Source organism: Apteryx mantelli, chromosome 4 (assembly GCF_036417845.1).
Source record: "Apteryx mantelli isolate bAptMan1 chromosome 4, bAptMan1.hap1, whole genome shotgun sequence".
Lineage (NCBI taxonomy): Eukaryota > Metazoa > Chordata > Aves > Apterygiformes > Apterygidae > Apteryx > Apteryx mantelli.
The window spans coordinates 21620418-21728022 of record NC_089981.1 but is presented as its reverse complement, the minus strand read 5'-3'; the positions used below and the strand labels follow the sequence as shown (position 1 = coordinate 21728022).

Below are 107605 nucleotides of genomic sequence, written 5' to 3'. Positions count from 1 at the left end.
CGATGACACCGCCCTGGCGAAAGCCATAACAAACTCCCGACGCTACGGCACCGCGACACCAGAGGAGGAGGAGGAGGAGGAGGATGGGGAATGAAAGCGCTATTTAAACTCGAGTTGCCACGCTCACAAAGCGAGACGAAATCGTGCTCAAGCCAAACGTTAATTAGGCGGCGCAGGCTGCGTGCAGCCTTTGTGCTTCTCCCTCCGGGATTAAGCAGCGGCGGCGAGGACCGGCGAGCCGAAAGGCTGGCAGCCGGAGGTTAACCCCAGGTCAACCAGCCCTTTTCTCTGCCTTTCAGTCCCAGCACCCCGATGGCAGGGCAGCCCCGGGCTCGCACGGTAAACGTTTTTAAATAGCTCCTAACCCGGCTCCTATTCAAAGCTCGCGGGTCTCGCTGTCGCAGGACGGGCCTTTGCGGGGCTCGCTCCTGCGCGTCTGCAAGCGCATCGCCGCCTGCACGGCTGCAGACTGCTGGACTGGGCTCTGGAAAGCCAGGTTTGGTTCCTGACTCTGCAACTAATTTCTCCTGCCGTCTTGAGCAAGCTGCTCGCAGCCTGACTCAGCCACCCGTAGGCTTCCTTACGCTGCAGCAGCGTAACTGCGATCCAGGCTTTTCCCTCCGCCGAGACTGCAGTCTGATCAAGGGAGCAGGGAGGTGAACGAGGACAGAGGAGCGAGGCATGGTGCCACCAGGGTAATTTCTAGAGGGCTCCCGGTAAGCAGTGCACGGCTCAGGTGGAGAGCAAGCACTCGCGCTGTGCGATCACTGACACCGCCTCATTACCGCGCTGTCACGAGCCATTTAGCACCCAGCAAACAGCCACCGTTTTCTGTAAAAATGTGCTGGCTGCAGTGAGAGGTGCTGGAGCTGGGAAGCAGGGACACTTCGGAGATGGGCCGCAGCAGTCTGAACTAAGGGAACGAGATATAGGTATAGGTGTGTGTATGTATATATATGTATCTTTATATATATATACATATAAAGATATCTCCTTTACATTGGCATAGCTTATTCTTGTGTGGGAAAGAGGAAAAAGGTCCCGATACAAGGCACTTAAAAGATGTCTTTCTGTTAAGGGTTGCACTCCTTAGAAGACCAAAATGTTTCTCCTCTTAAACCACCGCCTCATGTCCGACTGATATTTATGGTAATAAAAATATGGTGCACACGTTTGGAAATTTAATCCAAAATCATTAAGAGGGCAAATTTAGATCAGGTAAGTTGAGCCACATTAAATCTTTTTTTGTGTACGCACTCATTTGAAGTAAATATTCTGTCGTTCAGGTTAATTTATAATTCCTTCAAAAATCCTTAGTTAAACTAAAGGGAGCATTAGTCCGAATCCATTATTATATTCCAAATGGGAATGTCAATACAGCTCTTAGCTGGTTTTATATCATCTAATTTACTTATACCAGCATAGAAACACCTGTAAATATCCTGGAGTGAAGAGATTTTGTCTCCTCTTTTCCCAAGCGAGAGGAAAAGCCCTCCAGGATTTGGGGCATCTGGCTCAAAACTGCAGCCGGACCCCAGCACCACTGTGTCCAGGGCAAAGCGGAGGCAGAAGCAGGCAGAAACTACGGTGAGGGGGGGACGGGCGCCTGGAGGGGGGGGGTCACCCGTAACAGGGGCTTTCTGCTGCAAAGCAAGTCAGCTGGGGCGGGGGGGAAATTAATAGAATAGAATAGAATAGAAAATAGACTAGAAAATAGACGATAGGATAGGATAGGATAGGATAGGGCTAATGCTCCCCATTCCCGCAGGAAATCCTCTGAACATTTGGTGGCTGTGATGGGGACACGAGGTTGGGCCTAGTGCCAACTTAATTTCCCGTGCAGTTTCGACCAAGCCACCTCCACTGCCGTCTCCAGAGCAAGCAGATGAGCAGAGCTGACACCAGCTTTCGGACAGGGCCCTCGCTGTTCGTGCCAAGATCCCATGTATAAATCGGTATCTCAGAAAACGTGGAAAACACCCACGTTGAAGATCAGATAAATTGGTGTCTCATGCATCAGACTGACCCACGGAGCAGCTTACGCAACGGTGTTTTCTCCGAACAAGTGCAAACTCTCCCTTGACCTGTAATCACTGACACGGATTTGTCAGGGATAAGTCATGTCAAACCTATTTAATAACCTGCCGCAACAGAGCCGCGGGCTTCACGGAGAGGGAAAAGCAAGAGATGGCATATCTTGATGTTAATAAGACTTCAGGCATCGCTATGAAGAAAACTTTCCCACAAGGAAGTTTAGGGAAGGATCGTGGGGATAAAAGCATTAAAAAAGGCATGCAAATCTTTCAGGTGCAGAGAGTATTTACCAGGGGCTCACGTTGAAATGGAGAGAGGCCCCGAGCAAGGCTCCGTGGCCCGGGGTCCAAACCCGTTACTGGTTCGAGCAATACGACAGCGAGTATTATGTTCGGAGATGACAGCAAGCCGGGGGCATTGCGAGCGTACCCGAGAAAGGGATTACACCTCAAAGCAGTCTTGCCAGATTGGAGAAATGATCTGGAAAAGAAAAAAAAAAAAAGACAGGACATAACTGAATAGAGCTAAATGCGAGGCATGATGCTGGCGCTGAAGTAATTGGTTGGACAAATATAGGATGGCGAGTAGCTGTCGAGAAAGAAAAGCTTCTCTCGATGGTAACAGATGATACGAGTTAATAGTGCCGTGCTGGAGCGTGCAAAACAGGGTCTGCTCGCAGAGCGCTCTGTTCGGCGCTGGTAGGGCCTATGTTTTCCCCATGCTCTCAACGCGATGGAAGATTTCCCTAGAAAACTGCCGGGGTGGAGAGGAGCTTATGGAACGAGCCCGACTCCTCATGCCAAAGGCAGAGCAGATTGCAATTTCATTGCTGATGCCTTATCCTGCCTCTCCGAGATCAGATTAAGGGTGGCACACGATCAAAGAGATGGGAACGCAGAAACCGATAACCAAAGCGCTGCAGTCACCCCGCTGCAAAGCTCGCGCGGAGACAGGGCGCTGCAATTTTGCTGCAGAGGAGCCTGGGCTCAGCGAGGCAGGGGATGAGGCACTAACTCCACGCGTTTGTATTGCAGCAAGCGCTCGAGCTGCCGTGTTTCCACTAGGGCTTTGCTATGAGATAACTAGCTTCCAAAAAAAAAAAAAAGAAAAAAGAATCACTTTGCCTTTTTGGAGAGTAAAAGCAAAGCGCGAGACCAGTGCAGGCTGCTCGAGCCGCCTCTTCGCGGGGCTGCCTGCTGCCGCGTGGGAGGTGTCGCTGCGGCACGTGGCGTTGCAGCCGTCCTGCCGTTCCCTCGGATCGATCCCTCCGCAGGATCCCCGTGGCACCGTGCTGGAGAGTGGGGCGGGACGCTGCTCGCTGCCGTTACGCGTTTCTAAGGCGGAGAAGAGATAAGTATTTGGGTTTCTCATTAAAGCCCGGGTGGCCTGGCTACATCTGGGATGGCCAAAAACGAGGCCAGGCATTAATGGCGCGGCAGGCGCGGGCCTGCGGCTGCTCTCGGCCGCGCAGCGGTGCAAAGCGTCGACGGCGAGCGCCCCGCGCTCCGGAAAGCCCCGCTGCGATGAGGGCGCCCGGCGGGGAGGCTGGTGCCCTGTGAAGCACGGTGGCATGCAGAAGGCAGGAAGCAAGCACCCTCCCGAACCGGAGCCTCGCGGAAAGCGGCGACTCGCCGGCTTCGCCGCGCAGCCGGCTGCCTTGACGCCTTTCCCTAACGCTGCGTCCGTGCCGCCGCAGCAGCGCTTCTGGGACGCAGATGTCCCCGACCGGAGACTTCAGCGCGAACAGCGCCGGGGCTGGATGGGGGCAGGACCCGCCGCGCGGGGACATCCGGGGGTCGCCCGAACCCCGGCGGGACGGCCGAGAGAGCCCGTCCCGGACACGGGCAGCCTCGTTACGGCCTGACGGCCCCTTATCTTTTTAACGATGGTGTCTCTGGGGTCAGCCGAGGCCTAACGCAACGCGTAACCTTTAATTACATGAGTCCGGTTTTGCAGCTGCTTTTGCTCACCACCAAACAGCAGCGTTTAGCCCTCCGGAGCCTGCTCCACGCTCCGTTTCTGCGTCATCCTTAGCAAAATCAGCCGCAGCCTGCGGCATTAGGGGGTACGAGAGCCCCTAAACCAAAGCGATTCGGATGCGCTCGCTTTTGCGCCAACGCCATTGCACGGGAGAAGCAAAGACACCGCGTTCGCCCTACTCACGCTTTCCACGGGGTCGCTCACCAGCACCAACGGTAATTCACGCCGGATTCTGCCTTTTCCACGGCAACGGCCGGGTGTCACAATCCGCCGGAGGGAGGCAGCTGGCGCGCGAGGGGCAGAGGGCCCGGAGCTGCCAGGGCCGAAGAAATCGGAGGACGCCCGGATCGCCGGCGGCGGCGCGGGTGGGAGGGACGGAGGCGGCTCAGGGCCATGCCGAGCCCGGAATAGCGCACCAGCTGCTGCGCTCGCGCCCGCGATGATCGCGGCATATGGCAGGTAAAGAATAGCTCCGAAGGGGAGGAAAACAAAGCGGGAGAAGGCAGGCTGGCGCGGAGCCGGGGAAAGCAGCGCCCAGCCGATCCCCGCGGGCAACGGTGATGCCGGACACGAGGCTTGCACGTAGGCAGGGGATGTTACTGCAGCCCTGGGCACCTCCGAGCCGGGTTTGCTGCAGCTGGAGTGCGAGAAGCCCAATTTCCCAGCTAGGGAAAACCTCCAGGGTTATTCCCACGGGGCCTGGGAGCTCTGGCTCCAAAAGGCTGCAGTCGGCCCTTGACTTTCCGCAGCCCAATAAGCCCCAAGGCTCCCGGCATGGCTGTGGCACCGTGCCAGCGCGAGACCTGGCACAGGAGAAACCTCTTCCCGAGAAGCCCCGGAGAGGGAGAAGCAAAGCACGGCAGCATGGGGGAAAGGAGAAACAAGGAGCAATTACAGCCTCTCTCAATTTTGACACCGCTTGGCAAACACACGCTTTACCCCCTCGTGACTCTTATTATTACGGCCTTTCCTTTAAAAAAACGGGGACCAGCTGGGGCGGGCGGCAGCGAGAGGAAGGAGGAGGAAGTGCCCGCGAGGCTGCCGCCGGCTCCGAGTGCTGCTGGGCCGGCACGGCACCAGGGCACTCGACAGCGTTTCCACCACAACAACCCGAACGTCTCTTCTGGGGCAAATCCAAGGGGAAATGGGACTGAAATAGCAGGTCGCAGGCTTGAAACAAGCGCAGGGAGAGATTTCTTCGCACGATAGCGGAGTTAACCTGGGGAACTCCCTGCCAAGGGGCACCGCGGCTGCTAAAAATGCTACATGGGCTCAAAAAAAAAAAAAAGCACGCAACCCCAACAAAACCTGGGAGAATTCATAGAAGAAAACCCATTCGTATCTGTTGCGTATTAAACTCAAAGCTGGGAAGCCTCTGAACTGCAGGGCAGTATTTTGGGTAGGTTTCGCTACCTGCGTGTCCTGTGCAATAGGTACCTGTGCACAGAGATGCTCTAGAGGTATCCCGGGGCTCCCTCATGTGCAGCGCGCTCCTGCTTTCTAGCTGTATTTCTTTTCTACCTGTTGCTCCTCGCTGCCAGCATCACTCATACCCTCAGAGCGCATGAACGGGCACTCGCCCGCTCACCCAAACCTCTCACCCCGAACCACCCCGCTCCCTTCGCAGCGTGGCCCCCAAGCAGGCAGAGGCGCCGAAGCCGGAGGAGGACGTCCGCGCCCTGCGCTTGCTGCTGCAGCACAAGGACGTGGAGATCCGGGGGCTGCGAAAGGCCGTGCAGCAGATACCCGCCGCCCGGCTGGCCTGGGCATACCAGGAGGTGGCGGGCGCCCCGCGCCGGGGGTAAGGCCGGAAAGCGGGCGTGAGGGGAGCGCGTAGACAGAGAGACACCTCTAGGGCACTGAGCACCTGCAGGGCCTGCAGAAGGTCAGGCTAGGAAGGTTAAAGCTTCAAGCGGGGAGTGAGAGCTCCACGCTGCTGCTCCCCCCGTGAATCAGCCTGCAAACAAGGCTGCGGCGGAGGCGCCGGGGACGGGAAAGACCGTCCAAGCGCCGTGATCCAGAACGTGAATAAGTTGTATGTGGCAGGGAACAGCCACAGGGCGCGTTAAAAGAAAGCGTTCAGACCCTCGTGGCAGTTTGCACCAGCTGAGACGCTGGCTTGCTGCTTTCCAAAGAGCTGACGCCTCCAGCAGCTGCTCCAGGCAGGAGATAGGACCCGCTGACAGCACCGTGCCTCCCACGTGTGCCCCGGCAGGGGCAGGTTGGGAGAGCAAGACAAGGAGAAAAGTCCCTGGGAGGTCCCTGGGCCCTCCCCGGTGGGCAGACAGAAGGGTACACGACCGTGTGCAAGGAGATGATGAGGCTGACCTGGTCCCGTTGTCCATCTAGCCTCCTAGTCACCAACAGGTCTGGGCTGTGGGCTGCAGAGGTCAGCAAGTGGCCCCCAGCAGGTGGTGGGCAACCAGGTCTTCTCAGTCAGCCTCAGCTTTTTGGTTTCCACCAAACCACAAGCAACCATGGGGCTCTTGGAGGTCACTGCTGGCTCTAGGATGCACCAGGGATACTGGGTGATCTCCAAAATTGGTCTGGAGGTGGAGAGGCCAACCTTTCCAGAGGTCTTCCAGGTGCCAGTGCCAAGACACAAGCCACCAGTGCCTGAGAGCAGAGGTAGACCGGCTGGCTGCTGAGCTGAGGACTCAGAAGGAGACCTACACCCAGGTAGGGCATTGGGAGAGCTGGGACAGCCCGGGGTTGTGTGAAGAACCCCTTCCCCAAAACAGCCAGTCCAGTTGGGTTCAGCAAGAGGCACGTGCTGTGATGAGGAGGCTGGGGACACAGCTGGCTCTGCCGTGCAGCAAGGGATGGCCCCGAGAGCTGGGCACCGTCAGAAATGTGGCCCTGCAAACACCTCGATCATCCTTCTCCCTCCTGGAGCTTGTCCTGTTGGGGGCTGAGGGCACCTTTTACCCCTGCGGTTCCCTGGCGGTTGGGTTTGATTCTCCCTGTGCACCCACTGGTGGGTGAAGGTGGAAGCCAATTTAACAGCCCAACATGCAGGCTTCCCTTGTATGTAACACATGGATCCGTCTAAGAGCAAGACGGAGACATTTTAGAAGGTTAAACAAGAGTTGGACGGGAAAAGGGCAGGTCCAAACTCTTTGCTGAGTAATTACACTGACCTCTCTGGATACCTGCCATGGGAGATCAGGCCTGGAGCATTTGGCATTGATATTTGGTGATTTTTCATTTTCTCCTTGCCTTTTAAAAAGAAGGTGCAGTTTCTGGAGGAGAAACTTCAGAAGATGGAGGCTTTGGTCCTGCAGCTGCGCGAAGATGTCGAGCGGCTGGAGCAATCCCAGGCTGAGTGCTTCCACCAAGAGTCCTGGCAGGCAAAAGTGCCAGCCGTGAACCTGCCTCCAGACTCGGAGTCAGGCGGCTCCCAGGAGAGCTTTGAGGTGGGAACAGAAGCATCTGAGACCTGAGAGAAAGGCAGAACAAGCCCAAGGGGAGCAGGAAGCAGGGAGAGAGGGGAGGGAAGGGTATTTACGGCCCCAGATGAGGCATTCAGCCTCCACACCACGTTTTAATGGGGGGGGGGGCTGGCACCTCACGACGGGGGAAGGCACCAAGGAGTAGATCTGTGGGGCTCTTGAGCCCGTGGTGGAGGTGCCCAGAGCTCTTGAGGGACAGGCTCCCGCCCTGCGTCCCTGTGGCCCCAGTTGCCCGGTCCTGGCTCAACCCACTGTGTGGGGCCCTAGCTAGGCCATCTAAAACAGGCAGCTACAGAATTCAATATGAATTTGCTGCAGCTGATCCTGAAGGAAAGATGTTTTTATGGTGTTTTATTCTCTCATAATTATCTTGCTGCAAAAATGCAATCATTGCAAGTGACAGAATTTATTAACCAACATGACAGCATTTCCACAAGACCTATGATAAATCCTATTCATCACAATTTCTGTCTCTTTCTCTCTCCCTTTAATTCCATCTTCTTTAACCTGCAAAAACCCCAAGGGCTGAGAGACCCTCAGACACCAACAATCCAAATAATGGTCCAGTCTCCAGCCCAGGGCATATTGTCCCAGTGTAAATAGTTACTCTGAGCTCCATGCGCGAGATCTTCCAGAAACATTCCCTTCTTTTGCTAATCTTCCTCTGTAAATCACACAGGTTACAACCGACTGTCTAGTATGTCCCTTCACACAAGGATTACGTGACTCGTTCCACCTCCTCCCCCATTTCGGGTTTGTCACATTCGAAAGCTCTTATCGTTGTTTGCCTATTTACTTTGTTTGAACTGCAAAAAAATGCTAATCGTTCTTTGCAAAGTCCGCTTGAACTTGAGGTAAAGTTGTCACTTTTTCCATAGCAACAAGGGCCTCTCCTTTGTTTTTCCATGTCACTAATCTAATCCCAAGACTTGTGTTTGAATTCAGACTTCCTTCAAATTGTTCATAATCCAAAAAATCAGTATTGTGCAACAGCAGTTAAAAGGGGAAAATAATTCTTCTCTTTGTTCCTCAATACGACAAAATTTACAGTAAATAAAACAAAAAGGATAGGGCACGATCATGAAGAAGTTTAACTTATATATTTTTTGCATTTAACAATCAAATCACTAGGGATATTCCAAGCAAAAGAGACATTTGGTGCTTTGAATCCCCCTCAAGACCTATGAATATTATTAATTCAGGGATATCCCTGTAAAATCACCCCTGTTAGAGCATGGCATCACTGGAGGAGCTGGGAGCAGACCAGGAACATTGTCTGCAGGGTCGTAGCAGCTTTAGGGACTGAACTTCTAAAAGGGGGAAATTTAGTAACTAAACGAGGAAATTCTCCTTTTCTGGAAAGGGAGACACTGCCCTGACCATAGATGCTATTCCTTATACGCATCGTTTTTCTGAAAAGGGCCAATACGTCTTCACCCTGAAAAATGCCTGCCTTACAAGAGTTTTTCCTGATTTTGCAAAGTTAGCAGATAGGTGTTCACTTGGGCTGCCTGGAAACTGCCATCCTCCGTTTTAACCCCTCAACTTTTGATGGGTTTGTTGCTTTTGGGGGATTTATCACCCTAGCCTGCCTTTCTCCATCGATTTACCAATGCCACAGCTGATCCGAAGCCCACTGAAGCTGGCACCAAGACCCCTCCAAGGCCTGAGTCTTGCTCGAAGCCTGGCAGGCTTCAGAGGCTAGAGACCTGGGAAGGGTTAGGTTAGGGTTATCAGCTCCTGCAACCACGCGCTTGCCATTTCTTTCACTTTTCTTTCTTCCCTAACTCGGTTCCAGCCTTGTCACTGCTCCCATCCTCACCTGTCCTCGTATTACGCGGCAGGAGCCATCTCTGCTCCCAGTTTCCCCTCTCCATGCTGTTCCCTGCAGTACTTCCTCCTCCTCTTGCCGATCTCCTCCATCCCAGTACAAATTTCCCAAAGGTTTCCATCTCCCGCTGCTATCGCAGTCTTACCTTTGCTTTCTCTCTCTGAACCTGCCAACATTTTATCTTCTTTTCACGGGAGATGGAGGAACTAAACACTGTGGCCACACACAGTATTGACACGCCCGACGTGTTTTGAGCGGCAGGAGAAGAGCAGGTACTGCAGTACTCACCTCCAGGCCCATGTTACTTACTGCTACCGCCGTCACCTTGGCTGGCATTGGGAAGCCCTGCTCTCGGCCTGCCAGGGCCCCCGTTCCCGCTGGATCCCTCTCTAGTTATCCACCATCAGGAATCGCTGACCGAGGAAGGCGTGCAAACGCTAGGGCATGCGTTACGAGGGTTTTTCTCACCTGCTGCTTCTGCCTTTCCACCGTAGCTTTGGTCAGAGGCAGAAAACAAGAACCCGATTCCAGGGCTCAGCGTCATGTCACTGCAGCGGGTCCCCAAACACGTGAGCCTCCTGGACGCCTTCTCCAAGGTCAGTCCCACAGCCCAGCCGTGCCAGGGAGCATCCGGGGACAAGCAGGGGGCTGTGGTTTGCCCGGTGCTGAGCAGGGACTGCCAGTCCCAACATCCTTCTGTTTTAGGAAGAAGACACGGCGCCGCTGAGGATGGAAAAAGAAGAACCAGAAGAAATCCAAACGCTGCTCAGCCCGCACCTCGCTGCCAGCACGGACCTGCGCAAGAGGTACCGCAACGGCAGCCCCGGCTGCCTGCCGGCCCCGGCATGCCACGGCCAGGAGACACGGGGCAGCAGGGCCTGGGCAGCATCCCTGTTGTACTGCTTTCCTCCCCATAAACCTGCCCCTCCGCTGCCTGCCGTGGTGATGCTCCTCATATCCCCAATCTCCAGCTGTTCAACGTATCCTGGCACTGCCAGGAAGAACCCCCCAAATCCAGATTTCCTCAAGGACTGCAGGACTAAGCCACATAATATTAGGAAAAGGGGAAGGGAAGGAGGAGGGAAGAGAGGTGGAGAGAAAGGTGGGTAGAAAGGGAGAGAAGTGGCAGAGCTTTAACCCAGAGAGCCTCAGCTAAGCCAGGAGAGGACTTGTTTCCAGATCAGCAAAACTGGCAGCCGGGGATTTGCCCGTTGGGAAAAGAGCAGTCGCAGCAGCGCAGCACCGAGCTGGGACAGCAGCGGCTGCAGGGCCAGCAGAGGATGGGTCAGCCCCGAGGTGGCTCTTCCCGCTCTGCTGCCATGGGAGAGGATTGTAAACATGGAAGGAGGAGCTAGGACTCGAGCCGTGCAGGGCCTGGAGTTTGTCTGGAGGTCACGGCTGCTTTCTGTAAAAAAGAGATTTCTGTTTAAGGCATGCTGAGATTTCACGTAGCACCATTAGAGGCCATGTAGCACCACTACTTTCAAGTGCTGAGACAGGGGTTGGGGATGTTCTCCATTATATTGCATGTGTGGCAGGCTTCCTATAAAAATATTTCCAGATAAATTTAAGTTGTATGTGGTAGCAAGACACTACTTGCACACTGTGTTTGGGGGCAACACGAGGCAAGCAGACCGGACGCTGGAGAAGATCCCAAAGGAAATGTTAAGCCCACCGTGTGCTGAATGCCTCCCAAGCACTCTTAAGCTGCTTATTTTTGGTTTGCAAGCCGTTTTACTTCCAAAAGTACACTTGTCAGACTCTCTTCTTCCCCCTAGTGTCCATTCAGAAGCTATTCAAGATACTCTCACCAAATGCAGCAAAAGTTAGGGCTTGCCTCAGTGCATACGCATTAATTCTCTTCCTGAAGCACAGCTTTTAAGAGTTTATAAATAATATTGCAACTCTCTACCCAGTCATTCAATGCTTTATTTTTCTTTACAGCTGGAAAAATAACGAACTCGGGAAATTAAGCTCAGCTCAGAAGATGGACAAATTCCCGGGGAAAAAAAGACAAAGCACAGACAGTAGCCAGTGCAGGAAACCTCCTCTGAAATTAGATCAGCTTTCTGACCAGGACGAGTGCCGGGACACAGTATTATTCCAGGACTTTCCAGACACACCGGGCAGCACCTGGCCAGCGGGCTCTGGATGTAAGTGTGGTTTCTGCCCGTCCCGGCAGCTGCTGCTAGCAGCTCCTTCACACATGTGCAGCCTGGCTCCCGTAATCCGGACTAATCCCTTGGAGAGGGTGAGAATTAGGTACAGCTGAGATAAAAAAGTATCTGTTTTACACGGTGCCATGCTGGAGGATCTAGTTACAAAGCTGTCATCCCCTGATGTAGTTAAAAAAATCATCTCAATTACTCCCTTGGTTTCAGTGCGGTCACTTGGGTCCCTCTAAAATCCAGCTAGAAACACGCAGGTGCAGCATGGTTTCTAACTGCACAGGGGGACAGCGTACGCTCCTAATGGCAGGAGACCTTGTCTCAGGGACCGGGCAAAACAAGGGATTTGTCCCAGGGATGTGGGAAACCAGTGCAGACGTTCCCGAGGAGGGTTCCCACGGGTGGCCTCACCGTTCCCCTCCGTGCCATCTCCTGCAGCCCCCGGGCCGAAGATCGCCACCGAGCTCCCCAGGTGCAGCCAGATGACCCACGTCTTCCTCAGCGGCACCAAGGGCTGCGGGCCTGCCAGCCCCAGCATGGCCAGCAGACGCTGCTCCAGGGAAGAAAGCGAAAGGTGAGCAAGCGCCAGTGAATCGCGCTGGGCTGGCTTAAAACAGCCCAGCTTTGCCAGCGGGCAGGTCAGCACGTTGGCTCCCACTGCTCAGAGCTGGGTATCCCAGCGCAGACCCACCTGCCTTGGATGCCCATGCGAATAAGTAAAGCTCTGAGCCGGTGCGGCTGACATAGGGCCGTGAGGTCTCATTGGGCCGCCCTGCAGGGCAGCCACTGCCATGGGGGTAGAAAGAAAAGAACTGGGAAGGATGACATATTCCCTGTCACAGAGCTGCCCTTGCATGAGGTTGCCCTCACCTGGGTCTCACCTCCTACCACTGAAGGTTCGGGCTCCAGGGATGCCTCCTCACTGAAGGTCTGTGTTCCCAGGCCATCCAACGGCACCAACTTCCTGAAGATCGTCACCGTGGATCCCAATGGCCACTTCGTTCGGATCCTCAACTGCTGCTCCTATGTCACCATGGACATCAGTGGCTATGTCATCCAGCAGTGGGTCGGCAAGTTCCCCCTATCCATCTACCGCTTCCCTGCGGACACCACTCTTCCCCCACGGCATCATGTTACCGTAAGCAGGAGCACCCGTCCACGTAGGGTGAGGAGGCCAGAGACAGGGAGACCCTTTGGACCCCAAGCCAGGCCCTTCAACCACTTCTGGGAGCAGCAAGCCCTAAAAGGGGGCTGAAAGCCAAACTGAGCATACCGCAGATGAAGGCACCCCCTTACCAAGTGCACAGATCCCACAGAAGGTCCTGTTGGGTTGGAAGAGGGCAGGGGTAGGAAGAACATGTGCTGCCAAGCACCGAGGTATGACTGCTCTGGCCAAAGGTCCCTGGCTGAAAGCAGAGCAGCTGTCCCCTCTCCCACGCACAAGTCTAGCCCACCCGCAGTGCCCAGGTGGTTGGTTTTCCTCTGGGCTGGCATGGAGATACGCACACCAGGACATGTCCTGTCCCTAGGTCTGGGCTGCAGGGACTAATCTCGCCGAAGAAGATGCCAAGCTGAAGGCAAGCCAGTATTTCCGAGCAGGCCCAGAGTGCACCACCATCCTCAGAGACTGCCAGGGCCGGGTGAGCGACACCGGGGGGCTGGGGAACGGCAGCGGGTCCTTCCCCAGCCAGACCCCAGGGTGCTGGACACGGGCATCCGAGAGGGCCTGCGCACCAGGAGACCCCTCCTTTGGGTGGCCTCTCCCAGTCCAGCTGCACCCATAACCCGCCTGGCTGTCGGGGGAGATGGCAGGCAGCGGGCGGGCTGGGGACCTCTCAGAGGGGCGCGAAGCTGCGCTACCCCTTGCTGGGTGTCCGTGCAGCACACGGAAGGGCAGCGGCAGGTTTGCCAGCCCGGGCAGGGGGAGCGCTGCTGCGGCAGCCACCCGGGGCAGCCTGGAGAAAAGGCCCCCGCTCTTTCCCCGTGACACGCACCAAGCCCAGGTTTCTGGCCCAGCTCCACAGCTGACCCAGCACTGCTAAAACCAAGCTGTGTGTTAAAACCACCTGAGCGTCTCCGGGCTGCGCAGGTGACGGGCAGTTCCCGGGCGCTCCGCACAAGCCCGCAGAGCCCCTGCCTCCGGGGCGGCCGGGCTGTGCGTGGGGGCGGCGAGGGGGGCAAAGGCACCGTGGAGCTGTCCCCGTGACTTCTTCCACGCGTCAAGCTTGTTTGCTGCTAGACAGGATCAGTAATTACAGACAACAGCCTCTGCAGCCTTGTACAGCAGCTGATTAGCCTCTTCCTATTTCGTGGCCAATTAATCACGTATGGCAGTTTGCATGAGGCGGCAACAGCCTCTCAAAGACCCAAGCCTGGGTGTTGTCCGCACCTAGGAAGGAGGATGATTATTCCCTGCATTAAACAAATATCAACTAGTGCCGGGGGAGCGATGGGACTGCAGTGCTCGCTCAGGAGGGATGAGGCGCAATTACGCTTAAAAATTGAGACCAGTTTCCTGGACAAGCACTCTCAGGGCCAGCAATTGCTCCGCGGCCTCCAGCCCCAGAGCTCTGCGGCAGCCCCAGGCAGGGTTACAGCCCCTCTGCTCCTGGGGCCCAGGCGCCAAACCCACCTCCCTCGGCCGGAGATGCGACGAGTGCACAGTTCTCATGCGGCATTGCCAGGACGTGCCGTTCTCTGCCCTCGGCGCGGCTGGCCCCGGGCGGTGGCTACGCTGCAGGCTTGCAAGCTGGTGCAGCAGCTGGCAGCATTGCAGGGTCTCCAACGAGAGTCACCCCACCTGGCTGCACCGCGAGGGGACGAGAATTGCCAAAGGAGATTAATTCTCTCCCTCTTTTCTTGCTCTGCTTGGGCTGTCCAAGATTTTGTCGGAGTTCAAAGCCCCACACAGACGCACTGCGGCCGCAGATGCCTACAGTGATAACACAGACCTTTCAGTGGACAAGTTCCCACTTGATCAAGAGACAGACCAGAGAGCAGCTGCCGAGCCTCCTCCTGGGCAGAGCACAGGCATCCCTGCAGCAGTATCAAAAACCAGGTAAAAAACAGGGCCGAATATATATAACCAGGAAAGCAACAGGACCCTCTGCGGGGCTGCTTCGTGCAATGGGGGACAGCGGGATGCAGTCCCACAGTCACTGCTTGCAGGCTGCCTGGAAGCCCCGTGACCTGCAGGGTTTGCGAGCCCAGGTTAAGCCACAGCTGCAGTTCGTGCCTCAGCGCAGGCAGGGAGAAAGCGGCCCTGGCAGAAGGCAGGATGGACAGACTGCGGGGAAGCTGCGCTTTGGGGAGGCTGCTGTGTGTGGGAGAAGCGGGGAAAGCTGGGGACGGCGGGGCCGGGAAGCAGTATCCTCCCCAGCACACAGCTACGTGCACTGCAGGCCTTTTCTGGACAGGGCCAGGCTCCTAGAGCAAGGAAGACTGCCGAAACCTAAGAGCATGCGCCTAGGATCACTCAGTAAAATCGCATTTCTGGCAGGCCCTTTTCCATAGCAGCACAGTCTTAAGCCTTCCCAGCACAGCCCAGGCTCTGGATGCTAATTTGGATACTTGAGTTTGATCTGGAAACACTAGAAGAGGTGAACGGGGAGGTTTAAAAAAATGCTGCTGCCCATGAGCTGACCTTGTTGTCTTTCGCAGCCAAAGGAGGAGCTCGTCCGACTGCCCTGCCAGCAAGCCTGCCCACTCAGATCAGCCCAAAGGCGGCAAGAGGAAAACAAAGGTGAAACCTAAAAACATGCCCTCAAGCTCCGTCCGCTTCTCACCGGAGCACCTCTCCTGTGCTGCAGGTGCGTGCAGACACAGAGCAGGACACCCAGGTCCCCGTGCTACCAACCGCTCAGCATTGAACAGGCTCAGCTGTCGTTGCCCCGCTGGGCACATAGATCCACGCATGCACACCCCCCCCCGCTCTAACACACTCCCTGAACATCGCCACCCTTCAAGGCTGGATCCTTTGGCCCAGCCTAGAGAGGAAAGACACTTGAGTTCAAATTTCCAGTGTCCCCCACTGGAACCTCATAGAGGTCAGATGCTGCTGACAACAAAAACATGGCCAGGATACTCTGGCATACCAACCAGCTGTCCTAGGGCAGGATTCATCTCACCTGACATCGATGGTACCAAGCAGATGTCTAGCTGCCTAGTATCCTCTTTTACCAATGGAGAGACCGGCACTATTGGAGCACAAACTATCTGACTTATTTTAAGTGTCCCTGTCAGATGAATCATATCCCAGAAACGTCCATGTCTCACTGTGGCTGCAGACACTGCCCACAGCGATGAGGCCAAGCACATCGGGCTCTGAACACTAGGCAATCCAAGAAACAACCTAGGAAATTATCTAGAGCTGACCTGGAATTTGTATGTATTTAAACAAGACGGATGCATATAAAATTTCCCTTCCTGAATGTCTCCTTTTTTTTTTTTCCTTTTCACTTGGCAGCCAAAGGAAGTATCTCTTCTTCATCTAGCAACGAACACAAATTTGTTCCAAGTGCAAAGCAGCCCGTGTCTACGAAGCTTTCAGCAAGAGTAAGTAACTGCCTCGCTAATGAGCACAGCAGGCGACGAGCTCAGTGGCAAGGTGGGCTGTTACAACAGCTGAGCAGGGGACACTCGACAGGGCTAGCATCCTCGCTGGCCTGTCCCAACGGGGCGCTCCCCGCGACAGGCCAGGCTCTGCAGAGCTGGCGCTCGCAGAACGCAGTCCCAGTCTGAGCAGCAGCCTTTTTTCCTTTGCTATTTCTTTGGGTGAGATTTTGCCCTGGACATGCTCCCTTCAGGAGGGGGAAGGGTTTTTAGACACCAGAATAAGCAGCTGCATCGCCCAAGCTCTGGCCTAGCTGGCATGCAGCTCCCTGCTTCTTCCTCAGATCCCTTTTTAAAGCTCCAACGGAGCGTAGCCTTTAGCACACAAGGAAGTACCATGTGCTGCAGCAGGGCTCTTCTCAGGATGCCAGTTCGGTGGTGCTCAGAGGCTTCGTGAGCACTGCCGTGCTACTAACTCTGTAACAACGTCACTCGGGACCAAATCCCTTCTCCCCCTGCTCAGAGCCGTGCTCCCTGCAGCTAACATCCCCCTCCCTTAGCAAACATGCCCAGAGCTGCTCCCACCCTGATGGGTGGCTGTCCGAAGGACGAGACAGCAGCCACCGCCACATGGTGACCGAGGAGGGACAACCCGTCTCTGGCTGCAGCAGCACCTAGTCCCAGGAGGCAGGGCTTCTGCCCGGGCAGAGCAGCCTGCAATGGAGGCATCAGCCAGAGACAGGAGGGAAAAGGCACAAGGGAATGGGGTTGCTTCTCCCGTGCTAAGCAGGAAGTGCTTCAGGGAAATAAACAGACCCACCAGGAGCTGTGGAGTAGCCTGCTCCAAAGAGACTTAATTTCTGGCAGAAAATTCTTCCCTGTGGTGCTGATTTATTAATAGGTGTCTGTGGGGGGGGGGGTAGTTCTCTCCCCTCTCTCCTGCTTACACACTAAATATCAATCTGGCAGGCAGTAGCAAATCCCATTAACTCAGAGAGATGCTTAAAGGCATCAGCAGTTCCTGGCCTGCTGCAAGAATGAAGAGATTGACTCTGGTTATGTACATCCAAAACTGGTCCCATCCAACTGGAAGTGAGGACTCTGCTGAGCTGAATATTAATAGTCTGCAGAGGCAGAGATGGGAATAAGCTCATTCATTAAATGATTTTTTCCATATTCAAGGGACCAGTGCAGGATTTCGACAGAGGAAACGGTGGCAAGAAAACCCTCTACGAAACTCCCCATCTATTTCCCTTCTGGGCCAGAAGAACCTAATTCACATGCAGCCCCTCATGCCTGACATTTTCTAATTAGCCTATTAAAGCCCTGGCTAGCTTTTACTTTTTATGGATTATAAAGGTGGAAGGTGAACGAGCAGAGGCTAAAACCAGAGCAAGAATTTCCTCTATGGATCTGTTACAGTTCAGCTGTAGATATGATTTGCAACAGCCCCGTTTATTTTGCTGATCCTGGAAACCGTAACAGACACCAGAGTGGCAGGTCTGGGAAACCTCGGGGTGCATCTGCTCTCACCAGAGATGAGACTACCAGCTTTCTTCCCTGTGAGGTCAGGCTGCGATCACAAGCTTGCTCGCTTTAACAAGCCTCCCTGCTGCTCCACGCTCGACAGCGTAGGCTGGGTCTGGTTACACGTTTAACTGCAGGGCACACGCTCTTGCACGTATCGCTCAGCAGGTCAGATCCCTAAGAAAGGGAGCAATGAAGGGGGCGTGCAAAAATCACATCTCTTGACAGAGGGTTGTCCACCACTGCCTGCCTCTCTCTGCTACCTGCTGAGCTTTCACATATCGAGAACTGCACGAGCAAGATGTATGCATGGAAGGAAGTCGTAATTCCTACCTGTGCTGCTGCTCTGCTGCCGAGCCTTGCGCCGGTCACTTCATCTTCCTCCTCCTTTGTATCCCTGAGACGGGGATACCAATCCTTGCCTTGCCTGGTAACATAGCTAGAGACCCACCTCTGGAAAGCAACCTTCAAGAGCTAAGCGTTGTTATTTATTTGAGAAGGGGAGCATTGGCCTTTTGGTGTGTTCTGGGCACACAGCCAGCAGTGCAGCTTGACACCAGCACGGCTCCCAGACAAGCTCGATGCCTCAGGGGTGCCCTGACCTCCCTGCCTGTAGGGTCCATCTGAAAACAGCCTGAGAACAGAGCTGCTCAGGGCTTTCACTTTTCTGCACATAACCCAGGGGTTAAAATGAGAACTGTGGCATCGGAAAACTGCCCTGGAAACGTTTCCCAGTGCATCCCAGGGCCCCCAGCTCCTGGAAGTGCTGCTTTCTGCTGCGGGACAGTCCCACTGGAGCAAAAACATTTTGCATTTGCTAGAACATGCCGCGATGCTCACACTAACCTATTCACTCCTCACACCTCCAAGCCAGCTCTGGATACTGCAGTCCTTGCAGTAATACTGACTGGGCAGACGAGCCCTCAATCCAAACATGGCTTCGATACCTGTCTTTCTTACAGTTGGTGGCTGTTTTGAAGGTCGCACGCTGCCCGCACCCCTGACGGTTACCACCAGGGTATCTGATGGAAAGTTAAAGCAGGAAACTGAGCAAAAACGCTTTGGACAAGGCCCTCAGCATCTCTTATTTCCCACATACGAAAGCAGAGCTTGGGAAGGGGGGTTGCCGGTTCAGTTCTGAACTTCAGGGACAGAAGAGAAGACTGGACAGGTAGCAAAACAGTCCGTACTGGGGTCTCTTTTGCTAGATAAATGGTGACAAAAAGCAGACAAAAAGGACTGCTCGGAAGACACCCAAACATATATTATTCAAACTTCTTTTCCTTTCTCCCTGCTAAGCAGCTCATGGCAATTTACCAATTCAAGGACAAAAATTCATTTTTTCTGATCATTTCTCCACACCCTCTCCCCCACCACAAAGAAGCTCCTTGCACCACATACAGACAGAGCCAATCTGTGTTTGCTGAGAAAAGAGCTCACAGACATTTTTGAGAGTAGTTTCCAAATCCGTACCCGGAATCTTGCATCTGCAAATGCACACGTGCAGACCAGTCTAGCTGCCCGATTTTGATACACAAAAACCCACTTATGCTTTTTCTGCCCCTTTGAAATCAAGTACGCAACTTGAGAAGGACTATTTCCCTCTGAATATTTGGGGAACACAGTCCTAACCATCACCCGCTGATACTACCCTTGTCACAGAGAAGGGCCTAATTGTTACCAGTGCCGAGCGCCAGCGAGGGCTGCAGATTTCAAGCAGGCAGGGAGAGTGCAGAGCACTCCTGAAAATTATGCTACCACTTTCTTCTTTCTTTTACAAGGTCAGATTTTTTTTTTGCTCATGGTCAAGTGACACTGGCAAAGAGTCAATTTTAGAAGCCAGTTTAATGACACAGGCACAATTGTTGGGCAACATCTGACTGGAAATCCTTCCTGCATCCATAGTATTTCACGGAATCACGTTATGTCATTTTTAATGCTTTTGACGGCTGATTTCCTCAAGTGCCCACTGAGGCTGTGCAAAGTGGCTTCCACCTCCAAACTGTTTTGTAGGAGAAACTGGTGCAAGTACCCCAGGACAAGATGAAGTTTTTGGGCTTACTCTGTTATTCTGCTTGTTTCCTTTAAGCTGACCAGTAGATAGATGACATCAAACAATTCATTAGCTCATCATGTAATTACTGTTTTATCAACTGATTTAAAAATATGTATATCTAACATAGTCATTTAAATTAGATAAAAATGTGATGATGCTTGGCTTCAGACTGCACCAATAAAATTGTAAGGCCTAGACATTTGGATCAGTATCTCAGTTTGCAGTCACTAAAACAGCTGTTTTGAATCTCACCCAACTATAAAACAAATACCCCACTGAAAAACAGGAGATGTTTCCTTACACCCCTACCTCATCTTAGCTGCTGTACCATTTAAAATAGTTGAGTCAGAATTTGTAAAGCCCATTCGATCTAAAAAGACCAGAAGCAGAAAATTTACTCTAAAGGTACATGCAAAGGAGGCTCTGACACAACACAACTTGTTTACAGAGGTCAGCTCTACTTATGAAATTCTGATGTGCAATGTCTATCCATAGGCACTGAGAGAAGTCCTTCCAGGCAGCTACAGAGCAGATAAACACATTAATGCCGTAATGAGCTACTTCTTCAGCATTCCCTCCCACAGTGATGTAGTCAGCAGGAACCCTGGATAATCATGAACAGGCTGAGCTCTGCGGGGCCATGGGCATTAGCTCTGAAACCACTCCGGCTTCCTGCAGGCTGGATTCTTCCTCTGCTGGGGACACAGGCAACACACCTCTGCCTTGCAATATGCTCAGGTCATTGCTTCCCCTTGAACTCTGCCTCTGTCCCTTGCACGTTAAATGTTTAGGACTGCAGCAGATACTACCAGGACCATTTCTAGACCAGGCTACCGACTGCAAAAGGGAATGCCCCACAGCCCTCACCTTCTCTGGCCCTCTTTGGGAACTGCAGACTAAGTCCTGTCTGGTTTAGTGTCATTGCCTTACTCGCAGTGACACTGCCCTTACTCACAGAGCAGGGCATGATGTGAAAAAGTGGAAATATGCTAAGACTTGTTCTGTTTTAGTACAAGAAAGCTGCAAAAATAACTGTGTTTTCTGTAATAAGAGGTTGATTAGCTGTTATGTTGATCAGCAGGTGCTCCTTAAAGAAAGCACTTCTGACCAGCTGTAGCCTTAATTGAGGCAAATCATGCCATTTGTTTAAAGTGCTCTGCTTGCACAGCTCTGTTTAGCTTGCAGATGAAGCTGAAAGATAGCATCAGCCCTTCAAGTGTAAGGAACACATCCAGTGACTCAAGACTGCGCTGCGTGCGTGGCTCCAACACACGTAGCCATGTGGGCTGTCTTCTAGGACTGGGGAGTCTTGCTCTGAGATGTTGTCGAGACACTGGGTCTGTCTGGCAACTTCTGCAGCACAGCCCTGGCAGTCAGGGGCCAAGCTGCATTCGTCACCCCAAACCTCTCTGTGTTTTTTGTGGATGAGCGTACAACTGGTTGGTGATGGTTGATCATTCTGGGTGCACTCTTATCCACGGTGGCCCTGGGGAAAAGAGAAACACTAAGGTAAAATTGCACTCTGAATCTGGATGTCTGCACTCTTCCCATTGGCTCTGTGGACTCCCAATCTGAAAACTGAACCAAAAGTTTGCAGGACTGGGAGCAGTACAAGGCTCACCATCTTTCCATACAAGGCACACGCTCTGTGTGTACACTGCACCGTAATAACTATGTTAACATAAAAATCAAGATCTCATATTATGACTCTTCAGTTCTAGCTCTTCAAAGAAGTAATGAGATGCCAATCTTACAGTGAGAGGGTCCAGTTCTTAGAGTAAGAGGGTCCAGAAATAACCATGTTTATGTGCATATGATACTTACCTAACACCTACATTATTTTCTAAAGGTCTCTATTTTCCAAAGTTCTTTCTAACATGAATTGATGCAAGTTTCAAGAGAAAAAAATATAGTGGCATGTTAGCAACTGGTTCTGGTATTTGCCCAAGGAGAGTCTTGAACAGGTACCACTACCAGAGCTCTACAGTATACAAGGATAATGGCCCTGCACGGGAAACATGGGAACGGAGCAGAAAGGACACAGGGAGATTCTGGGCTGTTATTCAAGAAAATACAATATTTCCAACATTCAAGCTATGAGTAACATGAGCAAATGTTTCATTTAGCCTTAGAAGGACAAACAAAAAGGCCAGCATGAATAAAAGGAGTTCTTTCTACAGAACAGGCAGGAGATTCCAGAAACAACACAGAAGTATGCTTTTTCCTGCCGTGAAGTCCCTTCTGTTTTTACTAGACATCCTGTAGGGAGAGCTGCCAGCAGCATGCGTACCTGACACTTGTTGATCCAACAGCTGCTGGTCCCGAAATAGGTCTCAGCCTGCCAGTGCTCCCACCAGGCTGGTGTTGCCCTTGTGATTGGGAAGGGAAAGCCTCACATACAGCAGGCGCGCTGTGCAGGCTCAGGAGAGCAAGTTCCTCGCCCAGAGGCTCAGCTGAAGTTCCTTGACCAGCCCTTGACTGGCAAAGCTGCATCCGCTGCCTGTCCTCCTCTTGGTTGGGTATTTTTAGGCATCTTAGCCTGTGGTTCCTCATTTTCCAGGGTCTTGCTGCAACACCCATTACAGATGCAGGCGAAGGGCTTTTTGGAGGAGATGGAATTAGACAACGTTTTGGGTTGGAGAACACTGTCCACTCCTGAGTATGCGACGAATCTGAAAAATGGGGAAGTACAGTGATTTACAGGCTCACCTTACTCCTAAACAACTGACACAGTGAGCAAAAGGTTTTAGAGAACCCTGTGTGATGGAGCTGGGTGGGCAGGTGTGTCCCAGGGCACCCGGTAATGCTGCCCTTGTTGGATTGCTTCCTCTGATAGCCAGAGATTTCGTTTGTTTGGTGACCTCCCTGCCAGCGCTGCTGGTGATGCGACTGCCAAGCATGCAAACAGCTCACGAGCTGTGCACAGCTTAAGAGCAACAGACTAAATCTCTTGATCTCACCCACCCTCCTGTCCCAAGGCAGGATCAACCATACCTGCATCATTCCTGACCACTGTTTGCCCTGGCCTGTTTTAAATGCCTGAGGACCCCATCCACCTCCCTGAAGTTCAAGGTGCAAAACCAATCACAAATCAGTGGAACCGTGTTTTTATCAGATACAGAGGTGTAGGAATAAGGTTTTGAAATTAGACTTAAAAATTAAGGAAAATGCCTGAATGTTAGGAAAATATTTTCCTACGTACAGAAAGAGCAGTCTACCTGCTCTTCCTCTGGCTGTTCAGATTTTAGCCCATGAAATTCTCAGGTGCAACATATAAGAAAAACCTTGTTGCTGACTTATGAACATAACGTGTGCATGAACAACTCCTTAAAATCATTCTATATATAGCAGGGATCCAATTGCTCTTGTCTATTAAAAGAACTAACTGTACCTAACTGCCTGATGTGCAGAGTTCATGGTAGGAACACAATCTAAAGAATGCTTTGGGAGTAGTTGTGCCACCAAAACACAGGGATGGAAAGTTCAGCTTTGTATCTCCTAACTGACTGAGATGTATTTTACTGCTTAGGAAACCATATAAATCCAATAGAAAATTTGCACTAAGCAGTTTCCACCATACTATATGCTTTAAAAATGTCTAAATTTGATTTTTTTGTTTGGTTGTTTATTTTTAAGTAAAGACACTCTGAAAGACTGGTGTGCCTGACTCAAGAGCCTGAAATAACACTTCAAGACTTCCAAAGCTTGCAGATTATACAGACCTGATGCTGCAAACATGTTTAGATAGGAATGCTTTTACTCAGATGATTTGTTCTTTCCTGGTCAGAAGGATTATTTCCCGCAAAAGTTCTACCATCTGAATCAGAAAAATCACACTGGGCAGGACAGAATTCTAAAGTTCAGTGCTGAGGCACTTAAATACTTTTACAAATCTTGCACTCCAATACAGTCTCAATTCACAGAGGTCAAGTACGTTCTTAACTGCCTTGCTGAATAAAGTCTATCAGTTGCTAAAGTTGCATCAGGTATCTACTCCCTAAAACATGTACGTCTATTAGTGACAGTGGACATCGGCAACTGTGTTTGCAATTATCTTGTATAAATCTTGGTTATTATGGCCAGTTACTTGTGATTTAGGGATCTGTTCTCTCCCCTCCCCTTAGGTACCACTAGAGTTCCAACCGCTCTCCTAACAGATCTCAAAAACCTCATCCATGCACATCCATTCACTTTTACAATCCTGCAGACTACGTCACTAGCACACCCTGACATGGTTTTGGGCATTGTCTATTAAATCTAAAGAGACCATGAGGTCATAATAAATCATATTCAGTCTAAAGAGATCATATTAAATCTAAAGAGATCATAATCTAAGACTTGTGTGGTCATCGGACAATAAGCCATTTCTCCAGATTTTCCAAACAGATTCTCTTCTTGTTAGGAAGATACTGTTTATGCTACTGTTTATACGCAGAGACTTTTAAGAATTTAGTGTTTTATAAATACTGTTTTCCTTTTTAATAGATCCATTTTGTCCTTGAAAGAAATGTAAAAGCAAAACTCACATACTAATACTTATTGGGGCAAAAAATGTAATTATTAACTATAGAAATAGATTAAAGCCATCCTTTTCTACACTCCTTTACTTGATATGTGTTTGGAATAATCATTATTAAAGTTTATGAGATCCTTAAATACAATATTCAACAAGTAACGAAGAGGGGGAATTCATGCAAGCACAATTCCAGAGAGGTCTTTGGCTTTGTTCCTGAGTAAAAGAGCACACTTTATTTTTAAACTATTTACTGAATGCACCCTTTGGATGCGCGTCTTCCCAGAATTTCCAGTTATCCAATTGAACCATAATCATTAATTCAGGCATTATTTGCATCAGTGCCAACCAGGGGTAAAACATTACTCAGTTGGAATGATAGTGTTTATACTCACCTGGCATTACCTAAATTAATTACAGAAGGTAAAAGAAAGAGGCATATCTTTCCTCTAGACTGGATTCTGAACTGGTGCGAGATCAGCTTTGTTCCTCTTAATTCTACTGACCTATGCTGAAATATATCAGCTGGTGATTGACACAGCTGGTCCACCACGTCCCACCTAAAAACTGGAATGCATTATTTAGGGTCTGGCTCTGCAATAACATTTCCAAGTGACTGCTCTACAGCACAGGAACCAAATCTCAGAACATCATAGTTACTAATACATCTGCCTGAGAACGGTTAGTAACATTTGTCACTACATGATGTCAATGCTTTCTCAGAGGACTGGTACCTGAGGATGACTGGGAAAGACAGGAATGGAAAGAATCAAGTGAAATCGTTTCAGTGAGGTCCTCATCATAGGTCTCCCTCGATTCATCTTCACAGTTGTCAGTCAGGCCGCAGTCTTCATCTTCCTCCTCGTCACTAAGAGTTGCCTTCAGTACTTGGGGGGACTTTTCTTGCTGAACCATTTGCAGGCACCTGAACAACATTAAGTGTTAATGTTTAGTTAGCCTTTGAGTTGTGAATATGCAGTAAGCCAAGTGCAGCTTGGTGTGGCCACACAGAGGCAAGTACCAGGGCAGTGGATTTAGTCACACCCAGTGATTTTCCACCTACCTGGAGATATGAAATAACATTATAAATGGATCATGCATCTAAGCTGCCCACGTCCGATTGTCTGAAAGTATCCTTAAGTTAACCAGTGAAATGGGCCAGATACTATGCAGTGAAACAAGTTCAGAGAAATAAAGCCATTCTCACTTCCAAAAAACTATCATCTGTCTATGAGTTGGGGGAATCTCAACACCGTGTTCTTTTTCCTTTCAGCCTTTGGACTACTACACAGACAGCAGGCATGCAAAACAGAAGACAACTCTGCCCGTAAAGTGGCCTGATCCAAAGACAGCAGTAGTCTATTGGTAGACCTTGGAGGAGATTGCATGAGGCCAGGTGTGAGAGTCATCCTATCCATAAAGTCAGGCAAGCTGAGCAGGAATAACCAAAAATGACCTAATTCTACTTCCCTCTGAAATCAGTAGCAAAATTTTCATTTGGTTAGGCCAATGTGATGCTTCTGAAAATCCTCCTCCACTTTCACCTCTTTTTCTGTCTAAAGGTAAACAATGAGAGAACCAAGAATGTCCTACCAGTCATTTCCTTGCACTCTCTAAGCAGGTAAGCTGTCTAAGCTACTCTTTAGCCTGCTCTAAAGAGAGGACAGAATTTCGGTTTCCTTTTCCTTTGCCTATCGCACAGTTACTCCAGCAGGAAGAACTGCTCATAGGGCTGCTGGCGCTGTCTGCAGAGACAGGGAGGCAGAAGATGAAAGGCTATCCCATGAAACCGCCACCAGGTGGCCAAAGAGTTTGTTTATTATTAAGGCAGAAAATGAATTCCTCTTTTATTGCATGACAGTCTACAGTTTTCTCACACTCTCACCGTTTATGCTTCTCTCTCCATACTCTCAGTTCAGTAAAGACATCTTCCTGGCTCAGATCTTCTTCTTCCTCAGAGACATGAGGGTATTCCCCCCTCAGACTGCATAGTTTCAAAGGGCTCACTGCAGGTGGCTACAAAAATAACAGAAGCTGTCTTGAGAACCTCAGAAACGCTTTCCAGCTCAGTTTCTAGGTTGTTGATTTTAGAAGGCAAAGCTTGCTGTTCCTCTCAAGTTTTCACATCACTCCTCACCATTTTCTTGCTCTTCACTTTAAAAAAGCTCTGTGCCCCAATCACATGCACCACTACACCTGTAGGAATCCAGATCTGTGGGAGGAATTCAGGGTAGCAGTAACGAAAATCTTATTTATACCCCACTGTTGTATAGTTCTCCTTTAAATAGGCCTGAGACTGTAACATCTATGCTAATATGTATATTAAGACCAGTAACACAACTTATCAGTTCCCTTTTACATTCTACTTAATAACACACAATAATTCAATCAAAAGTTCAAATTTTTTTCAAAAAAGCTTCCAGTGTTTGGGCAGTGGCAACATAGGAAAAAAAAGGAGGGCCACATTTTTTCTAGTGGTTCTTTTACCATTTGTTGTCAGCATTAAGCAAAGCTGCAGACAGCGTAGTGATGCAGGTGCCCTATACATGCAGTTTCCCTAATGCAGAGAGGAACAAACTTTGGCTTACATTCATTTAGTCAATAGGAACAATCCTGCAGCACTAGCAACCTGAATATTTACGCTGACATCAAAGAAACACTGCCGAAAAATCTTTTGCTTAATAGCTGTTATACAAAAACAGCCAAATCTTGCATTCCTGCCTTGCATTTTGTTCAGGTGGGATGATATGAAATGTGCCACCTGCAGTTGATGTGATTTTCATGTGTTTCTTTACAGTTGATGGTTTTAATTCCCTCTGATGAAAGAAACAATTCTCCCCACTGTTTATTTCTACATTTCCAAACAGATTGCAGACAATACCTGGTGATATTGTTATTCAGTGACACAATACTGTGTGTCAGTTTTTGGCTGACACTCCTCTCCCAGATTTCTATCGCCCTTCTCAGACAAGAGACATGGAGCAGTTCCACCTCCCTCAGGTAGGGCAGGGAGTCCCTCAGCTACGTGTCTTCCAGCTCATGAATCATTGTGTTTTCTCCACTTCTCGGGATCACCTGGATCTTTTCATCCCACAACCTTCTATGGTAAAGAACTGGGGTACTAACAGTGCCTTGCATCCCTCCTATTCTCTTCCTGCAATTTGTTTGTTTTTCTGGGTTTGGCTTTTAGTACTAATTGCCCTAAATTTGCATTTGGGAGCTCATGGCATGTGTGCGAGGGAACACAGGGTGGGAATCGCCCCCTTCAAGATCTCATCCTCTTCAAGACCCCACAAACCATAGTGGGAACTCAGCTTATCACAGGGCTTACGTGAGTGGCCAGGCAAGAACATGTAGCATACAAGAAAAACATACACCTAGCTTTTGTCTCCTTGCACGAAGGGCCTTGATGGGGTTCCCACATATAACTTGACTGAGTCCTAAGAAAAAAGGAACAAAGAAAATATTTTACTCCAGTGTATAACAAATTTTGCTGTCTTTGAAATCAGTCAAAATCATTTCCTATATAGAGAAGGATGTAATATTTCACCGTGTAGGTTCACAGTCTCAACTGAGATGGTCTGACGCTGCTGTTAAGAGCAGCAGTTTCTCTGTTTCTACCAGAATCTGTTTTCTTCTGCTCCTGCCCTGCCTCCTCCACTATGCTGGTGCAAACACTTGTATGGCCACATGGTAAGCCAGATCAGGCAACAGATTCAAATTAAAACTAAATATGCTTTTTTAATTTTGCTAGGTTGTTTTTCAGCTGGATCTCTACCATAATCAGGTTCTCCATGCGGTCATACAGATGCTTGCGCCAAAACAAGAGACAAGGTAGCAAAGGGACAGGAAGAAACAGTGAATGTTGGGTGAAGCTACATCTTTTGGTAGTGCTATCTAAAAGCACGTGTGAAATTATGGTCTCATTCCCTGGCAAGCTGGACTCAGCTTCCATTCACTTTTCTGAAAACGCACTCAGTCATCAACTCTGCATTGCTTCATCAGATTCACACTGCCAAGTCCTACCTACAGTGGAGAACCGAGGTGGGACTGGCATTTAGGGAGAAGTAGCCCACAGTGCTAGGAGAGCAAACACCATCTCCCCATCTAACCTGCACCCAGAGAGCTGATGGAATTGCAGAATCAAGGCCTTCTCAGGACCCAAGCAAGAATGTCTTGGGAAGTCTAAAATAACAGAAGTGACCTCCCTTCTCATCTAGCTGTCCCCAGGAATCCAGCCAGCAGCTCCCAGAGACATCTTTGTTTTCCACTTTAATTTCCTTGCCCTTTGTCATGCCCATGCTGTCATCTGCTCCGAGAAAAGCAAGGGTACAACTACCCTAAGTCTTCTCTACAGTGATCCTGAAGTAGCCAGGACAGCACATGGCCTCCATCCTCACCTCTCTCTGCTAACTTGGCAGTACTCCCAGGTGGCAAAGCTAGACTGCCAGGGCACAAAGTGCAGTGGCACATTTGTATTTTGGGCTGGCCTTTAGGTGAGGTACGTGAAGTCAAGGAACTGACTCCTCTCGCTGAGACACACAGTCCTGGAAACCCAAATCAAAGTATTCCTTGACAGCAGTGATGCTGCCGCAATCTGAGATCAGAGTACACATACTGCATCTTTGAACACGTAACTTAATGGTGATGGAACATGCACCACCAATGCCTTTCTAGAGGACTACTTTGTCTGGATCATGTTTACATGACTGAGCAAAGTGTGCCCAGATTTTTTCATCTAAGCTAGATTTTAGTGAGCCCTATCAAGGCTGATGTGTAATTTAAGGGAAATCAGGACAGGCAGCTTCAGCAAGGGAGCGCCACTGCAGTATGTGGCTTTCAAGAGACAGAGCAGTGTTAAACGTACAGGGTGGGGGTGAGGGGGAGAAACCCGGGAGGCTTCCACCTTGCTGCAGGGGAAAATGAAAAAACACCCAGGCTAGAGCAGTAAGCCTCATGCAACCCCCCCCCCCCATGCTGAACCTGATGTAGCAGCAGCATGGGTGGGTGGTATCCAAAGCCCAGGCTTTCACCAGCACTAGTAACATAAGAAGGAGGCGAAGGTGTGGGAAAGAACAGGATTAAAAAGTATATATATTACCATGTGTCAAATCACTGGAGTCATCTTCCAGAAACAGGCCATCAGAAACAGAGGGATCTGGAAGCGGACAGCCACCATACAGCAGGTGGGCATGGCTGGCTCGCCCTGCATAAGCAGGCCACTGTGCAGTCCTGGGTCTGGAAGCTGCGGGCGGTCTTGGACTGGATCCAGACTGCCTTGCTACTGCCCCAAGATACGAATCTGAAAGATTTCGCTAGTGTAAGCACAGTCATGCAGGATTTAAACCACACCATCATCGTACACTACCAATACAGTGATTGCTGCTCCAAGCTTGGAGCTGTGGGGGATGGAGAAATGTCATTACTACTATAAGAAACACACCTGAACTGGGCAAGCCTGGAGACAGAGTGCTTGCTCATACTGCACACCGTCCCACGCAGTTACCCTCTGGAGACAGCATTATTTGAAGACACCCAACTAAATCACAGTCCCTCTCCTTCCTCCTCCTGCTTCCAGGCGTCAGTGACCTGCTGCTGGCCGAGGAAGGGGTCTGTGCCCACCAGCAGCCCCTGACAGCCACGCAAGCTCAGCCTGGATGCGTCCAAAGCTCTGCTATTTCCCCTGCCTCTCATTTGCTGCCCACCTGCCCTCACAGCCCCAGGGGAACCACTACAGGCGATCTCCCTCTCTTGCCACAGGCACAGTCCAAGCTTCAAGTCTTAAAACATACAGCTTAAGCGCACAGAGATGGTGCAGATGGTAACAGCCACCTTACCACAGCCACTAGTCAATTGGGACAAAACATGCACCGCGAATTATGGAAATCTGTGAATTGCAGTGATAGATTTTTCCAGTGTTGCCTCAGAGACAGATATTTTCTCTGCCACAGAAAGAAAGGTGATAACTGAGCTTTCATAAAACTACAGGCCAGAATGGATTATACAAAAGCTAGTGAAGGCAGACGTAGCCTTGAATTCTTACCTGCACGACTGCACGCAGTTTTGGGAGCAGTGCACAGCTGTAAGAGCAGCATGCGCAGCCAACATACCATAGGAGAGTAACTGGCATTTCAGTTCCTATATGAATAGCTTGCTTTTTAAAGTGTTGAGCACCTAACAGCTCCACAGTGGAGCAATCAGCACTGTAATAATACGGTCATTTCTTTAAGAGCTCAGTGTTAGGGACCTTTAAAATATTTTAGCCATAGCTGTTAATGCAAAACCACAAAATACACAGCACGTGCAAAGTACCTGAATCAACATTGCTATAGGGAAGAAAAAAATGTGGGGATGTCTGAATCTGACCATGTAAGCCCATCAGTTCATTGCTGAAGGCAAAAATGTAAGCCTGGTTATCCTACAACACAACAAGAATTAAGAATTTCTTGCTGGTTCCCTGTTGTTTCTGTTGGCCCACTATATTAACTAGCTTTCTGAACCACAGCTGATGTTGCCAAAGCAGGATCACTGAGGGATCAGATTTTAATGCATTTTTTCCCTATCACAACTATTATTACAGCTAATGATTTGGACCCACAGGGATTAAATAAATGACAAACGTATGTACTTATTCCAAAACAAACTGAATTTTTAATGGAGTACAGTTGGCAGGCATACCACAACTGCGGGGGTCGGGAAGCCAATTGCCTTGCCCACACTAATGGGAAGCAACAGGAGCAGTTATAGGAAATACTTTGTAATATTTAATGGTACGTGGTAAAGTGCATGTAGCACGATATGTAAAAGCATGGACATCTGAACTATAACCAAGGCTACAAGCAAGGGGGCAAGAGATTTATTTGCAAACCATTTGCTATATACTAATGAATGTAATGGATTTAATCACAGAGGCAAAAAAAAAAAAAAAAGGAATAGATCTATTACAAGACCACACAATCTCAGTTGCTAGGATGTAGCTGCCATCAAGAGGTGGTGACCAAACTGCCTTTCCTATTATTAAATTGGAGTAGGAAATCCTGCTACTTCCAAGCTACATGGGACTGACTGCTACCATGGAAAGGGTTGAGAACAGCTGTTGTTGAAACATTCACGTCCAAGCTTTTGCTTCTTTCAGTCATGCAGAATGAATGCTAAGTACCAGATTCCCAGCTAATGCGGAGATTGTTTCATGCTTTAGAACTCGCTTGCATTTTTCTGATATTGGTGTCCAATTTAGGACAGCTTTCATTTAGTTCTGTAATCTCAGAGCTCAATTTGGGAAGAAATAACCAGAGTGCAGTCCATTCTGTCTGTATGCCTTAGCTCAGCACGCTGGTGTAAGATCTAGCATGGCAGCTGATGTTTCCCCATCACACGAGCCCCCTCCACCAGCAGGTTAAAAGCAGCACTAAGAATATGCAGCAGGTTGTAAAAAAACCTCACTCTGCTTAGGGGGAACTATGCAAGATTATCATCTACATTTTAACAAGTGCTGAAAGCTAAAGAATACCAACAGAGGTGCACATGAGTCCTGCTCCTCCTTGCAGGACCATAAGGACTCTGAGACTCTCCCTGGACTTGGCAAGTGCTCAGAGGCTCAGTGGCCTTGCTGGCTGCCAGGGCAGCCCGAGTGGCCCTGGAGCTACCGTGCCAAGAGAGAGCACCAGAGCCCACCCTCACCAGCACCTGAGTCCTGGCATTAGCATCGAGCCCCCCAAAGCTGTGTGCAACCCTTGCTGAGCACAGATTTCTTTCTTCAGCAGAGCAAGCCCACCCATGACTTCAGGGCTTGACTAACAGCCTGGTCTACTCTTGGGAAGTTTCCCAGAGGAGAGGCAGCTTACATGTTTGCTTACAAGGCACCATTACAAATGCTTAAAATTTAAGCGGACAGAGCACATCTCAGATAGAAGGGAGCCCATTGACCTTCTTAGGGCCACAGAGAAGCCATGCGCTGGGAATGAGGCTTGGGCACAGCTAGGAAGAAGTGCTGAGCACAGCTGGAATGAATGCACAGAACGCTGATCAAAGGTTTGAAGTGAAAATGCAAGGAAGATGATTCCTGCACCATGGCGAATTCCAACTTTCTCATTTCCCAAGTAAAGAAGATGATGGCCTTCTCTTCCCCCCTCCCCTTCCCCCCCCCCCCACTATTATTAAGTTTGGCTCTGAAGAGACCCACTTGCTCTTCATCTTTCTTATTCACACACCACAACATGAAAAATTGACCCCAGCAGGAAACTTGACATACCTAACCATGAAATATCTCCAGCTAAACCACCTTCCTTGATGGATTCCTTGATGATTAGCCAGTCCTCATTCATCTTCTTGGAAGGAGGGATAACAGTTTGGCTGGCTGGTATTTCATCCAAATATTCCAAGTGGGGAATAAGTTTTTTCACTTCAACTCTGTAATTATAATCTGGTCCCTGGAAAAATTGAGAGGGTTGTCACTTAAACAGTTTATTCAACAGACTGCAGACTTCCACCAGCAACACAGCAGCGTTCAGTTTGCATGACTGCCATATAACTTGAAATGCCTCCAAGAGGTAAACCTGCCCACCTCATTCAACAGAAACAAATATAATCAGGAATTATTTTTCACTGTGCTTTCTCATGTAATCTCTACTCAAACTGATCATGAATATGTCCTGAGTAGCACAAACCCATCCCCATCCCAAATGCTCCTTTGCTGTTTATTTACTGATGACCTTGGTATTTATCTTTGTTATATCATGTATATTGTACAAAACTGAAGAAGGCCGCTGATGTCCACAGAAACCCTGAGCACCCACACCACATGGCCAACCCTTTTCCCTGATTTTGGGAGCACATCCATAATGAGCTTTAGTGAATGAGCTGCACTGATTATCTGGGGCAGTCTTCAGAGTTTCCATGTGTGATTTTGTATGACATTAGAAGAGATGATATATTTTAAACCACGCTTTCTTCTGCAAGAGGCTGCATGCTAACCACAGGTGCACAGGAGGCTAAAACAGACTGTACCTGGGTTTCTTGTGAGTACTGGGAAAACTACATGGTCACTCCCAATGCACATGAGCTCACTGTGACACCCACTGTGGACAGAATGGGTGTAGCTACCTGCGTGAGACGTGAAATCATTCCCGAGCACTTCTCAATGCCTGGGATCTCTGAGCAGCAAGGTCAGTCAAGAACAGTTATAACTATGCTCAGCGCATACTGTGAATTGGGCCGTTTTGGTGGATTCCAACACCAGAAAGACATCGCCACATGGTACCTTTGTATTTGGGAAAATTTAGCAATACCTCAGGGCAGACTGGGTCATGCAGTTTTGCAATGGAAGTATTTTTGGTTAAAATAGTCTAAGATTACAAAAGGCAGCAAACAGTGATGGTGATCTCACACATTTCTTTTTACTTAAAGAAAGTATAAAGCAAGAATGCACCGCTAGAGGCAGAATACGAATGGACGGCTTCCCTAAACATTACCAGCTACCTATAGATCAACTGTTTGATCCTGATAAATGTTATGTTTCTTACAACATTACATGCAATAGTAGAAAACCCCAGAAAGCTAAGTCCTCATCCAATACGTATTTGTCACAAACAGAAATCTCTCTGTGGTAGCTGGACAGCCATACACTCTATCCCTCCACATAATAGAGCACCAAGGCTGGCAGAGCGAAATCACCAGATAAAGCATTTATTTGTTGGCTGTTAAGAAGTGGCAGACACTAAACTTCTCTAACTTAGCCTTTAATCTTAATTTAGAAAAGGAGTCAACCAATCACTGTGCCATCACGTACCACATGTACTCTGAACAGCATCTGGGCTGCAGCCAATTTATAGCCATGCCCTGTCTGAGAGAAGCATCATGTTATGCTCATGTTACATTACTGCAACAGAGGCTGCAGAATTTATCATCAGGTTGTTGCTTTTGGTTTAGATAACAGAGGAAGATGAGCTCATCTAAAAATCAAATTACAGAAAGCAAGCAGGCAATCTGAAGAAAGAGCAGTAAATCTAGATGGACCATTTTGTAGATAAAAGAGTAAATAAACAGGAGTGTTTTTACAGAGCTGTAGTATGGGGCACAATACAATAAGGAGCTTGAGGATAAAAGCTGGCCACCTAGGGCACATCAAACAAAGTCCACATGTATCCTTTTCTATATTTCTGGTGATTTTTCTATACCCTGAAGAACTGTGAACACCATAGTTGAAAATAAGACAGTGACACGGCCCAAGGAGAAGCTCTGAGCAGCCAAGAGCAGGGCAGGCTCTGTAACCACCCCAGGGCCGAGCAGCTTCCCAACGCAGGGACTGGGTGGGAAAGAGCAGTTAATTTACAGTTTGCCTCTTCTATGGCACAAGGAAAAACATACCATTGCACAGAGTCTCCCACCAAATTCTGGCCAGCATTTGAATGCCACTACTTGCATAAAAGCAGAGGCAGCCATTCAGCATGAAAAGGGCAGTAGGGCACATACTGCTCTGCTTTGAGGTCTGGTTACACTGCAGCATCCCACAAATTCCGATTTCCTCAGCTAAACAAATCAAGGGCAATCGTGACATAACCCTACTACAAATATGTTTAGGGACTCAAGATGTCAAGTGAAAATTACATCCTCCAAAGACACAATTTTTGTTGAGCATGCCTGAACAACAAGGGAGTAGAAACAGACTCCTATGCTGTCAGGAAATACCGCACAGTTTTCACGGTAGTAAGCTATGATAAGAAAGTGCCAGAAGCTGCACTGTATTTGTCTCAGTGGGAGTAAAAACAGTAAAGAGGCATGCTTTGTCTGTTTGAAGCAGTGTTTCCTTGCTGTAGGAATATTTGTTTTTTCCTCTCACGATTGCATCTTCAGTAAGGGATGAAATGTCAACGGAGAAATCATTTCAGTTATAAATAGTTACAAGTGTGGTTCCTGAATTATACTTGCACCAGTTCAAAGCAGGAAAGAAAATGTATAATACTTTGTTTTGGATTCCAGAGAAGAAAACTTTGATAACTGAACCTTGTGCTGCTCCCTTTATTGAGGGGTATGATCAGGCCAATAATTACATCCAAAAATTGCTAATAAACGCATGGATCTAAAAAGTGTGAGGATTTAAAATATCTACATTTCTACTACACAATTGAGTTTTAGAGAAAATACCTCAGTTTTCAAGTTTAAATCCAGGAGACATATCAAAGCCAACCTTTTATGCAAATGAATTGCATGGGTATGACTGCTCAAATAAAGCAGAAAACAATGGAACATGGCACAGTGGAAGCACAGGGCCAGCTCCTGGTCTGCTTTCTTACCTCTGCAATATCAGCTCTTTACGGTACCGTTAGGGAATGTGCCATCCTTGGAGAATACTGTATATTAAATACTTATGTCTGTATGTGTGAGTATGTGTATGCCTTATAATCTTCCAGAACACCTTAATGATTATACATAGCATACGTTGTTACAAACTACCGTCTGATGATGTGTTTGATGCTACGTGAACAAAATGAGAAACAGTCTTACTTGACCGAGTTTCTTAAACTCTAATTTTCCTGTTTACCTTTTCAGTAGATGCCAAAATACTTATTTTTATATTCCAAGCACGTTTTTTGAAGCAGACAAAAGTGAAATAAAGTAAGGTAGATAATAGCTTTGAGTCTGTTCATTAAATCTCCCTTACTTTTTTTGCTGTGTGCCCTGAAACCCAAAGCAGATAATGTATTATTTTGTTTTCATCTTTGTAACACAAACCATCTCATGTCCTTACCAAAATACCTCCACAGACCTGATTCTATCATTTCTGTATGCAAAGGGTGAACCACTATAGTTTGTATTTTCAGCTTTTACAAAGGTCTTCTGGTCATTTCATTTTAACCTTTTGAAGGGAAAGGACAACAAGCAATTCCTAGCATACAGCCTTTCCTAGTAATCACAAGAATCCTTTTTCTGAGAGTTCAACTTTTGAACGTGGTGAACCTGGAGCACCTGCTGTTGGCATGGAGATCTCTCCCACAAAAATGTCAAAGTCCCTTGAGGGAAGAGAGTTATCCAGTTGAAACATCACAACTGGCACATCCCTTAGGAAAGAAAAATATTAACTACTGTCTGACTTGTGGTAAGATCCCTACGCTAGAAGGATCCATACAGCTGGGGTCCCTGCTCCTTGCTGCAGAATTGTGATGAAGGAGAGCTTGGTCTTCTATTTAGACTCCTGTTTGCACTGCAGGCAGTGGGAAGAGATACCTACTGGCCAAACGATAAGCAGCCTTCTCCTGGTTTTGGCACTGGCTGGACCTCAGGGAAAGGCCCGTGCAATAATGTCAAGAGGAAATCCTGCACAGATTCTGGGGAAAGTCACATTACTCTCCAGACCGCTCAGTTTGCCCACTGAGTTTTGACACTGCTTCCATTATAGATGGAAACTGGTTTTGTTACAGCCTAATCAATTTTTATTGCCATGGACTTCTCACACAAAGCATGGAGGAGCTGGCATTCTGCAGCAAACCTCAATATTTTCTGCCATTGAGCTTCCAGAAAACAACTAAAAGCTGTCCCACTAGCCCGTCTGGACACAATCCTGGGCAATGTGCTCTAGCTGACCCTGCTTGTGCAGGGGGTTGGACTATAGGATCTCCAGAGGTCACTTCCAACCTCAACCATTCTGTATCTGTATTCTGTGTCTGTGCCATTCCTGAACAGAAAGGGAGGTAACATGTTCCTGAGGGCACCAAACTAATTTTCCCCCTAAATTAATGTTTTTGAGGAGAAAGCTCTTCAGGATAATGAAGAAACTGAAAGACACTAAGTCACAAATCTTCTAAAATCCCATTTTGTTCTGTTACAAACAGAGCTCGGGTGTTTGCCTGTTGGAGGCCAGAGCTGTCTGGGGACTGGGACAGTCTGAGACTCAGGCTTTTGGCTAGCTAGTATGGAGACAGAGAACTCTCTCTGGGAACAATGGCAGAAAGAGGACTGAGAAAATATCATTCTCTTGGTAAAAACTGAGGGAATTAAAAAAAATCCAAAACTGAAAAGCCTGCCCTCTGATTCCTGGTGACCTAGGAAAGGGGCTGGGCTGATTATAGAAAGCAAGAAGAAATGAAATTTGCAATTCTGACAGATACTATATAACACAGTTGAGTGCTAAGCAATATGTGTGGGAAGCACCCTTGAAAGAACAGCTGATTTCCAGTTTAACCTTATTATCACAGGTTGAAAGACATACATTGTTCAGGAACAGGCCTGACTCCTCCTAGGTCTCCTTGTATTTTATTTGTGCTCATGTGGAAGCCAGCACCCACAAGAGGACTTTTCAAAATCTATAGAAATGAAAGATGGAAAAGGCATCCCATGTCATCACTCAGAACAACACAACAGGAAGATGCAGAAACATTTCTCATTTTCAACTCAAACTAAAAAAACACTGCAAAAGTTAACACAGTAAGTTCAAACCAAGTTCTCACCTCTGCAGACTCTGCATTTGGCTTCAGACAAATAAGGTTGCCCTCCACTGTCAGGCTGCTGAGTTTGTTACAGAGTCCCAGATACAGCATCTGGTTGATGTCCTCAATATTGTTCCCTTCCAAGTCCAAAACCTCAAGGTGTTCCAACAAGCTCAGCTGGCTCAGGTCAGAGATGTTGTTATAGGCTACGTAGAGTTCCTCAGCAGAAGTAAACAGAAGAGGTAAACCACAGGCTTGCACAAGTAACATTCAAGCTTTGCTAAATATTTTCTAGTCTTTGAGATATTACATGACACAGACTGAATTTAGCAGATTAGCACGGACATAACATTTTTCAAGACTAGCCAAGACTGCCTTAAATAGGAAGGGCTAATATGGAAATGAATGCTATGCCTGCACTGGGCATTTTCAGCAGCAGAAGTAAACGTTAAAACTCATTTTAAAAAATACTGTATCATCTTTTAAACTAATACATGCAAGTCAAAGTGCTCAATCAAGGTCCTTCAGAAAAACAAAGAGTGAGAAGAGAACAAAGATTATAATTAAAGAGAAAAGTATCCACTGAAAATAGTCATGAGATCATTGTTTCTCAGGACACATCTATACTTACTTTTAGAGAGCTGCAGGAAGAGATCCCATCTAAATCTGAGAGCCCACAGCGAGCCATCCACAGGACATGGAGATGGGACAATGTGGTTCCAAGGTCCCTTATGAAAGAAACAATTCAAGCTCTATTTGAATGGACAAAGTCACTTGAGACTTGCTTTCTTTTTCCCAAGAGCGGGCCACTGATATTTTCTTCAGATCACATATTGCTTACAAGAAAGAAATGTTATTAAAAAATTTTACCTTCAAAGGTAGAGAATAAAATTATAAAGCAAACTTCTTTCCCAGACATCTTTGTTCTCATATGACAACACATTGCTCCAATTCAGTTTGTTTAAAATTCTTCCAAGAGCTACATCTTGGTGATTCTTTCATAAATTTCAGAAAAGTGCTAAGAATTAAGTGAGGTGTGTTTATGCTGGCACCATTTACTCCACACATATAATCCAAATTAACGTACCTGAGATGACTGCACAGCCATCTTGCTCTTTCTTTTATGGAGATACCTTTGTTCTCTTTTTTGCAGTTAGAAGGAATAACATTCTTACCAAATAAACATTATTTGGATCAGCAGAAAATGATAATCTGTTCCATCCTCTGTTCCCACCATTCAGGTCTATCATAAGGGATCTTTTATACAGATTCCAAACTTTCTGGTCCTGATCCAGAAAAGGACATGTTGACCTGCCTAATTCCATGCATGTGGAATGTCCTACTGTCCTACTGACTTTCCAGAGGTGTAAGTGTAGAAAAAGATACTGCAAAACGCAAAAATGGTGGCAAATCAAACTGGGGACTTAACTGCCTTCCATCTGTTTTAACATTAAGTTGCATAAGGCCAGCTTTGTATTTGTAAAACAAAATATAATTCTTTATCAAATCCCAAACCTATCACTGTAACATAGTCCAGAATTCCCTACTCTAGCAGAGACATCAGACTATCCGAATAATAAAGAACCACACAGTGGGCAATTAAAGACAAAAACAGTTTACCAGAGGTAGAGACTAACCCGGCGTTCTTAAATTGAGATTCTTGGACTTCAAAAATGTGGATTAGATGTCTTTAATAATATATACTTTAATGCACTTTCTAGGGAAAATTGCAGAAGATAAAAGAATATGGTCATGGGGTCCCTTCTGATCTTGGAATACATTTAACTGTTCCCTTGTTCATGTCTTCTCTTTATGTGCCATGGGGAAAAAGAACAGCTCTGCATTGCCCTCAGAGGGCATCTTGCAGCTTTGCAGCAAAAATGGCTACGAACAAGCCTGGTGCTTCAGGGATATTGCACAGCCAGTCAATTCAAGAGGTAGGGAAGGAACACTTTTACAAGCTGAGGTAGAGGTTCCCTTGTCTGTGTTTTTTGTTGTTGTTTCTCCACTGTTTGCGAACGCCAGGGACAAGCTGGGTCTGGAAAAGGGACACTGTATAACATAGACTAAAGCACTGACATGTTGAAAAATATCCCCAGATGCCTGCCTGAGGGGATTGGCCAAATATAGGGTTGAAAAGGTGTTTCTAGGGTGAAATAAACAGGTATTTGGGATTTTAACCCTTCTGCCTTATAGGGCGTGGTTTGTCCACAGAGATTACTTAGACCTATCTCACTTCTTCAGTTCCTCACCACGGCAGGGCCCCAGGCACTCGTACTGCCTTAGGATCACCTCTTCCCTGGCTGCAGCAGTTTAGACTCACCCCGGTCGAAGCAAGCACACTGGACATACTATATGGTGCTTTAGGTAAAGTTTTATAGCCTTTGAAGTACAGACAATTAGGATAGCTGATCTAATGATGCCCCACGGTCTAAAATTTTTATTGCTTTCCCTTCTGGGGCATCATATTTACTATAGGCCCCCCAGATGAAGGCATATAAAATCTCAGTCATATGACACTTCTCTTCCTGCCTAAGGCTGCTCCGTGTTACAGAAGTAAATTCTCAACCGGCATAAACTACAACTCCTCCACTGCAGTTTGTGTATCTAGGCAACATGCCTCTGCTGACACAGGACATAGCTATCTGGTACGGAGACACAAGGATAAAGTAAGCCACAGACACACAGAAATTCCCTTCGCTTATAAACATAGTTCCTTCTGCAAACTTACTGACCAGTCTCTGCTGACGTCATTTGCTACCCAGTCCCTTAACCCACAGGATAATAGGGAATACTTGCAATTTGTGTCACTGTAGCTGTGACCAGATAAGCCCCTAAAAAGACGCAGCTTGTCACATTTCTTTCCAAGGACTTATTCAAGCTCGTCTATCCTGAATGACCATAACATCCCTGTACGTCATTGTGTCCAAAGACCTCGTAAAAGATCTTCTAGGGACTCTTTACACTCTACATACTTTTTTAAAGAAAACAAACACTTGGATCTACGTCTTCCTTAAGGAACAGATGCCTCCCAAAATAATATTTACCCAAGTTTATTATTAGATTTGCAAGCTGCATGCCTATAAGAGAGAAGTTAAACCAAATTAAAAAAGCAGAACCTACCATCCATCAAGGCCAACACAGCCATAAACTCAAACATGACAGTTATGACTAATGTGAAGAAAGTATATTGCTCATTTCACAACCCACTTAAAGCACTGATCAGTTTCTCAAATTTCAGGCTAATTTTGGTGCAGAACTTTCTTTTCTTTAAGCTGCTGGACACAGGGAAATAGAAGCGGTCACTCTCATTTTCATACTGTTGAACCAAGTGCTTCTGATAAATGTTCTGTGTATTAGGCCAGCAAAACTGAAGACCTTACCTGATTCCTTTACCATACATTACTGATTTTTTCTTTTGTCTTTGCCCTCTACTTCCTAACATAATGTGTTTCGCCACAAAACCAGCTTTTGGTAATATGTTATTTGTCACTATTCATGCTGCAACGTGAACACTCTCAAATCAATTCTAGTTGCATTCATGGACAGCAGATTTGACTCTTCTGTAGCCAACTTCAGTGCAAGTCAGGAGAACAGTAAGGAACGGGGGATGACGAACGCACTTCTCCCACCTAGCCCAGACTACAGAACACTTGCTGTATGTTAAAGTCATGAACAAAGTTCTCCTCACTGATTCAGGGGTCATGCTAGCTGCTGGAAGAGCCTAAAATTTTGGGCCGCACAATCAATTGGCCCTGCAGGTCTTTACTCCTGCTTCCACAAAGAGTGATCTCCAGTCAGAGATGTTATTGCTACAAAGCACATCTGCAAATATTTTGGTTTTAACTAACAAAAGACTCTTTTGGAAGCTGTGTGAATCATGATGCAGCATCAGAGAAAATCTCCTCATTAATTAGCACACAGAGAACTCCCTCTGCAAGCACTGCTGCTCTAAGGTTGCAAGGTGAAACAGCAATGGAACTTGAAGGAAGCTGCTCCTGACAAGACAATTGCATGCACCTGCATTTCTGAAAATACTTCTGAAATGTTTTGGCTGGCAAGAAAAGAACTTAAGAGCTTGCAAGAGATGGGAGTGCCCCATCTGGGACCAGCTCTGTTGCATCTGGAATGTACACCTTTGAGGGGGTTAGGGCAACTTGAGGAGTTGTATGAGCACTCAGGACCGCCTGGTGCGTGCAAGTGTGCACGTGGACATGTTTTCATTTATGTAAGTACAGAGGTCACATCAGCCCAACTATGAAGACACATTGAGTGCCTTTGTAACAAAAATGGAATTAATGGGAATCTGCGTTCTAATAATAATTTACTAGGATAGTAGGAGGAAAGACTCCGCTGCAATTATGAACATACCCCAAAGAAAGAAACATTGACTGAGACTAAAATTAATAAGACATGTCGGAGACCAGAACTCTCCTGTACTGGGCATGATACAAATGTATAGAAAATGACAGCATCTATTCCAAAAATAGGGTAGAGAAATATGATTGAGAAATTTGAAAGCTGAAAGAGGAAAAAGATGAAACACATTGTACAAAGCTGGTGATAGCTGAGAATAAGCCACAAGCATAGCACAGCACAGCCCCAGGGATGTGCAACAACAAGCAGCATCTATAAGGAACCAAAGGACACCACAGAGGAAACGTGGCCCATTAATATACACAACGGATAATCCAATTGTAGCCAAGTGTCCTGTCCCAAGCGACACCGAATCCTGTAACTTCGCAGAAAGTGCAAAGAATTAATAGGCAAAGCAATTATATAACCTCACTTCTGCTATGGCTCACGCAGGTCAGGTTTGAAGCAAAAAGATGGTGCACTGGGTGGAAATGTGCACGTCACATCTTTCGCTGTGATAAACAAAGGATTACAGCCTCTGAGGCTGCCAAACCAGTGTCCTCCGGGGTAATTACTCCACACACAGACCTAAGCACTTGCCTGCAGAACACACACTGAACACCAAATCATTTTTTTAGTGTCCAGAAGTGCTGAGAAACCAACGTGGCCACCCCATAGTTTCATTAATTTTCCATTTTCAGAGGCAGCAAGCTTGAACCTACAAACTTGCACTTAGAATCGATTTTTGTTCATGAAAATGAATAAACAGAACTGTTTGAAATCTGGGCTCCAATTTTCTCCATATACTGCTGCAGGGAAGGGAACTCATCAAAAAGTTCTGTTTCTCTAAGTGTCTTGGCAGTATCCTCCTCACTTGTGCACAACCATTTAGGATTTTTTTCCCATGAAATTTGATGCTCCCATCTTGTCATCACTCCCCCAAACCGGGGGAAGAGCGCAGGGGCAGGGAACAGTTTGGCTTACAACACCTAATAACAGTTTAAAAAATAATAACATCTTCTTCCATTAATCCAACATACTTGTTCTTCAGGGATTGATTCACTTGAGCCAAGATCCTGCTGGATAGAGACCAGACCTCAGGAGCCAAATTCTGCTCTTGGTGTCACCACAATAAATCTTGAGTAGTTCCATGCAGTTCAATCTACCTAGTAAACACTTACAACAGTATAACCCTGAACAGAATCAAGCTCTGAACATTTATCTGTTTGAAAGCTGTTAATTTCTCTTGGAATTTGTTTTAGAATCATTCACTTACAAATTAACACCAAATCCACACATATTTGTTGAATAAAACTTCACTAGCAACACTTCTAAAATAGAGATTGATGCTGATGTTATTTATTTTTTAAAGGTCGCCCTAAAAATGAACATGCTGGTAAACACAGAGATTCAGATTTTAAAAGAGTGACCAAACTACCGCTTTACAACATAAAGAAGAAAATTTAATCTCTGATCTACAGAGATCAAGTTGAATTTATCAAGCCACAGTGTGATAACAATGATCTGGTCCATATGTCAGTACACAATGGTTTTGTTGTACAGATAAGTCTGACATCAGAAGCAAAAACTTTTCAAGTCTGAATGTTATTTAAATCAGTAACATATGTTCTAATAGGAAGCTTACATAATAGTTTCATTGTACTCTCAAATAGCTGTAAAATGCTCAGAATTGTAAAACTGATTGTACGCATGTGTTGCTCTCACTCGATTCAATCCATGACACAACCCCCAATCCTGCAAGCAGTTCTAAGGCCATGGCTTTATGTCCCTGCAGCGTCCTTTTGCAGTTGAACAAACTTTATATAAATGCAAGGACCTGACTGCGGAGATTTGCTTTGCAGTATTGCAGCCTTGCTTGTTTTGTGGTTACGCTTCCAATCAGCAGTATGTTGTAAAACTGCTGGCTTGGCTCTCCTTCGCCTTGCACCTCACACAGCCGCATGTGAGATGTGGTTACAGCGGGTTGCTGTGAGCATCTTGCACTGTCTTGCACAGGTGCAAATGCCTGTCCAAGGTGCAAGGCAACAGGGGCCACGTCCCATCTTGCTGTTGCCAGAAGCCTCCTTTTAGGCTGAAAGGCCATGGAAATTTAACACTTAATATTTTGGCCTCATTCTTCCTTCTGAACTGTGCAGGTTTTTTTTTCTCCACAGTAAGTGTTCCTAACCATGGCGAGAAACAGTCGGAGACTTCAAAAACTAAGCAAGAAAGAGACTTTGACAGGCAATTTTCAATTCATAAGCTTAAAAACATCAGCGGAAGGCAAGTGTTTTAGTCACCAAGGCTGGACAGAAAGAAAGCTTGCATCTACAAAAGGTTTGTTTAATAACAGCTGTGTCTATGAAATTCTGTTTTCATTATCTCCTTTTACATGCAAATGAAGAATCTCCATGTGAATGAAAAGTTGTTGCTATCAAGGGCCTTTGCAGTAAGGCATTTCTGTTGTCCAATCTTTTTTGGGTAACCTTCAAAGTGAATAAAATGCTATTTTCCACACGGTCTGCAGTGCTGATACCACCAGCGGTATTTCTCCCAACAAAAAGATTTAATTTTTTTGGTTCAGATTTCTTTCCTTCCCCCCCCCCACCACCTTTTTTTATACGCTTCAAGTCTGGAATAGGGACAAAGGTACGGCATAATACTTTTTACCTGCGGATCTCTACCTCACGCTGCATTGACAGGGAAAATGATCTCTAGGGAGGGAATACAACTCCCTCGGTGAGGCACAAGTGGCAAACCAGGGATACTATTTGCATTTTCACACTTTGCCCAGCCCCTGCACAGCCAGCAGCTCTGCCTTCTCAGCTTCACCATTACGCTAAGCTGAGAACCAGCTACAACAACTTTCAGGGACTTGCTAGAGCAAATGGCGACCGTCAAGGAATCACGTGCTTCGGCCAGCGCTTCCTCTATGATGGAAAGCTTAAGAAGTGACAGGAGCCTCCCCAGCTACAGCAGCCAGTGCTGCTCGCTGTTCAAGCGGTTGGGCTGTTGTCCAGCACCGGAGCCAAGGCCCCCACTAGCGCCCTTTAGCCTGGCAGAATGCTTGAGCTGGTCCACAGACGTGCCTGTGACAAACGCTGCAAGCAGACACCCCACGCCGCAGCAGAAAAATCCTCGTTCCATGAACACCAGCGCCAGGTCTTCCACGGGCTTCAGTGGGTGCCAGTTTCCCAGAGCACTCCCTGAGCGCTTTTCCAGGTGAGAATTGCGGCTCAAAACAGAAGATGACAACAGAGCAGGAACCCAGGCCCTCCGAGTCCCATCTCAGGGCCATTCATAGCTTACTGTTTATGACCCTTCCGTACACTAAGGTTTCTCCTCATCATCTCATTGAACTCACCATAGCAACCACAATATTAAACTTGCTACGCCGCTTGCAAGCACTTTACTTTGCAAGTCAGATTGTACCTCATTTAAAACAAAAGCACTTGTTGATACCAAGAGGACAAGGGCATTTTTAAATGAAATGGAGCGTTGATATACAGCCTTCTGTAACTAGCCTGAACCGTGCTGAAGTTAATCCAGACATTCGCTTCTGTTCAAATCAATACACATAGTGAAGTGAAAGTCTCTGAAACGTAGCTTTAGTTTCAAACGTTCTCATATTTTCAGTTGCTGTCAAAAAACCTAGAGCAGAATAACGGGCTTGATCGAAGCTAATGTAGCTGGAGTCAGGAATAGCAATGCTCTAACACACAAATCTATAGCGTGTGGGGGCAGGATAACGTAATTCTGTGCTAATTTCCTTTTGATCATTAAATTGCTTGTCAGTTTAGTTACTTGGTAGCGTTTTAACAGATAGTTAAAACTATAGCAGTAACAATGAAATATTAGTTCCTTTAACTCAGCTCTTACATTTTAAAAGGAGTAAGGGTTGCCAAAGTCTGGTTCTGTGGGCCAAAAACCGCCCATGATTTCTTTTTTTAAACACTGTGCTCCAGCCCCGCCTTTGACATGAAGCTGTGCCCCAGAGATGCTGTAAAACCCAACACACAGTGCTACACCCTACTAGGTGCATTACATATTCCACAAGAGCAACCGAATTTTCAAATAGGGTAAAGTTCAGATACATAGTAAATAAAACTGTCACTCCCACATCTCAGTTGTCCCTTGATTTAGCCCCAGAGCTGCCAACATTTCCTATAAATTTGGCAATCCTTCATTCTGACTGAAAGTTTACATGTAAAAAGTAACAGATAATGAAACTGTGGTTACAAAATGAGTTATTTACATTAAAGGAATGAATCCCACATCACTTTAAATTTCCTGCACGGATAACGTTTTAGTCTCCCACATGTTGCCTGCCTGCTTCACAGTATGTTCCAAGTTTGAGCTTTGGCAGAATAAGACAGATATATTACAACTTTGATTTAATATAGATCTAACCCTTTAAAATCAACACTTGAAATTTAATGCTGCACAGTAAGCAAAAGGAATATTTGGTAAAAGATCTAAATCAGTGGACAGCTTCACTCATGTTAAAATTATTCTGTTGCAAAAACTACTTTTTCTGAGCATCAGAAAAATTGAAACTCTGGATTATTTGATTACACAGAATAAAGAACTGGATTAGCTTTTGAGTTGCTATTTAACTTTTGTCACACCAAACGGTTTTAGAGTTTTCACTGAAGAAAAAAAAAAAGAAAGAGATACCACAGAAACGCATTGATATGAATATCTAGAGAGAAAATGTAATTTAAAGTCTTAACGTAAAGTGCCTAAAATGCAGGTTCTCAAGATTCTTTAAATCTAGCATTTTTCTCCTACACTAATGATTTTCTGTCACGGTCGATGGACATTTCTTCTTTGTACCTTTTCCTCCATTTATCTGCACATACATTCAATAAGACAGAAAAACACAAAAGCTTGTGAGGAACGTATACAGTCACAACTTCAGCATGTGAATTTTTTTATGATTAGAAAATGGCAATTAATTCCCCCCAAATTTCTTCCCTCTCCTAACCTCTAATGCGCCTGCATGCTTCTCCTCAAATTTGGCATCATAGTTCTGTCTCCGTTTGACCCGAGTCAAGACTTCTTCCTTAACTGACAGGCTCCACCTAGCTTTGGAGGCCACTGGCATAATCTGTTCTCTGCCCTTTGCCTACCTTGCAGTTGTCACGGCTCCTTTTCAGACTCCCGACAGTCCCAGCAAAAGAGGTAAACAGTCATTGTGCAGGACAGCGTAGCACCTAGCCTGCCGTGCAGCCCACAAGCTAGGATAAAGATAAGGATAAAGATCTGATAGGTGCTCCTATCAGATGTCACCAGCTTGAGTCAGCTGGCTTGAGGCTCGCAAGTGAGGGACACTATTCCCAAGAAGAGTCAGGCAACCCACTACCTGCCACATCATTCAAAAGTCTACATTCACTCCATGAATTTTCAGGGGCTCTCTACGTTTCTGCAGTGAGCAGAAAGGTTTCCAAATTGATGTACCTGAATTTTTACAAAAGCCAACTCAAAACACATTGCAAAAACGATCTGGCATCATTGTTAAGTACAGATGGTTGGAAATGAATTAACTTACTTTAACATGAAAAAAATATACAGATATAACTTTCTTTCAAACTGTTGAGATTAATGTTTCTTCTGCAGTATTATGTTAGGCTGGAAATGCAAAAAGGAAAGAAACATCAAGGAAGATGCCTATGAGTGGTATTTAATACTAATGAATGTATACAATAGAGAGAGATGACTTCCCCCAATTATTATGCTTTGTGAATTTCAAGGTAAATACCAGTTAAACTAAACTATTTAATAAAACCAATGCAATTCATTCCTGACAAAAAAACTAGTCAGAAAAAAATGCAGCACTTTTACCTTAAAATAATGGGAAGATCATTGCATTTTGCACATCTGAGCAAATGCACAAAATATACATAATTGGCTTATTCACACAGATGAACTTTACAGAAGGTCCTTTAAACAATACAGCCTCCACTGTCTAAGTACATAAAATAACAATGTAAGACATTATACAAATAAGCATACTATCATTTTTTTAATCCTCCAGTATAATTTAGCAACCACATTTTAATGTGTTTATTCTATAAAGAAGGAAGCTTATGCTAGTGATTCTTAATTGTCATAGGGTCAAAATTTAACATGTGGCAACAGAACTTACTTTTACAAAACATATTAAATAAATTCCTATAGAAGAAACACAACATTTTAAAACTCGATTTACCTTGGGATGCTGAGAGGAACATCTTCAAAAAAAAAAGTTTGTGAGACCTTAATTGGGGTAATTACTAAGAAAGAGATAAACTAAACAACAAACACAGCGAAACAAACCTCTAAATTCTTTTCTGTAGAGCAAAGAAACAGGAGTAAGAGCAGAAAGTTGACTGGTAAGATAGTGAGGCTAATGCAGTCCAAACCAGGGAATAACACAAATGCCCTGTCAAACACAATCCTTCCTACAACATCTATTATTGAAAGCGGGTGGTAGGTTTTACTATCAAATCTTTTTGTTCAGGTTCTCAACTCCATGTGACGAGCGCACAGTGCAGCTTAAGGCAAAGAACGAAGAACGTGCATGCATTATACCTGCTGGGGATACACACGGAGTGTCGTGGGTAACATGCTGCCTTCTGAAACACAGACCTCCCTTCCTAAAACACGAAGGCATTTTCTTTATTTCTTTTTGCAAGTATTGGCCTATCCCAAAGAGACCTCACACAATCTGTAAAGATCTCAGCCCAAAAGAATAAGGCTTTGCCAAACAGCAAATCAAAATATATCTCCAGAAAAAATGTGCCTGTTAGGGGAAAAATAGCAACCGGTCTGCTGTGTGCAGTAATGTGTCCACAGAAGATAAGAACAACAGCTATATCAACTCATACACTAAGACTATTTTACTGAAATTAGATTATAAGAACCTATTGTGCTCTGAAATCCTATTCATTTCTTCATTACTCATTCGCATTGCTTGGCAGTTATCAATTGATGAATACAAGCAAGTAGCTTAATATCCCTCCCTTTATTCTGTTAATCAGCACTTACCTTGAATACCAAGATCATAATTTTCCATTGAATAAAACTGTTTCCAAAGAAAATACAAGTTGCAGACAAGCCACTACCAGGTAAGAGAGAGTCAAAACAACCTACAAACCCATTACACTAGTGCTAAGATTATTTTCCTCCCTATTTCTGTAAGGACACCCTTCCTGATGGCTACTTGGACCACGGTTGTTATGGAGACTATGAAAGCTGTATAGCTCCACCAGCAACAGGTTAATTACAACGGCTTCCCAGCCCAATTCTTCGGGCTTTCTCAGGTGATGATTATAACCATTCTTTGTCATCGCTGACTAAAACACCTAGGTGTAAATTTTCATAAGTGATCCCTAACATTGGCAGCTGAAACACAGCAGCTGCAAACCTTAATAGCTGGGCATGTAAGTGCTTATTTGCTGGCAGAAATCAGCTGGTTATTAGTAATGTTTTTATTTATTATACAATAGAAGCATCTAGAGCATGTAACTGAGATCACGATCCCATCAGGCAAATCTTTGTGTATAACACATTAAAAAGACTGCATCTGCCCCTGAAGAGTTTATGAAGTAAACAACCGAGGCAGAAACACTCTGTATTTTCAACAGCTATGGAAGAAACACAGGGAGCAAGCAAGCAACATGACTGAGACATGGCAGGCCTGTGGCTAACCCACCAACTGAACCATATTTTTGAAGTTCTGGGCCAGTGGCTCAGCCACAAAGCCACCGAGTCCCTCTAGTCCGTGGGTAAGCTGCTGCCATTGCTATCTCCAGCTGGTTCAAAGAGTAAAACTGCACCTGTAACCCCAGAGACTGGAATCGGGAGAGACTGTGGTGCCTTAAATGTTCCACATTCATTAACAACAATTGACACATCTTAGCTAATTACTACCTGAAAGCAATCAGTATTTGTAAGAACAAAACAGAGATTAATATAGCATTTCAGAGGTTCCCTTCGGAAATGATAAAAGCTTTTATCTATGCATTTTCTTGATGAAGGAGCATCCTCACCTCAGGAAGTGCTCACTCTGAGATGAGCGACAGTAGGCTGGGCAATGCCACCTGAAGCTGGAGCCCAGAGATAACTGTACACGGAAAAGGGAAAACAAGAGGATTTCAACCACACAGGAGGGTGGAGGGTTTCATGTAAACAACCCCAGGCTCCAGCAGAAGTATTTACAGCTCAAAGGTTCAACAGAGTTATGTTAACAAGGCAGTGCCTGAGGCAGCAGTAAAGCAAAGCTGAACTGTCATCTCAGATGGGTGCGCAGCACACAGGTAACCACCTGAAAGGAAAGGTCAATCAACCTTTTCTTTTTTACAAACACACTAAAGTGCTGTTTCGATTCAGACGGCGAACAGAGAAGGAGCACAATTATTTATTAAATCATGGACTTACCTCACCTTGCTGGCGTTTACTGACAGACATGTTCCATGTGTTATCTATTATTTACTTCCTTTGCTCTTTCACCAGCCACGTTTATCCTGCAGAAAGCATTGCGGTATACGAGACAGTCCCTGATGACCTTCTGATGGTTTTCATGCTCTGTATGGTACCTCAGCTTGGATCACAAAATAGAAATGTGATAGTGGTACCCTGGGAGAAGAAAACTACTTCCATGGAATAGCTCTGTCCTTCTCTCAGGGGTAAACGAGTGCAGATTCTCCCTGCTCTGGTTAAAATGAGATGAATACACTAGACTCTCCCCACTGACTTCTTCAGGAGCAGAAGACTTTCGAACTTGGAGCTGTAATGATACAACTTGTGTCCTAACCATGTTCCTTACAGAAAACTGCATGCAAGGCTTTCCGGCAGCTGGGCAAGCGAGCAAGCAGACACGTTCTACCTAGAAAGCTGCACAACACGCAGCTTTGTTCTCTTGTTATATATACATATTCCTGAAAACAGACTCTCTAAGCTTCTAAACCTGATCCTATATATAATCTTACCATAATGCTCCCAGTAGGGAAGCTAATTATTACACCAAAAAGAACCACAGATTTGAGGAACACGAGGGGAAAAGGCTCTGTGTACCTGACAGGCAGAGAGCCTGAAATAGGTTGCAGGGGAGCTTCAGTCAGGGAAGGCTACATAAAGTGCAGCGTGCTGGAGACAAGAACCATGCAAAGACACTGCAAGATCACAGCCCTGTTCTAATGTCCTCTAGACATGCTGCAAAATAAAGGAAAGCCTGAGCTCCAGAACCGAAATAGTGCATTTTTATGGAAAACAAGTACAGCTTCCCTTGCTGGCGAATCAGCCCATCAGCCTCCCAGACATTTAAAGCCAAAAAGACATTCACACTATCTACTTTGTGCACTGAACTTGGTGAAATTAAAACAAGAAAGGATGGGAGCATTAAATTTCCTTCCTAGCCAAAGGAGAGCTAGGCATCTTTGGGGAGGTCTACCCAGAACTGTTAAATGTTCAAGGCAATCAGGTCTCCCTAGGAACCTAATGCAGACTGGCTAACTGTGCTTTACTGAGGAGAATCCACTTAGCCAAAAGTAGCTGTATTTCTATCCCAAAGTCATTACTTTGCATCAATAATATGAATGTCCTTAGGCAGAAGAAAAAATGGCAAACTGGAGAAAATACAGCAAGGAAAGGAATCAGTGAAAATGACAGGAAGAAAAACATTAAGGGGAACAACAGGAAGAAAAAATAGATTAAGGGGAACGATGCCCCTAAATATCTTCTGTTCAAAACTATCCAGCAAACAGTGGATGCCCGGACATACATCACCATTAGTACTTCAGATTTTTGGTGACCAACATTACAGCTTAGTCATATACAGCATGGAGCAACTTGGTTCTGATCCAACAAAGCCTTTGGACAGATGTTCAGTTTTCAGCACGTGAGCAGTTCCACTGAAGTCAGACTTCTTGTGACTTTCAGAAATCTGAGTTGGACGAGCACCAAGGAATAATACCGCTAATTTCAAATGCCCAGAGATCATGATTCAGGTCTCAAAAATATTTTTAAACATTAAAGCCCTCCTCCCAGTTACAAAAAAAATTACTTTGGCTCTGGTTTCTTAAAGTCATGAAATCATCAGCAAAATCCTCACTCAAGTCACTTGGTTAACATTTTCGGTGGTCTTTGCACAACTAAAGAGGGCTTGAAACTTTTTGAAAAGTGAGTACCAAGATCCCTGTGTAGCCACTCTTGTCTCCAACAGCTGGGGCTTTAAGAAAACTCAATCCACATCCTAAGACTCATAACAAAAGCATGAAAAGTGCTAAATCTGAATGCACACTGCACCTTGCTTGATTGAACCTTGAGGACATCTGTTTCTCATCTCCCCTCTCCCCCAATGGCTTTACTCGCCCAAATGGGTAAGGATAACCCACCCCTTGTTTAGTGGGAGTCTTTTTGCAATAGGACAAGAACAGCGCAAGAACTGAATTTAACGCAGACTGCGACACAGAAAATTTTAAGTCCATCTGGATTAAGAAAATCTGCTTTGCTTTTACTGTATTCCTCAAATTAACTTTGGTCCCCATGCTCTCCACAGTCTCTGCTCATCTGACTTAAAATATGTGCGTAAACCAGTGAATTTCAGTTTCTTAATCACCAAGAATAACCTCTCTCTATTACAAACGGTTGCTGAAGCAGCCCTGGGAGCTGACCAGTTTTCTGCTGGGCTACAGTATGTAGAGCTGAAGTGGGGAAATGAATGCTAGTGCAACAGAAGTCTGTCTGGAAAACCATGCTTCTGCTACAAACTTATGGGAATGTCAGGAACTGGTTCCCATATCTGAGTTAAAAGGTCTTTCATAAAGATATTTATCTAACATTTTTGAACAGGTCTCTTCATTCATCCCTGAATTGAGAATAAAAGCAATCAGATAAAAACATATAGGCTACATGCCAAAGCAGAAGTCATAATTCATTGGCCTTGAAATATAGTTCTTTTACTGGAATCGTTACCAAGACAAGGACCATGTGTCATCATAACTGAAAGACAGTTTTTAACATACACTTTTCAGAATAGGTTCCATGTTTCTTCCTCAATTATCAGTTCATCTATAATTTCTTGGCTGGTAGCAGATGGGTAAAGGTCACCAAATGAGGACCTCATAAAATTAGCGTAATGTAGCAAATTAGCAAGAGTCTGAAGTAATTCCTTTCCACGTTACACTGGATTCTCCAGACCTGTTTCCCTTTTGGAAAGGGCCAACAGAAAAATAAAACCCCCAAATTCCCCTTCAGCTGCCAAAATGGATTATCTGCAAATACACTTGGATTTATTTTCCTCGTAGGTTAAATGAAATAATTAATAATGATATCCTGCACTTACATATTGCCTTTCAAAGTCTGAAGTAGTCAAAAGTAATGCAATCTTATGGGGAGGGGGGCAGGGAGGGAAGAGAGCATTAATTTACAACTAAATTAGCTCAGCCACACTCCTTCAGGAATTACCAGGAAAAGCCAATACCCAAACCCACCTGTTCTTCAACTAGCAAGCCTTGCTCTCCCACAGAAAATTATGATACAGAAGCACCCTGACTTCTCTCAGACCAACCCTCTTTTGATTTCTATCAAACAACGAATGGCAACACACACCTCAGCTTCCTTACAAACCGTATCTTAAATTTGCATGTCAGGTAGACAGGAAGGGACACTTCAAAAATCAGTAAGTAAAGTGAGAATTCTAAGTCCTTATTCTGACAACTCCTTATCTGCAGTTTTATCATCAAAAGAAGCCTTTCCTCATTTTCAAATTGGAGAGAGTGATGTTCTAATTCCTTTTCATCCTTAAATAAACAGGAAATCCTACTTTACAAGAAAGAACAAAACAAGAAGTGACAAAAAGCAAGCGTGCCATATTACTACCCACTTCCAAATTTACACTGATAGTCTTTTATTCATAATGATTCACCATAACACTTTTTTTTTCATATAATACAGCATGCAAAGAATGTCTGGTTTTAATATCTTAACTATATATGAAACATCCTCCGTCTTTTCCCTGCCTTTGTGTCCTCACCTTTTTTTCAGTAACCAAAACAATTTCCAGCTGTCCTTACTGGACATTTTCTGTTATCTGTTGCCCATTTTCAAATTATAGCCACAATGATTCTGACTTTACGGCTGAGAAGGTTTACGGGAATTACCTTTATAGAGAAGGAAGAACAATTTTGTATCATCCTCAGAAATATGTTATGAGGGTTTTAGTCAAAAACAACAAAATAATCACCTTTTGGACAGAATTCAAGCATCAACAATTTAAATTCAGAAGTGAAATTTCTAGACTTTGAGTAACTGAAAACCGCCTGTTAGAACAGAACCAGCTACGTTACATTAACTATAGCAGACACTGCCATGATAGCAATGTTGTTTTAATGGGTATTAAATTGACATGATACAGATGTCCAAAAACAAAGTTCAAGTACTCGGGCTGTGCTTGCATGGGCTGTGCCCTTAAATGATTTGTGTTTATCAATGATGGACTGTCGAAAATTGGAATTAATAAATGAAAGCTGCTGCTGTCTTGTGCTGCCTGAGTTCTGGTCTGGGAAAGCTAACAGCTTCTTCTTCTTCCTTTACTTGTTCCCCTATAATTGCATTTAATTGGCACATAAAAAGCACACTTGTTTAAAGGAGAAGCAGGTAGCTTCTTCTGGGGCCCGAGTGCCTGGGAAGTGTTACAATATTAGACCTGATATCCAAGCAAAAAACTTATCGATATTACAGCTGATCAAATCAAAACTCAACTTGACACCAAGAAGGACCAGAAGGAAGTCAAAACATTTTCCACTGACACGTTTTAAGAGAGTATGGATTTTTTTGACCAAAACAAAACCCCCTTTTGATTCTTTTTTCTTCTTTTTAATAGAATAAAATGAATGAAATGCCTTCTGATACTGTCAAAAATATAATTCCCTTCACCCACTACTTCCTCCTCCACTGCGATAATGCAGCAATTTCCTCTTTACAACAACGGTTGGTTGCCATTAAAATAATTGCAGCAATGGAGATTCACTACTTTTGCACGTTATAGACTAGAAGGGGAAAACATTTTTAGACTGCAGATACTCCATCTCTTCATCAGAAGAAGGAAAAATAAGATCAAAATGTGACAACTGAATGGTAAAGTAGAATTTTTAAACACCATTCTCTAAAGATTTTTCTTCTCTGACTTAAAGTCCCTCTTTCAGAGGATATTTATGATTGAGAACACAGCCTGCACTCTGACTCAGAACAAATGATATCCCAGGATCCTGTTATCCATTCTTGTAACGGCTGTCAGTTCAAATCTGCTCAATTTTTTTTTTTTCTTCTACTAGCAACTACTATAAGGCCAGTCAAAGATCTTGAAATTATGGTGTTTCAACCACCAGCAAGAAAAACTGGAAGTTTGTTAGCTACTTTAGTGATGATCCATAAGACAGAGAAGAATTTACCGCAGTTTCCCATTAGGGAATGTGTTCTCTTTAACAAGAATAAGTAAAATGACTATTTGCTCCACAAAGTTAGTAGACAGCTGTATAAAGCCAGAGCACAGACCTGTTTAACACAAAGATGGCCTTTTACGTAGCCATTTGCTGATACGAACTCTACTTTACTACCATCCATTATTCATCAAGGGTAATACAAACAGCAGCCCAGGAGAGAGCAGACAGTGCTGTCTCCTCCCTAAGGTGGTTTCCTTTATACCCTCCCACACCTCACAACCCCCCACTTCTCCTGCAGAAAAAGTGTGATGCTCTCACCGAGCTCAGCAAGCCAGAGACATGGAGTTTTATCCATCGCAGCTGTAAATCAGCCCAATTTCACAGACTTCAATGATGTCAAGGTGATTTTCATCAGCTGAGGAACTGGTCCAACATGTACGGAATAGACTATCGTGTACAATGAAACACTCTTAAACCCAAATGTCAGGACACAGACAAGAGGCTCAACAAAAACAACAAAAATACATTTCCAGGAAGCAGGTTCTTTCTGGTGGCTTGTCTGGCTCCTGACTAGAGGTGAAACCTTGATCACGCTTATAGCAAACTCCCACGGCAGGAACTTCTCTGGCAGCAGGCTGTGGGGCAATTCACTGGCATCATTGCAGCTACACTGATTTATACCTGCTTAGATCCTGTCCTTAAACTTATGAGGTTGGGGAGTCTATATGCATTACCTAATCCATTATTAAGGCATGTGGAAATGGAAGAAATGAAAGCAGCACCAATGAAGATTTTATCACTTAAATAAAGTTGAAGGCTGTTATTCTTTATGTTTATTCAGTTATCATTCATTTCTTACCTCACAGATACAAGCAAGCTATTGTTCAGTTTCAGCTGTCTCAGGTTAGGTAGATAGGCACCTAGGGGATCAGAAGAAAGAAGCACTTTGCAGACCTGGTAGCAAAATAAAGGAAACTTTTGACAATCACAACTAGCTTAAGCATCTCATTTTACATGCATTTTTTACCTGTTTCTGTCAGAACTACTCTGGACCTCTTCTAAGAAAGTTAATGAGATTATTTCACTCGGAAAATATTTCAGCCTTTGCATTTTTGCAACATATACGTATTGTCTGCACGACTGTAGCATTGTAGTTTTTGGAATGCCTCTCTGAAAACTGTGATATGGTGTCTTTCCAAACAAGCAACAGAAACTGGCTTGGTAGCAACTGCATTTTCCTCAGTCCAATTCAATACCCTTGTTGATTATTAACTGAGTGATATCCTGAAGAGCTAAAGAATGCTTTATAGCATAGTATTCCATGAAGTATCTTCCTCTCTGACGCCTATATGATGCTTTTGCTTCTCTCCTCAAAATCTTTCTCTACTTTTTTGATGTTAAGTAGCTATGTATTCAATTACTCCATCACTAAGTATCACTTCTTCAAAATGTAATTTTGAGCCATACAAAAGCACTCTCTCCTATGTCACATCATATTTTTATAGCGGGGAGGTCCCCCAAACTCTATTTTTCTTTTCCTAAGCATTGCCTGCTCCCATTAATTTTGTGGGTGTGATCCTTTCTTTACTATTTAATTGTACAAGTTTTATATCTATGAAAAAAACCCAGTATTTCATTATTATTACTTTTAACAAATGCTTTTCTCTGTTCCTAAAAGACATTTTCTTTTTTCAGTCGCTTCAACAGGTAGCTCTGAACCATAAACCAACTCTCTCCAAGTTATGGATTAACTTGGATACAAGCTCAAGCTGCAGGAAACATTTGCTGTTGAAAGCAGCAAACTTTTACCCACTCCCACCAGCAGAGTTTACCCAGAGCTGGCAAAAATATTCCCCCATACCATCTTACCATTTAGAGGTATCACTGATTTTAGACGGACTGGATCATTGCTAAGACACTAAAATCCGTTCTCCACAACTATTTTTATGAGCCCTCTGAGTAATCTCTCTCTGGCATGGATGATTTAGCAGTATCCAGAAAAAGGAAATCTTTCGAGCTCTTCTCATGAGATTTAAAAAAAAAAAAGTGGGGGGGCTTAAAAGGAGGTCATATTGTTCATCTCATTTCTCCAAACAGGACAACAGTATCTATGGCTAAACTATTTCAATAAATCATGGTTTAGTAGAAGCATTACTTATATCTAATGCTATTTGGGAGTGATTATAATCCACAAATTGATTTTTGTACTATACTGCCTTGCCACACAGATTCAACCAAAGAGTTAAAGGGTTACCATGCAAGGGCTATTGTAAAGCTTTATAAAGCAAACAGGTTTTAAAAAGTGGTATTAGCAGAGGATCTGAATGAGGGAAATGGAGAGACTTTGAAGACTAGCTCAAGAAAAAAAAAAATCCATTTGATATATTTAGGGTTGTTTCAGGGAGGAAAAAAAAAAATAAAATAAAATAAAGAAAAGCCCAGTAAGGAATCTGTGAAAGGATTCAAAGAGGTACAGGGTGAGGCAGCCAGAGCGACTGGCCAAAGATACAGTTTTCCCATCTGGTTATTTCATTATTGTAACCCAATCCTCCATCTCAGAAATTTTATTGCACTTTGACACAATCTACCCCTGGTAACTTGAAGAGTCTTTAACTCTGATGGGCTGTTTAGTAGACTAAAATAAAAAGGTATATGATGTGCACTGGTGTAAAATTCTGCCAACAAGACTTTTACAATATATTTCTCCAATTTTTCAAGTTCTTCTCTAAGTTTTACATTAGATATGTAATTGTTCTTTGGTGCTAAGAATGCACTGACCATTTGGTTTTGCTGGATTTATAGCCTCAATTTCTTACATATAGATTGGAGACTTGAAGAGTGAGTTAAAGAGAGAAAACTGCAAAAGACGACAAAATAAGTGTCCTAAGCAAATTCAACTGCATGCTTCTAGTTTTCTTGGTTTTAATCCTAATGGCATATTTTCCTGAGACCAATGATGCGATTTATTCTTTTATTAACATAAAATTTCCCTAAAATAGCAACAATATTGACTTAATATTTCATTTTTAAAATATCAACAATATATTCCCCATTCTCACTGTCCTAAAACTATAGAATTTCAGTTCTAAAAAAGGAGAGCGGTCCAGGAAAATGCTGATGACCACAATACAAAACTGAGAATCAGAAATGGGTAGCAATGCTATCTCTTCTTTCTCAGATTCCCTGTCACTAAGCAGCCTTTTGTTAGATGACTTTGAAATCACTGATCGGCAACAATGCAGCAGTGTTAAACTATGCTACTGTACTATCCTAGTGGAACAAAACCCAAATAAAGGGTAAAGAGAACTCAATGTATAAAGCAGACTTTTGACACACTCTTTTTCCTTAAACAGTCCTGAAATCAAAAAAGAACCCAGAATATTTTCATTAATATATTAAATTGGTTCTTCAACACAATGCATATTCCTGAGGAAAAGCCTGCAGTCATCTATCTTGGAGCTGCTATATTTAGGGTTAGAGAGTGTATTTTGCAAATTGCTAACTCCACTGCTGAATAAAAGTGATAGATGCACATTCAACAACATTGCCTCAAGTGCTGCACTTCATGAGCGGAGTAGAATGAGGCTGTCTTTCTGAGCTGCCTTGGTACAGCAGGCAACATTTACATAACTAACTAGAACTAGGGAGAAAACGGGCAGGATACTGCTTTTATTGTATTCTAAAAGCTGAAGCACCTGTATTAATAACCCTTGCTGTTTATATGACAGTGCTTTCTTCAGGCAGCACCATCTATCTTGTTTTTCTACTGCTGGAAAAAATAATTGTGGCTTGACTTCTTAAACCTCCTGGAATGCAGGAACATAAATTAATGAAAAACACACACAAAAGAAATGACTGACAGTTAGTTGCTTTGGCATCAGGCAACCTGCGTGCTATGGTGATCCTACAGTACAAAACAGGTGTGTGAATACAGGCTGCACTCTTCTAGCAATACCAACCAGATATGTACATTAAACAAGCTAATTAATCCACTTACACTGTGTGTGATCACATAAAATAAATTACCTTGATGTTATTTCCATACATGTTCTAAATGTGACTTTTCCACACATTTCTGGGGGAAACTGGGCAATGTAAATAGAGATAAGTCAGCAGCATGTGGAGGCAAATCTGAGCTAGCTTCAGTCTAGCTACCCGAGATTATAATCTCGCACAGAAAAAAGCACACCAGCACAGGGTTTAACATAAACTCATTGCCCAAGTAAGTATTTGTGGCTCCTGGAGAGCTTGTCTAAGCCATGCTGCAGCTTGTCCTGTTGCATCTTCTCAGTGAGCTTTATTAATACGAGCTAAATCAAAGCCAACTTGGGCAGGAATACACAGGTTGGAGTCATGCCTCCAACCTCAGTGCAGGCTTACCCCAGCCTGTATAAACACCTGCCACTGCAACGCAAGCTTCTGAGAAAAGTCCCCCACCTTCGGATCTTAAAAAAAGACTGCAAAACAGAGCAGAAGGAAAGGGATACCCTAACCCCATAAGAGAAATAACATATGCCTATTTCTGAACCTTTAGCAGAGCTTTTCCTTGATAAGACTCTCCCTGCCAAGCAGCAAGAGAGTCTTCTACAGTTCACTTGCAGCAGAAAGCAGCTGCCTCACCAAAGGGAAGCAGCAGTCTCCAGACACGTAATCAACTTAGCCCGGCTGCCAGAAGGCAACAATTGAATAAGTACCAGTGAACAGCATTGTGGGTAACTTGATTTGTAGCTATTAAAATCACTTAGAAATAAGAGAACTATGTAGTGTCTTAAATGACTATATCCCACCATTACTTTCAACAGGGGATTTCTATGAGCTGGTCATGAATACGGTCCCAGATCTGTCAGCAATCAAAACTGAAGGCATAAGCTAATAAAAAGGAAATAGCCCATCTGCTTGAGCATAAACTGAAGACTACATGCAGCTAAAGAGCACAGAAGTAAATCCAAGTTCCACAAAGCTGGAAGGAAGACTTGCCAGGAAGGTTCAATGTTTTGTCTGTCACTCAACAAGGTGCATTGAAAAACAAATAGCTGGAGATTTCAGCAATTATCCAAAACCCCAGTAAGGCTCAGTTTCAAGTTCTGGCATGAAGCTCTTCATTATTTTAAAACCAATCACATGAAAACATTTTAACAACACTCTTTCAGTGTTTTAGCACACACCCTCTCCCTAGGAAACGTAATTATTCCTCTCCGCTATGTCCCTTCATGGTGTAGAAGGCTGACCTGACAATTTGGGAAAGGTTAACAGGACTACGCTTTAAAGTTCATCACATCCCGAAGTGGAACGTTTGTAAGAAAAACCTCAACACACTTCAAATTTCTCTGTACATCCTGCTAAAGGCAACGTGCATCCTGGATGCTTGTGGTATGGTCCATACGTGGCTGAGAACATTAAAACATTTTTCAAGTGGAATTTGCTGCATAAATTTAGGATTCAAGCGACACTAGGTTCCAGGTTACTGGGAAGTTCTGTGCATTCTAGAACCTTTTAACTCTTATCTGACCATTTAAGAGCTTGCACAACCTATTTTATCATAACACACTACAACTTCCCAGCTATTTAACCAATAGTTAAAAAAATGCTGCTTACCAAGTGCAAACTGATCATCCCAAGGAATAAGATGCTGTTACCTGCTCTCTGCAACTGAGGAATACTGTGAGAACAAGATTAAGTGACTTGATTAAGGCTATGAAGAAAGCTAACTAGTCAGGTGTAGAAGGCCAAGAGAAACACCAGTTCACAGAGCAATCAGGTTGGAAGGGACAGCCAGAGGTCCCTCGTCCAACCTTCTGCTCAAAGCAGGGTCAGCTGTGAGATCACACCAGGCTGCTCAGGCCTTTATCCAGTCACATCTTGAAAATCTCCAAGGATCAAGACTCCAAACCTCCCTTGGTACCTCTACTGCTTGACTGTCCTAACAGTGAAAAAGCTTTTCCTCATCTCAAGCTGGAACTTCTCTTGTTTCAGTTTTCCCATTTCTTATCCTACTCTTTCACTCATACTGTCTATCCTGACCCTGTACGGCCAGCAGTGCACTGCTTCAGGGGCAGGCAGCCAGCAAGGAGGATGCAGCGAGCCTGACACCTTCGATGGCAACCTTTCTTACACCATTCCCACTGAAGGTGCAAATGGCCCTGGGATGCCCCTAAAAATTTAGGCCTTATTCCATGTGCCTAAAAACCAGCTGTGGGGAGCTGTCAGGTGAAGAAAAACAGCAAGTAATCAGTGATCACTGGGAGTGTTAAGAGGCAAACTTTCTGCCCTAGCCATCTGTTGACATTTTCAAAGAGGTTTTCACAGAGGGAAAGGCAGAAATGCACTTAAAGGAGAGGGAAAACAAAACAAACAAAACCAAAAAAAAGAATATTCAGGAGAGCCTTGATGTTTTGTTATTCTCAAAAGCAGTGGGACCTGCAGCTGTGGGTTTTTATAGCCCCCAAAGGCCAACTCTTGGTGCAAATGGTGGGACATAAACAAGATGGAAATTGTCTGCAGCTTGGGAATGATGCTTTGTATTCTGTAAAAGTTGCAAAAGCCTACCTAAAGGAAGCAGAAAGAAAAGGATTTATTCCAGCAATAGAAAAGAAAGGGAAGCACACAGGACACCTGAGAAAGAGATCAGCGATGTGTGAAGACACTGTTTTTGTTCTTCTGCTCTAGCAATACCCTGGGAAATCTACAAGATTAAGGGCAATCTTTGTACAAGCATGTGAGGAATAAGAAGGTAAAATAAAGTTCAAAGGAGGAAATGGAGGGGACTAGAGATTTAAGATAATCCCACAACACAAAAGTCACAAAGAAGGTAAAAACATATTGCTGCCTTGTCACAGCTAATGTGAAATGACATAGGAATGGAAGCACCACTTTGGAGCACTGACAGAAATGGCATAATGAGATTTCCTTATCAACTGGAGGAAATATGGCTGAGCACTTTATGAACTATGAAAGAAACCGGTGTAATTTACCTTAAATTATCAAGTGCCTATCACAAAAAGGCTTATTTACAAAATAAATAGAATAACCAATACAAAGTGGCTATACAATTCAAGAAAAAAGCCCTTTCATTGTACTTCCTTAACCTTTCTTGGCAAATCAACATCAAAAAGCCCACTAAAACCCATCAGTTTTATGTTATAGAGTTATTTGCTTATCTTGGTGGTCTGCCCATGAAAATAAACTGCTTGGCTGAAAATACCAGCACCCGCTTTTGGGGATGTGACAGCTCGTGGCACAGAAAACACTACCCTGCAGCAGTAGGGTAATAGGTAGGAGAACCACTTGGCTGTAATGGGAATCCACATGTTGCTGACAGAAACGACTGTCAAGATTGTGAAAAAGGGAGGTTTCACAATCTCATTATTAACTCTCCTAGACAAGAAATTTCCTCACAGAATCACAGAATCACTGAGGTTGGAAGGGACCTCTGGAGATCATCTAGTCCAACCCCCCTGCTCAAGCAGGGTCACCTAGAGCACATTGCACAGGATTGCATCCAGGCGTGTTTTGAATATCTCCAGAGAAGGAGACTCCACCACCTCTCGGGGCAACCTGTTCCAGTGCTCTGTCACCCTCACAGTGAAGAAGTTTTTCCTCATGTTCAGATGGAACTGTCTGTGTTTCAGTTTGTGCCCATTGCCTCGCGTCCTGTCGCTCGGCACCACTGAAAAGAGTCTGGTTCCATCCTCTCGACACCCTCCCTTCAGATACTTGTACACGTTGATAAGATCTCCTCTCAGCCTTCTCTTCTCCAAGCTAAACAGGCCAAGCTCTCTCAGCCTTTCCTCATAAGAGAGATGCTCCAGTCCCCTAATCATCTTTGTGGCCCTTCGCTGGACTTGCTCCAGTAGTGCCACATCCCTCTTGTACTGGGGAGCCCAGAACTGGACGCAGTACTCCAGATGTGGCCTCACCAGGGCTGAGTAGAGGGGGAGAATCACCTCCCTCGACCTGCTGGCAACACTCTTCCTGATGCAGCCCAGGATACCATTGGCCTTCTTGGCCACAAGGGCACATTGCTGCCTCATGCTTAACTTGGTGTCCACCAGCACTCCCAGGTCCTTCTCCGCAGAGCTGCTTTCCAGCAGGTCAACCCCCAACCTGTACTGGTGCAGGGGGTTATTCCTCCCCAGGTGCAGGACCCTGCACTTGCCTTTGTTGAACTTCAGGAGGTTCCTCTCCACCCACCTCTCCAGCCTGTCCAGGTCTCTCTGAATGGCAGCACAGACCTCTGGTGTATCCGCCACTCCTCCCAGTTTTGTATCATCAGCAAACTTGCTGAGGGTGCACTCTGTGCCTTCATCCAGGTCATTGATGAAGTTGAACAAGACTGGACCCAGTCCTGACCCCTGGGGGACACCGCTAGCTACAGGCCTCCAACTAGACTCTGTGCCACTGATCACAACTCTCTGAGCTCTGCCATTCAGCCAGTTCTCAATCCACCTCACTGTCCACTCATCTAACCCACACTTCCTGAGCTTGTCTATGAGGATGCTATGGGAGACAGTGTCAAAAGCCTTGCTGAAGTCTAGGTAGACAACATGCACTGCTCTCCCCTCATCTACCCAGCCAGTCATTCCATCATAGAAGGCTATCAGATTGGTTAGGCATGATTTCCCCTTGGTGAAGCCATGCTGACTACTCCTGATCACCTTCTTTTCCTCCACATGCGTGGAGATGGCTTCCAGGATGAGCTGCTCCATCACCTTTCCAGGGATGGAGGTGAGGCTGACTGGCCTGTAGTTCCCTGGGTCCTCCTTCTTGCCCTTTTTGAAGACTGGGGTGACATTGGCTTTCTTCCAGTCTTCAGGCACCTCTCCTGTCCTCCATGACCTTTCAAAGATGATGGAGAGTGGCTTAGCAATAATGTCCGCCAGCTCCCTCAGCACTCGTGGGTGCATCCCATCAGGGTCCATGGATTTGTGGGTGTCAAGTTTGCTTAAATGATCTCTAACCCACTCCTCCTCCACCAAGGGAAAGTCTTCCTCTCTCCAGACTTTCTCTCTAGCCTCCAGGGTCTGGGGTTCCTGAGGGCTGGCCTGAGCAGTAAAGACTGAAGCAAAGAAGGCATTCAGTAACTCTGCCTTCTCTGCATCCTTCGTCACCAGGGCACCCACCCCATTCAGCAAAGGGCCCACATTTTCCCTAGTCTTCCTCTTGCTGCTGATGTATTTGAAGAAGCCCTTCTTGCTGTCCTTGACATCTCTAGCCAGATTTAATTCCAAACGGGCCTTAGCCTTCCTCGTTGCATCCCTGCATACTCTGACAACATTCCTATATTCCTCCCAAGTGGCCTGTCCCCCTTTCCACTTTCTGTATACTTCCTTCTTCTGGTTGAGTTTTGCCAGGAGCTCCTTGCTCATCCATGCAGGTCTCCTGCCTCCTTTGCTTGACTTCCTACTCATAGGGATGCACCGCTCAGTACTTCCTTACTTCTCAAGCACTGTGCTGCTGACAAAGGGGAGTCACAAGCATTAGGCTCTCTTGTGGCTCATCAAAATGACCTACCTATAGGACCTTCCTCAAGCATATTCTCCTGGATAAGGCAGTTAAGTACAGTAAGCAAATACAGACTGCTAGTGACATTTGCGGCCTGGTACCACTAGTGGTTCCTCAGCCACAGGGGAATTTTTCAAAGCAAACAAACTGCATTTTGGCTACTCTGTCTCACTGGAGTAGCATCAAGCACCCCAGAGAGCAGGGTAATCAGTAAATGCTTATTTAAAGCCTAGAGGTATGTCATTCAAGAGGAATTCTTTCAAAGTAATTGGCATTAGACTGAACTGGTGTCACTCATCCCACTGCAGATATTGTTCACAGTCCTATTTACCATCTCACAGAGGAAAACAGAGATCAGGGTACCAAGAAGATCATGTTTCAATAACTCTTTAGCAGGACAGTACTTTACACTGTTGATTTCTGAGTCCCCAGTCCTGCTTCAAGAAACAATAAAGTAAAATTTGAGAAGGTAAGTAAAGGATAAAGTGTTTTCTTACCAAAATTCCCCAAGCTGTTCTCTCTTGTATCTACTCGCATCTCTAGGGCCTTCACTTGCTGTAGATCATCTACCCCTGCCAAAGCTTTCTGTAAAGATAAGCAGAGATATACGTGTACTCTCAAGCAATGAATCAGATGGCATAGGAGCAAAGAGGTATAGAAAGGCTTTCAACCAGTGCTTTGTCAGCATGTACTCCAGGTCAAAATGTCCAGATGCATGATCACATTAAAATAAGTTTAGTATTCAAAGATCTTTCTTCCTAGCAGCTCTCAATTATTCTAGTTTGCACGTATTTTCTATGTTGCTTACAGTGTCAAAGCTGAGGGTTAAATCCAAGCTGCAAATTGCCAATAGACCTAGATGCCAATTAACTTCATTTAAACAGTAGGGCCATGCTTTAAATCTTGCACAAGTCTTGTACTAATCCTCAGTAGATAGGAAATGTTACCCTTAGTATCACCTGTAATCAAAAAGACACTAGGTAAAACTCAACGAAACCCATCTTTTAGCCTCTTAATCCAAAACTATCTAAAAGAAACAGATAATTTTAGCTCAAGCTGGTCACAAGAGGTTTGCTTTTCTGAAAGAGCAGAACACTGATTGCAAGGAATACAGATTCCTTCGAAAAGAATTAGGCAATGCAAAAGGAAGCATCCAAAATCTTTCACTATTTTTGCAAAATCTTAATGAGGGTCAACTGCTGCATTAAGCAAGGGGAGGGGAGAGAGCAAATGCAGCTCCTTATCGCACAATCTACTCTGAAATAACCCAAAGTCTTTGCTGATACGTACATGCACATTTTGCTTTATTTAAATATAGGGTTAGCTGAGTCCTTTTTCTGGGCTAATCATAAGGAACAAAAAGGAAGTCTTGAACCAAAATCCAGGCATGCCACTTTCCAAAAGAAAAGCCTGTGGGAGTCTACTTGAGAATGTGACCTACTTGGCAGAGGTAAGCATGAGGAAAGACGCAAGCAGAAGTTGCACACAGAGGAGAGAGGCAAGTTCTAGAACAGTCGGTAAAAACTGCAGTGCGGCTGTGAAGTCCTAAGACACCAGGCTGCAATTCCACAAGCAGCTGAAACAATCTCACAGGTCACTAATACCAAAAAGGAGCTCTCATCCCTTCTTCCTTCCCCCCTGTATTTCCCTCCTCATATCTTAGCTCCTCTCTCCCCTGCTTCCCTGACCAGGCTAGGTGTCCCACCAGCTCCCTCACATCAGCTTTGGCTGCTCAGTGGACCCTGCCATGCAGCAGCCAAATCACACAGCGCAGGAGGGAACTATACCCTTTTCTCCTGATGGCTAGTGGTTCATGGAAGGGTCTGAACTACTCCTTGAGAGATGAAAAACCAAGGCTTTTGTGTCACAATAACTGCCTGAAAGAGTTGAGGCTATGCATAGTGATACAATTGCTAAATTTTTGCCTTTTTGTACTTGGAGAGCGAGGACTTGTAGCTAAAAAAGTCTGCTTCAATAAAATGGCTGACCCCAGTATCAGTTTCTCCTCCTCAGTGCTGTAATCAACAGCATGGGTCAAAATGGGTATTATTATCTGCCTTTTGCCCCTATATTCAGGAGAAAAATAGAAAGTCATTCAACAGCCTCCACATACAGGAGATGAATTTTCTTACTATTAAAGAAGTTACAACATATTTTAGCGTGTTTTCATTTGCAGACCAACATTAATGATGGGGAAATGATTCATTAGAAGGGAATGTGTGTAGGACCACCTATGTTTATGAGTTTTGCAAAGAAAACACAACCACAGGAACATCCAGTTCATTTTGTAGGGCAAAACAGCAATTGCAACATTCCTATTGCCATCAGGCAAAATTTGTATTGCTCATAAGCAACTGCAACTCCATTCACTCTAAAGGCTCCGCAACTTCTTACAAGTAAAGGGCCAAACATAGTCTTAAGTGTAACTGAGATGACAATGTAAAAAGGCACGATTTTCTGAAACACCTAAGCATCCCTCCTTGAAAAACTGGCTCCCTTTGTAAGGTCTTGAGTTGGGCTCCTGAAAATAGAATTACCCAAAATCTTCATGTGTTTTCGAATTATCTTTAAAACATTGTTTTAAATTATTTTTAATCTAAATTTTTAAACTGTGCTTTTAAGCAGGCTGAGTCTAAGAAAGCTTCTAGACTCTCTTGCCTCCCCACAAGAATGTAAGAGAAACAAAGGTCTAAGCTAAAAGCCAGAGAGTCCCCAACAGCATCTAGAAATTTACTTTCTACCTCCAAACGCAGCCATCACAGGAACTGTTTTGCTCCCGCAAAGAAAGCAACCTTCCCAACTACAGACAGCTTTAGCCTCCAAGTAAACAGAAGATCCCTCACTGCAGGACACATTTTGCAGTGATCCTTTCCAGCAGATGACACTGTCACATGGCATAAGCGTACGTGAGAAACCAGAGCTCGCTGATGTCCTGGCACACACAGCCATGCGCTCAGATTGCTGGACTCGGACACGAATTAATTGTCATTAAAGACAGCTTCTTCTGAAAAATAACACACCTCCCCCTCTTGCCAATCAAAATGGTCTTAATAGCCTACTTCAGTAAAAGCCAGAATAGGAAGAGGTCTCAAAATAAGTAATAACCTTGGGTCATGCACATTGCCAGTAGAGTAGCAGAAGGTCCTGCCACCACGAGGGGCCTTTGCCTTTCTCCATTGCTCTTTGCAAGCTCCCTGTGTGTGGTCCTTCCACTCTGCTATGTCCTAGAAAGCCTACTTTCACAGTTCTGTCCACCAGGGATACAGTTCTGTTGCTTGTTGTCCTTTTTCCAAAATCAAAGAATAAAGTTGCGTAAAGTTATATTCTCTCCTCTTCTAGGTTTCCCTACTCCTTTTACTCAAAGCAGAGGCTACCTGTTTACTTCTTTGCTCTCCTTTTCCTCTTCCAGATCCATCATTTGTATTTCCTCTTTCTTCCTCTGTCTGAAAGATGATTCACTTAGTGCATCAATATTTTGTACCGTGACAGGCAGAGCTGCAGTTCCAGTGCTGGAAAGGGTTATTGGCTGCCACCACTAGCTCTTTGAACTATAGATAGCTGCTTGAAGCATGTGTTAAGCAGATGCCACGGACTTTGTGTGTTCGCAGTCCCCACTTCTCCGTTCTGCTTTTGCAATAGCCTCCAAGAAAATCAGTGATGTTCTGTCTGCTGATTCCTAGAAGATTCTTGAAGAGTTCAGAACTGATCAGCTGTAGGATTAAAAAATTATCACACTGTGTGAAGGAAAGCAGAGAAATGCTCTCAGGTTGACTACATGAGTTCGTTTAAATGCACTAGAAGCACAAAGACTCCAGGTGTGACTGTAAGCTAGTTAGCAAGCAAAAGGCCAGGGAGGCAGTTCAAGAGAAGGTTACATGGTGAATAGTTCCTGCGGAGGATAGTTCAGACATTCCTGTTCCCAAGACACCTTTCTTGGAACACTGGTGCACTTGGAAGCGTGATAGGTCTCATATGTCACAGCTGAAATTCTGGCAACAGGAACAGAGAGATTTAGGGAAGGACATCATGGACACATTTAAAATAAAGAAGATAAAAGGGAGACCCTGCTATGTGTGTGTTATTATGCTGTCGTTTAATATCAGAGCACAGAAAAATTCAGCAAAATTTAAAAGGAGGGATATTTAGGAGGCAATTTTACTACTGTTGGGATAGTAAAAAAAAAACCAAAATAAAACAAAATAAAAACTACAGTCAAGCACACTGACAGGGATCATCAGCTGGGACAGAGATAAGTTTGGCACAACAGAGGTAAAAGTGATACTAAGGTGCTTTGCAGCTCTTCATTCCTAGGCCATGCCAGGGCCTGGGACAGGCTCCTGCAATAGTTCAGAGAAGTCCCGCTGTGGCTTTAAGCGATGACTGCCTGCCTCAGCTCCAGGGGCTGTTTCGACAGCCAGGAACGGAGGGTCTCTCTGCCCATGTCCCAGCAAGCACTGTGCCATCTAGGTATTTCTTCTGTTGTTTACAGCTGCTCAGCCTCCACAGAGCAGACAAAAAAGGGCCAAGGGTCTATTCTAGATAGAGACTTGGATATACTCACAGTTATTTTACACCAAAAAGATACCTTGAAAAAAAATATATCTATAATTGCAGGTTGCCTGTCAGTGTCCACCAAGGACTCAGCCTGCCACCCAACTACTGCCCAGTAAGGTGGGTATCTGTTAGAGGGAGGAGGAGGAGGAGGAGGCTGTTTTCTGAAGAATCAAATATCAAAATCTTCCTGACACAGGATGCTCAAGGAGGAGGCCTGGCAACTTGATTCTGTGCAGCAAGTATGATACTCCACCCTAAGTCTGCTTATTTGCAAGGATAAATTTCTATGGAAAAGTACTGCACAATTCTTTGAATGCTGATAAATAACTAGTATAACAAAGATGGACAAAGCTCTCTTTACATTCTTGTGTCTCCTTCATAAGAATAGAACTATTTCCCATGAGATCACACAGAGGTGACAGGTAAATAATTTAGTCAGTATTTTAAGAAACAACTCCATGATGGCTCACAAACCGCTCCCATCACGCAAAATGTCTGGCCAATATTTAACTGGAGAGCATGTACTAGTTTGGAAAGCTTTTCTTCTGACTGACAAGAGAAGCCAATAAGTATTCTGTAAAAAAAAATTGCAAGTGAAAAATAAGCTCTGCAAGCGCAGAAGTTCCAACTGACAGAACAGTCACCTGGGGATGCTGGGAAGTCCGGTTCAAGTCCCACTTGCAACTCTCTGTAAATTCCTTAACTGACAAATAATATTTGTTCAGTTAAAGCTGGTGTATACAACTGATTTCATCTCTCTTCCCTAGATTTTTCACATACTCTAAGAAAAGTAGATACGTTGTTGAGGAGCATGTTGCATGCAGCTGTCAGAGAAGCACTTCCAGCTGTGCATTTATTTTGCTGATCCTGGTTAATTTGGCTAAGTCAGGAATTCCTGAGTGGTGAGCTTATTTGCTTTTAATACTACACCTGTATGCAAATACTAGATTCATGTCCATTCATGTGTTCAGTGCTTTTCACAAGGATTTTGTCTGAAATTCCCAACTTAAGTATAAGCTCTCCTTACACAAACAAATTTGTGTTGCTACAAGTATGACAATGTATTGCTTCTAAGAGGAGAATTACTAGAATATTAGCAAGATTTTTAACAATTCTAAGTCAAGAAACTTTCAAAGAGAGGGGACAGAACTTACATGTGGTCCCATATGCAGTCTTCCTTTCAGACGGCTACATGCTGCAGATGTTTATAATTATATTATTCAGTTTTATTTCACTACCTTCTGTATACACATAAAAATACCCTCTCCTCCCAGCTCAGAAGAGATTAGCTAGGTATCCTGTCTGTGATAAAGAGGGATTTTCTTGGCTGATATGAAAAGTGTACATGAGGATAATAATTGCAAAGTTTAAGATGTGATGGATACTGAAGTAAATATATATTTTTCTCTCACACTGAAGCCTCCATGCCAAGTCATGCAAACTGTTCTGCACAGATAGGCCTCGTTCTAGTCTTACCATCTTTAGTGACGTTCCCCACCGACCCATGTTGGGGATGTACAGTACAGACACCTTTTCGTTTTAACTTATGTTAAGGATCTGATGCTACAAGTTAAGAGCTCTCTTAACTATTGCCAACTTCAAAGGGAAAGTGGGGCATCTGGAACTCGATGGGAGGTTTGGAGTATCTCCCAGAAGTAGTCCATATCATTTCTGCAGGAGGAAACACGAGCTCAGTTTTAACTATGCACTGAATTAGCATGCAGGTTGGAAGGGGCAATAAAGTAGATATTCTCGTATGAAATTTTGCTTTAAATTTGCTTTAAGGATTTAACTTCCCTTAGATAAACAAAATCATACACCAATATTAATTCTTATTCCTTTCTAGCAATTCTTTGCCATACGTGCATACTAAGTAGTTACAATCATTGTTTCAATGTTATGGCACTGAACACTCAAAACACAAGACTGTAAATCTGTCATTTTACGTTAGCTAAGCAGCTGTGACTATATGCAAATAAAAATCTGTTTTTTAAGCACATGCATGCGTATGTGCTTGTATGTATATAAAGATTCCTGATGTGACAGTTTGAAAGTACAACCTCAGATGTCTAAGTAGGAGGATGAACACTCTAATATAACAACTACAAGCGTTCACTGCAGTAAAGGCAATAACGTTAGGATAAGCACATATAAAAGCAAGGGTCTGAAACTAAATGAGGCTTTATAATTTCTGTCCTATTCACAGGATTAGTGTTATTACTACCTACAGAAAGCAAATTACTACCTACAGAAAACGAAACCCTGAGCAGTTTGATCTAACTTTGAAACTAATCATGCTTCGAGTAGGAGGCTGAACTACAAGACCTCCAGAGGTGCCTTCCAGCCAAATTTTTGTTTTTAATGATTATATGATTCTAAGGAAGGATTCAGCAAATCCAAATTACATTACTTCATTCTGCTCACTACACTTACACTAATTTATCAAGATTTTGCACTTGTTTGCTTGATCTGCAGTTTTCTCTCAAATCCATGTAGCTTACAACTGAGAGGCAAACTTTCTGCCAAGGAAAAAAGGAAATGATTGAGTCAGTTCAGTAAGAATCCAATCTGTAGTTCCAGGACCCTCCAGGATTTTCTTCTCCCCATGAGGACGAGTGCATACCATATGAAATACACCCTAACCTCCTGAGCAACAAAACTAAACACCACTTCCGAACACGTGTTCCTAAGTTTAGAAAACATGATTAACTGAAGCAAGATCAATAAATAGTGAAAGAAGAAGAATGCTTCTTTTCTTCTCTAAAGATCACACAGAAACCCTGACGACACCAAAAGTTCAGGAACGGAAGTGATTACTTTTAATAATGTGAAAATATCTAGAAGATCATTTGACCTTGTAAAATGAGTTTATTCTGAGAAGTTAGGATGCTTTTTGTGGAAGTCAGAAAAAGAGCCTTCCTTTGCAAACCAAGATGGAGAGGGGAAAAGGGGGGTTAATAAAAAAAATAAATCAGTGATTCAAGCCAGCTGGAGCTCTTAACTTCAGTTCCTCCATACTTAATGAGAAATCTGTGTCACAGCCCTAACAAAATTAAGAATTACTTGCACTGTACTCCCCACTAATAACCGCTTTTCAGAACAAAGGGAGAATGGGGAAGAATTTGTTCACCCTGCTATTCTAGTAACAGCTGACAACAGCACATAAGCACAAATACAAGCAGAGGTAGAGAAAGCAGTTGGAAAATTTAATAGGACAGGATGGAAAATGATATAAGTGAAAACTAAACAGTACAACAGAAAATTGCATAAAACAAGTAAAGGCATAAAACAAGTAAAATGTGCAGGCACGGAGCAGCCTACAGGGCCACAGTCCAAGACCCTCAATCTGTAAAGATTTTGCATAGCTGGACCTTTCAGCCTCCCAACCTTCATGTGAACTAATGCAAGACGCAAGGGCAAGGAGTATAGCTTAGGACGTATCCGTGCAAAAAAGCCTTCTCGAGGAATCTCCGTAAGGCGTCCAGAAATCTGCCTACACAGCACTGCAGAATTGGGCCTAGAATGTGTCCTTATATGAATGTAAAATAAATTTAACTTTAATGAGCATGTATTTTAAAACCCCATTAGTCAGTTCCCTCTTTAGAGCACTACAGCAAAAATGATCAATAACTCCTAAAATATTCACAACTCAAAGACAATCAGGAAGATACTGCAAGTGCGTTGATTTAAGCAAAACAACCTTTCAAAACATTTGGTTATCAATGGCATGCGGTTGCTTAAAAAAATATGCACATGAAGATTTGTGTCAGATTAAGTGTTTGAACAGTGTCTCTATTTTTACATTTGAAGAAGCAGAGGAAATAAATTTATGGAAGCAGCTGTTTCAATTTGATCAACGCAAAGGTCAAAGAATAGATAAATTGGATATGTTATTAGAACAAACTATAAACATTGATAATGTTTCCTTGACAATGTCATATAATTTTGCCTCTAAACAGGAAGTATTCCAGCTATGCCAACACAAATGCCATGTTCCAGGGCCAGTAAATAACTGTGTCCAGAAAAATGTGTTGAACAGTATGCACCCATTTAACAGAGATTCTCTGAACTGGAATTCCTTACAAGTGTTAGTATATACAATCTTAAAGTGCCAAGACTTGATTCAATTCAAGAGGGTACATAAAAATAACAGCGTGTTTTCCATCATTAAAAAAGCCTAGATTTGTGGGAGAATGTAACTGGTGGTCTGTATAAAAACTAAAACATGGCAAAATAATCAACTGCGATTTCATGGAACGAGGCTAACAGCACTTATGCTCTTCCGCTTACAATTTACTGTGAACACAACAGCAACATGGATTCAGAAAGAGCAGAATTTCACACCAACTAAAGTACTTTCTAAGGGTTTAATTCAGAGTTTACTGAAGTCAAGGACAGCCACTTTGGTTACTTCAGTGGGCTTTGGATCATGCCCCCCAAAAAACCAGACTAATCTGAGAGCTTCCCAGTGGATTTATCCAGAGTATTCTAAGCCACAAACATAGCAGACTGGGCAAACTCTATGCCAAATTTTAAAAAAGGACAAGAAGTTGTCAGTGGTTTACATGAACCAGAAGAAAATGAATGGGACAGATCCATAGGATCATAGATCAATATGTTTTTCCAGAAACTTTAAAATATAAACTTGCCTCAAAGAGATTTTTTTATCTAAATACTTTACAAACAGGAAAGGGCTCAACTACTATGGGAAGAGTAATTCTGAGAACAACTTGCTATCTAATCTATAGCATATGGTCAAAACTGTGATTGGAATAAGGTTAGGAAATCACGTAACCTGCAGTTTGAGAGCAGCTGCAACATCTGCCCTTCGGTTTTCCACTAATGCAGTGGATGTTCGGAGAATTACAGACACAGTGAACACCACCTCGCACTCCAGGAGCATCCAAAACAGCCTTGGGAACCCATCGCTCTTTCACCAATTTCTACTCAGCTCCATGACACAGCAAGCTGCAGCTCTCTCCCCAGCTACTTCTGTTCCTAGCTCTCCCTCTGCCTAACAGAAATAAGCCATGATATTTTCTCAGCTTCTAAGCGTCCCAAAGGATTCCACCTTTAATTAGTCCCCAGTAAATGCAGCACAATATCCAACAAAGTTTTCCTTCACTAGACATTTCAGCACCTTATATTCTCCTTCAACAGGCCACATGCCAGAATCATTTCCCCTAGTCAAAAAGGAACATGGCTTTCAAATGTGCTTTGAAACTTCACACGCTGATATAAATAGAAAGTACTTATAACGCTTTCAGAATATTTTAATTGGTTTCTTAGCAATACAGAGAATTTCACTAATGCAGTTAATTGTGCTTTTAAAGTTGCATTTTCAATTTCTAGCACAAGGTCCATGCAAAACCCTTTTTCTGATGCTAAGATTCAAGCCACTTCAGACAGCATTAATAAGATCTGTTTCAAATTATAATTATGCTACCTAAACTTTTCTTCATGCTGATTCAGAGAAGCTGGCAATAAAGACGGTAGTATTTGTGCCAGGCATGTTTTTGATGTGAAACAAGGTGGAAGGAGGACAAGCATATTTGCTAGGTTTCCGGAAGACAGAAGCTACTTCCTGCAGAATTCTGTCAGATGTGCAACAGTCCACAACCATGACAACAGCTGCTGGAAAGTTAAGATAATATGGCTCTTTGTATGCCAGTTTGCCTCTTCTACTTCATTAAAAAGTTTGACATCTACTCACCAGTTTCCTGGGGGTAAGGTATTCATCCATAAGTAGCTCTCCATCATCTTTAATCAGTGGACTGGGATTTAGGTTACCTCTCCAACTCAAATCAGTCACCCGGACTGTAGCTGAGGCCGGACGAGAAATTCTGCCAGAATTCCACTTCAGGTTCATCTTGATGTGCTTTGAACAAAAGGATAACAAGTAGTCTGATTTTTTTTCCCCTATATTTATTATCTTCCCTTTAGCAAAATTTAGCTTTACTCCTCTTGCAAGTTAGCAGGTTCCTATAGAGATGTAGGTTTCTCTAAATGGAAAGAGCCCACAGCAATGCATCAAGTAACAAGTAGTCTTTCCTTTCTCCACTCTGTAGAGCTATCCTAGTCCCATCTCATTCAGCTTAAACACTAAGGTTTTAAAGCAAGTATTTTGTTTCAGTTATATAAAAAGCCAGGCATATCCTATGGTTCTGTATAAAGAAGGTTCTCAAGAACAATAAACTCAGGACACTATTCCTCTCCAGTTTTCCCATTCCTCCCCTCGACCTTCTCCAGTGGCAGTGAACTTCCCATCCACATCAGCCTGCTGCCTACCCACCCCTCTGAAGAAGGCAAGCAGCACACAGCGAATCTCTGCCAGACTTCAGGCTGCAAATATCAGCACCAAGATACATTATTATTTCTCTCTGGCTTTTTGAGCTGTGTCTGTAGGCAACACAGATGGTAGTATATGCTCCCTGCCCTGCATTAAACGTATGTACATTGTTACCGGCTGTCCTCCGGGTCAATGGGAACTCAATCAGAACATGGCTAATGATGTCTCATTCTAAAAAAGTCTTGGAAAAAATGAAATTCAAATGCAATATAAGCAAAACTGTACACTTTAAGTGAAGAATGAAATCCAGAATTTGAAGGTGAAGCAGTTCACAAGTGTCCACTCTTCAGTGCCCAAATTACTCCTTTTACAGAAACATTAACAATAAACTTTGAAGTATGAGAAAAAGCATATGTGTACCAGTTAGAGCAAAACGCAACCAGCTGTACCTGAATGCTACAAGCATTACTATGATTTATACAACTATTTACTACTATTTGGCAGCAAGTAAGGATCACAGCTGGAAATATTACTGTATCAACAAAAGGCTAGACTAGAGAAAAGCCTTCTCACGCAGCTGAAGGAACACCTGCAGTTTTCCCCCTGCTCTCCATCGCGAGGTAATACCTATTCTGCATGCTGGAAAAGTAATTAAATAATCAAGATAATCATAACTGGCTGATGAGAATTCATTGGTGGCTGAGACTTGAGAATTACCACCTTCCTTTCCCCTTGTAGTAAACAGTTAAACTCGGGAATAATTTCTAGTAAGAAGAACAGAAGAAATTCTCACTGCTCAGCTATGTTCAAGACGACAGACTGGTTAGTAGCTGAGAAAGATTTAAACCAAAGGGACTTCTTGCTTCTCCTGACTACTCGTGTCCGGTCAAAAGTTTTTTTGTTGCTGCACTGGCAAGGGAAATCCAAAATCAGCAGCCCTTATTTAAAGAACAACAAAAAATAACAGTCCACCAAACCTCTCCATCCAGTATCTTCTAGCATTAGGAACTAACCCTCACACTCAGAAGTGTTATTTCATACACTTACCAGGGGACAACTCACGGAAAGCAAAAACTGTTTTTCCCAGGTCCCAGAGAAGAAACTGCCATCTCAAATGTGCTATGTCTGAGCCATAACAAAGTTCAATGCTTAAAAATATATTAAAGAACAAATTCTTCAAAGACCGATTACTGCTTTCAATCCTTCTAACGCCTTATACAAGAAACACCATAAAGCAAATTGAACAGTGATGTTTCCAGCATCTAAAACCTCAGTGCTTCCATAGTGCTGCAAGGACAACTTTTACACTACTGTCCATTAAGAAGTAAAAGCAATCTTGAAAGTACTGAGTACTTCGTTTTTGGAAGAAAAAACACAATCCACAAATTTCTATAGACATTTCTTTTTCCAAAGAATTCCAGAATTCCACAGATTTCGAATCCAGCTTACTTGGATTAGAACAGCTGCCATATAAATGCTGGGACACTTAACAATTATACAAGACTGTTACGGCAGATCACGTATAAGACAAAGTACTGCTGGTTTCTTCTAATTCAAGCAAGTGTCAATTATTAACCTGTATGTTTTTGGAGCCAAGTGGATCGATAGTCAGAAATTACTGATGTCACGTAAGAGTGCGAAACACCAAAGAGGTTATAGCGAGTCTGTATAGATTAGGGCTATGAGGAGTTAATTCACTTGCATAAAACAACTCATCGTTCTCCCTCCTTCAGTCCATTGCTATTACATTTCAGAACGTCCGCCCATCTTTGAAGTATGTGTTGATACAGCACTTACTTAAGGTTTGACAAGCAGATCAATTTGTGGCTTAATATCTGAAGTAACACTTCCAATTCTATACTTCCTGCTATTGATCTGCTGCTTGTAATTATTGTAACATTGGCTTAGTGAGGAGAACGGTATTTTCATTACAAATTGTCTGGGATGAAATTGAGTTATTGTCAGCAAGCAAAACAAATCTTTTCAATATGCATTCCAAAACTTTCTCTAGAAAAGAATTTTCTCCTGAAAATGGAGCAAAATAACACTCTCAAAATGAGGAATACAGAAAAGGTAAGAGTGCAGGAATCCGGGGGGTGAGGAGGTACCCATCTTAAAAATCCACAGACCTCCAAAATACGTGCTTATATAGTCAACAAAGCTATTTTCACACAGTGTTGTCTACCCCTTAGGCAAGAGAGGAGGAAATAAGGCAAATGAAAAAGATTGGAAACTTATAGAATTTATGTGGGAAGGCAGCAACACCCAGAGCCACTACTACACACCTGCCCGAAGGTCTACAGTAACTCCACATATTTCCAACACTTCTCCACTGTTCCCTGCACTCTTAGTCCCAAATTTGCGCCATTTCCAGTGCCTGGCAGGCTTTTCCTAGCTTCGTCATGACCCTCAAAACACTATTACAAGGATGGCTTTAATAGGATGAAGAAGGATGAAGAAATGAAAGCACCTAACACAAACCCTTGAAAGAAACCAACGGGAAAGCAACATGATACCAGCAAGTAGGTGGGAAAGGCAAGGAAATACAGAGAACGGTCAAAAAAACAAAAAAAAAAATTGGGGAGTTTTGTCCTGCATGTGAACTTTGGCAGGAGAAGAATGAATGAATGAAATTAATGAATTGGTCTTTGCAGGATTTGCATCATAGGTCTTATTTAGCAGGATCTAATGCATGTGGCTAACTATAAGCAAATAATCAGTCAGTGCAGAAGAAATCAATAGCCAGAGCAGGGAGATAGAAGATTTTGAATTGTATGAACCGCTAATCTGCCAGCTTTCCCCACTGCTGCCACTCTGTCTCCTAAAGGTGAGCATGATAATGGTAGGCTACTCAATTTACAGGTGTTTGTGAAGCTTCATTAACAACCATATGACTTTTCCAACATATATACCATAGTGCTAATAATGATTATTATTAAATGATCCTTGGAACAACACATTATTAGAAATCCCTGCAGAACACTGTAATTTACTAGAAAGAAACTGGCAGAGCAGAGTTATTTAATGTTCTTAGGGTCCTACAAACTGGTGAAACTCCAAGATTTGATTGTCCTCCCACAAAGATTTATCTAAGAGTCAATGATAGGATAGTGTATTCTTCATTAAATATATATTAATATGTATTTCAAATACAGCAATTGCCAGATATCTTTGACTCTGTATTAATTATGGCTTTTATTAAAGTCTGGAAAGACCCTCTGAATCGTGACCAGGCGTAATAATTTCTGCAGCCTTCAAAACGTTAGCTAAAGAGCTTGTCCAAACAATGAGGCTACTGTTCTTTAAGCTCCTCTCCCCCCTGCCCCAACAGCAATCAATTCACATTTACTCTAGGAAAATCCGTATATCTACATATTAAAAGTGTTCTGGCAAATAAAAAGATGAAATGCAGCCAAAGTCTCCAAGGCAGAGGGAATACTCAGCATACAGGGACATTCACCATTTGAAAGCCTCCAGCATTAGCGTTGCAAGATTTCTGCTGCCTCTAACACCTCTACCCACATCATCCTGATGTCCTCACACGAGCCAGCAAGACCTTCTGGAATACTGAGTCACTCATAAATGGAAAACAAATAAATCTTCGCTTAATCCTCAGAGCATCTAAAATTATTTCATAGTGTGTAGGCTTTTAGGTTGAAGAACGGGAGCCAGGGAGAGTTGGTTTCTACCTCTTATTTCTCCAGTGTGTCAAGGACGAAACACTTTCCTGGGCTTCCATGTTTTCTCTCTTTCCTTGCTCCTGGCTAGGCCCCTCTTTCTACTGCTTAGGTTTTTCTTTCCTAGCTCCAATTAAATGAGAATAACGTCCCATTTTCTCTATTCCCTTAAGCGAGCTTCTGAACAAGCATCCTCTTTTGCTCTGTGGCTACCCACACCTTCAAAAAGTGTACTCCTCAGTGTACAAGAGGAGTGTCATTGCAGTAGGTACTGTAACCTGTATGCCCTTATCTTTATGCCACCAGCCCCAAAAAAGCACATTTCAGAACCATCGTGCTGTCCCTTCTTTATAGGGGACTTCAATTTCTCCTGCACTGCATTACGTAATTTTTATTTGTTTAATCCAGAATCACAAATCATGGTAGTGCCCATACCGTTACCACTGCCACAAAACGAAAACAAAGGATTCTGTGTTTACTAAGGATTTGACGAAGGCTTGGTTTATAAGTCCTAAGGGAACTGTGAGTGCCTTTTTCAGTGTAATTTTGTGCAAGTGCACTACAGATAACCTCTTCTGGAAAATAACTGTTTGGGCAGCTGGAATTTGCTATGATGTCATCAGGAAACTACTGTTACAATAATCCACCCCTAATGGCAAAAACAGTTCCTGCTACATTTATGCAACATAAAGCATCCTGAACTACACCACTCTATTTTAGCAGGTGCAATTTTTTAAAGGTTGAAAAATAAAGCATCTGACTTGATATTAATGGGACTCTTTCTTTTCCATATATGACTAGATGTTATTGTTTTAATCTCTGTTATTTTTAAACAAAGGAACATAATGACTCCTTCAGTAGTGCTACTTTAATATCAAGGGATCATGCGAAACACTATAAAGAGCATTCATAAATATTCCACTTGTATGTCCTATTAAAAAATGTTTTCGTGAGAATATTCAAATATCAAGTCCAAATCTCCTCCCATTTAACATAATTAAAAATGCACTAACTTCAATGACACTGAATGACTCAAATGCCTAAAATAATGGTTTTGTTCAACTGTTCAGCTAATTCAAAGCCTTTGTTCAAGCTACCAAACTCATACATAAAGCAGATGAACCAATTTGCCTCATTGTTTACCTTCCTTAATTATGATTTTACAGATTGTAAACGTGTCTGATGCTCCTTTGGTATTACATGTAAATCCTGCTCTAGAGTTGTCATGACCATGATGGACCTCTTATTACTTCCAGGCACAGAGCTGAGTTCAACCTGTGCATTCATCCAAAGCAACAGTGATCCTGGAGAAGAAAGCCCATGTTATAAACCCTCACTAGGTTTGAGCCAACACTCTTGAGGTGAAAGGTATTTCATATTCTTACAAAACATAGCAGTAATAAATAAAAAGGCAATGCATTTAAATGCCACCAATTTTTCCTGTATATATATATATACAAATTGTATGTATAAAAAAGCAAGGCATACAATACTTTCCCATACCTTGCCGAAGAGGTTGAAAGGTGGAGGAAAATTTTTCATCACAAGAGCTAGTAATGCCTCTAAATTAAATCATTCTGGAACCAGCTTGTCAAATGTTATCCTGATAGCAGGATAAAAAGCAACTCGCTCTCCTATGACGTTTTCTATTATGTGTCGAAGAAACAATAAAACAAAGTCCAAACCATTTTGTTTTTCTCTTTAGAGTCCTATGGTGGGAGGGCATCGGTAGCCATTTCTATCTGGCTACATACATTCATTGATGCCCTGTGTGGTGCGAGTCTACAGACAGTGGCTACAAACTATGAAAGAGCATGGATTATCTAAATCCCTAGTTGAAACTGCAAGATGCTACAGAGAGAGATTTCTTCTTACATAGGTGAACTTCCTCCTGGAAGAAAATGTCTCAAGACGTGTCCTCAACCTTCCCACAGTCAGGTAACAAAAGCTGGGAGCAGTATGTGGGAGTAATAGGGGAACAACAGGGTTTATGGAGAAGCAGAGCTCCAAGGTGTCTAGGCTTTTATTGCAGGAAGCTCTCTTATTATCTTTGTATCAGTGGAGGAGATTAGAGTAAGTCCCTAACCATTTTAACCTCAGCCAGGCAGCCATAGATCGGAAAGTTGCATTTGGCTCTTCATGTCCACAACTGTTCATCCAATAGTGTCCAGATGTTGAATACGCAAGACCACTATATTTAAACTCCTCCGGTCCTCAGGAAGGTGTCCTGTCATAGATAGCTAATGCCAACGTACACAGGAACTGAGATCTCACTAGCTGTGCTTGTCACACACATAGATATTAACTTAAATGTAAGAGATGTCACTGGAGCAGAAGATAATTAAAGTTTTAAGCAATCCTTAACACTACAGTTTCAGCTTTGTTAAAATAAAAAAAAAAAGTATGCAACTATAACAGTATTCTTTTCAACTATTCCCAAAGTACAGATATTATTTCCAACCATAACACCAGTTTATGGAAGTCTTTTGTCAGGAAACATTTAATATCCTTCTTTTTGTGCCTTACCACCAATATTCTATTCTTATTTCAGAAGACAGAATCCATAGGTATGTGCATTCTCCCAGGCTGAATTCAAATTTGATCTCATGTTCAATACACCGTATGTTATCTTAATATCTATTAGGTATTCTGTAACCTTCAAAGGACAATAACCCAAACAATCATTTTTCTAAAATGTCAGTCAGGTCATTTACCTTCCTCGCATTCAAAAGGCCTGGTATTCTCATGTTACTCGTACACATTCAACCATTATTTAAATTGCAGATACTAGGTATGTTACTGAAGCCATGAGGATATAAACAGAACAAGGTTTGTAGGCAGAGTTAGTATCTCTTTAAAATCAATACATCTAGTTAGGAAAACAGGACATATTTTGGGGCACACAAACCCTTCTTCACGTCACAGACACCTATCCGTGTGCTAAATGCTTTCCAAACTCACAGGGGAAGAGAGAGCCCAACACCATAGTTTTAGCCTCAATCCTGAGAAGACTTATTCACATGAATAACTTTCCACATAGTAAAGTTCATCATATGGCTAACCCAAGACCAAAGCATCTGCCAGTATCATTTAAAAATATTAACAAAGGCATTCCTAAGAGGCTCCCAAAACGTATATCCCTTCTTCACAACACTCCCACCAGGAAGCAGTTTGAAGATCTCTCTGTTCCTAATCAGCCACGTCAAGTTTCATCAGTGTTTGGTTAACATAAAATCCCATAGGTCAAGATTTCCACTGAAACTACAATTGCCAAAGTTGTTGTTTCTTTAGCTGATCTGACTGAGAAGGCTTAGAAATACAAACCCAAGCACACTATTTCTGAGCCATGTGCTGAAGCTGGGCTGAAGCAAGGCAGCTAGACAGCCCTGAAAGTCCACAACAGCACAGCACATTCTCCAACCATTCTGCATTCACATCTGAGCACAAGAAAAATTACCTCCAGGGTGTTCTCCACTTAGGAATTAGATTTAACATCTGGGAAAATAAACAGTACTATCTCAGCACATAGCCTACAATATAGATTTAAAAAGCAGAGAAGCAGCATGATGAAACTGTATTTCGGGGGGGGGGGGGGGGGAGGAGAAAAAAATCCCAGACTAGAGAGAGTGGCTCAGGTCTAATTCATCATCCAAGTAATCATTTCACTGAGTTAGTGCCAAGGGATGAGGCTTTTGAACATATTATTTTATTAAAGTTACTTTCTTAGTAAATAAAGCTTTTATAAGGAATTAAACTTATTTGTCAGCTGATCTGTAGAGATTCTACCATATTCCACCAAGTGCCACACTGCATAAAGTTCTACATGGGCTTTCATCAGTTACAGAAGATTAAAGAATAAATTACTGTGTCCCACAGCGACTCCAAATTTCACCCACTTTTAAAAATATTATAAACAACGTGGGGTCAAGCGTTGCAAAGACAGGGGGCAAAATAAAAAAAATAAAGTTCCCTCTCTCATTGCAAACTTAGTTTTTGCTTTAGCGTAGCTCTTACAGCTTCTGTTGCGTTGCATTTATGAGCCCTTTGAAATGCAAACTTCTGTGCAGGATGAAAACGCATCATATATGGCATTTCTGAGTTTCAAAGTGCTCTGTTATCCCCAAACAATTTCCAGCCCCTTTTATTGAGTAATTCAGCTGACCAAATCAAGAGATTCCAGGGCCTGCAAAGCCATCTGAAGAGTCATTTTCAGTGCTGGGATGTTTCCTATTTCCAATGCATTGCTCGCGTGGGATATATTGTATAAAGCCAATTCTAGCTGAACTCATAGGAATATACCAAAGAATGGAAGATACCACAGGAGTTTATTTAGCAGCAAACTCTCCTAAAATTTTATCAAAGGCAGACAATTTACATTGGAAAGACCATTGTAAAAATCACTTTAGGTTCCTTATTAGGTTGCATTATAACCATCCTGCTGGGTCTGAGCAGAGGTCCAGCTAGCTACAGTGGTCAGAAACAGACACTTAAAAAAATAGTATCAGAAACAGAGGTGGTCTAAAGCAATCCTTCCTGCGACATACCATTTTCGTTTCTGGCAACGAGCTGTTCCGTAATTTCCTGAGCCAGAAGCTGTATTGTGTTTAACAGCCACAGATGGAGGCATCCTCCGTAACTCTACCTGGTTTTGACCTTGTTTATAATTTCGGTCTCCACAACAAACTATGATAGTGACTTCCACAGTTTAAATAAATATGGTGCAAAAATACACCTTCTTCTAACTGATCCCTGCTAAAATTCATGTGGTTCCCTTAGTTCTTTTATTATGAGAAATGACAAATCATGCTTCCCTATTAATCTCCCACATACCATTCATTAATTTATACCTTTCTTTTGCATTGTCTCCTTTGTCATCACTTCTTCTACCTAAGGAATCATTTTCTTTTGTCTGTTTTCCATTTCTCATCTTTGTTGCATTTCATGGAAACAGTTTTAGTTCTACCATTTACTTTCTGAGATGATCAGAACTGCACACAGGATTCAAGATATGGGCACAGAGACAGTGCATGAATTAATGGTGTTTCAGTTTCCTTTCTCAAAAGTTCTAACACTGTTTGCCTTTTTGAGCAGCTGCAAGATGACATTTTCAGAGAATTACTACAGTAGCTTAATGCTCTTTCCCAAGTAGCAATAAGTTATTTAAAGCCTTTCATTCTATATGCTCTTCCTCATGCTTATTGCTTTGAATTTATAGATGGATTCTCTATTAAAATAAAACAAAAACATACCCTAACATTACTTATGCTAGCACTATACCAAAAAGATAAGCCGAAGTAGTGTTAGTGCTCAACTCTTAAAAAAAAATATAATAATAATAAAATAAATTAAAACTAAAGGAGCAAAAAAAAAAAAAGTAGGATAAACAGTGAGGGCTATGTTACACTTCAAATACTTCTTCATGACATGAGATACTACAATCAAAGGAATAAGTATCTTTGAAATCTTTTTTTAAAAGATCAGATAGTGTTTCTGTGAACTGGCCTGGGTCCACAATCTTTTCTGTTTAATACAGATCCATTAGCCTTTATTACATCTGCCTTGGCAAATCTAGTCTTCTGATTCGTATTATAGCAAATGCTTTTGGCCCTACTGATACAAAATAGGTTTTGCTCATGATTGGTTTTCAAGACTAGATACAAATCTGCAGAAGGAATAAAAACACTAACCATTTTACTAGCAAATTAAAATAACAGATACACCAAAATTCATTTTTGAGAGAGGCTCATGAATTTTTTAACTACAAAAAAAATTTATAACTCCTCCTGAATAGATATTAAGCTACTCCTATTAAAATGTAATGTAATCCCAAATTTATGACATATTACATAATGATACTATTCTGCAGCATTACTAAACTTACACTCCTTCAAGCGCAGATATTAAGGCTGTTCCTTTAACCATGTCCCCAAAGCAGTTTTAATTAAAAAAAAAAAAAAAAAAAAGAAAACATCACCCCACTCCAGTCTGGTGCTAAACTCACATCTGGTCTCATATTAAATCTGAATCCTGCTGTCACACAGAATCAGGCCCCCAGAGTTGTGGAAAAACGGGCTGTTGACATCACGGACCAATGTTTTTTCTTTTAAAGCTCGCTACTGACACATGAAAACATGACCTCAAAGACACAAAGGAGAAGATTTTGTTACAGACAAAGCCTCATGGTCTCTCCTCCTGTGCGAGCGGCATATGATTAAGCTAACGTACTGTCCATAGTTGGAGGAATCCACGCATCAAGTCTCGTGAGATGTACAAAAATGTAGTTATCGCGAGCCAGTAGTGGAATTGCAGGCACTAATCGTTCTCACTCTGTACCTCACTAATAAGGACACTTACTACCCGAAGCTTCATCTCCCTGCCCACATTCTGAGCATTAAAGCCAAAAGAGAGAACATGAAGGTCAGAACAAAACTGTTCATGACAGCACTCCTGAACTCAGACATGTCTGAACACTGCACTTTCAATCCAAGTCCTTTTAGGCAAATTCTTCAAACTGGACAAAACCACGTATGCAGAGAGACGAAATGAGTCAGAAAATACTTTTAAAAATAAAAAGTTCTGAAGCATTTTCAGTCTTCTGCACACTTTATTTTACCTTTTCTTCCAAAGGCACTCCTAGTCTGTCTCTTTCAATTTCCATCCTTCCTCCCATAGAGATTCCCATTTACCAGTCATACTGCCATTCATCTCCATTTATCTTGGATGACGCATATGCTAATAGTGCAATTTCTTGTACAATTACTCCACATCCTGCTAAAACAACAGTAAGCACACAATCTTCAAAAAAAAAAAAAAAAATTCCTGCAGACTCTGAGCATTGCATAATAAACGGTAAAAAAGTACTTCATCAGTTATAACAGGAGAAGTCCAGGCTCCATAGGTCATAAAAGTTTAATAGAACATTAAGGAATATAACCTAGAAGAGCTTAATGAAAGAATAACTGGAAACAGTTTCTCAAAGAAGTCACGGGAAGGTGAAGGATCTGGTACAGAGGAATCTACATACGTGCAGAAAGAGTTAACTGTTGAACAGCTATTTACTGAGAGAGGAGTCCCTGCCAAAGCTCTAAGAGTAACTTGAATCCATGGTATAGAAACTTTTGCATCATGCTAGTGTGGGATAAAAGCCTGAAGCCAACTTTTAACACATTTCACTGCACCATTCATCAGAAAGTATTGTCTAGTAAAAGCAGTCAGAGTAGAAAACCTGACAGGTGATCAGGAACTTTTATATCATGAAATAATAACTATTTTTTTTAGGCAAATACTATACAAAATAAGTGCAGAGCCTGGATAGCATATGCATTATAGGTAGGTTGAAGCGAGTGCTTAAGCTGTTCAATTAAGCTTATTTACTGTCTTAAAAACTATGGGCATCACATATATAGTGCTGTCCTCGCTTATAGGGGGTTCACCCCCAAATCACTCTCCATACTACACAGGGTCGTAGTTAAGATCCTACCCGCGACGCGGCAAGCCCTTTCTGCAAGAAGCTGAACAAGGCTCAGAACCCATAGGGAACCTCCGCCTCCCTGCAGGAGCAGGTCTGCTAGGCCAGCACTTGCACATTTCCTCCTTCATTTCAAAGGGCTGAAAGCGAGGACAGAGCTTCCTTCTCTCAGCTTGAAGTAGCCGGGGGGAAACGTATAGTTTGGAGGCAGCCTGGACTACTCGTTCATCAAAATGAACGCAAACCGCACAGCTCTTGAGCAACGAAGCGGGCGCTGCCCCTTCGGCCAGCTCCGAGACACCCCGCCCCCCTCCCTCCCCCCGCAAACACGGAGCGCGGGGAGGCCACCCCGCCCGCGCGCCTAACCGCCCTAACGGCCGCCAACGGCCGCGCGCGAGGCGCCCGCGCGCCGCGCTGCCCCCCCCCCCCCCCTCCCCGCGGCCGGCTCCTACCTGCGGCCGCAGCGAGGCGGCCTCACGTCGCCATGGCAACCGTCGCCGCCAGCAGCCGCGGCCCCGCCCCGCAGCCGCGCCCCTCCCCCCCCGCCCCCGCCCCGGCCGCCGGCAATTTCCCGCTAACAACCTGCTGCTTTCTCCCCAGAGCGCAATTAGCTGCACATCGTCAAGGCTAAGATGGTTGCACAGAAGTAATTTTCATTAAAAAAAAAGGAAGAAAAAAATCAAATTAAAAGAAGACTGAAGTTCCAGAGCAAAGTAAATCAAAAAAAAAAAAGAAGTAGACATGGCAGAATAAACCTTCTCGTAACTTGGATCCATCCAGCGGTCGAGTTAGCACAGGAGCAGACACCTCTGCGTTGGCACGACGCCCCCTGAACGAGCAGGCGTTTCAGCTGTGCTCCTCCAGCCTCAGCGTGAATGCAGAATATTTATCAATTCCCGCGGCGGGTTTTTGGGGGGGACGCTCCTAAAAGCATACCATCCGAGCCTTTCGGTAATTTCCGAAAGCAAATCTCCGTATAGCGCTTTTATTAGGCGAGGTGAGATGTTTCTGCCGGACAAAGAGCCCAAGACACAGCAGCACCCGCACAGGGCCCAGTTGGGGCAAGGGATCAACTTCCCGCAATTTCGCAAGCTGCCGTGCACCCGCAGAGCCGTCTCGCTTTAATATTCCTAAATATGCCTGTTATCTTTGGGCTACAAGGAGAGAATTACAGTGAGTTTTTGGGATGCTGCTCTGTTTGACTATTGCCATTCAGTGATTTCCTTGATGAAATGGATGCTAGGGTCGGAATAAAAAGAAGCCCTAACTTTTGGTTTTGCAGGGCGCTTTACCTTCTGGATGGTATCAAGCGTTTTCTTGGGAGCAGCCCTTAGCAGCGCTCCTCTCCGGGGGAGGAGGGCAGAGGCAGCGGCCAGGCTGCCTTTGGGCACTTGAACGCGCACGCGCGCACCCTCGCACCCAGCGCGTACCCCACCTTGGCCAGGACGTCGGAGCACCGCAGCCGCTGGTGGCTCCTGTCGGCGCTTCCTCTACGGCAGCGTTCAATTCACCCCAGAGTCTCTGCAAAACAAATATCTTAGACCGCGGGTCAGGAAGTGTGTTGCCTCCCCTCTCGCGGGGTCTGACGGTGGATTAACGTCAGAGGAGATCACCGGGGGCCTGATCTTCCAAGGTGATGAGCGCACTCGGCTCCACCTGGTGTCATCGCAGGCCGGCTGCCCACCTTCACAGGAAGGAAGGCAACGGGCCTTGACGTGCTCCAGGAAGGCAGCATGATTCAGTGGAAACAACACGGAATTAGGCATCTGTCCCTCGAATTTTGTTCCCAACTCTGCCGCTTTGCTTTGGGGTAAACAGCATCAGTCACCTTGACTCAGTTCCTGCCCACCCACCTTTTTTTGGGACCTGACAATCATTTCCTAAGGGTTATCTGTGGAGTAAGCATAAGCGTGTAGTGTATGCACACACCTGCATGGTACTTCATTTCTTTTCCTTCTTCTGCTGGAAATAATCTTGCTATGGCCAACCCCGTCTGAACTATTCGAAACCAATCAGAGAAGAAATGCGTCTTTCCACCACTGAGCAAGAGAAAATCTGGCACGATTTCAGAGTAAATACAGGAGCTTCGTGTCTGAACTGTTCAGAGTTACGGTAATTGTTCTGGCATCGTTCCCAGAGCTGAGCTAAGGTCAGGGAGAAACCTGTAAATTAATAACTACAGAACCGATGTGATCTCTCTCCAGGAATCATGTTATACATACATGAAGCTTTATGGGAGAGAAAAGACATGCTTCAGTTTGGTCCAGAAATGTTTAAATTTTTTAAATATCAGCATCAACAGCTAGCATACTGTGGACCTATGCAGAGATGTTGGTCCCAATTCTGATCTCACCATCACAGGGACTTCATAAATGAAAACAGGTTAGTCTGGATTAATTATATTGGCACTACCCCAACGAACAGGAATCAGGTGTAATTACCTTCCCTGAAAACCAAGCCGAGATGGACAGGCTCTTCCTCTGGGGTCTTGTCTTCCAAAGAGCAGACATAGCTGTCCTCATGGCTGCACCCAATCACCATGTATCCAAGCAACATCCATTTGCTAATGAATATTATTGATTAACAGCTAATTGCTGATGACACTTGCGTTATTAACATTTAGGAATTCCATTACACCACAGATTAGAAACACAGGACCAGAAGGGTTTTTTGATCTAAGAACCAGCTTCCTTATACTGCAGATAACCACATCACAGTCATTTAGATAGCCGTCAGTCTCTTCCTCTTTCTTTTGAAAGATTAGTCCAAAGCCTGCCTCTGAAGATTACAGACCTCAATTTATAGTCTAAAATTTTTTATTGCCAGTTTATATCTATTTGTTCTTTTGCCAAATTATTTTTCAGCTTAAAATAACTCTTCCTCCCTGTTGTTTGCTTTCTTGATATATTCAGAGAGCCCACTCTCATCTCTTCTCAGCATTTATTTTGCTAAGTCATACAAGCCAAGCTCAGAATCTCCTGTCATAAAAAACACGTTCACAGTTCTTTTATCATCCTAGTTTTTCTTTTCCAGTTTTTCTTTCTTGAAGACAGGTGACCAGAATAGTATAGCTAATTCCAGATGCCTTATGCAGTGGTATAAATACTCTCCCCTCTGTCCTCAAAATACCCTGTTTGATATATCCTGCAATCATGTTATCAAAGTCACATCAAACTGGTCACTCATAATCATCAACTAATAAGATGAGGTTCTTCTCTTTCTTTGTCCTCTCTAGTTGCCAATTAGAGCAAAAGTCCCCACTACAGCAAAAGGTTTTGTAAGTATGTGATCCCACATTTTGTTCCACTACATTTTAGCCTGTTCCTATTACTCCATCCCCTTGATCTTTCCCCTCTTCCTAAATGATATCCCATTCTTCCTCTGATGATACCACTTAAGCACTAGCAAATGTCATGAGCATACTCCTGTTTCTTTTTCCCAAAGTCACTAACAGAAATTAAAATAAGTATTGTCCATGAGAAACTCCGCTAGAAATGATCTTTCAGCCTAATAGTCCCCCTTTCTGCCCAACCTCTTCTATGACACAATCTCTAGGTGTTAATCCGCATCTGGATGATCTGCAAGCTTGCCCATTTCTTATTCAATTTTCAATTCTTCTTACTTCATCTGTGCACAAAAAGATGTCAATACAGCTAACTAACAGATGAAATATGGCATGCATGCAAGCATGGTAAAAGATGCATCCCAAAAGCTTATTATTACAAGTAGATAATGCAGAGAAAGGATGTTTACCTCCACTTTATAGAACAAGACACAGGATCAAGTATCAAAACAAACCTGTAATGAAGCAAGGAATTCAAAGGATGGTTCTGCTGCTCCACTGGACAATTCTCCCATGTTCTTGTGTTGCATAACAAGCAGAATACTTAGCCCCTTTGGTAATTTCTATATCAATTCTGCATTAGCAACTACCATTTTCAAAAAATCAGCTCAGGTTCCCAGAAGGACCTTTATTTAAGGTCTGAACTATGGCACCAACCTCATCATTTCACGTGCTTGTCAGATGACATCAGAAGAGCTTCCACAGCACCAGGTGTTCAAGACATTATCGTGATTGTCAGATCAAGCAGAAGAGAAGAACGAGGCAGGGAGGGAAGTAAGAACGGATCCAAAGATCCAGGGGAAGACAGAAGTCCATTTCCTGTAAGTGCATGGGACATGAAAAGAAAGGACAACGAGAGGATCCAGTGAAAAAAGTGTTCTGACACACTGTATCCAGACATTTGGTTTTGCTCCTTTTCAAGGGTTTATGTGAATTCATAAGCTGCAATCTGAAAGGAAAGCTTCATCAGGCAACACAGCATATTGCACAAAGTTGCATCTTTTCAAGCTGAACAAGACCTAGGAAAGCTTTCAATAAAGGTTTTCGGTGTATTTTAACTCACACTAAGGCACTGGTGACAGTAATTTTTCGTTGCCCCTGCTTCTGAAAACAAGTAAACCAAAACACTCACTTCTCTGAAGTGATCCAGAAACAGTGTAGAGCCAGAGGATGAGCAAACACGCTGGAGGGTTAGCTAGGTCCTAAGTGATAGCCCAGCCTCCCTCCTCTCACTGCAATGTGCTCTGTCAAAGAAAAAACCCTTCCTCGGCTTTGTAGAGTTTCTAGATGTTTTCTGGGTACTAGAACACAATAAAAACAGCAAGTGGCACCTTCTCGTAGAGAAGGGCTTCCTACAGAAAAGCTAAGCTTATGATAAGCTTAAAACGTGGTGCTGCCAGCACACAGCGTTGGCGTATTTCATTAGCTTAAACCCTGAGCAGGGTCAGCTCTGCTGGGAGGGAAAAACTCCAAGGGAATCCCACTTACCTTCAAGCAATATCCAGTACAAATGCCAAATTAGAGGGTTTTTTTTTCCTTCCTTCATATTCTCACTTTAGAAGGGCAGATTTTGGTTTATGACAAAGTGATTCTGTCCAGAAGTGGCTGCATTACAGTGGTGGCTGAGGTGATTTATTGGGATGAAAGACATGAGGCAAGAAAGGTGAGACAGGGTACCGTATTAACATTTAAACCACTGAGTCAGAGAATTTCATCATTTCAGAAAGGCTTTTCTCCTAATTCTGCCTTAATTTTAACTAGGAGTTGTAAATAAATAAATACTTGTAAGATTTCTCTCCCTTCCCATTTTTACAGGAAAAGGGAAAGAAAAATTTTCTTAAATGTGAAAAAATAATGAGAACCAGAAAAGCATGTTTGTACTCCCTTGTTTATATCATTCCTGTCTCAAGATAAAATAATGGTAGCTTGAAATGTCTATATAAAATAAAGACTGGTCTTTTCGGTTGCTCTTAAAGGCCACCTACCTTTCCTAATTTCTTTTGCATCAAACCATCTCCTGTGTTTGGGAAGCCCAAGGATGCTATCGGTGCACATCTGCCCCTCCAGGGTACGGCACCCTGTCCCACTTTGTGGGACAGATCTAAAACTGCCCTGCAGCTGCCCGATGGTCATTTTTACAAGAGAACAGGTGGTTCCAAAACCCAATGTTATTACAATTGTAGTAGTGCTATAGGGGCTTATTCAAGGTTAGGGGCTCCACTGTGCTCAGTGCTGTACAAATCCTGAGCAGGAGACAGTCTTGCTGAGAGGCTTGAGAAATGGCAAACTTGAAAATAAATAAATAAAAGGAGCAGCGCTGGCTGTGGGATTAATGCCTCTGGGACACAGAAGGCCTCTTGCTGCTGCTATTTATAGTTCACACCTGGTCCACACTGTTGGTGGTCCTTGCGTTTCTTCTGGGATGAATTCCACGGTTGATGACTGAGTTACAACTTTGTTTTCAACATTAAACCAAGGGAAAAATGAATTGATGTTGGAAGGGAGTTAAGGTCGGTAACTGTTTTCCCATAGTTTTTCAGGAGCATCACTTGCTCTCTGCAGTGGAAAGAAACCTCGTGACCTCACTGTGTTTATAGCTCTTTTTTGCCAGGTGGGCGTTAGCCGAGTTGTCTTCAGGCAGGGAAACCATTCTCTACAGCGTTGCAACATATACTTGCTTTTTGTGCCAATGGAAAGCCACAGCAAAATGCTACCAAATCAGAAAGGTGTTAATATCTATTCTCATTCCATCACTGTAAGTGACAACGTATGGTGTGAAACAATGGAGAAACCAGGCCAAAAAGGGGGGAAAAAATTCAGTGCAAAGCACTGAACCACTAGTTGGCATGCAATTTGTACAGTTCCAAGTTGACTCTGAATTGCACCATGCGCATGCAACTTAGGTACAGGAAGGCTTTCAGCCATCACTGCAAGGCTGCTGCAAGCCCCGCTATAGACAACAGCCCCGACAAAGTCCTTCGCAAATACCTGCCCTACAGCAGAGGAAATAAGGTGGCTGGGGCGCAGCCTGCAACGGCGCAGCGAGGAAGTCAGCTGGTAGATGAGGGGTCAGGCAGTCCTGCAGGCTGTGCTGGGGCTCGAACAGACGCTGCATCCCCTGCACATCCCCACGCGCACCTATGTAACCCTTGGCCCAGCATCTATACCACAGGGGATGTGTCTCTCTGCCCTAACGTATGCAGAGCTGTACAGAACTCCTACCACAGTGCTTCCTTTGCCTTAAATACTTTGCCCTTTCCTGCTACTCCCAGGGGTATTTCACGCCCATGGTCTGCTAGACGATTTGCGCTTGCTTCTGGCTCAGGATCAGTGAATGAGCTGAACAGAGCCCCAAATGGCTGGGCTTCCTATCTGACCTACCAAAGGAACCCTGCACCCTTCACATCTGCTTTTGCTTTCCATTCGCTTGCACACAGTCTGGATATTAGTCCAGTAAAAGCTGCGCAGGAGTGAAAACTGATGCAACACACCACCATCCTATGCTGGGATTTTCAGGCTTCGGTTCCCCTTTCTGTGGAAAGCCTGAGGATTTGTCTCTGTTGGGGTTATTGTCTTGTGTAACTTCCCTCTCGGTGCTGGTTACGAGAAGGAATCCTATCCTTATAAGGAAAGAAGGATGTTTCCCTGTCCTAAATATGACAGGAGAGGCCTGATTTCCAAACATCTTCCTTATAGCCCAGGCTCTGATTTTGCATAATGCACACTCAGAGAAAGGACTATGTACTTTGTTATTCCAGCACCTAAATTAGATTAGTAAAGAGAGAGGATAGATTATTGGTACACTGCTGATATATAATTTTTTTGCACTGTCTAGCTGTTTTGGGAAAGGTAGCTCTGGTACATAAGTCAGCACGCTGGCTAAGATCAAGAACATGGCTCAGGTAGTATTTCAGAGTATTGAAAACCATAAAGTACATCTCAGTCCACCCAAAGCTCACACATACCTCAAGCTCCTTCCTTGACAGTTTGCTTTCAAGGCTGGATCTGTCAGCAGCCCGCTGGTGGTGACAGCATGTGGCAGTGAACATGGCACACTGCTGTCTGCTACCGAGGACTCCACCCACGCTTGTAGAGCAGCTCTTTGGCTGTGGACCTCTGCACTTTATCGCTGCATGATAACGCTTCTGGTCTCACACTCCATCCCAGCATCCTCTTCTCTTAAAACACCTTAAATGAGACCCTCGGGTAAACCTTTATAGGGGTTTTGGTGGAAACTCTAGTGCCTGAACCAAACAGTGTTTTTTTGGCTGAGCAAATCCCTTCCATAGAACACTGAAATATAGGATGGGAATCATCTCATGAGCACAAACAACTGTAATCTTTAGGAGCCATGACCCTCCTGCGATCCTGTGACACATCTCCATTCACTTCCTACAGCCTGAGCAAAGCCCTTGCATTTCCAGACTTGCCCTCTGTTGTTAGCAGTGGAAACGGACCATTGCTCACCTCTATTCCAATATGGATCTGCACTTTTGAAAAACAGAGGGAAAGCCAGGGCTGGATTTGTACCTGACCCTTTCTAATAGGATGGTATGCTAGGCTTGATTCATTTCAGCTTGTTGCCCTGCTCTGAGACGTGTAGAAGTTCATTCATTTCAATAGCATTATATCAAGAGTAAAATGTATAATTGAATACAATTCTTCTCTGACAGGAACTAATCTCTACGCAGTATTTGTGCAGTGCAACGTGGACAGACATGTCTAAAATACTGCCAAGCAGTGTGGTGAAATACGAACCCCCTGCCCTCACCGTGCAATGCATCGCCACCACCAGCACCCATCCTCCTCGGAGCACACACAAGGCTCTCCCATCCTGCCCCACACAGGTCTGTCCTCATGCCACGCAGCCCATGTGCTCGCACAGGGATATTCATTAACAGACCATTCGCCGTAATTTTGCTTACCAAACAGTGGCAGTTGGCTAATACCAAGTTATTGGTTGATTACTCCCTGCAGTAGGAGATCAGAGTACCAGCTCTGTCAGGAATACATTTCCTCTTCACTTCGTTCTCCTTAAAAGTCAATAGAAACACAGGTGTGCATTGTTCAACTATGTATTAAGTGTTTACCAGCTGGCTCCTGGCTTATGGAAGGGAGATTATGAAGGTGCAGTTCACATGCCTCTTTTCCAGAGAACTGAGCAGCTAGAAGTATATCTACAGCTGTTTGGCATGGGACACTTCTTTCTCCTTCGAGATACTTGCTTTACAACATGTCCAGCCCTTGGCAACCTGGAAAATGAAATATAAAGATTGGAGGTGGGGAGGAGAGATGGATAAAAAATAAAACCATGGGTGTGATCTAAAGCCTGTTAAAGTTAAAGGAAGTTTCAGATCACACCCACAGTCTAGCCGAAAAAAAGCTGCCAAATTAACTTAAGGCTATTGGGCTTTCCAAATTTAGCACCTCCAAAGAGAACATATTTTTAAGATGTTGTTGCATTCACAGACAACTGTTGTGATAACTCCTGGTCAGCGATCATTAAAATAAAACCCTTGTTACAGCAGCATGCTTGGCTGCACAAGAGGTCAGTGAAACCAATTGCCTGCTGTGTGCAATGAATACAGGATCATAAAACACACAGTGAAAAATCCTATTTGTCACAGAGTCAACTTCCCAGCAAGGGCAGGAATCTCATATCACACAACACACCTCCTTGTTTGTGATCATACGCTTGAATCGCTTCCTCATCATTTACACGGCAGCTATCTAGGAAATGCGTTCAGGGAGTATTCTAGTACTTACAACACAACTTTCTGATATGCCCTTTTTTGCGTTAGGCAAACATCGTAGCTGCATAGAAACAGAGGTCCTTGCGACCACCTTACCCTGCCGATAAGCCTGGAAGCCTTCCTGCTGCATGGCACGGTGCAAAGCCAAGTCCCGGGTACAGGAGAAGCAGGGCTGCATTTTCCGGAGCGCTCCCTACCAGCGAGGTGGCCGTCCCAGCGCAGGCTGAGGAGCAGAAGGGATTTGGTGCTTGAGGGCTCAGGTGGCTGAACAAAGATCAACAGGGACGAGGACTAATGAAAAAGCTCTGTGTCTGGATGGAGAGATAAAGGGGAGAAAGGAAATAAAAAGCGGGAATTAATCTGAGGAATGTTTTAACCATAGCCACTGAAATGCCATAGGCAAGGAAAGATCTTAGAGTAGGAAGAGTTTCAGACTTGGATATAACAGTATCTGAATACCTAAAACCCAAACTCCTTTCATCCAGGGATTTAAGAGTGTTTACGCAGGAGCCTTATATCATCTTCCCTGCTGGAGCGTAATATCTGCTTAAGCCTGACATTTTAAAATACCTCTGCCACACGGAGACACTCAGATGACTCAGTGCAGACATAGACCTCAGCTCGGCCCTTTGATAGGTGCCATCACGTCACAGTACAGCTTGGGAAACCAACAGCTACGGGATGCTCCCGGATGCCCGCCTGCCAGCTAGAGGATAGATCTGCTGGCACAGTCATTGCACCTGGCATCACAGCTTATGTTACCATCTAATAGCTTATGTTACCAACTGCATAGCTTTCTGCAACAACCCATCTAGGGATGGAGCTGCTCAAGGGTCTGGGACAGCCCCGATGAATGCTGCTCACCACCGTACCAAAGCCAGCTCGACGGGGTTTACTGACATGGGAGAAGTTTGTTTTCCTGCTCTTGGAGCAAGAAGCAATTTTATGTCACCAGTGGGGTCATTGCCATCAGCATCAGTATGCTGACAGAAAGGTCTCTGTGCCTAGCAATCAGGCACTTTCCCCAAGTCCTAGATTTGCTTAAAATGCAATCTATAAGGGTTTGTCTCGAGCAAATTTGATGGATAGCATGTGGGTGCTGGAGGCAAGGGAAGCCAAGAAAATGAGGGATCTCTCTGTCAGGTGATATATTCCCTCAGATTTTTAATGCAAACCCTTCAATTTTGTAAATATTCTCTGCATGCTGCTAGATAGGACGTGGTTTTAACTGTGATACAGTGAGAAAAGGGTGCAATGCATGAACCAAAACTGATGGGTTTTCAGTTATGGACCACATTCCTTATATGTGGTAATCACATCCATGTGATAAATTCATTTATTTCTGCAAACAGGTAATAAAATTACACCTCCACATGGGAAGCCAGATTTATCCCATTCTTTGACCTCCCCTGCAATATTCCTATGGGTTTTTTTCTACTTTGACTGCTTTTAACTTTACAAAGTGCATTAAACCCCTTGAATATTGGTCATTTTCTGCCAACAACTGCACTGATTCTTCTGAAACTTGAACCATGCACATTAATAAAAACTCAACGCTCGCCTTTTCTGCCAATCACATTTCAGCAGCACTCCTCTCCTCTTCCCCCTTGCCTGGCTCCGACTGAAAAATATGCAGGTCCATTTGCCAGGGTTAATTTTTAATAGTGTCCTCACTGCTGCAGTGAATGAAGTCATTTATTACAGCAAGCAGCACGCTAGCACGCTAGGCAATAATAAATGCTGAAGAAGGTGACTCAGGAATAAGAGCTTTACACTCCCACCTGCCCGATGGCTCGGCACAAAGGGCCAAGCACAGCGTTCAGCTTCACCGTGCGCCAAGTCTCCATTCACGGGACTCCTGGATTCAAGTCAGGAGGCCAGCTAGGTTTATTTACCTTGTCATCATGCATGCTCCTACATAAACAGAGGCACAGCAGGCTGGGTGGCCAGCCCTGCCCTCTGCCTAGGCGCTCCTTGCCTCTAATGAAGCAGGTTAATATTCCTCTTGGGCAGACATCGCTGCTGTGGGAACATGTCAGCCCAGGCAGTCTGGCCCTAAATAGGCTTGGTGATCTCAGGCAGACTGGAGCGCAGCCTACCCACCTGTAAAACAGGTTTAATGGCAGTCCACATTTCTCTAGAAATGCTCGGAGGATTACTTCATGTCTGAGATCTTCAGATGAGAACTGCTCAGTGGTAGAGCAACTGGAAGTCACGGCTAGAGCTGGCTGGCAGCTCCATGCGGATGTGGAGATGACCACAGGGGCTGCACTGTTCTCCTCTCATTACCTGAGATCCTCAGAAAGGCTGGGACATAGGCAGATCAGAAACCAGGGGAGAAATGCTGTTGGATGCTTATTAAGTAGGATTTATTTCAGTTTTACTGCTCCGAGATGTACAGGGTTGGGATGCAGAAACTCTTTTGCCTTCTGAGTGAAATGTGGTGGCAAGGTAGAGTCCTCTCACCAGCTCTCATCCGCACACCTATGAACCGTAGTGTTTTTGCCTCCACAGAGTGGTTCAAAAGCCACTGAAGAAGTCCATGAATCCTCCCCATAATCTGCAGTAGGCTTTGGATCCAACCTCAGTGAGCCAACAGGAACGTGCTGTTCCACATGCTATAACCAGTTCACTGGCGTGTGATCACTGCAGGAGAGCTGTTATAAGTATAACCTGTTATAAGTATGCTCCAAAAAAAAAAGGAAGATCTTGATGAAGGAGGCAGAAGCTTCCTGCTCAGTCCTCACTCCTACCACGCTAAGCACGCACTCTCTGAAACACAGCAGTCTCTCCTAAAACCAGGGAACGAAGCATTCCCAAGCCCATTCCTTCCTCAGTGTGCTGTCACACAGAAGTTAGAGAGGGTATTATATTACTCTTTATTCCTTTTGTGATCATGTAAGTCTCCCAAATCCTGCTGCCAGTAAGCCCCAATGATTAAACAGCTTAATGAAGGGAAACTATAGCTAACACCTTCTACTCTTATCAAAGCACATTGCTAATGAGGACTGGGAAATCGCTCAGTGGTAATACCACATCTGTAGATGAACATTAGCTTACTCATGTTTTCATAGTCAGTGGCTAAAACTCAATCACTTGGATCCATGTAACATTTCTGATCAGTATTTCAATACATCAGTCTTGGTATTTGCCCAAAGCACAGACTGGAAGTGCAAAAAGCAAAGCCAAGAGCCTGAGATCAGAGCAAAAATCTGCAAGATTTCTAGGATTTGGACATCTCAGCTGGGATATCTCACAGGAGGTCCAACTTCAAAACTGTTTAACATCTGCCCTCTGGAAGCCACCAGACAGCACCTCAGCAATGTGTGCACGCACGTGCTTACATCACTGCTGAGCACATAAGCACCCGCCTGAAGGGTTTCCTAGAGACAGTTAATGGTCCTGCCTCAGCCTTGCAAGATGCAAGCGACAGCAGCTCCTCTTCTGCATTTCACCTTCCCTGACAGACAAGGAGCAGCAGGAAAGGGCCGACTGCAGACAAAAGATGAGGCAGGTGATCCTTTCCACTTTATAGGTTGAGACCGCAACTGCCCTGCTTGGAAAGGCCTTTAATAAGGGGGGAGTTGCCAGCAAAAAGAGGATCCATGCAAAACAGATGTAGAAGAGACCTGGAGATGAACTAAGCCATCTCTGACTGAAGGCAAGATCTCTACCCCTATGCTGTTCTTGAAGGTGCTTGCATGTGAAGACTGTGCCCTCACCATTAGGGTGAGGGTCTCTAGGGACACCCTAGATAAATAAGCCATGCCTGTGCCTAACTATGCTAACTGTTAAGGAGCTCTTCTAGCCTGAACCTCACTTGGTGCAAGCATACTGCTGCCACCACGAGCTTGCAGGGAGCAGTATAACTCAGGATCTCTGGCTCTAACAGCAAGCAGCTGCACTGTAGGAGCATCTACCTTGGTTATAAGTACCCCAAAGGCTGAGGTCACCAATAGACTTTGCTACTACAGCAGTACAGTATAGGTAAATTTTAGGTGATCCCTGCAGGGGACAAAGGAGGAGCTGGAAATCCCTCACAGGAGACTCAGGAAGAGGCTGGCACAGTAGAAAACCACTGGGCATAACAGAAAGGGACTAGAAAAGCAGCTGTCAGCTTTATTAAGGTTGCACATAGGACTAGTAGATGTACTGAAGGCTCCAGAGTACTGAAGAAGCAGGGAGTTATGGTAGAAGGCTGGATACCAACCTCCTGTCCAGTCTATGGGGCAGCTACTTTTTAAGCGAGTATTATTTTGCATCAGCTTTACTCACTTTGCAAAGGTGGGAAATAAGGCTAAAGGCAGCTCCTTACTGAAGAAGGAGAAACAGGATTTAATGAAGGGCTTAACAGAGAGGAGCAAAGGATCAGCAGCTTGAGTTTGAGGAAGAGGGATGCATGGCAGGGCAGAGACAATGTGCAGCCAGCACATTAAAAAGCAATCGAAGGAAAAGAAACCAGTAGTTTAACTGGATAAACAAATGTCTTTAATTCTAATTTTACCATGTGTGCATGCTTAAATCATGCTGTGCAACACTGCTTTAAAATTTGTGAGAAACAGATGTATTTAACAATTGTTCCTCAATGCTGAGGGGAAAAAAGTGTTAGGGAGCAAGAAGATCCTTTTGAAAAAAGAATAAGAATAATCTTAGCGTCTCCTCCAGGAGAAAATGTGGGATGGTCTAAGATTTAAGTACAAAGTCATCTGGTACAGAGAAGCCTTGAACCACACAAAGATAAATGTGTTGCACATCAGTGAATTCGAAATGACAGAGCAAAACATCCCTTAGCAGCTCATCTGGTTCCCACACCTCAAATTCTGGTTCCTGCCAGCAAACAGGACACAGGCGACAGAGCACGGTAAGCGATCCGAACTGTCCCATAAAGGCACTGCCAGCAGGCAAGCTGCAAAGCGTTCAAACTTTCCTGTAGAGTTTGAAAACTAAAATTGAACAGGACAAAAACGTCGCGAGGGCTTGTTAATGAAGAACAGGGCTTTCCAATTCCAAAGGCCTAAGTTACTGCTGTCTGAAGATGAAGCGGAAAGCCTCCCTCCGAGGGCAGTGATCCCAAGACCAGGCTCTGGGGGAATGATTGACATTCGTTTCAAGCTGACAGCTAACAAGAGCTCTTGTACACACGCCAGCAAACTGCTGCCAGGAAAGTCACTGTGGATCCTACCTTGCAGATTCCTACATCACCAGACCTCCTACCCTGTTCGACCCTTGCTTATCCACCCTGGCAATCTCAGCAGAGAGGCCTGGGATTAAGCGGAAGCAGACGCGGGATGTTTATCATCACTGGTCGCTCTTGGCCAGGCAGGGGCTTTTTCATGGAGGGCTCTGTGCCTTTTCTAAGCAACTCGCCTTCTAGAGTCGGTGTGTGACCTGCAACAACCCACAAAGAAAAGCACAAAACACACACATTCAAAAAGAACATTTGCTAGGGATTTAAGCAAACACCCACAGGAACAAATCGGGCACTTTCTGTAGAGGGCAGCGTTTTTCAGATCACACTGCAACTGGTAGGCAACTGTGGAAAGAGAGACAGCTCCTAAACACAGTGTCAGAGAGCTAACCTATATCTCTGGTCTCTCCCCCACCGCCCCCAGCACAATCTGAAATCCACAACATCCCACCATCCAGCCAGGTGGGGGCTTCGCATTACAGACTACTGCATATCATGTATACGGAGATATTATTGTTCATTCCCACAGTGTTTCCACAGGGAGACTGGCCCATTACAAGTGCCTAGTCTCCAAGTTATCTTTTTTTTTTTCCCCTTCAGTTTTCTTTATAGGAAAAAAAGGAATCAGCAGTACTTTGTATTTTTCAGAGAACAGAGAACTCCTTCCCCTTCCAAGCTCAGGTTACAAAGCCCTTCCCCTCTGCAATTCCACAGCATCTCAGGTCTTCGGGTTTCCATTTTCAGTTTCTAATTGATCAAATCTAACTGTTAGCAGAATCCATTTTAGTCAATAGAAATCTTTCCTGTTTCTAGCTTTGGTGGTGCTTGGGTCAGGCACCTGGCAAGGCTCTGCCCAAATTCTCTGTTTCTTTTAAAAAGGCAATACATGGCAGGAAGGATCCTGTCCTGGATCAAATAACTCTCCAAACCTGTGATTTTGCTATGCCCACCCAGGAGGTTCTGTGATGTTTTCAAACAGTTTAAAGGGGCTTGCAAGTACTCTATTTACTAGAATTTAATCCAAATTTAATGCCAGTATTTTGGGGATTAGAAACAAAGTGGCTCCGTTCACTAGCTGGGTCATTTGAAGTACCATGGTGTTTTGATGGAGATGATACGAGGAAGGTTTTGTTAAATGATTCAGGGGCTTGTTCTGTTACTTGATTAGTACAGGAAATCTCTAGTTCTGTTCAGTGTCCTTTGCTGACAATGTGCTAAAATAACTTTGGAACTAATCCTGACTGGTCTTAACTCCCCCCCCCCCACATGGTCTTTCAGTTGGACCTCTGCATCCAAGTCATAGGTACTTCTGAGAGCCCCAACCTGCAGGATGCTGCTGCTTGCAGAATTTCACATTTGTGATGTCTCTTGCAGCTATGTCTTTTTTGGTGCAATCTGCAGTAAGGAATAGCCCATAGACTTTAGGAAGACTCTCCAGACTAGGTTATAGTGCTGAACAGTTTTTGCTTGTATTTCCCCCCCCCCCTTTAGATCAATGACTTTCCTTTATCTAGTGGTTTCTTTGTGCTGCAGAAGACTCAGATTTTCCCCATAGTGTCTTTATAGTCAGTCATTTACAGTATAGCAATTCATTGTCAGGAGTAAACTATAAGCCCTGCATCTCCATATAGATTTATCTATTACATTAAGGCTGCTTTCCAAGTAGTGCTATTGTGGGGACTTGCGATCTAGCAATGTTTTCTCTACAGCCTCACCAGGAAGTTAGAAAAAGATTGTCCACTAGTCACAGTAATTTTGTCCGTAAATTCAGCTAAGCCCCCAGGCAGACTCAGAAGGCTGGCTACCATTTCTCAAGCCTGACCACTTTACTACTATATCAACAGCCTAAACTTTAACTGGGAGCATATACTCCCAGTTATAGCGAGTATATGCTCCCAGGAGGGGAGCATCATACTTCATACCATCATACAATTGGAGCAGTGCTACTTGTAGCTCATATCAATAGCCCAGGAATTAAGAAACTTCTATTTTTTCTTTCACTTTTCAAGAGTATCCCCTGGAAGGCATCCTTTCCAGCTTAGGCATAAAGCAAACACTTCAGGTAGATCCTGTCCCCCCACAAGATTTACCAGCTTGCCTATGTTAAGCACAGGATAGGTCCATTGGCTCCTCTGACCACTCACACACACGAGTCTTCAAAATCATCCTTCCCTCAGCTAACAAAACTCAGTTTTCATCTCCTCCCACAACAACAGTTCCTAAGGTTTCCCCTCCCCATCCTTAGCCAGTTCCCTTCGTCAGGTCTCAGTTCTCTCTCTGGTAAATGAGCCACATACCAGTGAGTTCACCCTTCCCAGAAGCATCCTCAGGACAGGTTCAAAGAAAGTCCCTGCAAGCCTTCTCCATCCTCTGCCCAGCTAACTCCAAAATGCTCCCAGATCTGCAGAAGAGCGCTTTCCCTTTCAGAAAAAAACTGGGAAAAGAACCCAAAACAGAGGTTGTCAGAGACTGAGCCAAATTCATTTCAATAGAAACAGGTTCATCCCTTACTGGCATCTGTAGAGTTTCATCAGCTTAGTGCAGAAATGGATTTGGCTTTGTATTTCTGAGAATCCAGTCCTGTTCCAGTTCTCCTGAACACTTCCTCCTTTCCTCCTGACCACACTTCAGTTTTGATCCAAGTACCAGACAGGCTGGCAAGGCAGCTGACTTGCACCGGATCTAACACGAACTTCTGCCGACACGTTCTGCTACCTAGCTGGTGCCGTCCACCAGTGAACAGAAGGGATAAGGTCTCAGCTCCTTTCCTTGCTATAGCAACAAAGCACCTTGCAAGGATCTTTTTTTTTTCCTGTTTCATAAATTGGTTGCCATGGCAAGTTACTGGTGTTACATTGTTACACACCAAAAGGAAACAACCTGCATTCTCTACAAAACTCAATTTTTTAAACTTGACCTCATACCCATTTGATTTCTGCCGGGATACAACTGACCGTCTAGGCTCTGGAGAGAGACAGGCAAGAGAAACACAACAGTATGGCAAAAGTGCTTGCAGGATTACCGAGCCTGGTGTTTCTGCAGGAGGAATAAATTAAAAAAAAAATCACAAGGAGCATGGTACAGAGGGAAAGCAATCATCACCAGGATCTCTGCTTTTCTCAGTATGCTCTGAGACAGTATTAAGAGCAGCACACAGATACAGTCTCCCTTCCACGCACTCCAGGAAAGTTTCAATTACACAGAAGAGAGAAATACATCCATGAAAATGGACCAGCTGAGTCTAGGGAGAGCTCAAAACCATGGAAAGCAGCAGAAAGTGGCCTGCATAATTAGAACAAAGTTAGGTATAATAGCAGATATGGCAAAGTAGCAGAAGACACAAGCAGGCGCTCCAAAACAACAACAAAAAAAGGCAGCTAACATCACTAACGTCCCCTCTGCATCTGCTGGGAACTGATATCCCCTTCAGGGTGGGGGGAGGCCAACCGAGCGGGCAGAGGTGACAAACGGGGCTTGTTCTGCGTCACCAATTCCGCGCTGAACCGGCCCAGAGGACGGGCAGCGGCACCGAAGGGCTGGCCAGGAGAGGAGACAGATGGCAGCCCATGGCTGGCCAGCGATATACATCCTTATGTCACCCTAAGTGACTGCTCTCATTTAAGCTGGCATAAATTCAGCTTATCCGAGTTAATTACACCAGTGTTTCTCTTGGTGCAAAATGCTAGGCCTAAGAGGGAAATTGGGATGTATCCAAACATTTTGTGAATTTAAGAAGTTACTATTATTTACTTTGCTGGTAATATTGATGGTTACAAGAAGAAAAATTTTGGGGGGTGGGAGGGAATAGACAGAATAGTTCAACTCGGCTGTCACCTGAGTGTTTCTACTAGAAGTAACTCTTAAAAAGGATAATCCTTTAAAATACTTTCGGGATAGCCTCAAACTAAAGCAGATTAGCAAGATCAGTGGTTAAATGAGCTCTTGGCATAAGCTTGTATATCACACAGCAGAAAGCTAAGCTCACCTGTTGTCTATGAATCCCTTCTTGCAGAGGTTGAAGGGGAATAGCAGTGCTAAGGAGTCATTTCTGAGTGTCACAGTGCTCACAAGAATCAGCAGCACACCTTCCCAGGACTCAGTTTGGAGCACTGTTGCAAAAAGTCCTATTAACATAGACAGGATAAGCATGGCCATGGGTTATGGGCTCCTGTTTGCATGCTGACGATGGTCAGGAAAACCTGAAGGCATCGGAATGACAGAGCAATCCTCAGCGGCTCTTTAACCCCATGGCAGGCTCTATTTTGGCAATTTTACTGCAGAAGTACAGATCCTCCGAGATTCTCCCCGTTTCCTCTTTATTGCTCTATGCGCCAGCAGACCCAGTATTTGACTAGCCTTCCCTTCCTCCTGTCAAGTAAGGCTTGCAACAGTTGCTGCCACTGCAGCATTTCTAGAAAGCTACAGATGTCTGTGCCTGCTTTGAGGTTTGCCATAGGGCACACGGACTGCACTGGTAGCTGGCTGGAGGAGTTTGGTGGCTGTCCAACTGGAGACACCACAGGATGAATTTGCAGAGGTTTGTGGTGGCATTTGTACTGCTGTTATGGCGGCATGGCATGTCCTGTGCTGAAATAAGAGGGTTCTATCTTCCAGGGGCCTCAGACAGGCTAGGATGCTTTACTAGCACTAAATTCGAGTTTAGGGAAAGGAAGGAAGAGTCTGGCCAGGCAGGATGACTTTTTATGAACAAAACAGGCCGCATCCTCAGCGAACATGAATCAGCCCAGCTTTGCTGAAAGCAACGAAGCCATGATGCTTTGCAACAACTGAGGATCTCATCCCAATATTTTGCTTTTTATCAAAAAAAGAATGGAGAGACAGACATCTGTAAGCTATATCACTCTCTGCCCTCGCAAGTTTGCGTCATCATCCCTATGTGATAGCATGGTTATGACTCACCAATAGATGATTGTGCCTCTGTCTTGCAGCAGTCTGCAAACAAAAGATAGTCCTCAGGTATCTTGTATCCTGCTGTGATCTGGCACCAAAGAATGAGCAGTTTCAGTCCTGTCTTCTGTTTTCTTGGTTCTTCTGGGTCAGTGTCAAGCCCAAGCAGCATGAAGCTAAGCTTTGCCCATATCTGTGTCTGTTACCCTATGCATTTGGTTTTTGCTCCCCGGTCAGCTCTTCTGGGGCACCTAGGCATCAAAAAATATACCAGGCCTGCTTTCAGGGTGCTTCAAAAAGCAACATTTCTATATATATGCTCCAGTACCCTGCGTGCTCACCAGAAACGGGTAAGACAAGACGAGACAGGTAGTGCAGAGAGGTGGTGCGCTGTGCGTACATGCGCGTGCCTGCGAGGAAACCCATCACCTTTGTGCTTGCTGCTGCTCCCGCCGTTGGCTTGCTCAGGAGAGATGCTGCGCTCCTGCGAGCTGCGGTCCCTGCTTCTGCGGAGAGCCGAGAGGCTGTTCAGGATCAGGAGGGCGTTTTAGAAGCGAGCAAACATTTCCGAGGTAGGTTAAAGCTTCAGCCTATGCGTTCGGTCGCGTCTGTGTGCTGCCTTTCAGCAAGCGCTCCGTCAGGCTCGCGGGTGCTGCTGCAGCGCAGGTCTGCATGACCTGAACCAACCTGCACAACTCTCGGCGTGTATCCTTACAACTTGCTTAATCTATTCAGTGCTCCAGCTGCGAGTCCTGCAGGGCATGAGCTTTCTTTTTATTACACATGTCAAACTGTAGTACCTAGAACAGTTTCTAGTTCCCTTTTCAGATGTTAGCTACCTTTTTAATGGGAACAGCATATGGTGGTAGGGTGCTGGAAAGGCTCGGCGTAAACAGTGCTTTTGCATTATTAGGAATGCATAGTACACCCAGAGCCATGTCCTGCTGCAAAGCAGGATCACTTGTGCACGCTCCTAGATAACAAGGTGTCTGTGCAAGCCACTGTCCGCTTCCCAGGGTAACCACAGCACCCAGCAGTGGAAAACGCCTGGAAAAAGAGGGGAGCCGGGACGGGGCGAAGCGGGGCGCTGGCATACCTGAGCTCCCCACAGCAGCTGGGGCCCACCGAGGCTTCGGAGCCCCAATGCGGCCGTGCTCCCGGGGGGACCCCAAGGAGGGTCCGAGGGGGCCGCGCTCCCAGGCCTGCCTGCAACGAGAAGAGCCGTTCACGGGGTGCGTGTGCCAGCTGCTGCCCGCCGTGCCCGCGGGCGACTCGAGGCTGCCCGTTTTTCCGGGCACTGCCGGGGCCCGGAGAGGGCCCGGCGGTGGGATTTCACCTGCCGGTTGCCAACCGGCCGCTCGGGAGGCCGCCGCGGGGCTCAAGGCCGCGGCGGCGGCAGCGCCCAGCAGCGGCAGCAGCGCCCCGAGCCGCGGCGCCCGGCGGGCAGCGCCCTGCCCTCCGCTCCGCACCCCTCACCGCCGCCCCGCGGCCAGGCCCGGGGGGCGGGCGCCGGCGCGTGATTGACGGGCGGCGCAGCCCACGGGGAGGGCGGTGGCGGCCGGGCCCGCCTATGAGGGGCGGGTAGGCGGGGCGCGGCGCGGCGCCTGGGCG

At 44.6% G+C, this 107605-nt stretch overlaps 1 protein-coding gene across 5 annotated transcripts; it reads right to left on the bottom strand.

Annotated features, from left to right (window-relative positions):
- Nucleotides 1-18966: 18966 nt before the first annotated feature.
- LRRC56 (leucine rich repeat containing 56) lies at nt 18967-106748 on the bottom strand. 5 transcript variants are annotated; one of them, XM_067295955.1, is made up of 19 exons: nt 106336-106748; nt 106007-106245; nt 95995-96209; nt 95288-95397; nt 95071-95178; nt 94111-94333; nt 90803-90964; nt 75082-75246; nt 65312-65399; nt 56173-56233; nt 38165-38261; nt 37555-37752; nt 32364-32541; nt 29214-29414; nt 27488-27552; nt 25998-26128; nt 24847-25037; nt 21890-22271; nt 18967-21085 (listed from the first exon to the last, which is right to left on the bottom strand). In XM_067295955.1, the coding sequence occupies exons 8-19, from the start codon at nt 75235-75237 to the stop codon at nt 20893-20895; spliced, it is 1941 nt and encodes a 646-aa protein (XP_067152056.1). In that variant the 5' UTR covers nt 75238-75246; nt 90803-90964; nt 94111-94333; nt 95071-95178; nt 95288-95397; nt 95995-96209; nt 106007-106245; nt 106336-106748; the 3' UTR covers nt 18967-20892. The 5 variants fall into 5 exon arrangements, with proteins under 5 accessions (XP_067152056.1, XP_067152057.1, XP_067152055.1 ...); XM_067295956.1 differs by lacking the exons at nt 106007-106245; nt 106336-106748 and adding an exon at nt 105072-105091; XM_067295954.1 differs by lacking the exons at nt 90803-90964; nt 94111-94333; nt 95071-95178; ... (2 more) ...; nt 106007-106245; nt 106336-106748 and adding exons at nt 87558-87726; nt 88238-88323; nt 88732-89420.
- Nucleotides 106749-107605: the final 857 nt, after the last annotated feature.

Coding starts and splice junctions, on each gene's coding strand:
- LRRC56 (XM_067295954.1), bottom strand. CDS start 87,578: ATGGATCCAAGTTACGAGAAG. Junction 32,542..37,554: donor CAAATGCAGAGTCTGCAGAG/GTGAGAACTTGG, acceptor CAATTTTTCCAG/GGACCAGATTATAATTACAG. Junction 27,553..29,213: donor CTCCAGTGATTTGACACATG/GTAATATATATA, acceptor CTTTTTTCTTAG/GACTCAGTCAAGTTATATGT.